At 42.3% G+C, this 144,179-nt stretch overlaps 1 protein-coding gene across 1 annotated transcript; it reads left to right on the forward strand.

Moving 5' to 3' along the window:
- Window positions 1-19,274: 19,274 nt before the first annotated feature.
- LOC306977687 (cadherin-10-like) lies at window positions 19,275-100,633 on the forward strand. The gene is made up of 12 exons (XM_079576101.1): window positions 19,275-19,448; window positions 40,119-40,477; window positions 58,531-58,825; window positions 69,856-69,975; window positions 72,109-72,276; window positions 73,874-74,055; window positions 78,763-79,016; window positions 87,463-87,599; window positions 87,672-87,793; window positions 87,870-87,978; window positions 89,760-90,011; window positions 100,042-100,633. The coding sequence occupies exons 2-12, from the start codon at window positions 40,262-40,264 to the stop codon at window positions 100,530-100,532; spliced, it is 2,346 nt and encodes a 781-aa protein (XP_079432227.1). The 5' UTR covers window positions 19,275-19,448; window positions 40,119-40,261; the 3' UTR covers window positions 100,533-100,633.
- Window positions 100,634-144,179: the final 43,546 nt, after the last annotated feature.

Genomic DNA, 144,179 nt, shown 5'->3' on the forward strand with positions numbered 1-144,179 from the left:
GTTATCATTTCATCACATAGTCGCAAATCATTGAACTGTGTTGAGCTATTTGTAACTGTCACATGTTTACAGCATTTATGCACCTTAATAGGGAGGGAGAAAGAGTTTGAGACACTGAGAATGATTAAAACGTTTTTCTGACGACTCCTAAAATGCCTCTTTGCTCCCTTACGCACATTTATATCTTGTTGCTGCATGAGCCTGAAATGTAATAACTGAGTACCATGATGTTTAACCTCCCGCCTTAAAGGAACAGGCCACCGTTCTTCCATACTGAGATATGTTCTTACCTGAGCTTAGACGAGTTGATGCGTACCTGTCTGGTCTTTGTGTGTGCGCTCAGTCACGCAAAACGACCAAAGATGTTGTTAGCATTAGGCCTCTCCCAGCATATTCCTATGGCTCCAAATGGGGGGTGAAGTTAGAAGTGACCACGCTCTTCCACAGACTCGCACACAGACCAAACAGGTACGTATCAACTCGTCTATGCTCAGGTAAGAACATATCACAGTATGGAAAAACGGCATTTTCCTCAGTTCGTCCTTACCCAAGTCTGAAAGTCTAGGGGCGGCACGGTAGCGCAGCGGTTAGCGCCTCCGCTTCACAGCTAGAAGGTCCCGGGTTCGATTCCCACCAGGACGGGGCCTTTCTGTGTGGAGTTTGCATGTTCTCCCCGTGTCTGCGTAGGTTTCCTCCGGGTACTCCGGTTTCCCCTACCACTAAAAACATGTGCAATAGGTGAATCCTCCAGCCAGGTGATTCTGACCATCAGCCTGGCTACACATCATGGAGATGGGTCCCCGGGCGCGGCACTGCCGTCGACCACTGCTCCTTACGGGTTGCCCCTGTGGCATCGAAGGATGGGTTAAATGCAGAGGACAAATTTCCCTACGGGGACAATAAAGTCTACAAACAAACAAACAAACAAACAAGCTTTTTTCAAGAAGCTTTTAGATTTGGGTAAAGCCAAAGTATGCTCAGTTCAGGTGTTGATTAAGACGCTAACAGCAGTACAGAAGTACAAACAGGTGAACTTTGGAAAATTAGAATATTGTTAAAAAGTGCCTTCATTTCTGTTACTCAACTTAAACTGTGAAACTAAAGACAGACTCATTACATGCAAAGTGTGATACGTATAACCTTTATTTGTTATAATTTTGATGATTATGGATCACAGCTTGTAAAAACTCTAAATTACAGTCTATATCATACTGTATATTAGTTTCACATTTTAAGGTGAATTACAGAAATAAATGAACTTGCACGAGTTTCACCTGTATGCAGCTCAATGCTCAATTGCATGAAAAATGAAACGTACAGTATACAAAGTGTAGGCGCTCGATGTTGTGGCTCTGATGCCATAAAAATGCCTTTTAACAGAATGTGTATTGTTGCACTGGTTTCTCCAAATGACAGCCAAGTTGTCCCAGGCCAAGATCAGGAGGTGAGTGCGGCAGTTTAAAGAGCCCTCCAAAGCTTTCTCTCCAAACGGGAACAATAAACCCTCCAAATGCACAGCCATAGTAGAATGCAAATTTCAATTAACACATTGTAAGTACAAAACAAAAGCCATTGGACTTTTCTTCACAATTCCCTCAAACGCCAGAGGAAACTATTGTACACTTTCTTTAAAACAATGGCACAGGAGGTGTATTTGTTCGGCGGATGCAAGTGAAAGCGCTCCACTTCCACTTCCTGCGCCTTGACAAAGCAGTTCACTCCTGACAGTCCCTCTTGGATTTGTTTCAAGCTTTCGGAGCATTATATAGTTTTCAGTGGAACAATGCCGTCAGCTGTGGCCACTCCGACACTCGCACCCGGCACAGCACCTGCGCGAGATAACAATGCCTTCCCAATTTCTCAAGATTCTGGATCAGCCTCTGCAACGCTGCACCAAAAAAAAAAAAAAAAAAAAACAGCACCAAAAAAAAACCCCAAAACAATGGCTCCTGGCTCCAACAGAATTCCCCGTTTTAATTAAAGCCATGTTTGAATTTCAGCACAACAGCTTGCCTGATTTCAATACAAAAAATATACATATAACGACTATTGTTCGCCGGCTAAAGCGAGCCTTTCTGTGCACACTTGTAAACAGCTCCACAGCTTGTAGACAGCATTCTCCCGCAATGCAATCTGTCCCTTTTTTTTTTTTTTTTTTTCAGAGTTCAAAATTACCCTCCTCCATCCGCGGCTATGATTGAGTGCTTATTACGGCGGGGTAGGCAGAACGGAATCAGAAATATTTTCAGGCAAGGCTTACATCAAGCAGCCATCTATGGTCGATCTGAACCCGATTTTTTTACTCCCTATTTTTACATTCCAATTATATTTTCACACTTCAGGATCTACTGCCTTACTGTGCTAACGACATTACAGCGTGGTTGAGTCTAGTTTGGTAAGTAATGTTGTGAAAGCTTTATAGAATAGGTACGGAAAAGTACTTTTCAGCTTGTCATACGATCGTTCTTTGGACATGCACAACGTATCAATGAAGCGTTGTTTTACATACAGTGGCTTACTAGAGTGACTTTTTGTGTTTGTTTTAAGCTGCATAACCAGTTTTGATGATGTAGAGAGCATTTACTGAATAGAAATCCATTATTAATTGGCGGTGGATATTTAGCTGGGACCGGGTTTTCGGTTGCTTACGATATTTTGCCATAACTTGCTACTAATTTGTGAATTTGTTTCACTTGGTCCCCTCCTGGAACCACCAGCTTAACGTGGTGGAGGGGTTTGGGCACCCGAATGACCCTGGTGGCTCTGGTGTCGGAGCTTTGTGCTTGAGCTTTTTGTCGGATCAGACAAACAGCAGTTCAGTAGCTCCTAATGAGAGACCAACAGACCCGGCTAGAACCAAGAGGCCCTACTTCTGTGGACCCACCACCTGCAGGAGGAGCCATTGGGGCTGGTGCAATGTGGTTTGGGCTCTAACAGCTGCCTCCACAACCCAGAAAACGGAAAAGTGGAAGAAAATGGATTGATGGATGGATGGATGGATGGATGGATGGATGGATGTTTCACTTGGTACCATTCACTTTACTTTACATACACCATTGCTAGTGCTGCATTTTTAACCTTTGACCTCAATCCTAACCATAAAGGCCCTATACCTGATTTATTGATTACGAACAATGAAAGAGGAAGCCACTAAATTAAAATGTTAATTGTGTCCAAACTCACTCCTAACATATTCTTTGCAGGTTCACTGTCACAGTAATGCTAGAAAACTCGCCTGAAAGCTCATGCAATTGATACAAATGCAATATAATTAAAGGCACTGTGTTCTTCGTACAAATGTCTAAGGACGAAACTAATGTTGTTTCACCACCAGAAAAAAAAAGCAGGTACATTGACTTCAAGGTTAATCATATCCCTGTACCTAAGCCTAATTTCCGTCCTTCCTGAGCAGACTATCGGCATAGATCCAGATAACTATCTTGCACTAATCATGTAGAAGATTTAATCACATGATACGAATTGACAAATTAGGTGCAAGTTACAGCATAATAGCGCAAACAAATTAAAAGGTGAAACCGGCTGATACCTAAATATCCACTACCTTATTAATTGGGTGCCATGCCACCCATGGTCCGACAACCCATTAATCCGACGACTCATTATTCTGAAAATGTACCATTGAGCTGAGGTGCCATTAGTCCGACATCTCTTTAGTCAGGAAAAAACAGGCCCACTGTTCCAAAGTCCCATTGGTCCGACCATGAACAGCAGAGATGTGCTCGGAGTTTACCACGCACCTGCTCCAAGTCCACTGAAGACAATAGCTATTTCACATGACCCTAACCCTAAACTCCGAGCACATCTCTGCTGTTTATGGTCGGACCAACGGGACTTCGGACCAATGGGTCCCTTTTTTCTGACTCAAGAGATGTCGGACTAATGGCACCCCTACTCAATGGGACATTTTCGAAATAATGAGCCGGCGGACTAATGGGTTATTGAATAAATGGGCCGGTCACATTAATTGACGCTCCAAACATGGCTGCCATTCTTAACCAACAACCTCACATACTTATTCAAACACAGGGAAGGAGGTGGACGTGTATTGCTCAAGAGATGCGGTGTCAGAGGACCTGAACTTAGATTCAAACTTGACTATCAAGTTCTTGGCTCTAAATAACACTTTACGCTTTGAAGTTTGAAACTCCAATGCTGGTTTAAATCTAGAATTCATAGGAGAGTGAATAAAAAAGACTTGCCTGCTCTTTGACTTGATATGAACATTGAACTGGGGATTCAAAGTTTATGCCAGAGACTTTACTTGAACTCAGACTCTCACACTGAAGACCTGGACTTGAACACTGAGCACTTGAGAGACACTTGGGCTTGGAAAAATCCTCCTGAAGCCCTTTACAAGTAAAAAAAAAATCCCAGCCTTCTGACTCTTGTTTGGCATTTCTCTGACGGTCAAATCGCAAACTGAGTCCATGCCAATGAGAAAGCAAACGGTTCTACCACCATTTTTTCTTTCTATCCCTGCGCTTTGGAATATTTTGCCAAAACCATCAGCATCAACGCCGATAATGGAGAACAACAACAACTTTCAAATAGACTTTTACCGCTTGGCCATTACGACCTCGTCTCTGCCAAACACGGGGCTGTATCAATAAGCCATCAGCAGCTGGTTGTTATGCCAGCACAGCAAACAGTGATCAGGCATGCACACGGAAGCGCTCCTCTGGGAAAGCACGGGGGAAATCAGAGAGCTAATCGGGGTTGGCGGTGGGCTGCGGAGGTGAACCGCGGAGCTAGGCTGGGCCCCCGCTTGACGCTAACCCGACCTGACGCGCAGAATTGGCCGCGAATCGGGAGACACCCTTTTACTTAAAGAAGCAGTTTCCCCCGGCCTCGGAAAACTTTGATTTAATGTAATGGAGTCTTCATCAGGCGGCAAGGCAACAATGGGAATTCGGAAATTGCTCGGCGGATGAGATCGTAAAAAGCGTGCCCCTCTTTTTGAATAGACAGAGGAGGCTTTGTACTTTCGCCTTGCTGGGGAACACGGCTGGCTCCTTGTCTCTCTGATGTTTTGCGCGGAGTTGCTGGGGCCGCAGAACAAAAGCGTAATTAATGTCCCTCGGGTGTAAATAGCAAGTAAATTAACACTAATTCTATGCAGAGATGTACCAAATAGTCTGCTTTTATCCACAAGGTTGTTAGCAAGAAGTCATTACCCATTGAGATGTAAACAAGACACACTTTGCAAGCAGTGCTATATTTGTCAACTCTGGGAAAGTGAAGGCAAAACTTTAAACAATAACAAGGATCACATTGCCTAGTTCATTAAGTGATGTGGAGTTCGTTCACAGGCTGGATGCCCTGCCAGTTGTGACTGGTTTGTGTCGCTTTATTGTGCACAGTACGGTTCCGGCAGAGGATGAACTTGCTACCGTTTTATTTATAGGCGAATGCTTTGCCTCTGTCCCCATTTCAACCCGCAATGTTCCTTTTTCTTCTTCACTTTCTAATCCCATCAGCCATGGGAAAAACTTGGAAACCCGTACCCAAACCCCCGGACCTTCTTGCTGTGAAGCGAAAGCACTAAACTATGTGCCACAGTGTCGTTTTCTGTCCAGCTTTTTGACATCAATTCACTTTGTAGATTTTAAAAATTTTCAGGAGCCTTAAGGCCTATTCATACTCCACAAGACGCGAGAACTTTGTTCTTGGTCTTGAGGCATAAAGAACAAGAACAAAGTTTGTCTGGACTCTGACATTTCATACTCCATAAGACGTGTTGCTGCCGAACTGACACGGCCCCTTTTTCAGCAGCCAAAACAAACAAGGAACTACAGAAATAAAACGAGCCATTTCAGTTCAAACTATGATCAAATGTATCAGTCACGGTATTGCAAACACTTTGAAGATTGACTTCATGTTAAGCACACATCTCCCGCTGGTATATTATGTTAGGAAAGTTAACGTTTAAAGCTTATCTGTTTCACTCGGTAAAATCATGTTGTTGCTGCTCTCAGTACAGGCGTTGCCCATTCAAGAAACGTATTGAACATGTTGGTTGAAGTTTCCCGGTGTCTAAGGTGCGGGCACAACCCTGGTATCCCTCTTTCCTGAGTGCCTGACCACTTTGTTTTATCACTCGCTTCTTTTGCACAGATAACACCAGGCTCTTCTGCTTTACTCTTCGTCCTTGTCCAAAACGTCCATGTGTTTCTCGCCAGGAATGTTTTGCCATTTGTGTGTCCTTGTAATCCCTCAGTGAATTATTTTACTGCCACGAGCGGTGCCCCAAAACTATCCATGTTGTCTCCCGTTTTCCGCACCGGTGTTAGGAAGTAAACAGTGGATTCTCGCTTAGCAACGAAGCCCTCCATACTAGTCAAGAGTAAGCTGGTGTTGACACGAAACGGGTGTTGACAGGTTGCACCATAAAAAACATCACGTAAACGTCTTAGTTATCGGAGCCTGTTCCTACAAATGAAAAGCTTTGACATCACCTAAATGAGGTTGATGGGTGGACAGCAGCTGAAAACATCTGGATTGCTCATAATTTGCCAGGTTGGACCTTCTTGTTGTGAAGTGAATGCACTTTTCGCTGCGCCACAGTGCCGTCCATCTTTGCAACCCTACTTTGCTCTAGGGCTGCATGATGTTGGGGAAATATCTACAATGAAAACATTCTCAGGAGCAGTACAAACTGAGAGAAGTCTGAAAAATTAGCGGCTAAACTAAGAGATATAGATTTTGTTTCCCGTATCATCCCAGGTCGGGTCACGGAGGCAGAAGTCTGAGCAGAGATGCTCAGACCTCTAGGCCCAGGCCCACTTTCTCAAGCTCTTCCAGAGGCAAGGAATTCCCTCAGTGATTAAGTAACTAGGATTTATTCGGATTGATTTGCCCACATTTCTCTCTGGATGACTGTTTTATCAAACTGTTTATTCAAAATTATTCAAAACATTAGCAAAACTAAGCATTTAGAGCATCAGTGTTGAAAAAAGATCCAAACACTGCAAATGTTAAATCCACAGCTCATTAAAACAAGTGTGGCTCAACATTTCTGAATCCTCTTCACTTTGGGAGCATGAGTGAACGCAAAGGTCAGGAGCTTATCTCGAGGCAGTGCTTCCAAAGTTTGGACAAGAGTGCAAAAGGCTTTTGTTTGCAGGCTCGACCCTTGCTCATGAGCAACAGTGATTATTCTGTTGTCAGAAACCCTGCATGTATTAGCACTTACCAAGCTGTACATGATTTTTAAACACGCTATAGTTGAGACAACTTACTGACTGCAATTAAGGCAAGCCACTAGGGAAATTTAGAGATATCAATTTAGAAACTTTTGCTGTAGATTACTTGCATAAATATGAAGGGAAAATGTACTGCAAATGTTCTGTCATTTTCTGTTTTCATATGAATACATGCCTTTTATGCCTAAAAATGCCCAAAATGTCCTAGATTTTTGGCGATGAAATCTGAACAATGGATCACGCCAGGTTTAAGTGTATGCTCCCTGCTCTGCTTCACCACCCCCTCCCCTCACCTGGCTTTGCCCCGTCCCCCATGCCCCTCACTCCCCTCCACCATAGACCATACACTGCTCTGATTGCATTCAATGAGATACGGAAATCTCATTAATCTTGTGTGAAACATACATTTATCAGCATAAGTAAGATACAGGATGTAGCATTTTGAGACTTCACAACATTTTTTTAATTCAATACTCAATAAATCCAGTTAGAAACAAGATATTAAAAAATACCTCTGAAAAAATTCAATTCAAAATATTGTTCAGTCTAAGGCTGGAAAGTTGGAAGTCTGCAGATGCTACTTATGTGGAGATATTGTCGACATACTGTGAGAAAAATGCATTTTGAAAAAATGGCCCTTGAACTTTTGAACTTGAATTTCCAATATAAATCTATGGAGAAACATTGAATCAGTGCAATAATGAAACATGCTATTGTGAAGATCAAGTATATTTTTTGGTTTCCAGGTGAAGGTCTATGTGTTAAGAAACAACATTGGCCCAAAACCTTAAAATTATCTAACCCAAATAAAGTTTGTCAGAAGAAGCGTGTATCCCATCCTCTGCAGTGCATAATACATCAAACTACTTCTAAGTCTTCGCGCACTCAGTGAATGATCAGGACTTGGCTGGATATCAGAGGGAGCCAACCTCTCCCCTTGTTCCCATGTAAATCAGCCCGGCCTGCTTGCATTCTTATTTTACCGCTGCGGCCGCGTTTCAGAGTCCTGCCCTGATAATCTATTCCGACCGATATGGGGAGATAACACCGTGAGCTCCCGAGATGTCGTTCGGGCCGGTGTAATGCCAGCGTTCCTTTAAATTATTCATCCACGGCACGGCGCGGCTTTTCTGAGTGGCGTCTCCTGCATCACAAAGTCACTCCAGACCGGCGTTTATCTCCTCAAAGCGACGCGTTCGGGACAGGAGCCGGGAAGCAATGACGCGGGCGCTGTTTCCGCTCTGTCTCTGGCCCCCCCTATCACACTCGCAGACGCCTAATCTCCCGCCTGCCAACGCCACGGACGACTACTGTTTTTGCATAGTCTAAAAGGGTACATTTGGAATCGATAGGTTAGCGTTGAAGGAAAGATAATAGGCATTGTGTGGAAGGAGTTGGCGAGGTTTAAGTGAGGCGACAGTGGCGTACTTTATTGTGTGCTTGCCCGTCAACCCGAGGGTAGCCGTTTCTAATCTCGCCAGGGATTCAAAGTTCACTGTAAATGGAGATCCGTCAAAGTGTTGGCGGTGATTTGACATTTTGGCGACGAGTTGTGTGAAGTTATGGCGGCTGAGTGGCTTCCCCTCCCACCTCATCGTCAGTAAATTAGGTCCAGAATTACGAAATGTCTGGCAGCTTTGGAAATGTGATGTTCTCCATGTATCTCTGTGGGTTTCCTCCATTTGCTTTAGATCCCCCACACGGATTCTGCAGGGCATTGAAAAGCATTAAAAGTCATTTAATGAATTGCACCAAAAATCGAGGCCTTAAATGTCTTTAAGAGGCATTAAATTGGATTCAAACTGGCATTAAATCTAAACTTCTTGGAAAATTATCAATCAATCAACTAAACAATCAATCAATCAATGGTTTTGTATGGCCCTGTATCACAACAGGAGTTGCCTCACATGACTGTACAAACATTAAAGCAAAGAAACAAAACAATAGAGAGGACTGTACAAACATTAAAGTTCAGGCAAATGAAGCATCCAGGCAAACATAATGTCCAAGAAGCGTTGGCAGCAGGTGGTGACGAGTTGCGTGGGTGTTCCCTGACACGGCAAGGAAAAAGTTAAAAACCCACAGGGAGAGATCCACTCCCATGGACGGACAGGTTATAGAGCCCCAGGGCCGATGGAAGTCCCTCAGCAGACGGGCCAAGATCGCAGAACGTCCAGTCCTTGTTGGAGCTTCAGTTCTTCTTGTCCAATCCCTGTAGGGAGGTTTCCTCCATTCCTCCGTGGACAGGGCTGAAGACCGGCACACCAACGACCCACCAAATTATGACAATGCTCTTAAAGAAGTATTTTTTACTGTATAAATTCATTGGAAATACCAAAATTATGGTCTAAATCATGGGTCTGCCTGTATGTTTTAGGATCAACTTTAAAGTTCTTTAATGGTTTTTAAATGTCTTGGTCCTTCTTATCTTTCAGAACTGCTTTTACCTTATGAACCTTCACGGCCCCTTCGCTCCTCCGACAAGGGCCTCCTAGTTATTCCTAAAGTCAACAGAAAGACTCATGGTGAGGCGTCTTTCAATATAACAGCCCTCGCCTCTGGAACAACCTGAGGAGGAGCTCAGGGCTGCAGAGAACGTTCATGTTTTTAAGAGCAGGCTCAAGACCCACCTTTTAAGCTTAGCTTTCAACTGATATTTATTTATTTAATCATAATATATAAAATATATGGGAGGTTGTGCCGGGTGTATTGTTTTAAATGTTGTAATCTGTAAAGCACTTTGTGATAAATTCAGTACGAAAAGCGCTGATAGAGAAATAACAATGGTGTTCGAGAGGATAGATGAATAACAGGCAGCAGTCTGGATGTCTTATGCAGGAGAAGTTTATTTACCATCGGTGCAGGACCCGGAGACATGAACTCGAGACATTGCGCTAGTCCTACCATTCAAGTCTGTCTATGCTTCCACAGAAGAGGGATAAATACCCTCTCAGAGCGTCATACTGATACGCAAGCATTCAGTGGCTGAGAGTGGGCGCCTGAGCACCACAGTCAAGGCTATGAGATAGTACGACTGTACAGCGTGACCCAGTATGATAAATAGCGATTTAATGTTATCCTCTAACAGCGCTTCATAGTTTGATTGATTGATTGGATTGTATAAACCCTGACCCAAAAAACGTGCTCAATAGGATCCTCCTCCAGCGAGGACCGAGCAATGGATTGCAAAACTTTTTTTAAGGCCCTACATTAAAATTCGTATGTCCTGGAGAGTAGACTGGTGGTCAATAAAGGGGCCTTTATGCTTAAAGGAACAGGCCACCGTTCTTACATACTGTGATATGTTCTTACCTGAGCTTAGACAAGTTGATGTGTACCTGTCTGGTCTTCGTGCGTGCCCTCAGTCACGCAAAACGACTAAAGATGTTGTTAGCATTTGGCCTCTCCCAATGTATTCCTATTGCTCCAAAGACCAGATAGAGACGCATCAACTCATCTAAGCTCAGGTAAGAACATATCTCAGTATGTAAAAACGGTGGCCTGTTCCTTTACAGTGCCTTTCACAGACATAGTCACACAGCGCGGTTACATGGAACAATTTTTCATTCAATCCATACATGGTGGTGGAAAGCTACTGTACGCATGCCACGGTGCAACCACACCCTTCTCCAAGCTCAGAACCTTAGTGCCAGCTCCATCTCACACTAGAAAGTTTATTATTGAGATTACGATAGTGTAAAACACTTAAATATCCTGTTCAAGGCACCACCTCTGGCCACAGTCTGGAGCGATGTCCTGATAAAGCCCATCTGAAGATCCCAAGGTGCTGCACTTGTAACAGGCTAGTGAGCAACAACATAAGTTCAATAAAGCAGATGCCCTACCCGTGGAAACCAGGAGTGGGCCATAACACGAGTGAGATTTGATTCTGTGATTGTGATGAAAGGCGATCGCTACTGTCGCCCCCCATATTGAACAAAATAGAAACTCATACACACCGCTTTGAAATCAGCATATTTCCATGGCCAAATTTATTATTGCGGTATTTCAAATGCATTGAAATGGATTTAGCTTCCATTCATCTAATAATAATCTCTTATAGTGAGTAATACTGCCTGGCTGTCTGTCTTAGCATTGATCTCCTCTGTAGCATATTCTATAACTCCCCTCGGCGGTGTGCTCCGCTGCGCACGCCGCTGTGCGCTCCTGACAGCTCCCTGTATGGAGACGTATTGATATGCATCCAACATGGAGTCCAGAAATGAGGAGGGATGAGGCACGTGCACCGGCCACACACACACACACACACACACACACACACACACACACACACACACACACATAAACACGCCGGACGGGTTCAGGTGATTTGTGGGGACGTTGCAAAGGCATGCATTCGTTTTCGGGAGACGTTACCTGAACATTAACCGAAGAGAAGCTGAATCCGACCTCTAAACCTTTTGCACAAACTAATTGACATTTTTCAACCAAATTTTTAATACGACACTCAAAATGCAAGCCACCATTTGTAGCCATACCCATGCTAACAAATCAATAGTGCAGTGATATATGTTGTCTAGGTGCAGAACTATTCATCAACGCCTCAGGTGATGGTTTAGGTTCTTTGAAAATGCTGAGGACACTTATAAATAGGGCCCGGGCGATATTTGGGTATTCACAATATCGGCCTTTTTATCGGCCAATATTTGCCGATAAAAAGGCCGATATCTCCTTGAACAGAAAGTGATAGAGCCCTCACACAATTTCCTAAGCCTCAGAGAAGAGTCTGAAAAATTGGTCACATGCCATATATACCTATTTTATGTTGTATGTTTTATATTTCGGAACCATAGAGACTGAGACTTACCTTTTTTTTTTTTTTAGCACTCTACTGATATTTGTCTCTCAAACAAGCTCCCTCTGAAGTATCTTACATGTCCTGAATAAATCAGCCCTATGTCCCTCATACAGAGCCCCCTGCTGTCACAGTTCGACACTGACACGTTTAGAAGCATCAAAGGATAATAGACAATAGACCTTTTTTTTAAATCCATCAAAATCCCCAGTAGTCGGCATCGCCCTTAGAAAACCCCACATCGGTTGACCTCGATAAGATATAGAGTTCAACCATCCATTTTCTTCAGCTTTATCCGGGGCCGGGTCGCGGGGGCAGCATTCTCAGCAGAGATGCCCAGACTTCCCGATCCACGCACACCCAGCTGTTCTGGGGGGACCCCGAGGCGATACCAGGCCAGCTTGGAGACATAGTCCCTTCAGCGTGTCCTGGGTCTTCCACGAGGCTTCCTCCCAGTAGGACATGCCTGGAACACCTCCTGAGGCGACCAGGAGGCATCCGGAACAGATGCCTGAGCCACCTCAGCTGCTCCTTTCCACAGGAAGGAGCAGCGACTCTACTCCAAGCTCCTCCCGGCTAACTGAGCTCCTCACCTGATCTCGAAGGGTGCGCCCAGCCACCCTGCAAAGGCAGCTCATTTATATAGATATATTGTATTTCTATATATTTCTATGATTGAAACTTTTATTACAATTATAACTGTTAAACTAAAGGCTATGAGAGATAAAAAACTAAATTGCTTAAAATATTGGCCTATATATCAGCCATTGGCTAACCCCCCTCATATTGGTATCAGCATCGGACCCGAAAAATCTATATTGGTCAGGCGAGCAAATTAAACATTACTCAAAACTGTGTGAAAGCTGAGAAACACTATATTATTTCATACTCTGGTCAATGTTTAGATTTATGCTCGTTTTCTCCCTCTTAGTTTCTTAGTTTTAATGTCGGAGTAAAAATAGACTCAACCCATGCCTATTTTATGATGTTTTACGGAGTCTCGCTTCGGAGTTTTCCAGGAAATCACTACACTAGCGCGGCGCTCTTTAGTTTTCGCCAAGTGTTGACACGTTCAGTATCCGCACGTAGCAAATATGGTTGTTTTCTTTCTGGGAGAAAACAGCGGCAAAAACAAAAACAAACAAAAAACACTCTCGAAACAACATCTCCACTTTAGGAGCTCCTCCAGACTCCAAAATGTCCAATCTTGACTCAAAACAAGGCAGAATTGGATTTTCAAAAACAAATTCTCTCTGAATAAACTTAATATATCAACAACACAATCATTTCAAACGTGGCTCGTTCTTTTTTTTTTAGATTTTGTTGCTGAAAATATTGGCAGTTTTGACCATTTTTATACCTTACATTGATATGGAAACAGAAAAAGACTTTTATCCTCATGTATTTATGTCTACCGCATAAGTATAGGGTTTTTGTATCATATTCACCTGCAATGTCCCGCCTTAAAGCTAATAAAAAGTAGATTACGCTGGTTTGTCCTCTATTAGCTGCGAGTTTTGATAACTGTTACATTGTTACACATAACCGTTATTGAAAATGAACCCGTCTAAAGCAGAGAGACGACTCCAAATCTTCCAGTTCTCAGACATGCACTTGATACTCCCCGTGCGGCTTGGTAAACAGGCACGAGCACCCCCAGCCAACAGCCAAGTTATGAAGATGAAGACAAACAGGCCAACAAAAAAGAAAAGAAAAAGCCTCTTCCCCCCCAAGAACCTACACCCCTCAGTGCGCAGCAGATTTACAACTTATGGGTTTTTTCCCCTTCATCCCTCCGTCATTGAAGGCAGATTAGATGGGGAGACGATTGCGGCACACATCAAACGTGACGCATGGAGGCTGTCTGTTTCAAGAGGAGACAGAGGGGAAGGCGTTCGGGGGGGGGGGGGGGGAAGGGGAAGAGTTCAACCCCTGGAGCGTCCCGACAACAAGCAACACGGGAGCTCGCCGCAGGAAAGAGGCGGATGTAGGCGAAGCAAAAATAGGAACTTACGATTCTTTCAACAAAACTCAGAAACCTACAGAGCATGTGATTAGCATTTAAGAGTCGAGACCATGACTTGAATCGAGTGGCATTAGAGGTGTTCATTTTGGATCCCAGGTTTGGGTTCTCGGTGTTCTGTCTGGTGGAGCCGAGTCCAGGAACACATTTCGAACACTAATGCTATCTCATTCATCTTTAACACTTAGAACTACAAAGAGTGTTGCTTTATATTCTGTGGTAAATGATTCAGTTCCTGCATAGCTCGGAACATAACTGTATGTTGGATTCGACTGGGTTTAGATTTAAGTAGCTACAGTATGTGTATCTCTACGAAAAGGAATCTCATGATTAAATATAGATGGTGTTTGCGTTTCGATAATACGTCTCAGAAAGCTAGTTATTGTATACAACCATCTGTTTTTCACACAAAACCTGGAGCGATGTTAGTTCATCTTTGCTTCATTAGTTACATAAGCACATTTTAGAGCCACATGCATCTTTTTTAACTGTTTTTCTTTTATTACATCATCTAATGAAGCGTTCGTCCAAACAACTAAACAGTAATCGAAATCTGACAAAACTAGGCATATGGGATTATACGTATGTTTAGGTTAATACACTATAACACTATGATAGTCCCAAACTTCAGTCAGTTGTGCAAACTTAAAGGAAGAGTTATTGAAGATGGTTGGTTTCGTCGTGGCCGTTCATGTTCATGAGCAAAAATTCATGTCAGAAAAAGTGAAATGTTTAAATAGTAATACTTGACCTTAACAGGCCACCGTTTTTCCATACTGTGATATGTTCTTACCTGAGTTTAGATGAGTTGATGTGTGCCTGTCTGGTCTTTGTGCCCATGGAAGAGCGTGGTCGCTTCTAACTTCACCTCGTTTGGAGCCATAGGAATATGCTGGGAGATGCCAAATGCTAACAACATCTTTGGTCTTTGTGCATGACTGAGGGCACGCGTAAAGACCAGACAGGTACGCATGAACTTGTCTAAGCTCAGGTAAGAACATGTGTCAAGTATGGAAAAACGGTGGCCTGTTCCTTTAAGTTGATCAGAGACATTATCTGCATATGGAACAGGTCTTTTAGCATAGAATAATAAAATAATAATGTGCGATAATATCAAATATCGGTTTACACATGAAATTTAGATTACTTATCTAATTTGACTTACATATTTCAAGTCTGAATTACTCAAACAAGGTCAAATATTCTTCATTTGAGTCACTTTAACTCATCAAGAAATCAAAGCTTATTTGAAAACATTGTCAATGCCTCAAATCAGCAATTTGAGCCTAAAACTATACTGACTGTATAGCACCTGATAACAGCCAGAAGGTTCACAGGAAACTTTACAGTGTATAACAGCAAGAAAAAAGAAAGCATCAATAGACATCAATAAATAAAAACACAAATGTACGACCAAAGATGTTGTTAGCATTTAGCCTCTCCCAGTATATTCCTATAGCTCCAAATGGGGTGATGTTAGAAGCGACCAAGCTCTTCCACGGGCACAAAGACCGGACAGGTACGTATCAACTCGTCTAAGCTCAGGCAAGAACAAGGTGGCCAGCTCCTTTAAAAACACTCAGCTCAGTGATGCTTCGAAGGTGTACCAGAAATGACTTGCCTTCAAACCTTTTATAATCGAACTTGGGGGTGACCATCGTGTGTTCAGAGGAGCATGGAGTTCTGACTGTAATTGATTAATTTTATGTTGATGTTTTTATTGATTCTATTTGTTTTCAACTGTGAAGCACTTTGAATTGCCTTGTGTATGAATTGTGCTCTACAAATAAACTTGCCTTGCCTTGCCTTGCCTTGCCTGGTTGGTCTACTGTTACTAATTCAGCGTGGTAGGCCGGGGCCAGACCACAGATGGCCTCGAACATGGTAATAATGGTGATTACGTGGAAACAGTGCAGTCCCCTTACTTATGTCATTGTAATATGAATCACCATAATCAAACCCACTATAGAGCTTTAAATAACCAAGAAACTGGCAGCATTTTCTTCCTAATAAAATGGAAACGGAACAAATGCTTTCTACCTTGGTGACTTGTATTTCCCATTGTGTTACCATATAATTCCTGTGCTGTAAGGTGTAACCCTGGCCACACTGTCCTCTTGTGTGTATAGGTGTGAGCTATAGCGTTGCCTCAGTGTCACAGTGAGGCAAGGATGGCCACCGCCGCTCCGGCTCCGAGTTTCTCAATGGCAAAGCCCTTCAAAACTTAAATGTGAGCATTTCTAACACATCCGTATTGACGCAAAGTTTTGAAAATTAAAAAATGAAAGTGCGCATCCGTAGTCCAATAAAGGCAGGAAATCCTTCAAATCTTAGTAAACTGTATCAGGGACGTTTGCCTCAGCAGCATCACGGATCAGTTACTGAGTTTGCTCTATGTGAAAACGAAAAGGTTGACTGATTATTCTACTTGTTTTATAAGACGAGTGCCGTTGGAATGTGTGGAAGATCTAGGACTTTGAAAAGCTTGTCAACATACACCTGCGCCGTTATTATAGCACTGTAGCAATATAAAAACAGTCATTTGAGAAAGTGTTATGGTTCCATCCGCCGCATAAATAAACTTCAATGGAATACGGGCGGCTGATGCACCGTAGTCCTCGCCAGCACAAACCCCCCCCCCCCCCCCCAATGTAATTGTGTTGTAATAACCCCAGCGGAAAGCCTATAGAGCCCAACACCAAAGCTTTATCTATAAGTCCGTACATCTTCAGAAGCCGCAGTCTCAGCCGAGGAGACCATCTTTAACATGATTCTTGTTTAAAAACCGCTCCTTTGAAAAGTGAGTGTTTGAAGCCAGCAGCAGGAAGCCAGCTGTCAGTCACCGCGCTGACAGCTGATTGGCTCATTCTACACTTCTGAGTCTTATGTAACGCGCTGGAAATGTACAGATGGACCAGCGCTGGAAGATTAGTCGGCAGTGAATCCAAAGTATAGTCTGAATGGATGGGAGACAGTCTTTTTTTTTTTGTCTTGTTCAGAGAATATTAGGCCTTCAGCAGAAAACTAAATATCATGTCTATTCGGTGTGTTGTTATGAGCAAAAACGTTATTTTTTTTTCCATCAAGCAAACCTGGAACTTTCTTTCTGTGAAATGACAAAGACATCCACGCTGCTACCATTCATATCCCTTTCAAACCTTTGCTAGATTATGGGCATATAAATGTAAGGTGGAAAGTATTGCTCGTTTTCTATTATGTAATGTTTTCAGATGGAAATAAGATTTTAATCATTTTATGCAAGGAAATGTGAACAGAATCAGCCATTTGTTGGTGGACAAATCACATTTATTTGAAAGAGCCAGGTTTAAAATGTGTGGATTTACTTTGCTGAGTGTTGAGATATTTGATGCATGAGTTATTACAAATATGTTTCCAATCAATTTCAACTGAGAGCGACCTTTATGAAACAAAGATTTTGAAGGACATGTGTGTAACAACGCGACTTATGAAGAATTGGCCCAAGAGTAAAAGCAGCGATTAGAATTAGGCGGTGAAGGGGTGGAGGTGGGGCGCAGCACCTCTGGGACGAGCCATGAACGCTGGAGGCTTAAACGCCGGACCGAAGGTGGCCGATGATTGGCTGGGATGAAGGTGTGGCTCTGCACAGACGTGATCATTGGCTGGAGGTAAGTGAATACGTCTTCCAGGTAGAATTTACACCAAGGCTTCGTATTGACTCAAATGCCTGCAGATTGTGTTCAACATGTTCAAGCGCTCATAGGAATGTGCATGTCCTTTGGAGAGCTACTGGTAGTTACGGAGATATTGGTTGGAGATCCCTGCTGTAAAGACACACTGTGACATTGTGGATTATCCTGTCCTGAGTCAGCAATGGAAAACCTGCTTTTATTCTATTTATTGGGTAAAATGTTATGCTGTGTGTAGGGCTGGGTACGGAGAACTTAGGTACTACTGGTATTGAAAAAGCAACAGTATCAAAAGCCATCCATCCATCCATCCATCCATCCATCCATCTTCTTCCACTTGTCCGTTGCCGGTTCGTGGAGGCAGCCGTCCAATCTGCCCAAATCACACTGCACCATGTCTCCTCCTGCAGGTGTTGGGTCCACGGGAGGACGGCCTCACGATTAACTGTGCCTCTCATGAGGGGCTTCTGAGCCGCTCTTTGTCTGACCCGTCACCTCAGACCTGTTTGCCATGGGAGACCCTACCAGGGGCAAGAAGCCTCCGACAACAGAGCTCCCAGGATCATACGGGCGCTCAAACCCCTCCACCACGTTAAGGTGCCAATTCCACGAGGGGAGTATCGAAAGCAGGCAAAAAAAAAATCTTTACAGTCCAAGTTTTGATGCACATTGGTCCAAGGACAGCATTTAAAGAAGTTACTTGGTTGTTTCAGCTCAAATAAAAGACATGAAAGATATAGTCTTTTATGGAAACATTATTTTTCTGTTCAGGTATCGAAAACCAAGTATCGTTGAAGTATCGGCTTAGAAAAAAAATGAAACTTTGGCTTTGAGGATTGCCCATTTAGAACAGCTTTTGAATGGACATTTCCACATATACATATTTGGAGAGAGTCTATTAAATGAAATGATAACATAAAGTCTAGATTCTTCAGAGACCAATTGTGCCCCAAACCTCGAAAATTAGAATAAAAGTGACTTCTACCTGCAGTGTTTTTTTGCCTTATTAAGCGCGAGACTCATTTGTGTTTTTAAGAGTATTGACATATTGGGAAATCCCTAATTAAGACGTACAGTTGACTGTATCCCCCGTACACAGCCTTCCTCATTAGCCGCTGATCCTCCGCTCCACTCTTTTCCCCCTGTCTCCGCACATGACGCATCAATCCATCCCGGTGATTTAAAGACCCCCATTCTCAATCTATTCACAGTCCAGGAAAAAACACAGCTCCGGAGTGTCTAACCTCTGTGCTCCTCCAAGCCACAGCCGACTGATGCACCCTCCCCCCCTCCTCCTCCTCCTCCTCCTCCTCTCCGTCCCTCCATCCATCCCTCTCTCTCCCTCCTCAGTGGCTTCTTTTCTTTATCGCTAACTTGTGAATGGCAGCCAATCAGGAGCGGAGTCGCCTTAGTTCCAGCCTCACTGACATGCACCGCCAGAAGTGATGCTCTGCCTGCGAAAGACAGGAGAGAGAGAGAGAGAGAGAGAGGGGGAGATAGAGGGAGAGAGAGAGTGTGGTAGAGAGGAGGGGGGGTAGAGCATAGCAAACGCACGGCACACTCTCGCAGCCGCTTGTGCCGCTCGCACACACGCAGTCTCTGGGAAATGTAAGCTCTCGCCCCGACGCACCGGTAACCAACGACAACGCCGAGCCAAGCAGCCGATCAGCTCTCCCCCCCGTCACGCGCGTGGATGCTATCGCCGGCAACATTTGAAGGTAGGGACACACTTTTTTTTCTTTTTATTTTTTCTTTGCTGACACATTTTTCTCGGGGGTTTTCGTGCCGAGCCGAGAGGGGTGTCACTGTGACTTTCCCCGGGAGCCTCATCCCAAAAAAAAAGAAAAAAAGAAGCAATGTCGGGGATCAACTTCCCGAGACGCAAGTTTGATATTCGAGAGACTGCTCCCAACGTGGATTTGTTGTTCCTGCCGGAGAATGTGTCGTATCTCTTTGCGTTTTGGTGCGTTGGTCATTCTCAGAAGGGATGTCAACGTCCTTTGCTTGTGCCTTGACATACCAATGAGAACTTGCAAAATAAAAAATAAGGAAAGTTGAGGATTGAAGAGACGATTTTACAACAGATTCCTACTCGTTGACACCGTTGCAAAACTGCCTCTTAATATTCCCCCATAGCTTCTTCTTCTGATGTGTCCACTGGTCAGCCTCAAAGGAATGCCAATGCTCTCTCTTCCCTTGCACCCTCAGACTGACCAGTGTGGGCACCTTCCATGTTTCATAACATTAATTCCCCCCCTCCCCTCGCATGTATAGTTTCAGCTTTTCGGTCAAATGGAAAGACACGTCCACTTCTTTGGGAAGTCTTTGGTTTGTCTATTTCGCGCAGCTTCAAAGCGACGCTCATGCCCTTTGCTGATGTTGTGACAGACCAGTGTTGAAAAAGACGACTTCAAAGAGGCAAATTTCACTTCGCCTTCTCCATCCAGGGCTTGAAACACATCCACAATTTTCTCGCGGCCTGTAATTATTTTTCTGCACATTCGACTTGCCTTACAGGGACGCCACTGTGCTTTCGCTCCTTGTAGATGAAAGTCCCTGGACTTGACCAAGAAGAGGGCTCATAAATTAAATTTGTTCACGCCATGAAAAGACATGGGCACCCTTGTTCCCAAAATAAGGATATATTTTCCGACATTCTAACAATCTTCTTGTAAATCTTTAGCTTAAATTTGGGCAAAATAAGTTACTTCAAGTCTTAAATAATAAAACACAAAGCATTTAGAGATACCCATTTGGCTCCATGTTTGTTTATGCCCAAGGTTATGAGACTCGATATCAGCCATAGTCTTAAATGTCAACTAAAGTCAGCTCATTTAAATTAGTTGCAGGGCAGTATCACAAACAGGCTTGCCTCAGAGAATGGAGATTGTACTAGAGAAATCCACTCCGTTCATTGAAATCCCATAATCCTATTTCAAAAATGTATATCCACATATGCAAAAAAAAATCGTTTCTGGTGTCAGCCCGTCAAACTCAATTGCCATCTCGTATTTTTTGCAAACTAAATGAACTTTCCAGCTCATCCCCGGGCATGTTTCGCTCTAGTTTCTTCCCGTGGACACTGGCCCGCTGTGCGCCGCTCTGACTGACTGAGGGGCTGCCTTGTTGCTGGTGGGCAGATTTTTGATGGAGAGCCACTGTAGCGTTCCTATCGGGTTGTGGGGGGGGGGGGGGAGAAAGAAGGCATGATGCGGTTTATCATGGAGTAGGAGCAAGGCACTATAAGCTCCAGTAGTCTGTGCCATGTGCAGCTCTGCCATACAAAGTTAATCCGCTCCTCCTTGGCTTCTTCTTCTTTCCTTTTTCCTTTCTCTCTCTCTCCTCTCCTCTCCCCTCTTTGGCTTTCCAGTCGTGTCGCTAAGGAGTGACACGATTGGGTGCAGCAGCATCCCCCTCGGGGCACAGCGCGATATTGTCTAGAGCAAATTAGCCGCTAAGACGCTTGACTTTGGCGGTAATGTCAGATATGGGGTGACCTTTCAGCCGTTGAGAGAGATTGCGATTCAACATGGCTCTTGAGTGGGGATTTTTTTTTTGGAATTAAGTTTGCCGGGGCCTTGACATTATGAAAATGCACTTTCATGTCCGGCGGGATTTTTTACTTCTTGTCCTTGCAAGAAGTGTTTACCGAAAAAAAAATACACACAGCTTGTTCCAACTCAAAAAAAAAACATGTTCCCCCGACGACTTAATACATGTCAAAATGCACTTATGGCCTTGTACACATCGGCGTTTTTTGATGCATGCCTCCACAAAGCAAGCTGTCCCTCCCTTTTGAAAGAGCTTTTGAGCGCAGGAAGTGTGCAGTGTATCACAAAATTGCTTAGAGGATTTCAAAACATGAGTAAAGCTTGCTGAGGTCTGCCACCCGACTGCTTCTATAGCCGCTCCACTGAAGGCTTGACAAAGGGCTAGGGCTCCCCCAAGTGGTCATTGCGGGAGCGGCACGGCAGCCGGTATATATAGAGAGAGAGGGGAGAGAGGAGAGAGAGGAGTGTGCGCTGGTGTATAGTGTGTGTGTACGTGGTTACTGCCTTGTCAATAGCAGCAGTGCAATCAGCGGGGATACTCAATGTGCCAATCACCCGGCTTCCTTGCACCAACCTTGTAGAAATGGTTAGTTGTTTGTCAGGGCAAAATATGGCCCTTCCAGCGCCATAAATCGGCCGATTGGACAAACGCTCGGGAGTACAAACGTTGGACAGTAATCATGACGCCTCGATGACGACCTTCAGACCTCCCGGAGAGTGCGCGCCGGGGCAGCTGCACGGGGCAACAACAACAACAAGCGTATTTCATGGTATAAAGTGCGGAGCGACAAATCGGATCTAAATCATGCTGCAGTTTTGAGGCAATATGACGTGATATAGAAATTTTTTAAAAACTATTTGTTTTGTAGCTGTAAAACCTGGTCTCCCTTTAGATGTGGACCTATGCCGAGATATTAGTGAAACTTTAGAGCTTGAAATGTCACGTTCAATTCAATATTTCACAGGTAAATTGTGATTATACTTCCCCTTTTGCCCAGTGTATAGTTTACATCTTTGGTTCTCAACCGTTTTTGTCTTTTTATGTTTTATATCAGTGGCTTCAGTGAGTCTTATGATCAGTGCTTGAATCAAAAGAACTGGATTACATTGTTCAGATCAGTTTATTAGCCATTTGCAGTATAAAAGTATTGTTTTTGGGAGATTCAAACTTCAAATTGTATTGTGAATTTATACCTCAATTGCGTTGGATTTGGGTCGTTGTAGTTATTAATTGTGCCAAAAATGCTCCATCAGAGAAGAAGCTCCATATCATACATGTCAAACTCAAGGTCCGCGGGCCAAATCAGGCCCCCGGTAGGATTACCAACTTATATCATAACCCGGCTACCGATGAATTGCTTTAAACACGTTCGAACTACTTTTTCCATCAGCTGAGGTGTCCCAGTCTGATGCAGGTCATTAATGAGTAATATATGGATTATTCGTCATTAAAAGTACAATAAATAGCAGCCTTATGAAGAGTCTTTGGGATTTGTTCATTTCAAAGAGCCGTTCAAAAGACTGGTTCTTTTTATTATACATTATTAATGACGGCATGAAGACGTGATCGATAAAAGGCACACTTTTTTACAATTTAAATAATCTAAAATTACAATGGGACGTAGAATTTGAAACTTTGAAAAATGTGTTTGGGAATAAAATCTTGCGCCATGACTGATAAAAAAGAGGCTACAACTGACAAATAATCTTTAGTTCAATTGAGATCCAGTTCGAACCGTTTACCTTAAAGAGCCGTTCAAAAGAGCCGCTTGGTCATGAACGTCACATCACTAAAGCTTAAAAAATGGGAATAGGTAATGTGCAGCCTAAAAGCTCATTATACAAGCTAATAAAAGGTATTCAAATCAATATTTATTATCGAAACAGACTTTGTTTCGGCCCCTGATCAACACTATGTTTACATTTATATTTATCTTAATGAGCTCGACACCCGCCCTCTGCGCTATTACGGCTTAAGCAAACCAATCTATATCGAAATCTATACTCCAATCTCAAATCCTCAGTCTCCGCTCTCCATTTGCGGCGAAATGCAAAAAGGGTAACAAGCAAAGTATCCAGACAGTCATTTTCATAAAGAAATGCACTTACATTTTCAAACATTATACACTTGAAAGCACCACATTCAATTTGCATCTGAGGAGCTGGAGATGGAAAAATATGCTCTTTTATGATAATGACGTCTTTCAGAAGTGGACCCGGAATTACCGTCATCGCCAGACGTTTAAAGTAATCATAGACTTCGAGCGATAAACGATGTCCAAATGTATATGTCTTTACGGTTACTGTGTTTATTTCCCGCAGCTATATAGAAAGCTGCAATGAGGGCTCATTTCAGACACACACACGGCTCATAGGGAAAATATGTCCCTATAGCGGAACATACTGATGCATATCATCATCACCATGGAGCACAGGTGGTGCGCCTTGAGCTCTGACCCACGGCAGCTGACGCTAAAGGTCCTGCCAGTACAATGTGCACCGACACCCATGTTTCTCCTGTGTGGACACTGCCATGTGCTGGCTTTATGCAGAGATACTCCCGGTGATGGGACGTTCATGGCTGAATAGGATCTTTCGAACAAATCTTTCATCAAGCTTTTTACTTTTTAAGGCGGGCCACTGCAGTTGAACAGGGAAACTTATTTGAACCTTCTGCTGTGGACTACTGGCCTGAATATGAATATATATATTTTTTCCTTTTTATTTCCTTTTAATGTTTAACATAACAGTACAGAGACAGACAAACGACAGGTGACAATACACAATACAGAGTCACGTAACCATGTAGAGACAGACTTTATAATACAGAGACAAACATGACAGGTAAGGACAGGTGGAAACACATGTAGGGAATAACGTTCAACTCTTTGTATATACATATATATACATATACACGTATACCACACACATACATATACATACACACATAAATAAATAAAAAGTATTTGGCCAAAATCCAATAGAACGTCTATGGGAAACTGACCAAATACTTATATTCCCCACTGTATATATACCTACACACATGCCCACATATACATACATATATATGTACACATACATATGCACACACATACATTTTTAAGTTGTATTAAGGTGTATGGAAGGCAACGACTATAGAGTTACAATATAACTTAATATTAATATAATATAATTAACTAAATGTAAAAAATATGAGAAAATGATCTATTGTAAGTTTTCTGTCATTTTCTGTTTCCATATAAAAATACGTCCTTTTATGTCTAAAAAATGCCCCAAATGGATCGAACCAGGTATGGACAAAACACAATAGATCGAGCTAGGAATTAGATATTAAACAATCCGTCTGAAAAACCCTTCAAAACATTGTTCAGTCCAAGGCTGGAAAATTTGAAGTCTGTGTGAGCTAGTTACGTGGAGACAGAGGGCCCTTGAAATGACAGCGTCCCATAAAAATCCATAACGAAACATTGAATCAGTGCAATAATGAAACATGTCATTGTGAAAGCTTCTATGTTAAGAGACCACAAGGAATTGCTGAAACCGGCGGCACATTTTTATGTACAACGGCTCCTGATAAATAGTCGTCTAAATCCCTGTTGTAATCGTCCAAACACGAACCCCTGGCCCCGTATAAACCCGGCGTCCTATTCTGCTGCAGAGTCGACACGCTCCTAAGGCTCATACCCACACGTTTCTGCTGTACATTGCACCTATAATTATTGTGCGAGCGGAGAGAGCGCTCGGCGGAGGAAAAGTGCTTAGTTGCAGCGCTCTCTCCTCCGCGTTGGAGGCAATACGGCGGGCGCGCTCCCTGCTCCGTGTGCGCTGCAAATCCATACAGACTTAAGAGCGCGAGCCGGGACTTTCTTCTTCCCAAAGCGCATATTCATGAGTTTTTTATGTTCCGTGATCAAAGGCGCTCTTATTCAGCAAAAATCCGTAATTCCTACAGAAACGGAGCCCGCTGTTGCCCTTTGCCAGAATGCCTCTCCTCAGACAACATTTTTCACAAAAGCCACAGCAATCTGCCATGACTCGACATAAAAATATCTGTGAGGGAACAACTTTCCAAAAGCCGTTTCTTGTACGGAGAACACCGGGACATTACAAACTGAAGGGCTTTGTGAGGATTTTGAATTTTGATTTGCCATTTCTGACACAACCATCTCTGATTACGGACTGTTCAACCTCGCCATTATTTCATTACTTCTGTATCACTTAATCATCTTGAGCTTATCAGGTCTGTGGTTCCTCATCAACATTTTCAGGGGCACAATAGCAGAATTAGGGCTAAGGGCGACAATTAATACCGTGTCAGTGGCAGAGTGCGCCTCTTAAGACGGCAAGGAAGAGAAAATCTGTTTTTTTTTCACTATAGAGTCCCCTAGCTTGCAATATAACCTTGCAGAGAGGTTTGCCCGATACTCTTTTGGGGATATTGATCTGCACATTGATGTTGAGTTCATTCAGATCCCCAACCTAAATGTAAACCCTCTCCATTTTGGGAAATAAAACATAGATGGCCTCGTCCCTGCACAATATATCACCTTCTTATGAGCTCTGTGTGTGAAATATTTTCAGGTAACTTCTTGTTATTGACGGTAGGGTAACGACTCCTTCCAGTAAAACAAGATTGAGAAACAAAAGAAACTTTAAAGGTGCAACTATGTAAATAAAATAAATAAATAATAGTATTAGTGCGTGTTTAACTTTTCATCTTTCCTTTCCATCTCAGTGGCCGCTCCAAGACCAATTTTATATCAGATCTTTGGAGTTTCTGGTAGGTTTTCTTGATGGGCGTGTATACGTAGCCATGGGGACAGATCCACCAGCAGTGAAAACCTACCAGAAACCCTAAAAAATAAAAGGAGTACCCCAGAGGCAACCGGCATGGAAAGTGAAGGCGCCAAATACGTGCAAAATTGTTTTTGTTTTTCCATAAAAAGTTACATAATGCACCTTTAAAGCAATACTAAGTAACTTGTCTACCTTAATACATAATCTTTGAAGTCCCTGTTGGGGAAATACAAGTGTCAATGGGATGCTTGGTGGGTCTTTCATCTCCCCCTGGTGTCTCTGGCTAGAAAACCACAGTTGCAACTTCCCTGCCTCTGGGTCGTAGCCACCAATACACACTAATGGAATCACGAAGAAGAGGCCAACAGGCTAACGGGCAAAGCTAACAGCGGGCTAGCACCACTTAAACAGTATTTACTGCCAAGCTTGAATGAAAAAAAAAATCTCCATTGTGTAATTGGATGAACAATATCCCTCTCTCCCTTTGTCTTTTCTGTCAGTGCAGTATTTACTCTCACGGACAATTCATAAGTAAAAAAATCGCAACTTGCTACGACACCTTCAGTTGCGCTTATGGCCTCTTGGGTCAAGATTTACTTAGTACTGCTTTAAATAAACGTGCCGTTATTCTAAAGGGCCTGTCTCACCGGCCTGGAGACTAGTTGGAGACTGGAGTTGCCGCTGGTCTCCGAGACGTCGCCTGAGTCTCCAGGTGTTCAGCACAGGATTGGTTTCAGCTGAGATTTCAGCTTTTTCAAGTGTCTGACAAGTCTCGGATACGTCACAGAAACGTCTCACTGGTTGAGGACAACAAATAGTGCTTGCAACTGCTTGAGACCGTCTCAACCTCACTACCTGGAGACTTGTATTATTTCCAGGGGACGTCTCGGAGACATGACCCTAGAAGCCATGATGTATCACACTGAGGTCTTTCATCTGATTAATTTTATTTTGCTAACACAAAATCCATGGTAACTCCTAACCTAGTTCCTCGGCTTTGTGTAAGTCTTATCATTTGTGTAAATCGTGTAATTTAATCCAATGTACTGCGATGAAATGGCTTATCAAAACATCACTATCACATCAATCTAATATTGATTTTGCTTCAAATAGCTTTGTCTTTCGCCTATTGTGCAGCCCCAAACTGCCTTTGTCACCTGCCTGGCATTACGGACAGACAGCTGAACATATTTTTAACATAAACATTTAAACACATTCTTGGGATTTTAATAGGGCGTGTAAATTGGTATAACTCCGAGCCGCTCTATAGAAGCTGACAGCTCCGCGCTCATCTTTAATGGAGTGCTTGGAAGGATTCTGGAGGAAGATACTCTGGCCCTAATGCTTAATAGGCACAGCGCATCAAAGATTTAATATCCAGAATGCTATTAAAACTCAAGGACAGCTCGGAATGATAATTAGAAAATGCAATCACAAGATCAGGCCAGATTAATTGGGAGGCGGCATTTTGCGATTTGAGGAATGCGCGAAGTCACACTCACATTACGGAGGGGAACAAACAGCAAAGGCAGGAGGGAGGTGTGCGTCCATTGATTGTTGTGGCGACATTTACCTTTTTGGATTTAAATCTACGCCACAGAACTTCCCAGGTTCTTTAAAACTCTGTCCTTGCTCCTGTTTTTTTCTTTTGAAGGAAACTGGATTTGTCTTTGTTTTGCTGATTTCAGTGTTTTGAGTCTATTAGTGTCTGCTGCTACACTGCCTGACCAGGTGGAAAAAAGTCGTCCACACAAAAGAAAAGGTCACGCACTCTAATATTCCGATGCAGCGCCTTTAGCTTTGATTACAGCGCTCATTTGCTGCGGTTTTGTTTCAATAAGCTTCTTCCAAGTCAAAAGGACCAGCGGCGCAGTCACTTTTCACCAAGATCCAGGGGCGGACTGGCCATATGTCCATTCTGGAAGAGCACAGAAGGGCCACTGGCTCTAGGGCCACCAGTCCCGCCTCAAGCGAGCTTTACCCAAATCTAAAAGCTAAAAAGAAAAGCATCAAGATAGCGAGAAAAAGAGGATGAAAAGTCAACAAAAACATGATGAAAAACACGGACAAAAAAAACCTACAAAAACGTGAGAAAAACACAACAAAAAATGATTAAAAAAACACCAAAAATATGACAAAAATGTGGCGACGTGACGAAAAATTTCCGTCACTTTTTTGTAGGTCTTCGCTTTCAAATGAGGCGTTACATTGTTGCTCTCCAGACAAGAAGCTTTTAGATTTGTGTAAAGCCCAGTATAAAAAAACATGAATCTAAAAGGAATTCCGTGGAGTATGGTGTACCACAAGGTTCAATTTTGGGACCATTATTATTTATTATTTATATTAATGATTTTGCTTCTGTTTCTACGACCACCTTTCCAGTTCTTTTTGCTGATGACACCAATCCAAAAAATAATAATAAAAAGCTGAACGGGGGAAAATGCACTCGTTAATGTTAAGGTGGGTGATAAAAGGTTAAAATATGTATTTGTGGAAGTGCACAATTACGCTAATTTGGGCCAGGCTAGTCAGAGTCCAGGGCTGTTTTTCAGTCCCAGTCCGCCCCTGCCAAGATCTTGCATTGATGATGGGAGAGTGTGACCTCTGCGCAAAGCCATCTCCTCACTCCAGCACATCCCACAGGTTCTCAATGGGGTTAAGATCTGGACGCTGTGGTGGCCAAACCATGTGTGGAAATGGTGTCTCTTTCACAATATGCGCCTGATGAATCCTGGCATTGTCATCTTGGAACATGCCCGTGCCATCAGGGAAGAAAAAATCCATTGATGGAGTAACGTGGTCATTCGGGATGTTCAGGCTGTCGGCTGATCTCATTCTTTGGGCGCATATGAACCTATAGACCTGACTAGGGCTGCACTAGCCTGGCCTTAGCTCTTCAATCCGTTCTGGCTCGGCTCCCAAATATCCAGAAATTAAAATTGAAGCCTTGGAATGTGCAAGGAATGCTCCCAAGAGTTATGATAGAGTTATGATAGCTGCTTCACTCACTCGGGCGCATTACATACAAAATCAGATCCAATCGTTTCAAAAGAGTTCACCCCTCCCACCTGATAACGGAGCTCAATTGTGACGTTCCAGCCCCTTGTACGAAACGAAGTAAGTACGAGGGCATGGTAGAACCAGGCTAGGGCTGCACAATATATTCCAAAAAAATATTGTATTGTGATATTAGGTGAAGAACCTAAGAAGCCAAAATATCTCGCAACATCACTAAAGTCTTTCTCGGACTGAGATCGAGACATCTCTTTGCGAACTAGACAAAAACAAACTATCCGTTAAAATTAGAAATTAGTGGAAGTTCAGTTTTAGTTAAACATGTCCTAGTTTAGTTCAATTTAAAGGGGCTATACAGAGTTTAAAAATGTTAAAATTATGTATTTTCCTCCCCCTACATGTTTCAGGAGCCCAGACCTGTTCACCACAACTGCCTCTGAAATCCTGCTTTATTACTCAAAGAGGTGTTAATTCGGGTCCAAACTGCCGTCATGCACAAGCTTAATATAGAGACTGCAGTTACGCGTAAGACCTGAGGTGGCAGTAGTGAGTATAAAATGCCCAACTTCCATCTAGTCCCTTTAAGTCTTGTTTTGACCCAATTTGCTGAACAACTAGTTCCTTACAATTTGTGTTTAATTAGAATAGAACGTATCATGTTGAAATGGTTTATTGACATATTGCAATAATATCATTATCACGATATTGCACAGCCGTATCACATATCGCAGGTTACTTCAATATCGTTCAGCTCTAGACCTGACCAAGTGCAGCAGCCCCAGAACAGATAGTTATATACAGTTGTTTTGTTTTCTGGGTCAGGCAGTGTAGCTACTAGGCCTGGGACAAAATATCAGATAGCATAGCAAGTATCGAAACTTTATCAAGTATCGCAATAGTTTCAATTCTTGTGTTTAGAAGCATTTTTATCATGCACTCCTTTGTTTTCCAATTACATTTACACATTTTAGTTGTTAATGTACTTTTCAGTCTTTACATATTTTAAGGTACACATATTCCTCATTATAATTACTTACTGTATATAACAATATGTATCAGATCGGCCCCTGAGTATCGTCATACGTATCAGATCGTAATTACTGTCCCAGCCCCGGTAATTACCCATTGCGACAAGCTTCACTCCACACTGTCACCAGCAGGGGTAAGTGCACCTGAATAAACATGTTTGTTCACATTATTCCAAATGATAAACCTCAAAATCATTTAGAGCCATACTCTCCTCAGACACGAGTCGTGCAGGGACAGAGCCAGTCATTATAAAACATGATCAATTATTAATTGCTAAGAGATATCTTCCTTATGGAGGTGCATTTAGGCAGTGTGGTCAGGGCTCATTTCTTTCAGCTAAATGGCTGTGGGTTTGATTTTGAGGCGGGCTAAAAACCAGTGGAGCCAACATGTCTTACCCAGGTTATTTGGAGTTCTTTATGACTTCTACATTTAATGGCTAGGATTAGTGATATTGATGAATACACATGAATTTTGTAGCCACATATACGTCTCTCACATGAAGAGTTACTTACTAATAGAGCAAGTGCCAATTTATACATTTTCGGGGATGTGAATATTTTTCTCCGGCAGACAAATAGTTCAACCATTTAGGATTATGTGTGAACAAGGTCGATAGCGATTTAGACATTAGGCATTGTCTTGTGCTAACAGCTCAATAGACGGAAGGACAATGGTCATCAATATTGCAAATTGTGTTTGAACAAGATGCTATTGGCTTACGCAAGTCATTTGACATTGTTAAAGATCTATCTAGATGTGTCTACGGACATCATGAGAATATTTACTTCAAGAATGAACAGGTAATAAAAGCATTAGGTCCAATATTGGTTTATACAGTCCTGATCAAAAGTTTAAAGGAATAGGCCACCGTTTTTACATACTAAGATATGTTCTTAGCTCACTTTAGTCGAGTTAATATATCCCCGTCTGGTCTTTGTCCGTGCGCTCTGTCACGCAAACGGAGCACATACGCAGCCTCTCCCACATGTCACATAGCTCCGAAAAAGCTCACGATAGAAGCTACCAAGCTCTTCCACGTGTTCCCTATTTAAATAAAGTTACGTGAAGTGTTTTCATGCGAAGTATATTTACCCAGAAATGTAGCATGTCGATTTTATAAGCAAATAAAAAGGGGGACTATATTGTGAGGCGTAATGATACGAGGAGCACAGCGTCCGCGTAGTAACTCCTAAAGACTTCCCCCGCTCACTTCCGGCAATAACCTTTAGGAGTTACTGCGCGGACGTTTTACTCCTCGTATCATTACGACAAAGACCAGACGGGGATATATTAACTCGGCTAAAGTGAGGTAAGAGCATATCTCAGTATGTAAAAACGGTGGCCTATTCCTTTAAGAGCAGTGGAAAAATGGTAAAGATGCGATATGTAACAAATAGAAATGAGAGTAAGACATAAAAAGGGAGTAAAGCTTTTATTGAAAACAACTGTTCAACTGAAAAAGCCTGTTTTTGCAGCTAATCAAAAGTTTAGGCCAAATCTGAGCAAAAATGTAGATTCAGTGTCATTTTGTGTCACACGGGTATTCACACTGTCATGACGTCATGATGGCCAAAGCAAGACAAGAATCTTGTTTTGAGCGTGGTCGGGATGCAGTAAAAAAGATCCTGAGGGTTATGGAACAAAAAAGTCAAGTGGAAGATCCCAAAAAACTGTCCCCAGCACTGAGCCAGAGGATCCGCATGGCTGTGTGCCAGGACACTGGCCGATCCTCCACCCACATTAAGGCCAATCCATGGAGCCGACTGCAGCCCAACAACCAGAGGTTCCAAAAGACGAAGAGACACTCTCTGTAACATCTGCACTGAGCCAGCAGCCGTTTGACCTTTGCCCTTCAACACCTGAAGCTCCATTGTTCCGTTGAAGGAAAAAACGCCCTAGATCATTGTGGCGTCCCCTCTCTGTGGCTGGTAGAAAACCTCAGGTGGATCTGCTTGTCATACCAGTAACGTTGGAAACCTTCAGGACCCTCAGAGGATAAATCGTTTTTTTTGCCTTTGCCATCAGGATGTCATGACAGAGTGAATACCTGACACAAAATTACACTAAAACCACATTTTTGCACAGATGTGGCCTTTAAAACCATGTGGTCCTTAAACTTAAACATTCAATTTAATAGTTGTTTTCAATCAAATATTCTTCACATGACTCCCATTTCTTCTTGTTGCATGTTAAAGTTCTACTTTTCCACATGTATTAACTGGTCTTACACTTTTGATTGGGACTGTATATACTATTGGTGTGAGAAATCTCAGGGAGACACTTCTTGTTTAATAAAGGTATTAAAAAAGCAATTATTCCCATAGAATTAAAGAGGAACTGGGCCATATAAACTTGAATTCTTCCAGCTACTGAGGTAGGTGTGGCGCTCTGAACAATGTCTACTTATTCGTAGGCCTGAGAAAGAGATCCCTGCACAAAATAGTCCCGGACTGAACGGCATTTATCTTGTAAATCCTATGCTAATGTGACTCCGCCCACCACCTAAATCGACCGCGCAGGATGTTTGCCGTGAACTGGCTGTGCTAAATAGGCTGCAGTGAAAGGGAGTCTGTCAGGGTTGAGCTGAAGTCCTCGCCCTGCAGTTAACTGGCAATTATTCAAGGTTTAGTTTGCCAAACGCTCCTAAGCGAGGGTCAGCGGGGCAGAGATGGAGACCGAAGGCTAAGCAGTGTGCAGGAGTAGCCCTCGAATATCAAACTGGTTTGGATTGTGTTTAGTCAATTTATTTCTAACATAAAGCTGGTATCGTGAGTGCATTCACATTCCACACGTCTGTTTCTGATCACTCTGTAACATTATCTCTACATTTATGCACTACTGTTTTAGTAGTAATCTGCTTTAGACACTTTATTGACATTTTATATGGATTCTTGCAGCCATTCAGCCTTGATTCCAGTGATTACGAGAGCTTATAATGATTCTTGTCTCGTGAAACAGCTCTAATGCTAAAAACGTAGCTACTTTTGTGCTGCATTTAATGGAAGTGTGGGGCGATATAGGCAGTTTGAGTGCTGAAATTATTATAATGAGTCCGAAGTGGTGATGTGCGAGCGATAATCGGTGAAACTATGAATTGTAATGGAACAAACATGTACAAGTGAGGAGGATATTGTTGAATGTGATTGAAACATGCTTTAAAATCACGCCGTGGAACATTCTCTGTTTTGTTTTCGATCACACAAGTGCGGCTAAATGATTGAAAAATGCTGATGAATAAATAAATGAATAAATAAATAAACATGCCGTTGATACAGAGCTTGAATTTGTCAATACTGATTTGGCAGTGGGATACTAAAACAAAGCATTAGGAAGAGGCCGAATGTCCACCCTAGTCCCTAACCCCTCACTCACTGCATACACCCGCACTATATAGTAGACTATATTGTCCACTGATTCTGTTGGCGATTCCGACAGAAGCCACTACTTTCTCCAAACTGTATGTATTTCTGCAATAAAGACCAACCAAACTCACGAGACAGTGGAATATTTATGGATAAATACGAGTCAGATACGTTATATATAACACGGATTATTCGGCTTGGATAATTCGAGAGGAAGCTATCGGTCATTTAACATCTCAAGCTAAAGGCTAGCAGCTAATGTTAACATTTTTTCCATCATAACCATTTATATAAAAGTCGTTTATTCATGAGAAATACATAACACACGACTGAAACAGCTGATTTCATTTAATTGTCATATTGAGTTCAAAGACCTGTCGCTGACGACTGTTCTTCTCCGACTCCCGCAATGCATTGTGGTCTATATTGACCCGTTTAGTGACCACCGCTTGTCTCACTACTTTTCAGAATGCATTGTGGGAAATTTTGAGTGCACTACTTTTTTTTTATGGCGTGACCACTATATAGTGCACTATATAAGGAATAGTGTGGACATCCTGACACGGACATCATCTTTGGCTACCTTTAATCAAAGCAAAGCAGCAACATCGCCATGGTTACAAGCTGGTGCTGGGGCCACTGTCCCGCTGGTCAGGTCTGAGGAAGTGTTCATTTTAGTTTTTGTCAAGATTAAGTCAAATAATTGTCTTCAAATTTAGTCAAGATTTAGTGGAATAAACATAAGATTAATTTAGTCAACATTTATTATAATCATATTTGATCAAGGTCCACTGCTTCAATTGTTTGTTTCTTCTCCCACAAGCACAGAGCTGTTCCTGTGGCGGTGAATTTAGTCTCATCTTTCCACTTTTATTTCATCACATTTTAGTCGACGAAAATACCTGGACATGGTGTGAAAGGTTACGCCGTGTGGTTTTAAAGGTCAAACAGTGATCGTTCATTCCAGAAGACAACATTTTCACCAGTCTAAACATAGCATCCCTCCTCTTGTCCCGCGTCAGGGGTTTGTTAAGTGCAGCCTGGTGCGTTCACTGACATTGGGGCAGAATGCGAACACAAAGCGGGCGCGGGGGGGTGGGGGGGGATTAGCTTTGGTGCATGTGCTCGTTGTGCAGTGGCCCCAGGGAGCCGCGGTGCACGCTTGTCAACTCGACTCGCAAGCGCCCGGGCCCCCGCCACAAAAACCCTGCTAAATACAGTCTTTAAGAAGGAGAGGGCGAGATTTATTAGGATTAGCTCCCCCTCAAAAGATCATGCATTATTCATTAAACATGTTTCGCCCCTGTCGGAACGTCCTGGTGTTGAGGCGAGAGCGGCAATGGAATGAAAAACGACATCTACACGTTCTTTTTCAATACATTATAATTGATATTTTTACATTTTAACATTTTAAACAATGTCTATATGTAAGGGGAAGCCAGTAAGGAGCGAGAGACTTGAACTGGCCTGGAGCTCCCTCTTTAGGCAGCAGTGGGGATGACATGTTATAAAACAAAGGTGACAAACTGCAATGTAACTGCAAAACCATCTGGTGATGCGATAAGGGCTCTGAGAAAAATGAAATCCAAAACAACTGAATCAGAGCGCCTCAGCAGTAGAAGAAGAAACCAACCAACCAAAGCTAACAAATTTATCAAAACTGCATGAATGAAGCAAGGTACTGCTCCAGGCGGTTGTTTTTGACCAGGAAACAAAAATGTAGATACATACGGCATGTTTGCAAATGCCCATATATGGTCATGTTCGAAGCAGTCAGAGGGGGAAAACAAAGAAGAGAGAATAAAATAAGAACGTTCTCCCATCTCTCCACCTTTACTTCAACAAATGCCAAATGCTATATGTTTCTACTAGGGGTGGTCCATATTGTATCGCATATCGTTATCGTGATATAATTTATGTTTCGCTCAGCTCCATCAGAGCAACATACTGACTGTAGAACACAGGGACAGGTGCTTTAAAAGTAAAATGAAATTAGTATGTCGAAAAAAACAATACAATATCACTAAATTAATCTTCCCAATAGGCGTAAGGCTGGGATTTTTAAGTAATTTGTCCATTGTCAATTATATCATCAAATATATCGTTGTTTCTTTTTTTATATCATGCTAATGAAGCCAAGGCGTTAATTCAACCTGGTAGACTAATTTCAGCACCACCTATCACCAGCCAATGATTGCTTCCGTGAGGGCCGCACCTCCACCTCAGTCACCAGCGTAAGAGCCACACTTCCGCAGCAGCCAATCATTGCCCTCGGTCCCGCTTTTAAGCCCCAGCAGTCATGATTTGTTCGCTTCCCTGCTGTGCTGCGACCCGCCTCCACCCCATCTCCACCTCCACCTGCTACATCTTCACGGGTCTTCCATACCATCACCGGTGTCCAGGCTCTGGGGAAGACATCCCTAACTCCAAGCCGTTCATCCATCTGACTTTCATACACACATCGATGTCTACCGCTGGGGTCTTATCGCGAAAACTAAAATACATGTCAATAAATCTTCCTAATCGCTGCTTTTTTCTGTTTGAGTCTATCCAGGTGGAACAGATTTTAGACCATATCGCCCTTCCCTAGTTTCTACTAAATAAAGATACAGAGACATGGAGAGGAGAAAAACGGTTCAACAGCTCATAAATACTTACGAAACAGACAATGCTAACCAGGAATCTAATGCTAGCTTCGTTCGACATATGCTAACGGTAGCAACAAGGGCCGTTTTCCGCTTCTACTGAAGAATTTGCTGTGAAAAAAGCAGCCATGTGGACCGGATCTTGGCTTGACTTTATTTGTGTGGCTAAAAAGAGAGAAAATGGTGATTCCCATGAGAGGTTTTCTAACCCCTCGCAAGGCCACGCCCCCTTATGATACATTACTGTCTGTATCTATAGCATGGTTAAAAGTTGATTTCGCATGTTAGAAAAGCAAAATTAAAATGTCATTATAACCCTAGGGCTGAACGATATGGATAATTTTATGTCTCGATATTCATCCCAGATATCTCGATATCTGCTATACATTTAACCATCCAAGTACCACCCCACATAAATAGCTGATCTTCCAAGTACAATCACCTATAGGCCAAGATTCAATCTTGACTAAATCAGGTCTAACATAAACCTTAATCCTGTCTACACCAATAGCACCAACGCAAACAACTTAAATACAGCACTAAAGGATGGACCAACAGTGGAAAATCGGTGTTGTCAAAAGTCCTTAGATCCATCTAGTTTCCACATTCCAGTCGCTGTAACTCGTGTAGCCGTGCTCTCTCTCTCTGCCGTTATCAAAAAATGCTCTTCCGCGGGTAGAAGACGAATGGACCGAAATATGGAAGACTAGACAAAAGTGCAGCTTTACTTCGGGGAAATTCAGTGGAGCGTGTGAGGAACATTTTTCAGATGAGAGCGGCGCACTGGCGAATGCAGCGGGACAGAACGGCGCTTTATATTTTACAGGAGGAGTTTAGAGCGGCTCCGAAGAGAGTTGAGGGCATTAGCTTTTGTTCCCATTTGTCGAGGCTTTTGCACCTATAATTAGTCCGACTCAGCCACTTCCGAAGTAACAAAGGCTGTTTTTTTTCACGACAGGGAGCTGATTCACATCTATTGTATCAAACCAGGCTGGAAAACAGTGACAGTGTTATTATTATCTCCGTCTGGCGTTTGTTCTTACAAAAACAAAATGAGTTTTAAGATGGCAGAATGACGTTTGACTAACACAGATGATCAGCACGGCCATTTGTGCTGATGTTGTTAGAATACGTGTATGAAAAAGAAATCTCCATGTTCCTCTTGAGCAAATGGCAACTTTTGTAGATACAGTACAGTATACATCAGTCACCATGATAAGAAAGTGCATAACTGGATTTTCACAAGATCTGAATCTTAAGTCTCACAAAATATCCATCTTGAAAGGCTCGAGCTGATACGTGCGAGCTCAAATCCACTGGAGTTTGCCGACAAGTAACAAAACGGCGACAACGGAAAAGTGCTGCTAGAGATAAACACAAATAACTATCAGCTCCTTTCATTTTATTTGAATTGAAATACGAGTAACAACTCAGTTCAGCTCATTCCACAGTTTGGGGCAAACAACAAGAAAAGGCTCGGCCTCCTCTGAGTTTGCGCTGGGTCTGAGGAACCACAATAAGAGCTTGTTCTGCCGACCTGAGAGGACATACCGGGGAGTATGACCTCCTTCATGTGAACTCCGGTCCTCAAGATGATTTTGAGGAATATTATTACACAAATCAGAGATCAGATGCCTGTTAAAGTACTCTAGAAATGTGAACAATTCTGTCAATTCCTTCAATATGTAAAATTGTGAGCTACGTGCGCAAGTAGTGTATAATTCCACGGCAAAGTGCAGGGAAAGTCCTGTAAAATGCAGAGTCAGACCCGCTTATGCCCGGCCTCGGTTGCTTTGACTCTGGCGGCGGTGCGGTGTTGACGGGACACTGGCAAAGAACTCTGTAGTTGAAGTGTAGGGCGTTTCGCTGAAGAAGCCTTTTGGATGAGAGGCGAAACCAATGTCCGCTGGTCGCTCTGCTTCATGACCGTGACGTTAGGGGTCGCCATTGCTGTAATACCTCCATATAAGGGTGGCAAAACAAGCTAGATTTCCATTATAAAGCATTGCCCTTTACACACGTTTTAAGCAACTGTAAAGCCTGGTTTCTAAGATTTTTTTATTTAATTTCTATAGCTAGATATTCCTCCTGTGATAATGCTGGGTTGGTCACAAACCAGGCTGTTCTTCGTAAGGTACATTTTAGAAATCTCGGACTTTGATTGACAGCCCATTAGCATCCGAGCTAAAGGCGTGGTTACGACCGAACTAGGGCGAGGGCCGAGTCCACAGTGAAAATCCCGCCCTTTTGTCCTTTTAGGAACGTGCTCTGTCAGAGCTGGGTAGGAGGAGTCTGTAAATCTGCCATAGCTTCCTATTCGAACGTGGTCATTATGGTAAATAATGTGAGCAGATGATGTCCATTATAAGTCTATGGGCGAAACACTTAAACTACAGAGTATGCAACTCCTGTACGATGAGAGCCTACACAGACATAAAACACAAGAGAGTGTGAAGTTCATCTACCTTCATAACTCATCCTAAACACTCCTTTGACCTCTGTTGCCTTGCTGTGACAAATCCTGCCTACCCTCCTCTGGACCAAGGATTAAATGCACCAGACACAGGGAGAATCGTTTGACTTTGGTATTGTATGAAGTACTTAATGTCAAAAATATTCAACAAACTAGATTAGCCTAAAGTGTACAGGTTCATAGTTTCCGAAATGCATCACAGCAATTAAACATGTTATCACATTCCTTTCCTTTGGTTAATCATATTTGCGATGGCTCAGTGAGTTTTTAGATCAGATAATTGCAGACAGTTCCAACAGCTGTCATCGTCGCGCGCCGAACAAACTTTCCCCAGAAGAGATCCGTGTTCTTTGTTTTGCACCTGTTCGTTAAGGCTTTTCAGCGTTGTTAAAAAGCTGAATCTGTCATTGTGTCGACACTGGATTTAATATGACAAAAAGCTCTAAAAAAAAACAAAAACAAAAAAAAAGTTTATTAGGAATTCGTGACACCCTGATTAACTTTGTCGAAAGGGCTCAGTGATTTTGTGAGAGTCGTCCCGGAGTAGGATCTTTTGTGGTCTGTGTTAAGGTGTTTTTTTGTGAAGACCGGGCGAAGAAAACATTGTGCTTCTAAGACAAGAAATAAAAAAGAAATCAATGTAGTGAATCGATGTTAACCTTTAAGCAAGCGCAGATTATGTTCTCTGAAAACGTACAACTTTCCTTTTGTCGTTTCTTTGTTTCCCTATGTCATATTTCTCTTTTCATTTTTTACTTTTTTATTATTAACATTGAGTGTTCGTTCGGGGGAGTTCTGGGTAAAATTGACTTTTTAAAAAAAAGAGCTGCTTGGTCAGGAACGTCACATCACTAGTCATAAATAAGGAGCTGTATTTAAATAATAAGAAAAAAAGGTCATCTGAAAAGTTCTGAAAAGCATCTTGCAAATGTATTTGCACTTGGCCAGAAATAAAAGCCAATTCCCAAAAATGTAGGCACACTTTGGCAACCGATTTCCTGTAATTGCTCTGCCCTATTGTACTCCGTATATGACGCATCGCTGCAAACACAAGCTGTTCTAATGTGAACAAGCGCATTGAGAATATCCTCCTATGGTAAATGGAAAGTACAAAATGACTAATAGTTCTGGACTAAATGAATCTTTTGCAGCATCCAACTTCTTGTCCTCACGGAACCTGCTCACGCGCCCAACACGGTCAAAGAAACCTCTTTTGAAACTAGTGCCATCGGGAGGTGGCACAGTAATCACCTTATTTTACTCTTTCAAACACAACCACTCATTTTGTCAGGGCTTTTCTTTTTTTTCCACTCGCACAAAACACATGAAAAAACACTCCACTTTGTTGATTGCATAATGGGCTCCGATCTGACAGAAAACAGCCAAACGCATTGCCTTTAATGCCTTTTGTATCGAGCATGTTGTTTCCATGGCCTTTTCTTCAGCTGCAATTTGAACGACTGCAATGAGAGCCGCTAAAAGTACGTCTAACTCTGCTTTTCTTTTGTCGCAGGGATCTGGCATCGGGGAACGGAGTACAATGTCCATTTTGATGTCGCCACTGGTTTCTGAAATCGTCTACTCATAATAAAAAGAAAACGCTGGGCTTTTTTCTTTTTCTTTCTTTTTTTCCCATTCCCTCCCCTGAAGGATACAATGACGAGCAACAAGCTCCTTTTCCTACTTCTCCTGCTCCTGTGCATTCCCTTTCCTGGCGAGTCTCTTCCGTTCAATCCGGGGAATAATATCGGGAATCTTTTGGGGATTTCGGACAATGAGAAAATCCTGCACCGCTCCAAGCGTGGGTGGATGTGGAACCAGTTTTTCCTGCTGGAGGAGTACGGCGGAAACGACCACCAGTACGTCGGGAAGGTAGGTGTCCATGTGCATTGCGTAGTTGAAGATAAACTGCTGTGACGTGATCGGAGAACATTTGAGACGATAGTTTAGAACTGAGGTGGACTGCAGATTGTCAATATCTCTGTACTTCAAGTGTTGCATGAACCAAAAGCTGGTAAACGATTTTGGAGTGGCTTTGTCTCAGTGGTGGAGCATTAACCCACCTTCATGTGAGAATGCAGGCCATACCGCCTTTGCTACACGCAAGCCCGTCAGATCTTGGAAGCTATTTTACATCAGTTTAAAACAAAGACGCTTTTATATAGTTGTATCATCTTAAAATGTCCTGTGCATAAAGGCGAGTGAGAGGAGGATGGGGAGCAGATGCAAAAGTGCTTCAGTCTGAATGACCCGCGGAGGCGCTGGACACCACTTCCTACGCGCAAATATAACAAGTAACATGGACTTAACTGATCAGAAACCCACTTAAGTTGAGCAGAAGTTGCAGAGATACGGAATAGTTGCGAAGGAGACTGCGGATTATTGGAAAGGTTGTGGGAACATTGTGGGCTTTTGGAAAGAGTTTTTGGGTGGATCTGATATCACCAAGTAATTAAGAGTCCAGGGTCAATGTTAAAGTTGTTGCCCAGGACCAATGTTAGGGTTAGGCTAATTGGCTGGCTGTAACATTTGTCCTGGGAAAACAACTTTCCATTTGGGGTCAGAAACAATGTAAGAGGGAGTGCTGGAAACTCAAATTTTCATCTTTCAAAGAGCAATACTTTTGGACTGATGGAAACAACAGCTAGCCTACCTATTGTTTTCACAAATGTCTGCTTGGCAAGGACAATAATATTTATTTCATTTGGATAAGATGTCAGTTGTTGGTAATTTAACATGCACTATCCTAACTGAACAGACAGAAAACTGGATACTGGATACTTTGGGAGTATTGCAGATGGATAGGTTATAGTTAGGTGCTTTACTTTCCCCCACATAGATATCTGTCCACTACATTTGACCCGTCCTTGACAGTCGCTGGGAGAACTTGGCTGAAACTGTTGGCAGTCGTACTGCAGCGCCTAGATCTTGGTATATTATCAGGAGTATCGAGCCTATTGTGCATGTTTATGGTTGATTGGGGAAACCAGAGCACCCACACAGACACTGGAGGAACAGGCAAGTCCATATATTTTGTAAACAAAGTCAGAGAGACCAGATAGAGATTTGTTGGATGGGAGTCAGGGACATAGGGAGTTATTGAGATACTTGGAAGGAGTTCTTGGGAGGAAAGGTAATAAAGTCAACTGCCATTTTAGAAGAGGATTGAGAACACAAAGCAAGACAGAGGTGGGTGTACATGGCATCTTTCAGTATATAAAAAAAACTTCGTCTGTGCTAAACTTCTGGCTGTACGCCCAAAGTTTAGTTATAATGACTTCAAACACCTTCCCCGCTCAGTGTGCTAGAAGACATTAGACACTTGGCGCTGCTGAATTTTGGGGACATCTCCCCTCGCTGCTCCTCTTTAGATCTGAGCTCAAACCTGTCACCTCACCTGTCCCGTCCCGCTACAGACAGAAGCACAGCCAAATGGAGCACCCCTCAACCCCTCAGAATGAAACGAGGAGACTGGAGACAGGCAATTTTCTCTAAAAGGAGCCAAGCTTTCATCACCCAACTCATCCCCGCGCGGTAAACAAGTGTCTGAGGTTGAGTAGTTGGGCGCATGACAACCGTCTTAGCCAGAAAGACATCATCCGAACATTGTTAAAAGGAACGGCAAAAATAAACGGATGAAAGGAGCAACCCTGTCAATCACAAAGGCCAATAAAAGTGACTATTGTGTTGCGTGATGAAGCAAAGTTAACCTTAAAAGAGAAATTCCATTGATATGCCAGGGCTCTGACTTCCTTTGATGCATTTTGGGCACCGAGCTCTTCCAGCAAAGTTTCAGCAATGTTCTTTTACTTTAAGACGAGATGACAGATGAAAAGCAGTGGTAATTATGTGTCGTCATGTAGTTCTTAGTTCGGGTTTCGTTGAAGGGGGTCAACCTTGTCCAACAAATCCCTGCACACAAGTTTCAACAGCGTCAACAGTTTTGAAAGATAAGAAATGAATGAATTGTATGCATGGACTTTTCCCCTGTTGTTTCAATGTGATTTAGTAATGTTTCTATTAAAAGAAGTATTGACTTTTACCACAAACTTTCCACATACTGTGCATCTCGTCTGCCATGTGAACCAACTAGATGACTTCCTGATGAAACTAGTCAAATGATGATTGTCTATATCAGCATTTGTCGAATATTACCTTAGAATCAGCCACAAGATATTCACTAGCAGGGACCGCAATCTCAAAAGTGAAATAGACACTGATTAAACAGGCAAAGGCGACGGTCGAAAGGCGAACAGAGTGATGAGACGACAAGCTCTTGGGCTTTCGTTCCCCCATTCCTGAAAGGTAGAAGAAAGGAGAAAGCAGAGAAAGGAGATGGACTGGGAGGCATTCAGAGGACAGAGAGGTTTGGTACCCGGCCCCGAACTGAAGATAAATCACATTTCTTCACGAATGGCCCTCTTACCCCTGAAGTTTCAGTTCACCTCGTGGAGCGTTAGCTTTGATAATCAAAGGTTCTCGGATAGGTTCCAACACGTTCTCTTTTCACATGGGCCCACACATAATCTGGGCCTGATACGTATCCACAGTCCGCTTTGAGTCATGCAAATATATTTGTGCACTTCTTGTACATTGCTCACTACTGCCTTTCATTCTTTCTTTTTTAGTCTTTGCCTCACCTGCCTTTTTTCCGTACACTCATTTACTCATGCCGACAATTATCTCCGCGGGACTGCACCAACTTAGACTCGCAGGGGTGTTCAACTTAAAGCAGAACTAAGCAACTCATACCCCTAGAGGCCATAAGCGCCACTGCAGGTGTCGTAGCATGTTGCATTTTTTTACTCATTAATTGTCCGTGAGAGTAAATACTGCACTGACAGAAAAGACAAAGGGAGAGAGGGATATTGTTCATCCAATTACATAATGGAGATCATTTTTTCACTCAAACTTGGCTGTAAACACTGCTTAAAGGGGCTGGAAGCAAGTTCGCCATTTTATACTCACTACTGCCACCTCAGGCCATATGTGTAACTGCAGCTTCTATATTAAGCTCGTGCATAACGGCAATTCGGGCCGAAGTGACACATTTTTGAGTGACCGTACAGGATTTTAGAGGCAGTTGTGGTGAACAGGTCTGAGCTCATTCTACACATTAGGACATGGCTGGAACATGTAGGGGGAGGAAAATACTTAATTTTAACATTTTTAAACTCCTTATAGTCCCTTTAAGTGGTGCTAGCCCGTAGTTAGCTTTGCCCGTTAGCCTGCTAGCTTCTTCTAGGTGATTCCATTAGTGTGTATGGCACCTTCGACTCGGAGGCAGGAAAGTTGCAAGGGTGGTTTTCTGGACAGAGACACGAGGGGGAGATGGAAGACCCTCCAATCATCCCTTTAACACTTGTATTACCCCTAGAGGGACTATGGAAAGGATTTATTAAGGTAAACAAGTTACTTACTGCAGTTCTTCAGTGTCCAATATCATCTCCCTGCAACAGCGCAATGCGAAAGTCATTGTGTATCTTTATTTATGTCTAAAACAGCATCCCAGACTCCTTCCACAGCCCAGTCAAAGCCATTAGGCCTGTAATAGTACAATAGTACAACTCTGACAGTCTATTATTTATTTTATTTTATTTCTTACAGCCCAAAAGCATACCTGTCTAGTTTTGGAATTAAAAATAAGGGAAATTTTCCGGCACCCACTGTACTGTGAGCCATCCCATCACCACAAGCACCCAAACTCCAAGACGGGGTAAAATACAGCAGTTTCCCGGGCAAAAAACGAGACACTTGACAGCTATGCAACTTCGCGACAACTGCCACCCAGGCCACTGCAGTTACCATTTCCCTCGAGTCTCGTGGCAGAATTTCGGTTTGGAGAGGCAGAGGAGTCTTTTATTATTATCATTTTGTTATAAAATGCGGTACTTTCTCGGCCAAAACAGGACACTTGACAGCTATGCCCAAAAGCACCGCGGCCCACAGGGAAACGTCCTGGCTCTCCCTAAAATCCCAGCACTCCAGTAGATGGATGCACCCCCAAAATAATGTTAAAAAACTAAGTGAGTCTGCCAGAAAAGGACAAAGGAAGGCCAGACGAAGAGTCAGCAATGAAACCTGGGACCTTCTTAGTGGCAAGACTTCAATTTAGCATTCACCATCCAAAACAAAGCACTATTTTTCACACAAACCCCTTAAATTCCGAAAGCAAGCGTACTGCAATTTGAATTCCCCGTAAAGCACAAACCCATACTAATTACGCAGAGTCATGCGCTGATATGCCACTTTCTTGAGCACTGCGGTTTTCTTTGACACTTTGATGCTTCCTGGCACCAAATTCAGTGGCGTGACAGCAATTACATCCAAGCAGCCCTGCGTTCCCTTCTCGTGTCTAATATCATTTACCATTAAACTGTCAGGGGAAACATGCGGCCATGATATATTAGACGAAGGGTTAAAAAACAGGGCTGAGCTATGGGTGCCAAGTAATCGCTAATTCACAAGATTGCCTCAAGAAATATGGGCAGATCTGAATGTTTGATGAATAAGCAAATGGGAAGTGACATGTTTAGATGAAAAAAGGGCTTCATGTGTCAAGAGGAAATATTGGATCAAAAGCTCTTTTATGGTCAGAGCAATGAAAAGACGTTGATGGCGTGAAAAAAAAAGAAAGACCTTTGCAGCGATGCATTGTGGGAGACCTTGTTGATTCTCCATTCCTTTCAATCAGAGCCTCTTCCAATCAGCCCACACGCGCACGCCGACTGTCACTTGAGAAGGATTTTTTTTATTTTTTTCATTACGGCAATCAAAAGGATGTACAGAATGAACAGTCACCCTTATGGTATGCAGGAGATGAAGAGATTGGAGAGGTTTGCAGGCGAATGTTATGAAAAGAGAAGTAACATAATCGCGAAATGTTACAAAGACAGGAGCTAGGATTATAAGAAGAAAAAATAGCAAATACAATATTCTTGTTGGCCACAAAGGGGAATGTGTGACCCTTTGATGGATCCTTTAAGCCATGTCTTTGCTAAGCTGACAACAGATTATGAGCCATGATGATCTCTGTCATGATGATCTTACTGGAACATTTGTCTATAATGTCTTAGTTTGAGGAGGGAAAATAGGAAAACCCGGAGAACACCCACCCAGACCAATAGAGAAAGAACGAGAGAACATTCCCGAGATATTTCTTCTCCAAACTATGGCCGTAACGATGTTCTTATCAAGCCAAAGATGTCATACATAATTCTGCAAATTACCTTGAACGTTGCGATTGAAAAACCTTTAGGAATAATCAGAGTGCACAGTGTAAGACTTTCAAAGGGAACTTATTGGACAGCATCCTGTGCACTTACAGTAACACATTTGCATATATATTATGTAAATGTGAGAGTTAGAGCAGCCATTTTATGCTCAAGCTGCAGTTTCCAAGGAGCACTCCAATCGAGCGACACACAGGCGTTTAGACCATGAAGTGAATGTGAGTGGAGTAAGATACATATCACGGCTATTCAACAGGGCCTTGAAAAGTAATCAATCATTTGATAGCCGCAGAAAGACTTCATAGAGGCTTTTCTTGCAACATGTTTTGGCCCAAAAATCAATGCTGTATGCTTAACAAGCTTAAAATCATACGGTTATAATGTTAAATGCTGTTACATTGAAAAATATGAAAACATGGTAGGAAACCTATTATTTCAAGGCAAGGTATGAACAGTATTTTCTCCAACTTTTCCCCCCAAAATACTTTCCATTGAAAACTGCAGGGAAACACAACTGGAGTAAATTAATGCTATTGAACCATGTTATAGCGTCGTTCCCTCATCAAAAAACAGACCTAGAGTTTTAAACATCCACACAGAGTAATCCTCCTGGCAAAGCTGGCGAATTTTATTATTTATTTTTTAATTAGCTTTCTTCGTTTCTTCTTCTACGGTGTCAGGACTTCTTTCCGCACTTCCTGGTTACGATTTTGTCAAATTTAAACCCAAAACTGTCTTAAAAGGTTTGAAAACCCATTCTCTGTATCAGTTCTGAGTTGTTATGCGCTCAAAGTGTGTTTATCACACCGTGCTGAAGCTGTAAACCAGACTATAAATCAAAACTAAAATATATTTTTTTAACAAGCTATTCCTAAAGCTGCCAGCAGGAGGAGTCCCCGGCAGTCTTCACCAGTGCTAGCGTCTGTATATTGTTGTTACTATTTTATAGCAAGGGCGGCAGAGGCAAAGACAGAGCGAGTCGTCTTGTGACTGGAGGGTTGCTGGTTCGAATTGTGCAGGGCCACACTCTCATTGTGTTGTTGGGCAAGACACATAGGCTGTAAGATCTCCAGTCAATATGCTTTGAGATTTGGATGTAAATAACAGTTAAACCTACTCCTAAACCCAAACCCTAAGGTGGCAGTTAAGTGGTTAAAGGCATATCTGCTTGTGCAATAAAAATGTGTGTGGAAAGTACTATATTTTGTAGAATATGTAAGGGCGATGTAATGGTGGGTATCGTGCAGTGGGAGTTTACGCATAGAGTCTACAGCTTCTCTGACTTAGTGACATGCACAGAGGCTGCCTGTGTGCAGCTGGGGCGCCCTACTTCTTATATTAGGCCCGCACTCGCAATGCTGAGCAATACTTTCCAAAAAACAACACCATCCTTTTTAAAATGACTTATGGAAATTGGCTGAATTAGAAAACGTAACAAAAGGCTATGTTTTCGTAATGTTGTAGCGGTAAGCATTCTCAACATTTATCAAAAGCTCCACTGTATTTCCCCAGTCTTCGTTTTTTTTTTTTTTTTCGCTGAGCATGTAAAGCACCGAGCAAGCACATTTAAGCTTGTTGTGCGAGTTTTAACCTGGCTAACATGCGTAGTAGTGAAAAATCCTCGCCCGTGGCTTCAAAAAGGCGGGTTAGCGTAATTATTCTGTATCCATTCGGGCTCTCCATTTTGCTATCTCGCCTTTGCAGCGACGGCGAGCAATGCTTAGGCCAGACCTGACGAGAATTGCCAATGATTTTGCCGCTTGCTTTGCTGACAATTTCTTCAGTGTTTGTTGTGCGAGGCGATTTCACTCATCAAGGCCCCGCTCTGTGCTGCTTCAAGGCCTTGGGAGGAGGGCCACTAAAGCCAAAAAGAACACAAGGCGCCACCGCTGACAGTTGATTTGGTTAAAGGCGCGCTGAACATTTCGTGGCACGCTTTGTCAACAGCAGAAGTCACTCCAGTGTCTAGTGTTTATTACTGCGGGCTCTGAACTTGGAGCAGGAGCTGAGGTGGGGAAAAGAGAGGGTTTGTTGTCTGAAATGTATTGGGTTTTGCAACGCGGTGTCACAGTGGGTTGCAAGATTCGAAGCAAGTGAATCAAAATCCAGACTATTTCGATAAATTGGATTAGAATACACTTTTTTTAATTGTCTACCGAGGTAGAAATTCATCAACACATACAAACACAAGACTAGGACAATACAGACTGGCCTTGTTGAAAAAAATGAAATTGAAATATTACAGAACAGCTTATAGATTGCTTCAACAAAGCCTTTGTTTTGAAGCTCAAACTGATGGTTCAGAGGCTATAGCTCAGGCTTTAATCAGTGTCCTCTCCTTGTACAGGCCTCTGGGATCTCCATACAATCTTCGAGCCCATTGATTGTTCAGTTTGTTTTTTGTTCTGCAAGTCATGTGATTGTACCATGCTCCATTGATTGCATGCATTGATTTGTCACAGGCACAATCGCTGAGAGCACTTTTTGAACACCTCCTCTTTGGAAGTTGATCTGGGTGTCTCAAATTGTGCCAAGGTACTTGAAAGCGCACTCTGACTGTTGAGTGACACATGATGTCAATTTGTGTTGGGATTGGATGTTAAAACGAGTTCCTTGGTTTTGGCTACATTCATTGAAGGCTGATTGCTGTTACACCAGGGCCTTGGTGTGGTCACGGGAGATCCCCTCAGCTGACGGGTTGTTTGGATGCCAATAAACGTCATATCACCTGCGTACTTGAACAATTTGACTTGATTTCAAATTCATTTGTAAAAAGACTGAATAAAACTGGTGATAAAACGCTCCCTTGTGGACATCCAGTGAGCTCATCTGATGCTCTGCTCCTGACACAGACCCTCTGCTTGGCATGCTGGCAAATCCATGACACCTTGAACAACACACTTTGATTGATCATGGGCTTTTTACATGTAAAAATGTAAAGGACAGTTTTTTGTTCCTTCTAAGATCCAGGAAATACAAACCAGAGCCTGTCAGCAGTAGACCCTGAAACAAACTAAATGAACAGAATTACTATAGTTAGGTGAGCAGCTGCTTTTACATGATATAGCTACTTTAAATAAAACATCTAATCAACCTTTTTGGTGCCATGTAAACTGGTAAATTTGGCATCATACCCTAAGCAAATGTCCAGTAAGTAGGAGTCAACCTTCGGAAACTCAACGATGCTGTGTGTGTTACTGTTCACACAAGAGGATTGTGACTATATGCTAGCTGCATTCTCCAGTACTGATCCCCCAGTTTGTAGAGCTGTTTATTCTGCTAATGCACGTCTCTGAACATGGCTGCCTCGCGGATAAATCATGGCGGACATTGCCCATAACATCCTTTATTGCAAACTCTACAGTATGTACAGTATATAGGAGTAAGGAGGCTGTTAAGGGTTGTTTAGAGTAAAGTAGTATAGATATAATTGTATGTGACTTTGGTAAGTATTAAGAATGTTTGTTTTTTTCCTTTGTTGTTGGGTTCGATTGGTTTCATTGTTGGGTTTTGTATGCAAACTCTAATGTCAGTGTAAAAAGAGATCAATTCAACCCCTCTAGCCACTTTCCTAACCCTCGAAGAAAGCCACTTATCAGTAAAAGCCGAAAAACATTTGCCGAAGCCTTGCAAGGTTTGTCGTAGAGTTGCAACAATTTCATAAAAACCACCAAAAATTTTGATAATTGAAGTAAAGCAACCAAAAAAAAACCACAGGCTCACTCTGTAATTGTTTGGCTACAAAAGCTCTGAAAATAAACTCTGCTCGAGCTACTGCAGTCACACAATGGGCTAGTATGTGTCATTAAAGCAGTCACGATTCCCTTTTCTTAATTTACGAGCAACGAGAATGGCCTGGACAGGATTTCTAAGTTTATCCGAGTGAGTCATGCACCGACAAGAGGACATCGGCGATTGGAGGCGCATTGTCAGAACGCTGCTGGGGAAAAGTCTTAACACTCTATATTCCCCTTTCTGTGGTGGAAAAACAGTGGATAATGCAGCCGTTTTGAATGGCACACTACCGCCATATACATAATGCTATTCATATTGTATCCGAAGACATCAACACTGTCAAGGGCTTCCACACATCAATGCTTTTAGGGCCGCCGCTCTCATACCGTATTATAATTTCCTGTATCCGACATGTTTACTTCATATGGAAATGCATCTACAGTATGTGTATAGTGTAGGACTCCATCTTGGCCATTAAAATCCAGGCCATATCTGTATATTTTGCAATGGATAATTATAGCTACTTTTCCTACACAGCTTTCCCGCAGAGATCAAATGCAAAAAACAGCAACCCCAGAGCGTGCACCTGTGCTACTTTTAAAGAAGAGGACTTTTACTCGATGTAAGTTTTGGCGTTTGCTCCAAGCGCTAAAATGTAAGGAGGATATTGCAAATTACCTATGAAAAGGAAAACATCATCTGAGGCTCATTTATGAAATTTGCCCACTGATTCAAAGGTTGTCAGTTCAAGTGCCTAAGGGGTATTCATAACGTTTGCAAAAAGGAGTCCACAGCATAGACGCTGATCCCGTGGGTGATGTGGGGCTTGAGCACCCACCCTAATCTTTGGGCACCCAGGCGAATTTGACCTTATTACAAATGGTGGCAATGGTGGAGTAGATGGTAGAGCGGGTCGCCTCATGATCGGAAGGTTGAGGTTAACGTTAAGATGTACTTCAGTGTCCCCGTAGGAAATGTATCCTCTGCGTTTGACCCATCCTTCGAAGCCGCTGGGGCGACCCGTACCCCCATTGTCTGTACACACTGGTGTATGGATGAGAGTGTGAATGGGTGAGGAGTGGTTCCTTGATGTAAAGCGCTATATAAGTTGGGACCATTTTACAAATGATTTAATAGTTATAACCTATAAATTACAAGAGCTGTTTTTCTTTTCCTTGACACGCGAGCGCGGTTCGGTCATTACATTCTGTTTAACGAAATGAGGAGCAAGCCCAACTCATAAACACAAGTTCGTCTGATCGATACCGACCCTTGTCTTAATTTTTTAATTGGGCACCCACCGGGAAAAATCATAAATCGGCGTCTATGGTCCACAGAACCTTGTGAAGTAGTTGCTCAGTCGGTAAATTTATGTGTCCACTAACCGGGAATGGACTCCAGGAACAATTGTCTGAAGACTAAATGAAACTCCTTAAGTACAGATAAAGATAACTTGGAATTAATTGCTGATTTGAATTAGACCGACCAGGCCAGCGACTACACACTTTTCCATCCGTGTGAAAACAAATACAGCGGCCAACGCGAGTACTAAGACGCCGTTGATCGTGAAAGGAGTTACAAAGTGTTCTAACGATACACAAGTCTCATGATTACTTATTATGATTCCCTGCCAGCCCAGAAACCTCTGTGTTTGAACAGCAAATCAGAGTGTCTGCTGGGCTGGCTAGACGAGTGAGTGAGCGGTTCCTTGATGTAAAGTGCTTTGAGTATCTAAAGCAGGTAGAAAGGCGCTATATAAATGTGACCAGTGTGAACATTGTAAAAGGTGGCACAGTGGTGCAGCAGTTAGCACTCGTGCCTCACAGCTAGAAGGTCCCGGGTTTGATTCCCACCTAGACGGTGTGGAGTTTGCATGTTCTCCTCGTGTCAGGGTAGGTTTCCTTTGGGTGCTATGGTTTCTTCTGCGAGTGAGGGACAATGGAGGGAACTTAGCCTATGGCTATAATCCGGTGTGGCGTGTTTACATGCATGTATCCATGTATGTTCCTAAACATGCATTGTTCCGACCAAATAAGAAAATAAATACATAAAATAAAAAATAAGTACTCGAAAAATTGTTTACATAAAAAAATACCTACAAATAGGTCATATTTAATGTAAAACATTTAAAATGAGCAAAAAATGGTTCTTTGGGCTACAGTGATGAGGTTCGGCCCTTGATGTTTTGGCAATGATGAAAATCGTCCCTCCTTTACACAAACTTGCCTATACTCCTGCTATATAATATGAATCCACTGTCACCAATGTGCCTTCTCTGTGCCTTTAGACTAGACACTTCCATCACCAGACCTATTTGACTTATGCAACAGTGGTCGCACAAGCTATTATTTTTTTGCACCTGAGATATAAAGCTCATATATGTATATTACAAACTCGGCATTACTGTACATAATGCATGGAATAATTGTACCTTCAGTCTTTGTAGAGCTTCCCTGCAGAGATCAATTGCATAAAAACCTCAACTCTGGTGCACCTGGACTACTCTCCTTTTTCCCCGAGAAAAAATAATTTCACTTTTAGATGGCACAGTGTCTCTTAATAACCCAGAGAAACATGCTTACTGCTGCAGATTCACCTCCTTATTTGCACTTATACTGACTAAGAAAGTTATATCTGGCTACAGGGAGGAGCGGTTTATCCACAAGACTATATAGACACCGGGGTAATTAGCAGAAGTGCAGGAGGTAAGGTCTAGCAGGGCCACGCAGCGCCGCGCAGTTTATGTAAATAAAGTGCCATGAGGTTTTCAAACATTGTAAAAAAAGAAGTCCATTACGCGGCGGGCGGCTGGCTTTGATGGTTTGTCATTTGTTGTTTTCGTAGGTGGCTTTTTAACGGATTAACGGCCGAGACGGAGGGATATGGTAATAAAAGGGAGGAGTGTGGAGAGTAATCAAAAGAATTTATTATTGAGCGCTCGGTGCAGACTCAGTGGCTGGAGTAGAAGGGTTGTTTTATTTAATGTGCAGTAGAGAAATGCATTGTAAAAGCTGGTTACAATGACGAAGCCCTGACGTTTTAGAAGCAACATGTGAGTGCAGCTCTCAGTCATCAATGAGAGTGTTGAATGTCGAGTTTATTTTGTTTACATATTAGATACAAATATTGTTTCTTGATAATGTTCTTGAGAGCAGATGGAACAAGTGAATTTCTCCATTGTGAGATCAATAAAGTCTTATCTTATCTTTGAGGCCTTTATTATCTTGTTTAGTCATGGAAGAAGCTAGTTATTAGAGAAAACAAAATCAATCAAACAATCATATTCTGCTTGGTTTTTATGTGGTTGAACGCTCAATAAATTAGGCAAGAGATTAGATACTGAAAAATCCTTCTGGAAAAAAAAACACGACTTGTAAAAGACTGGTGAATTCTGTGACTGTAGGAGATCATTTTAGTGGCAGATCCCATATAAATCTATGGAAAAACAATATTAATGTTATATATGTTATACCTGTATGTTAACGGGACTATACATTCTATGTTCCAGCCATGTCCTAATGTGTAGAATGAGCCCAGACCGGTTCACCACAACTGCCTCTAAAATCCTGCACTGTCGCTCAAAAAGGTGTCGTCACGAGCTTGATATAGAAGCTGTAGTTACGCGTATGACCTGAGGTGGCAGTAGTGACTATAAAAATTACCAACTTGCATCTAGTCCCTTTAACCCATTGCCGGGTGGTTTTCCCCGAGCAAATACATTAATGTGGTTTTCATGATGCTGCGTTTATCTGAGTGTCCTGGGTCTCACACTTTTTCCTACAGGCACATGTTTGGGTGATTTTCACCCAGCGATAGTGATAGAAGGTAGGGCAGGGTTAGTGTATATAATCAGGCAGTCTTGCCCCCGTTCAAGGTTGACATTCAGGGCTGTCACATTTATTTTGCGACTTCAACTACAGCTTTGCTCCTGTCGCAGAATTCAGTGTCTCTGGCCTCCAAGCAAGTGAGTAACACATGGTTATTTTAGTCAGCTGGTCATTTATACCCATTCAAAATATGACATATTTAGTTTCTCTCGCCTGTGGCTGTTTGTGCCAAGGATCCCCGGAATGGGTGGACCAAAAACCAAGTTTCCATCTTCATTATTTCATTTTTTAGGATTTTTTTGGCCTTTCATGATGCTTTTCTTTCATTTTGTTGGACATGACACAGTTTAATATAAAAGAACACGACTCAAAAGTGTCATGTACTGTCATGTTTTGATAGATTTTGATGAAGTACATTTTATCGGGTGTATTATCTCGGGTAAAAATCACCCGGCGTTAGTGATGGTGTTATGAATTTGATTGTTCTAGGGTGAAGAGAGCACACTGGTCTAAAATCTGCAATATCTCTCCTTCAAATCAAGCGGGCAAGTTCCGCTGGAAACAATGTTCTTTTTTTTGTGCATAAAAATACGGGATGAGTTGCACGGAGGCGCAGCGCTTGTACGTCACGGCAAGGTTGGGGCCTTTCTGTGTGCGGTTAGCATGAACAATAGGCCAGGATGAATGACAGTGTGCATGAGAGTGCGAGTGGGGAACAGTGGGAAAACTGTTTAAATAGTTATATCGGGAACAATGGCTGGAAATTAGCCCATGCATTAATCCCATGTGTGCTCATTAACTTGCATTGTCCCGACCAATTAAACAATAAACAAACAAAACAAACATACTGTGGTGAAGTATACAACAGGAAATGCCAGTACAATGATGAAAATGTGCATTATAAACCGCACACAGTATAGGTTTGTTTTTATCCATTCACACAGGAGTCTCTTCAAGTTCTTCTCCCCACATTACCGCAGTCACAAAGCATGTCCGTCTCTGTCACTGAACCGCTCGCAAACACAATGCATTTGAGAGCGGACGAGGAGACGGCGGTGTCACTGTAGGCGCGATTATTTCCAGCGAAAATTACGTTCCATAAAAGCGCATTCAAACGCGCCAGATTCACATGCATCCCCGCTATTATTGTCCCGTCAGTCATTCTCAACGGCGCGAGAATAAGCCCACTCTACAGCTGCGGCATCCACAATACAAACACAGATGAAAATTCCCGCAGAGTGACTGTGCTTTTTAATCGACTCCGGATAAGGAAGTGCCGGAGACTTGTTGGCGTGTTGCTCATTTTGAACTTGACAGCGTCTTGTTTTTAACACCCCATTTTTTTTCCTCCAACATTTCTGGCACCGCATTTCTGATTTTTCTGCCAAAAACTCTCTTTTTTTTCCACTTCCACTGTTGACATCCAAAGAGTGCGCAAAGAAAAATAATTAGTTTCTCCCCCCCCCCCATCACAGCATGCAAGTCACATTAATATTAATGCAACCCTGACGTACATTCACTCTCCCTAACTACTTGTCATTTGAGATGGCGCTCTAAATATATCGAGTGTCACGCGCGGCGGCGTAATGAGTTTGAATCCGAGTCTGTCGTCGCCGAAAGCCGCTGTTTCTCCCTGACAACCCCCAGATCCTTCTGAGGCGATGGATAGGTCGTGGGTGACTAATTTTAGCCACTGTACATAGCCATAGGTCATTTTTCTGAATCGTTTCAAAAGCGCAATCAGGAAGAGGGATCGAGGCGCTAATTTGCTCAGGACTAATGAAGTGTCAAGCCGAGTTGTTGTTGGCGAGATGGATTCGGTGATTTGAATGCGCCGTTTTGAATGTTGGGAGCTGATGATGGGGAGTTTTCACAGCAGTCGTGAATAAATTGCATCCACGGGGAATCGAAGTGCAATTTACATTTCTAAAATTAGAAGTTTGGGACTGGAAACAAACAAGGGAAAGGGTCCGTAAAGCAGATATCTGAGAGAGAAGCGCTTTCTTCAGTCTTCGGTGTTGCAGATTAATCATTCTTCTCTCTGATCCGTTTTCACACTTTGCTAATATTTCTTTTATTCACTTAAGAGCTAAATTGTACAAATAAAAGGGAATAAAAGAGTTCCAGGGACACTCAATCCTAGCACTCAGGAAGAAAAAGCGTTTTGCGCAGGGACCGCTAACCTCTGAGAATGTGGGAGAATGCTCTACACGCTCGACTTTTACTTATATCATTTTCAAACTTCCGTCTCTGTTGGCCAGCCAGTATCCAAGCACTCCCATGGGAACCCCTATTCGGTGTAAACCTGTCACTGTGTAAACTGAGGTACGGTAAGTGGAGTCTCTTCTGGCCACATACCGTAATTCCTGGACGATAAGCTGCTACTTTTTCCACAGGCTTTGAACCAAACAACGATATGGATAATTTATCGATTTTCACAGACCTAGCGTCCTGTAGGGGAGCTCAAAAGTGAGACATTTAGAACATAATACTTCCATTTAGAACTAAGTTTACAATGCAGATGAGATCTGAGTAATGGCTGAAAGGACAAGATCGCGGATACATGTGGACAAAATGAGTTTCCTTCGAAGGGTGGCTGAGCGCACCCTTCGAGATCGGGTGAGGAGTTCTGTTACCCGGGAAGAGCTTAGAGTAGAGTCGCTGCTCCTTCACGTCGAGAGGAGCCAGCTGTGGCGGCTCGGGCATCTGTTTCGGAGGCCTCCTGGTGTTCCTGGGCATGTCGTATTGGGAGGAGGCACCCGGACTCAGGACACGCTGGAAGGACCATGTCTCTGGCCTGATGCCACCTCGGGGTCTCCCCAAAACAGCATGAGAGTGCAATGGACAGGGAAGTCTGGGCACCTCTGCGCAAACTGCTGCGCCGTGAACCGGTCCTGGATAAAGCGGAAGAAAATGGAGAGATATTTTATTTCCCGCAAACCCTCACACTTTTCCAGTGCTCTATAACCATAAGGAGGAAAGTGATTTATTTGTGAGGAAATGTTTGGTCTCGTACAGAGAGATCATGGACCCAGTGACTGATATTAATGGTCAATTTTCTTTTTAGATACAACTTGGGAAAGTGTAGTGCTGTTAATAGGAAAAACTGGCTCCCGCCCCCCACTGGGTCGAGTGAAATCATCACATTCTAGAACCTGCAACCCACCAACTGTACGTACTGGATTATTAAAAACAAGGATTTCAGCAGCATTAGAATAAGTTGGTCAGATGCTAAGCTCTGACTGTGTTAGCCGCTAACTGTTGCGGCTTCAAACATTTGTCATCCCAGCATGTGTTTGTGATGACAGTTGAGGGGTGTGTTGGGGGGCATCGTGAGAGACGGGGGTGGTGCTGAGCTGGTCTCTGCTTTTTCGAGAAAAAGCAGAGACCAGCTCGATGTTTCGAAGGTTGAGCATGTAGCAATGCAATGTGGGAACCATTCTGGGCCGTCAAAATGGAACAGCTGAGGGATTGAGACTTTCTTATTTTGAGGCGAGAGCGCTACCGTAAATAAGCTTTAACTTTTTTTTTCTTCTGTAAGCTAATGCCTCCTCCTCTGTATCTGGTCGATTTCTCCATTTCCCCCATTACTTTCCCTCGCTCTCCTTTATGGAGGTTAGAAGGGCAGCGTGGTCCTTTGAGGCAACTGCTTGAAATCGATGCATTACATAATTGATGACACAGCCCTATTTAGCTCCTACATTATGATACAATTTTCCAGACAGCGGCAGAGCGCCGACTTTGTGACCCAATAAAAACAAACACTGCAACAGGCAACAGATGATGCAAACGCTGGTAAAATGAGAGAAAAGGCCACGAGCTACACGAGGTCTGCTAATAACCGTCTCCAGTGTGGCGCAGAACTCCGGGTGATTAATCTGACAGACAGTGTGGGTTTTTCTGAGCGATTTCAAATGTCAAGGCATGTAAACTTCAAAGTCTAAGCACAATATAGCGTGAAGAGTATAGTGCTTTAATGTTCACAAATTATGCAAAGTTCACAATTAAGCCTGGTTTGTTTTGAATGGAGGGTATGCCATTGTTTTTGGAGTGATTAACCTCTATTGTGAATTTTAGTTTAAAATTGAGTGTTTTGTATGGTCAGCCTCCGAGCAAACAGGTGGCACAAAAAAAATATCAGGGTCATGCGCTCCAATGTTTTGCTGGAGCGCCTTGAGCTTTGGCAGCACACATTCGCTGTGGCATTGTTTCAGTAAGCTTCAGCGATGTCAAAAGACCCAGTGTTGGATTTATTTTTCACAAGATCTTGTATTGATCATGGGAGCGTGTGATCACTGCGCAAAGCCTTCTCCAGCACATCCCAAAGATTGTCAATGGGATAAAGATCTGGACTCTGGACCTGAACCTCTGTCACTCTTTCACAATGTGACTTCTTGGAATCCGCCCGTGCCATCAGGGAAGACGAAATCCATTGATGGAATAACCTGGTCACTCAGGATGTTCAGGTCGTCAGCTGATCTCACTCTTTGGGCACATAGTGTTTGCTGAACCTGGACCTGAGCAACTGCTGCAACCCCCATAACAGAACAGTTAGTTAAACCCACTCTTTTCGGGGGGTCAGGCAGTGTATTTGCTTTGACAACCCTCAAAAGAATCATAATGGGCAAAACTGCTTGTCTGCAGAATCTAGTATTTCATTGATGATAATGCAATTGCTTGACAGTATCACAAATCACTCACCATTCAAGTATCGCGCTGGTACCAAGGATTCATTGAGTGAGAGACGGGTTATTCGGAAAATGTCGCTATCCATCAGCCGACGTACTACAATCAATCAGAATCATGTGGTATTGTGTGTGGATCTCTAGGGCTCAAATGCTCCAATGGGCTACTTTTTAGAAAATAAAAAAAGGCAGCTCCTACCTGGAAGATACCTGAGTAGCGATGGTACTTAGACTGACAAATCTGAACAATTTGAAGCCAAGATGATCACACAAAGAAACGGAAAAGAAAATGATTTACGTTGGGAGATTGTGTTCAGTATGTTCATGGTATCGACTGAGGCCCCTCCGGCTTGTAAGAATGTTGAAAGTCTTTGAGGACTCACAGATAGATCTAAATATAACCAGTAACTTAGGAGCTAACTCTCGTTTTGTCTCTTCCCTCGCAGCTCCACTCCAACATGGACAAAGGCGACGGCAACGTGAGGTACGAGCTGACGGGAGACGGAGCGGGCACTCTCTTCCTGATCGACGAGAAGTCCGGAGACATCCACGCCACGAAACGCCTGGACCGCGAGGAGAAAGCCATGTACATCCTTCACGCCAAAGTCCTGGACCGCACCACCCTCGCCGAGCTGGAGCCGGACACGGAGTTCAACATCAAGATCCACGACATCAATGACAACGAGCCGAGGTTCGCCAAGGATGTGTACTTCGCCAGTGTCCCCGAGATGTCCGAAGTGGGTGAGTAATGGCCCTGTGGTTTGCTTTTGTGTGGGATTCACGGCTTCAGAGCTCAAATTGGGTCTAGGTTTTATTTAAAACTGCAGAGTTGGACATGAGCTGTCTTCCAGATGGATACAAATAAGGTCTTGCTGTTTTAAGATTAGGTTTTGTAGAAGCGTGGGGCAAAACAAAATGAGGCAACTTCTTCTTGATATGACAAGAAGAAATGAGTAATTACAGTTGAATTTTTAGAAAAGATTAAGAGACTTTCTACGATTGGATTCCGCAAAAAAGTTGACAGGTTATGAGTTTAAATGGTGCTGTCGGAATACATTTTTGGTTTTATGATTCTGTTTGCCATTAGAGTTTGGAAGAGTAGTGAAAATGTTCACTCAAGTAAGAGAAATGTAACATGGAAAGGGATTTATTTCGAGTAGAAAAGCAAAACAAGAGAGACGACATCAAATATACAATGAATTACAAGAAAGTGAACACAAAGCCGTCACTCAAAGATTCAAATGAGAGTATTGATACTTGAAATGAACACACCTCATCAAGTAGAAGTGAAAAGAAGTAGTACAAAGTAGTAAAACAATGTGAGATGCATTTGAGTGAATATTAATACTACCCTCTTCTGCTTGGAAACTAATACAGGGTTTCCTCGGGGCATTAAAAGGCATCATCATTGAATGAATTTTGCCCTAATGAGGGCCTTAAATGGCAAAGCATTAAACTTGATTTAAAGCAGTACTAAGAAACTCTTGCCCCTAGAGGCCATAAGCGCCACTGCCAGTGTCGTAGCATGTTACGCTTTTTTCCTCATTAATTGTCCGTGAGAATAAATACTACGCTGAGAGAAAAGACGAAGGGAGAGAGGGATATTGTACATCCAGTTACACAATGGAGATCATTTTTTTCACTCAAACTTAGCTGTAAATACTGTTTAAGTGGCGCTAGCCCACAGTTAGCCTTGCCCATTAGCCTGTTAGCTTCATCTTCGTGATTCCATTAGTGTGTATTGCTCTCCAACCCGGTGGCAGCGAAGTTGCAATGGTGGTTTTATGGACAGAGACACCAGGGGGAGATGAAAGACCCTACAATGATCCCATTAACACTTGTATTACCCCCAGAGGGACTAAAAACTAAAACAGCAGTTTGGGCTGAAAATGACCACATTTTTGCGTAAAGTGCATATGACACATTAGATACAATCTTTGCTCAAACAACACAACTATATTTTAAGATTTTGCTTAAAGGTTTTCCCAGCTTTCTTTAGTTTGACAGTTTTTGGGATGTTTATAGTTTCACTTCCTTTTTGGACGCTGACAGGAAGTGACATAGATGAAGGCAAAGATTGAAACACTGAAATGGTTGCCGTCCCGACCATGTTATGTCAGTGTGAAATGAGTCAAACTGCTGTGAAACTTTACCTCTACCTATATCCCTTCCTTACAACAGATCCATCTAAATAGGTCATATTTTCAAAAGCATTAAAACCTCACATGCACTTTTAAAGTTTCCTGTTTTGTCCATTTCTCCTTGTCTGTTTGATGAAATTAAATATGCAGCGGGTTTGTGGCATTAAATGTAATAAAAGCTGAGTGCAAAACAGTGCCTATAATGTGCGACGATAGAAATGACTTGAATGCATCAGAGGCGCAGCTCGCGTTTGATATTCTGGAGACAACATTTCCAGATTGAGATGGTTTGGGCCGGCGCGGCGGCGGGATCGCGGATACCCGGGCGCAAGGACGCCGAGATTAGACCTTTCAGACGGAACAGGCGTCACATTGTGTGTAATATCGTCAGCCACAAAACTATCAACATCTAATCTCGCCATCTCATCTCTCCCCATTGTGGGCCCACGCTGCGCCGAGGCAGTTTCTTTTGGTATTTACTTGTTTGTCCGGGCTCATTGGGCATTCACCCCATGCGAGGCCATTTGCCGGTTTTTAATAAGCTGTAGTCATATTGAGCGTTTAGATTGTCGCAGTCTTTTCCAATTAAAGGCTTGCTTCATTGCACTCCACTTTATCCCATTCAGAGTAATATAAATAAAGCAATCGGGCCCGCATACAAACAAAGCTCAGCGAATACAATGCATCCGGGGCTGAAATCAATCCGCAATTATACAGCTATGAACTGAAACATGCAGAGTGATCAGAGCTAAATCAAAGGCAATTGTGTGGAGCAGCACTTTGTGAATCCATATGAGGATCGTTTGGAGTTTTGTCACATCGACGGATCACCAGAGTTTGGAATGGGCGCAAAAGCCAGGATTAATGATATAAAATGAAATGTTTTGTTAGTAGTTGCTGAATGCTGTTTTTAAACCCATGTTATAGCACTGTCTCCTTATCAAAAACTTATCTGGAGTTGTATTTCAATTCATTCATGGAAGTTTGAGCAATCCTATTCCTGCTGTGGTTTCTTCTTCTACTGCTGAAGAGCTCTGGTTTGTTTTTCCTCCACATTGTTAAAGCCCACGATCCATCACGGGACCGTTCTGAGCAGTTCTGCGCTCTAAGGGGGTCATTTATCAAGACGGGCGCTAAATAACAAGCAGGAAAATAGCATGTTTGTGAGCATGTTACACCTAATTTAGCCTTTGAAATGGCGCTCAGTACAGTATTAGGGCCTAAACTGTGTTATGTAAAGGAGAGGAGGCTGCGTGAGGGAAAGAAAGCGCTGCAGATCCACTTTTGGCAGATGCTTGGTAAATGACCCTCAGTGTGTGCCAGCAGTTTGCAAGCCGTTAGCTCAAAGTGAAAGCTTGATTCTCACTGTCTCAGAACGTGTCATTCCCACTACTGCTGGAAGAGCTCATTGCTGGTGAATTAGAAATCCTGACAAGCCCAGTCTCTCACCACTTACTGTCCCTTCTTTACACAGACATATTTTTGGAATATTATAAAAGTGCTGAGGGGCAATTAATAATACTTTTGTTATTCTTTTGGCAGATATTTGGCAATAATCTCAAAAACAGGGTTCCCACGGGGCATTCAAAAGGATTTAGTCATTAAAGCAGTACTACTAAAGCAGGTCTTTCATCTCCCCCTGGTGTCTCTGGCCGGAAAACCACAACCGCAGCTTTCCTGCCTCCGGGTCGGTGTCACCAATACACACTAATAGAATCACGAAGAAACCACTTTAAACAGTATTTACAGCCAAGCTCAAGTGAAAAAAATGATCTCCATTATATAATTGGATTTACATTATCCCTCTCTCCCTTTGTCTTTTCTGTCAGCGTAGTATTTACTCTCACGGACAATTAATGAGTAAAAAAACGCAGCATGCTACGACACCTGCAGTGGCGCTTATGGCCTCAAGGGGCATGAGTTACCTAGTACTGCTTTAAATTAATTATACCAAAAATGAATGCCTTAAAAGTCATTAAAATGCATTACAGTGGGTTGAAACTGGCCTTGCATCTAAATTTCTTGTTTTTCTTCTTGGTTTTGACTGAACTTTTGCTTTGCCTGTTTGAATATCAACATTTCCCCTCATTCCCCTCTTAGATTGGATGTTTACAAATCATAAGAAATGAAATATGCCAAGATGTTTTTTGCATGTGTAGAATTAAAACATCATATTGAGGCTTGAAAAAGGCATTGAAACATTACACTGTCACCTGTAGCGACCCTGGAACACATCTTTTTCACTTTCACTTACAATAGTTACATAACTGGATAATTCATGTGATCTCAAAATAAGCCCCTCCTCCTGCTGTCCTTCGCTAGTTGTTTCGATAAAGGGTAAAGTAAAGAGTCCGCATGGCTTTGTGGCTGTAGTGAAGCACTAGGGAGCGTTCTCTCTAAGCGTATGAAGAGATCGAGGGTTGAAGAAAGCATTTCCTGGATACATATAGGCCCTCAGGAGGAGATTTTTAGGAACTGCCGCTGCTGTGCTGAGAATAGCCACAGGAGAAGATACAAAGATTACTGAAAGATGCGCTAGCGGTTCGGAACGCAGCTCTAGGTTTGTTTTTTAATACAAGAACCACATCATAACATGGCAAAAAGCTCTGAAAAGTTGATTTTGCACAATGACCCCTCCTTTAAGCCTTAGTCAGTTTAACTTATTATGTCTGAAAGTCGACTGCAGTGAAACGAAGGAAAAGATAATGTTATTGCAACAGATTTTTTTGCATTTTCCACTCAGGGGCTTTCCTCGCTGTTGGCAAAGTTTGCATGTTATGATCGCTTTTACACTCTTGCCTTGATCGCTTTGGGTTAGATTTCTTCCATTAACTTGATTCTAAAAGTCTGTGTTGAACTTTGGTTTGACTTTTAATGAAAAAAAAAAAAAAAAGGTTCACATTTGACTATTCCTCCACAAATGCCACTGGCGAAAACACATGTTGTCTCCTGGCGCACGATAATTCCTTTTACACCAAGTGGAACCAAGCAATTGCAGTTTCTTGGCTCCCAGTAACACCACAGCTACACAATTTTAACTCCACTCTTGGTTTTCCATCCCCTATCAGTCAAAAAATATGCCTCTCATTTTGGGACTGTTGGCTGCAAACACTGGCGGGGGTCAGCTCTGCTCATCTTTGCACTACTTTATGGACTCCAAGCCTGAACAAACTGGTTAATCAGAGCAGCGAGCCGTGAAAAGCCAAAGTAGCTGCGGCTCTTTCATGCCATCAGCGCGGGGACTAAGTGGGACAGATGTTAGCGGCTTCATTTGTATGCGGCGGGCATTTAGAGCCAAACAGGACACCGTAGAGGTCCCCTGAATGCCAAGGACGGCATTAGCCACGTTATTGAAATGCTACGTGGATTTACTGGACTTACAGCGTCGACTTCGATGACGAAACCAGGAGGATAGAAAAGTACAGACTGCTCAACTTCTATATGTTTCATTTAAAAGTGAGATGAGCAGCTAAAAGTGTAGGTCAGAGTATATTATACGTCCAATAGTGGAAATTAAAAGTAGTAGTATGTTCAAAATATATGGTAAATGTGCTTGACTGAAACGCCCTATACCTTTAAAAAATATATATATATATATATATTATTACATTTATACATTACAATGAAAGAGGAAGCCACTAAAGCAAAATGTTAAAATTGCAAATGCATCTAATTATGCTATAGGCCAGGGTATAGGCAACCCAGGCAGCCGACTGGAGCGCCATCTGCTGGAAAGGGCACCAATGTGTGCTTTAATTTTTGAACCCCATGAGGTCCATGCTCTTAACATCTACAACATCTATAGTTTTGTGTCGGAAACTAGAGATTTCAAGCTTTGATGCTTCTACGCCTCTGGGGAGCCATGTTACATCGAGGTGAAAATGAGTAAATTTACTGCAGAAGTAGAGGTTCCTTGTATATTGTGCCTACTGTCTGGCAACTGGTCCTTTTGTTGTTGTTATTAGTGTCTTATGAAAGCCATTAGGGCTGGGCATACAGTGTGCATGCAAAACACACTCAATAACTCAGTAAACCTATGCATTCATTCATATAGTGCCTTTAAGTACGTTTTCAAAGAATATTTTACACTTGACACCATGTAGAGCAGGTATGTCTATTTTCTGCTCCACATTTTTGAGCAGCACTTAATGTAACAGTACTACTACTTTTTTCAGTTTCACACACTTACTTTTGCAAAGCCCTCTTTAGATGCCGAGTAGGTGAAACTGAAATAGAAAAATAGTACTGATCAGACACATCAGCATAATAAAGTCATGGAACAGCAACAAAAAGGATTCAAGTCAAACTTTCTTGGAAACTACTGCCATCGATCGACAGTTTGTGCACAACAGTCAGGTTTTTATTGCATTTTTGACAATCTGTTTCTTAACCTCTTACCCAGCACCTTAACCGAGCACATTTTCTCCATTTCGGCTTTACCCAAGTCTGATAACTCATTTGAAAGCTAAAACTTACAAAAGTTATCGAAACTTTCTTGCTGCGTTTTTGTCACACTTTTGAAGCGTTTTGTCATGTTTTCGTCTCTGCTTTTATTACTTTTTCATCACATTTGACACTTTTTTGCTGCTCTTTCATAGCGTTTTTTTGTTGCTTTTTGTCAAGCTTGCGCCAAATTTTTGTCGCATTTTTCCCGCTTTTCCGGCCACATTTTTTGTCTCGCTTTTGTCGCTTTATTGCTGTTTTCATCCTTGTTTTTTCTTCGCCATTTTGATGCCTGTTTTTCTCAGCTTTTAGTTTTGTGTAAAGCCAAACTGGAGAAAATGTGCTCTGTTCAGAGGTTAAGAGGCTAATATCTAAATTTCCCCTCATTCCTTTGTTGGATTGAATGTTTGCAAATCTTAAAGGAACAGGCCACTGTTTTTCCATACTGTGATATGTTTTTACCTGAGCTTAGACGAGTTGATACGTACCTGTCTGGTCTTTGTACGTGCCTGTGAAAGAGCGTGGCCGCTTCCAATTTCACCTCCTTTTGGAGCTATAGGAATACACTGGGAGAGGCCAAATGCTAACAACACCTTTGGTCTTTGTGTGTGACTGAGGGCACACACAAAGACCAGACAGGTACGCATCAACTCGTCTAGGCTCAGGTAAGAACATATCTCAGCAAGGGAAAAACGGTGGCCTGTTCCTTTAAGAAATGTAATATGCGTTGATTTCTTGGTTTATGGAAAGAAGAATCCCGTATTTGGGCATTTCATGGAATTCATATGCCGCAAATTTAACTGTAACCTGTATGAACCATATAAAATAATAAACATAATTCCTACAACAGTCATGAAGGACTTAGATTGCAAGATGGAGTTCTTTCATTCTCTCTTCCTAGCTTTTAAATCTGTGTTGGCGTCATCAAAAGAGAAGTCCGTCATGTCACTCTTTCAGTCGTCTCATAACAGTCAGGTTGCACATCGGTCGGAGGCATGTATTAACTCATCACTTCCACCCACTACTTAAAATCCGCGTGTATTGAAGTGCGTTGTCCCTGTTTTCCCTGTTTTTTTTTTTAACAGCGTCCTGACTGGCAGCAGCGCAATTAACACTGTCCCCGAAATTTACATGAAATGAGGAATGCATAAATTCATAAAGTCTCAAAGGCTATTAATTAAAATTCAAGTAATCAGCGACAACACTCCCAACAGTACAATACAGCAGGAGCCAGTCAAAATATTTAGAGCCAAACCTTCGCTGTAAAGCCGCTGTGAGGACGGCGCGTGTACAGCTCGGCACGTTTCTTTTTTTTGGGGGGCTGTCAGTCAAAAGAATGGAGGTTTTGTCTTTGAAATAAGAGGCTCTAATTACCACATAACTCAGGGCTGTTCACTCACTATTTGACTCCTGCAACATCTTGGCTCGCGGCATAAAAGGATGTTTTTTGACCCGATTTCTTAAATTGGCTTCAAACTAAAAGGTGTAATTAGTTCAGCCAGTAAAGTGTGAGTGACTGTGCGGGTTTTGTGCGTCTCGTATCTTCCCGTCATCAAGATAAAGCCTGGTTAGATTTAAGAGGGAAAATAATAATAAACATCGTTTTACTGAAGAATTTCTTGCAACGATGATGAAGTGGCTCAGCGGTTTGAACTTTTGTCTTATGACCGGAAAGTTGGCGTTGTAAGACAGTGTAGGCGAGGTTGTGTAACAGCTTGATTTAATAAGCGGTATTAGCCCAATGAATCGCACTGGAAAATACAGAAATGCTAAAAAACGGCTTGATTTTTATTTAAAGGAATTAGTAAGAAAACCTCTTTGCAGCATCTTGAGTTGTAATGGGGCTGGGAACCGTTATATTTGATACCGGTACTTTAACGATACTTGGTTTGCGATACTGTGGCAGGGCGGTGTAGCTCAGTAACCATAGCGATGTAAAACTAAAGTGTACATTATTAAGGGGAGGGTGGTCAGCCCGGAAATCAACCATAAACAAAAACTACCAGTAACATCACACAGGTTCGCTTTAAATTGACACAGACACTTGTTCTGTTGTGCAAATATAATATATTGTGTACTGCCCCCTTGTGGGAAGAGTTTGCGTTTTGTCCGCTTAGTGCTTCCGTAATTCAGTTATGCTCCAAACAGTCTCACAAAAAGTCAAACTCCTCAGTGTTTCAGCCTGTACATTTTATTTTCGGTCTACAAAAATATCTGTCTGTAAATATCCGTATCATAGTGATCTTAGCTTCCATTAGATACCAAATTCAGTCATTTTAGTACGTTTCCAATTTGTAATTTGTAAGAATATATTCAACGCTTATTCCGTTAGCATCCCTATGGCTTTTCCCATGTAAATTAGCATTGTGCTAATCGCTCGCTTCAGTAAAACACACCAAAACGCTTCCTGGAGACTGTTCACGATCTGTAAGGCTAGTTCATACACACTAGCAAAGGCAGAATATATTGGTTTAAGAAGTCTTGCACGGGCCAATAATGAAACTCAAGCCTGAATTATACAGGATTCAACATATTTAAACAGAGTGATGATCAGAATTGCTCAGAGCAACAGTTGGTTCTCCATGACTCTGGCTCCACACGGCTGGATTACCAAAGAATGGTGGTGGCTAAACGGCTAGCTGCACCTGAAATGAAGGCTACATACTAAATGACCTGCCTCGGTGGTCCAGAGCTTAACGCTTTTAAGTGACCGGAGGCCTTAAAGGGCGGGTCCGACTGAGAAAACTGTGCACTCAAGTTCCACAGCATCACTGGGCAGCCAGCACAAAACTACAGCTAAACGCACACACCAGGTTAGCATTTGCTAGGTGAACAATAGGAGTCAGTTAATACAATAGCCGACCTTCACACATCAGGGGAGCCAGCATCTAATGCGCTTTACAGGGGTATTAAAAGAGTTGATATGTTGGATTGAAAAGGCTATACCTGAGATGGGAGTGGTGGTGCACCAAAACAGGAAGAGCTGGAGGTCAGGGAAGAGGAAGCTAATTGCTGGGCCATTTAAACATAGGGCGCCGCCCACAGGCAGGAGGGAGCACAACAGGTGCCATGTCACAATACATACCTGAACAATGTTTTTTTCGAAACCTATTCTAATATATGTGTCATCTAGAATCAGAAAACCGAACAATAATGTTAATTCATTCCATAAAACACTATTTCTTTTAAATTTGTATCATCTACTTGAGCTGAAACAACCACGTAACGTCCTTTAATGTTGCCCCTGCCTCAAACTTGGTCTCTAAGATACGTTTTCTTCGGTACCTGCTTTCGATACCTATATTTTTTCTATTCCACTACCTGAAGTTTATTTTCCGATACCATACAGGTGTCACTTAACCCAGCTCTAGTAATGACTAGTATTTCATTGCACTCAGGGAGGTACAAATAAACATATTGCATCTTCCGTTGCACAACATGCCATAAAACAAAAGAAAAAAGTAGTCTGCCAGTGCCAACCCCCACTCCCTCCATCCCTGTCTTTCTTTCTCTCCTCACTCCTCCAAGGACAGTGGTCAGAAGGCCCGCCCACTGCTGCTCTGTTGTCGAGGTGACTGTGTTATTTATGTCCAAATGCGACTTTAATATCGGGAGCCAGTCCAAACCCCAGCGGAGAGGATAACGGCAGGGCCTTGTTGTTGTTATAGAGGTCACTGTACCATGCACTTATAAACAACATTCATTTCAGCAAATACAGGTGCAATCTGTGTGAAAGAAACCTTCAGAGCTGCAGTAGGGGACAGAGGGATGTCAGCTTCCTGGAAATGGAATGGATCAATATGGGGATGTATTGAACGGGAGTCTTTTATTTGCTTTGGGTGTGTGCACATGTTAGTATTCAAAATTATATCAAGTGATAACAAAAATTGGATGTCTTGTCTCAAATTATGCATAAAAAAATATGGAGAAGTGTCTGCTCTTGTTGAGATTTTCAGAAATCCACACCATCCATGAATAATTGTATTTCTATAACTACAGGAACAGATTGTGCTCCCTACATCAAGCTCCAGATGTGTCATCTCTTCCCTTTTCATTGAGTCATTATTGTTGTCGATGAGCCCTACTACTCTGATGTCAAGTCCAATCTTTCTGCTGTGGAGTACAGTCATGTATAAACAATGTAAAAACCAGGGGACTGAGTACACAGCCCTGGGGCGTTCCAGTTCTCGTGTTGTCGTATTGGAGTTGTTTTTCCCAAAACAAACTGGCTGTGGACTTTCAGACAATGTTCAGGCCAAGGTGAAGGACTTGTTTTAGTTGTTTTGGTGCATAATAAATCCCTTAATATTGTTTATCAGGTTTATTTTTGGGGTTGTACCTGCTTTGTTTTGAATTTTCATTGTGGTTAAGCACAAACCCTCCAACAGACAATATGGAATAATATCATAAACTGCTGCATGTGGAGCAGGGAGAGCAGCAAATAGTAAGATGTGTTCTATTTATGGCACTATGTTAAAATAACTGTAAATGATATACTGACATTGCAGAGGAGTGCTAGAATCAAATGAAGAATTCCATCTATACATACAGCAGAACTGGCTCAGCATAATTTCCATTATGTTTACATGTTTCAAACCATCTCAATTTGGACACCATACCACATCGGTTCTCAAACTTTTAACAACAAAATAAATAGATTAATAACACCCTGCTCTACATCATCATTAATAGGACTAAAGCAGGTCAAAACTGGGGCCAAATCAAGTCTAAAACGGGACTAAAAAGTAATTCAAAACAAGGATTGGCCCAAGTAAACAAAACAGGATTAAATTGTCTGTAAACAAATCAAATATAACAGCTGTAGTGGCCCCTGTACCACAGTTTGAAAACCATTGTTTGAACACACTGACACACTTCTGCTTATACCAAGCCATATAAAATCGCAATAGATCAGTGTGATTTAACACTTTAACAATTCTTAGGCTTAAAAGAGCGGCTTCAAACACTATTAGAGTTTAAAGATGTTGAAAGGATCTTAATAAATTATGTAGCACGGCTTATTCCCAATTAGCATGTTCTTTTATCTGGAAACAGACAGAAGGCAAATAAGAGTATGCTTCGTGTGTCTAACCTCGCCTTGATTTATTTCCCTATGTGTGCCTCGTTTGTTTTTTTTTGCACATTTCAAGTGACATCGCCTGCTTTCTCTCCCTCTCGCCTTTGTAGGTACATCTGTTGTCACCATCACTGCCACCGACGCTGACGATCAAACGTACGGGAACAGCGCCAAGCTGGTCTACAGTATTCTACAGGGACAGCCCTATTTCTCCGTGGATTCGGAAAACGGTAAGGCACGCCGCGTCGCCGCAAAAACTCGAATCACACGAGGATTAGGCGTGTGTTAACAGGAACTAAACGGGGATCACACATGACACCTGCGCAACGCTCCTCTGTTTACAAACCCAGCGAGCTATGTAGAATTACAGAGTAGGAGTGCGGGATACGAGGTTTTTGACACTGTAGTGTGAACCGTGATGCAGATGGTGTTGGTTTTGCTCAATTTGGCAAGTTAATGCTTTGGTCACAATCAATTACAGCTGAATTTACACTGCAATCTAAGCAGTGTTTAATGTAGTGGATGCTGCTAATTTGGTTTAATATGTCCTTCAAGTTAGATTAGTAGGTCATAATGTCAGACTGTAATAAGGTCAAAGGCTTTGTGCACCCATTGCTTTGTTTCGTATCGGAGAGAAATGGCGGCAAGTTCTTCAAAAGACCTGCCAAAAACAAAAATCACTAATCATCATCTGTCATCTTTTAGTGACGTAAAAAGCTCATGGGCAAAAAATGCTGGAGGTGTGTTGGCTGTCTCTTTAGGCTCTTTACTCACACCATCATAAACTTGCAAAAAGTATGCTATTGTAGCTTAATGGCTCGGAGACTAGTTGGAGACTCATGTTGCCGCTGGTCATGGGAGATGTCTCCGAAACATCCCCTGGAGATAAGGCGAGTCTCCATGTAGTCTTGGTGAAAACAAACAGGTTTGATTTCAGCTGAGACTTTTTCCAAGTCTCCGACAGGTCTCGAAAACATTGCAGACATCACAGAAACGTCTCACAGGTTGAGGACCACAGCAACGTTGCCACAACTGCTTGAGACCACTTAGACCACTGCGGAGACTCCACTGCAATTGAACCTATAACTGTTTTGTTCTTTTTATAAGACAGAAGATTTGTTTACCTGCTTTACTAGTTTCGATCACTTCCTATGATCTTATGATCGTCACCTGGTGGTGGAGGTGACGTGTCGTAGGTAGCTTTCATGGATTTTCCAGTCTGTAGGGAGAGCTCCCAGGTGTGGGATAAGGTGTATGCTCCATCGTCCCGGTTCATAGATGTGGGTGCACGTTTCCTGATCTCGATGGCTTCTCTGATCCAGCGGTGACACTTGTTTCTTTCGACACGGATGACCCTGGCATTCAGTAGCTCTCCCTACTGACTGGAATATCCATGTAAGCTGCCTACAACACGTCACCTCCACCACCAGGTGATCGAAACTAGTCAATCAGGTAAACTAAACCTTCTGTCTTACTGAAAGAACAAAACAGTAAGAGTCTAAACTAAGAAGACAATATGAACCTTTTACAAAGTGCAATTGAACCAGTTCGTTTTCACCGACACTACCTCACCATATCGCCACAGGACGTCTCAGAGAAATCTCTTTGACCAGCGGCTCGAGTCTCCAACTTGTTTTCAGGCCGGTGAGATAGTCACATTGTATAGGCGCAATCAATCCGGGTTGCCGGCTGTCTCCGGAACTCTCCTCCGATGAGACAGGTCCTCTAATGCTTTTCTGCAATGTGTCAAATTTGGTAAACCATATGCAAAGAAAGGTTGAGAGCTATCCCATCACCAACAGCCTTTCTTTCCTTTATACTTTTCTATCCAACAGAAAACTGCTCATTACTCTGGCGTAGCCCCTCTGACAAACTGCGTGACGTCTGTAAAAGTAGCTCTTAAGTTGTTGGAAAACCTACAAACCTCTCAAAGAGTGCAGCATTTACAAAGAAATGTTCAATTCGAATCATTACTTTTCACTTTCGGAAAGAAGTTCTGAACATTGAGCTTGTGTCTTGTCGTCAGAGTTGCTTGTTTGCGTTTGTCCCCGGCTCTGGATGAGATAATCAATATAATCAGCCGTGCTTTTTACCTTCTAAACAAGACGTGCCAAATGCATGCGAGCCATTGATCTCATTCAAATTAAATATTCGATGGAACAGCAAATGTGTTTCCCAATGTGCAAATTGCCTTCAATTTGGCAACAAGCAGAGAATATAATGTTCTATTTCCAGCGAGTGGCGAGTTCCATTTACTTTTGTACATCTAAGGAAAGTTTCTACACAGGCTTCTCTTCTTCCTCTGTGCCAAAAGTGCTCAAATCATGACAAGGTTTCAAAGCTCTTTGTACCTCCCTTTGCAGGCACCATAAAGACAGCTCTCCCCGGGATGGACCGCGAGGTGAAGGAGGAGTACCAGGTGGTGATCCAGGCCAAAGACATGGCGGGGCAGATGGGAGGTCTGTCCGGGACCACCACAGTCAGCATCAAGCTCACCGACGTCAACGACAGCCCGCCGAGATTCGCTAACCGTAAGTACCAACTGGGTCTGGGTGGATATTGAAAAAAAAATATATATTAATATTTTGGGGGACTTTCTCGATGTCGATGCAATATTTTTGCAAACCGTCAGAAGTATGCAGACATTTTGCTGCAAACATCTTAATTTACACTGCTTTGTCGCTCAAAAAGATAAAAAGATCAGGAAAAAAACACTTTCCACTTCTTTTCACATTTTCTTCCGCTACTTTTTCCAAATGTTGTTTCACTATTTTTCCCACCCATTTTTTAAAATAAATTTTCCCCTATTTTTCAGTTTTTCCCTCCAATTTTCCTGCAATTTCCCCCCAATTTTTTCAATGTTCCTCCTATTTTTTCCCAATTTTCTCCCATTTATACCACCATTTCTTCCCTAAATTTTCCACAATTTCCCCCTTGTTTTTTCCCAATTTCTCCCCAACTTTTTTCCAATTTGTCCCCACTTCATCAATTTTTGTCCACTTCTTTATCCCCTATTTTTTCCTAATTGTTTCCCTATTTTTCACCTATTTTTCATAAATTTTCCCCTTTTTTCCCCACATTTTCTCCCAGTTTTCCCCACATTTTTTCCCCATTTCCCCTCCAATTTTCCAGCATTTGTTCCCCCAAATTATCCAAAAATGTTCCCCCTATTTTTTCCCAATTTTCCCCCATTTCTTGCCCAAATTTTCACCCATTTCCCCCTTGTTTTTCCCCAATTTTCCTTCCTTCTTCCCTCAAACTTCTTCCTCAAATTTTTCCCACTTTATCCTTTTTTTTCCCATTCTTCATCCCATATTTTTCCAAATTGTTTCCCTATTTTTCACCCATTTCTCATTCACAAATATTCCAAACAGCAATTTCGATATTATCTTATGGCCGATATATCTCCAACCTCTTGTACCAACTTTCTCTATATTTCATTTGTATTTCTGAGCGCTCAAAAAAAAAAAAAAAAAAAAAAAGCCAGGATTGTCGACTGGACTGTGTTGTTTCGGGGATGTTTCACCCTGATCTTCAAAGGATTCTCTTGAGTCAGTCCAGTTTTGGTTCATGTCACCTGTAGCACCTGTAGAAAAAGGTTCCCAGCTTGTTTGTGTGACCTGTTTACTTTTTTTTTATTTAACATGTATGGAAATTCCTGGACGACTAAGAGCTTGTCATAAAATGTCTCTGCCCTGCGGGTTTAGAGCAGTTCAGTCCTTGTTTGGCCTCGGCTGCATAATGAACTGAGAAAACACAGAGTAATCAGCAAATAAATCACCACCGTCTTATCGGCCAAAATGGACACGTTGTAATTATCTGGTTTCAATTTGGGCTTTATTAAGTCGAGTCTTATCAGAATCCAATAACGTGGAGTGTTGATATTGATGTGGACAACGACAGAAAAAAGGAAAAAGTAAACCAAGGAAGATTGTTTTGGAAAGTTGTCTCATTTGTAGGATTTTTATTTTAATTATTAACACAAAACTATGGCATAATGTCAGCAAATTAATATCCAAATAAATGCATTGAATTGTATGACTCCAAACTTAAGAAATAAACCAAAAATGACAGAAATATCCGACTATAAATGCACACTGATTAAATTTTTTGCATGGGTTTGCCCAGACTCGTTTCGTGTGACGGCGACGGAGTCCACCGAAGTGGGAGGAGCCATCGGTCGGATCAAGGCGGACGACCCGGACATCGACCGAAACGCGGAGATGGAGTACACCATCGTGGGCGGCCATGACACCTTCAACATCATCACGGACCAGACCACTCAGGAGGGCGTGGTCATCATCAAGAAGGTACGTGAATATTATGTGCGATGCTTCTCCACTGGAGGTTACAGCCTATAGGCCAGAGAAATGCCTCATTTGAAAGCTAAGACCTACAAAACTGATCGTGACTTGATAGACGCTTTTTTTCCGGCACGTTTTTGTCACTCTTTTGCCGCGTTTTATTCACATTTTGGAAGTGTTTTTGTTGTGTTCTCAAGGCTGTGGGAACCCAGGGTGCTGAGGGCGCTACAGCACCCCCTGGTGGATCGTTTATGCATAACAGGCCATATACAATAAATCGGAAATAAGCAAAGAAATAGCGTTTTGGTGGGCAATCTTGTCTCTCGGCACCCCTAGCCAAAATATCTTCCCATGGCCCTGTGTGTTCTCATCTTTTTGAATAGCCTTTTATTGTTGCTTTTTCATCACTCTTTAGTCGTGTGTTTTCGTCACTTTCTTATCATGTTATTGTTGCCTTTCCGACATGTTTTGCCACTTTTTGTTTTAAAATTTGGGTAATGCCAGAGTGGAAAAAATGTGCTCGGTTCAGGTGGGGGGTAAGAGGTTAACAATGCTTGTTTGGTGTAGAAGCCAAAAAATGCATCGGTAATATAGACAAAAACAAACAAAGAAGCAAAACTGTACATTCAACAAATAAATATTTAAAATTAAATTCCCTGTCACTTGTTGTTTTTGCTGTTATTTATTCCTGTTAATCACCTGTATTGTGTTTCATTGAGCAGAGCCGGGCCGTGCTAGCAGCGTTAGCGTCAGGTTGCTAATTAAGACTGAATAGGCAATCAGAGGCGGCTCGAGACAAGTGACATGTTTTCACACATCGCCACGGAAACATACGCCGTAGTGTCGGAGAAATCCCGCCGGAGTGGAGTTTGGTGTTGTTTTCATTTTCACCTGAACAGAAAACAGCTCCAGATTATTAGGAGCGGAGTTAGTTAGAATGGATTATACACCTCCCAGGCTCGGAAACACGCGGTTTAGCAACGTGTCGTCGACGGGAGTGGAAACAAATACGGGGCTCATAATAGAGACAAACCTTTCTCTGTGTCGTCTCATAATGACGGCAATTCACAAACTGGTCGGCTTTGTTTCAGTTGTGAAGTCCTTGATATGAAGGAATTATAAATGACAAGTTTTGGTATAGAGTATAGAGTTATCAAGTCACTGCTACCATGGAAATCCGCAATGTTTGTGGGTACCAGCAAACATTTTCCATAGACTAATATTAGCTATACCCACTATGAAGGAAAAAAAAGGCTGTGGAACATCCCTGTTAGCAGCGGAGTCACTACACACAGTCCACTGGAAAAAGAATAATCATTTCAAAGAAAAAATTACTCTAATGAATCTACTGGAATTAAGAGATTCAATCTAAAGTTTGAGTAGGCTTGGTCTATTGGCCAATGGAACAATCACATTTCTGAATTCAGATTATTTTGCATAATTTGAAGTTAATTTGTCTGATTTTAAGTGAGATTTATCCTTGTTCCATTAGCATTATTTCTGGTCTTAGATTAGGTAAATCCGACTCAAACATAAAGTACCTTAATTCAAGCGATTTTACAGCAGTACTAAGCAACTTGTTTACCTTAATAAATCCTTTCCATAGTCCCTCTGGGGGTAATGCAAGTGTTAATGGGATGATTGGGGGGGTCTTTCATCTCCCTATGGTGTCTCTGGCCAGAAAACCACACCGGGTCGGAGGCCCCAATACACACTAATAGAATCACGAAGAAGAAGCTAACAAGCTAAATGCAGGCTAGCGCCACTAAAACAGTATATACAGCCAAGTTTGAGTGAAAATTGTGTAATTGGATGTACAATATCTCTCTCTCTCTCTTTGTCTTTTCTGTCAACGTAGTATTTACTCTCACGGACAATTGATGAGTAAAAAACGGTAACATGCTACGTCACCTGCAGTGGCGCTTATGGCCTCTAGGGGCATGAGTTACTTGGCAGGATATTTGTTAGATGCCTTTAGTTTCAAAAAGCTTCAGAGATCAGAGTTCAGGATCGTGACGTCACATCTCTTAGCATTGTGGGATCTGCAGCAATAATAAACTAATAGAGATTTTAAAAGGTAAAATGCTGGAGTTATTGTTCACACTGAAACATTTGGACACTACTGTGAGATTTACCAGTGGTGACTCAGAGTTGTTCCACTGCTTTTTTGTCCACTTTTTATGCTGTTTTTCTAGTCTATGGAAATGGTTTGCTAGTATCCACAAACATGCCGGATTTGGATTCTATTGTGGCCAAACCATGTGTGAAAATTATGTTTTACACTCCCTGATCTCTTTCACAATGTGAGACCGATGAATTGTCATCTTGGAATATGCACGTGGGTGTGTGCCCCATCAGGGAAGAAGAACCTGGTCATTCAGGATGTTCATGTCGTCTGCTGACCTCATTCTTTGGGCACGCACAGTTAAATCCAGGAGGCGTCTTTTTTGTGGTCATGAAAACTATGGCCAGTAACATTTAACTATATTGCCAATTCAACATGAGATTAATTGGATTTCGTTTTAAATCTTTCGATGACATTTTCTAACCACGCAGGCCTGAGAGGAGTGTTTTGTCGAGTCGATTTTTCAATTTCATAAAAGTGCCTCTCAAAGCGGGCCGCTAAATCAAAAAGCGCGTAAACGTATGCACAACAGCAATTTCCACCGGCGGTCTCGAAAGTCCTCGGATTTGTTTGGTAAAATTGCATTTTCCTCTCAGTGGAAATCGGATTGCTTTTTGCAGCTACAGAAATGCTTTTAACACTCCGTTGCGTAACTGTTCAAATGCCCATGTCCTGTTCTCTTTTACTTATTTAATAACAAGTTGTATTTTGAACGTGGTAAACACCATCTCCGACGACTTGCACTGTACATTATTAAAAGAGGATGGACATTTGTGGCTTGGTTGGAAAATCTCATCTAAATTTTAGCACAATGTTAATTTTAGTTACAGTTTGTCCTAGTTCTCTGAGCTACTTCAACTTCAGTAAAACAAGAGTACGAATTAAGACCTGACATGTCCTTGGTAACACCCATTTATCCGACTAAAGATAGGACTGCAATTATGCTGGCGTCAAAGTGCAAAGGCAGACATAACAGTAGTGAAATTACTGGTTACAATGTTGTTGTTCTGTCGTAATCGTAATTAAATTGCTGTTTGAATGTTTGCCGTTCTGCAAAGGCTGCTTTATTTGGGGAAGTGCTTACGGCAAACTCGCTCCGAAGTAGTTTGTGATACTTGTGTTAGTCTGGAAGCCCATAGAAACTGTTTCACCTTTGATTTCTTTTTCACTTCCCCGTCTTTCTTTTGTTTTCTAATGCTCACGACCGGCTTTATGGAATAGAGCACAAACATGAGTAACAAAACAGAACAAAGCGATCTGCAACATATGCCGCATTGATGTGGTCCTCTGCCACATGAAAACAACTCGGGTCAAAATGAGCTTCCCGACTTCCGCCCTGTGACTGCGGAAATCAGCTGTCATTGTTTAATGTGAACTTTTTAGTTAAACTCGGCAGCGTTCTTGAGTTTAGTGTGTGTCGTCCTTCGGAGTAACATTCAATCAATCAAATCTAGCCAAAAGAAAATGTACGTGATATTTTCTAAAGTTAATAAACTCACTGGGGACAATAATGTGTGGGCGACAGTGGTGCAGAGAGTAGAGCGGGTTGTCTTGTGATCAGAGGATCGGCGGTTCGAATCGTTGTGTCCTTGGGCAAGACACTTCACCCACCTTGCCTCCAATGTCTGCGTACACTGGTGTATGACTGAGAGTATGAATGGGTGAGCGGTTCCTTGATGTAAAGCACTTTGAGTGCCTAAAGCATGTAGAAAGGCACTATATAAATGTGACCATTTACCATTTTACATCTCCGGAAAACGAGCTCCCCAGTCCATGTGGATGCAGCAATATATAAATTTTTAACAAAGGTTTTTCAAAAAAGATTTACAAAATCTAGTTAGTTTTTAAAGAGACTATACGGAGTTTAAAAATGTCAAAATGATGTATTCTCCTCCCCCTACATGTTCCAACAATGTCCTAAGGTGTAGAATGAGCCCAGACCTGTTCACCACAACTGCCTGTAAAATCCACGACTGTCACTCAAATTGGTGTTAATTCAGGTCCGAATTGCCGTCATGCATGAGCTTAATATAGAAGGTGCAGTTACACGTATGACCTGAGTTGGCAGTAGTGAGTATAAAATGGCGAACTTGCATCTAGCCCCTTTAAAATAACTTTGTTGATTTTTATGTTATTATAAACATGGATGGATGTCTTACATAGGAGGCAAATACTGCACAAGATAATTTCCATATTTAAGCATTCAAATAATGAATGAAATTATCACAATAAATGTTTTTTTCTTAATCAATTCCCTTGTATTGGTCCAATATGTTGGTGATTACAAGTCCTTAGATTACACACAGCATGCCTACAGAGACAAATCAATACTTTTCTAATTTCGATGCAGTCTTAAATTCCACATAACACAGGACAACATACTTCCACATTTCCCCTGCCATTTTTGAGTGAAGTGGTCCTTCACAGTTTGTTCCACTGTGAGCCATAGTCCTGTCAGACTGATATGGTAGGGCCTGTACAGTACAACTTGACAGTTTAAATGACTTCGTATGAGGAGAGTTCCAGATGTATGAAACAGAAAGTGTGAGTGACTATTGCCTCTAAACCGAACGCTTTTCCCCTTGCAGCGTCTGGATTACGAGACCAAGCGGGACTACGAGTTCCGGGTGGAGGTGCAGAACACGTACCTGGACGCCCGCTTCATCCACGGGCTGCAGTTTAAGGACTACGCCACGGTGAAGGTGACCGTGGAGGACGTGGACGAGCCGCCGGTGTTCGGACGGAACCCCTACATTATCGAGGTGCACGAGGACACCGCGGCGGGCAGCTTCGTGGGAGTGGTGTCAGCGCGGGACCCGGACGCTGGCAACAAACCTGTCAAGTAAGTTTTGGGTCAACTTGAGGTTCAGGTCAGAACTTGTGGACCTTGGACTTGGGCTAGAAATGGATGGATTCAGCTCTTTATAACGGGTTTCAGTTCAAAGGTAGTTAAAAGTAATGGAACTATATAGGAGGGTTAGGAGAGGTTGAAGTGGCACTAGCCCACAGTTAGCTTTGCCCGTTAGCTTCTTCTTCGTGATTCTATTAGTGTGTATTGGGCCACCGACCCGGAAGCAGGGAAGTTGCAAGGGTGGTTTTCTGGACAGAGACACCAGGGGGAGATGATAGACTTGAGCGACTTGGGCTCGCACTTTGAAGACTTGACGGCTGTACCACGAAGCTGGATTAGTGGGTTAGCAGGGTATGTTTAGTGTAAACCTTGATTTTGTGGTACTACAAAGCTGGTTAACTTTGTAGCAGGGTAGATTTCTATAGAAACATGCCCTCAACTCATAACCTGCTCTGGACCATGCAGGTTGAATTCCATCTTAAATATGAAAACTTTGACCAATTAAAGGAGAGAATCATCTGCTTCATCACCCAAACTCTGCAGAGAGAGAAGAGGAGGAAGCACCTTGAGCAGCCGCGAGAATAAAGTTTCTTTTATTTGAAATGTGAGCATACTCCTTATGAGCTGCTCGGTTCAGACGCTGTTCATGCCGCAGTATAATATATTCCTCTAGTGATGGATTTTTGTGATGAACTGTGTCTGTGTCTCTTCTGTGATTGGCCGCTTGGCGCCGATTCCTCCTGTTTCACATGAACGCCTCATAAACCTCTTAGTACCACTTATCCAAAAGCTCCACGTCTGCGTTTGCCCCGGGTTTGAGGAACACATCCAGCTTCGTAGTATACCCCTCTGGACTCGACTTCAGTCAAGCACTTCCGTCGAGTGGGGGAATATGTTGTTTAGTTACTTATTCAGCATTACAAAATATTTCAAACATGTTTATTAGCAATATGAATGCATCAGGTGAAGATGCAGGGACAAAACAAGACCTTCATGGATTGGTCTATTGGACAACTGTATTGATTTATGTCTATAACTAAACTGTGACAAATATGGGATTATTCAAATGTACAATGCAGTAACCAGGTATTTTTGAATACTCCTAAACAAGAACATTTCATTACAATGGCTTATATTAATTCCTTCACACACAAAAAACAAAAACGAAATATCCAAGTGAAAAAAGCTTAAAATATGTTGTATATATGAGACAATTATTGCTGTGGAAACTGAAGCTTCAGGGGTCGAGAGTGATCACGATTTAATTATTACATAGAATTATCATTGTTATTGTAGTAATTAGTGTTACTTGTTTGGAGAAGGTGTATAGTACATGACAGACATGTAATCTTCCTTAACGTAAATGCCATCTTGCCAACCATGACCAGACTGTGCACTTCATCCTTTTTGGCTATTGTTCCTTGTTGTTGTTTTTGTTCCCTTTTACATTGATTGTACTATTGTGAAATGTTTTTGTTTTTTTCATATTGAGTTGGGGGTAGGCGCTCATAAGCTTCTTGCTTCGGCCCACTCCTTTTGAGCAAAATGTATGTTCAAACAAATAAATATAGTAAAATATAAATAAATAGCAGCTTGAATTGAACACAGCCGCAACAATAAAACGCTGCCTCGTGCTATGAAAGATATTGCCGACAGTTGGAAACATGAAAATATAGATAATCCACTAAAAGCGACACTGAAATGAAAACACATTTTGTCAAAACCATTTAATCTCAAATGTTATCGATATTACATAAAGTGTTGCAACTTTTTTTTTTTAAATAGTTCAAGTTCTTTACCATCTTACTTTTGCTAATAGGAAACTTCCTCTCGGTTGTAATGGCCTCGTCCTTAATTACACTCCGGTTAAATCAATACAAACACATCGTGGAAACACTGACTCTCCTCTTATCGGCTCGAAGATGAAAACGGTGCAAAACTTAATCCATCTAAGCAGGCAAGTTTTCAGGACCCCCGATGGATTTAAACTGCAAAATAGTCCAAGTCCCTGGCCTGTCATCACTTGGTGCAGGATTAATGTACGGGAATCTCGTCAAGTTGGAGGATGTTTGTGGTCTATGTGAATGTGTTAGTGGGATTGTTGGTCAATACTTCATCGGTTTGCCACAAGGGACAGCAGCGAGTTGTGGTTATTTGACGGAGGAGTGAAGGAATGATGTCTGCGATGTCTTCTAATGGTTCTCTCCTCATCTTTCTATCACTCAAAAGCCTTGTTTTCTGACTTTGGTGCTTTTTCTGAATGAGTAAGAGTGTGAATGTGGGGACTAATGACGAATAACAATACTGCTGTGTATAGTATGGTGTCTCTATGGGGTGTTACTATATATAACATAGGGCTGGGACTTTTAACGCATTCATTTCGATGCAAAGCTACAAAGATTTTAATGCGTTAAAATGTGTAACGCAATAAATCGCATTTTCAAAAAGTCCCGATGGAAGACACATTTTTGCTTTAAATAGAAAATACTGTTGTGTACAGCAAATGTTCATCTCTTAAAAGAAATGTTTGATACCCCTTTTGCTTTATTTATTTTACTATATGCAGTAGAAAACGTGTCACTATAATTACTGTTTAGTGACTGTTAACAAGTTGACATGGATAATGAGGGGTTCCTGAAACACTTGAAAGCTGAATAGCTATAAATGCTCTTTGCACCAATCTGTTTGTTGAATAGTTTAATCCTCATGTGTCAAAGTCAAGGCCCAATGTGGCCCTTTGAATGAATGACTTCCTGAGCATGTCAAAAAAAACGAAATAACCAGTTTGCTCACTTCAGCCACTAGGGGGCAGATTAAATTTAAAAAAAGGAAAGAATTCCACACGTGTCCAGTAGAGGGCACTGACAGAATAAGACATCAGGATATAAACAGTATACTATAGCCACGTCGTAAATGGTCAGTCTGCCCCAGGGCGGCTGTGGCTATAAATAGTAACTTACCTAGTGTAAGATGTTGTTATTTATGAGGCTACAGTCCTTTACAATGAAGGCCCAATGAGTCCGACACACCTGGTTTAATCTGTTGACCTCCAACTGAACCAAGCACATTCTCTCCTGTTTGGCAAATCTAAATATTTCTTGAGAAAAGCGCCAAAACAGCGTCGAAAACAAGGATGAAAATGCAACAAAAGAGTGACACAACACGTCTAAAACACCTATGAAAACATGTAAAAAAAAAAAAAAAAGAGATGGAAACACAACAAACAGCTTCAAAAATTTGGTAAAATCGCGGCAACAATGCAACAAAAAAAGCTACGATCTGTTTCGTAGGACTTAGCTTTCAAATGAGGCTTTACCCTGGCCTATAGGCTGTAAGCTCCAGTTGAGAAGATTTTAGATTTGGGTAAAGCCAAAGTTCAGAAAATGCGCTCAGTTAAAGCTTAAGAGGTTAATATTAGTGGTGGCACTCGATTCAAATTTATAATGGAGTTAATCGTAATTGATCATATTTTAATTGAAAACCAAAGACAACATTTCCAATTCAAAAACCCTTTGTACAACTATTGAACAAATAGACAGACACGTGAGCTCAATAACAAATATAATAGTGGTTAATTTGTTTAACCTTCTAAGCCTGCCCTTGATATTCCACTTGAAGCCTGTTCTGAGATGCACTCAAGTTCACTTGTCAAATGCTCCTGGATATGTTTAAATTATGCACCTTGTCTGTTTGCAAAAGTTTACCAAAAGTACCAATCTGGACAGTGTTTGCTCATGATCCACGAAGCTTCCTCCGGCATGCACTGAGAGCCGAGAGCACGTAGACTCTAAACGGTAAATTACAGCCCCGGTGAATACCTGTGACTTTCTGAACCCCACGTGTGCCGCACCGTCGCCGGAATAGGTCACCCCCAACTCCTCCGAACGGGAAGCAGCCGGGGGAAGATGAATGCGTGAATACATCTCCTTCCCGAATGACACGGGCCCTGCGCGGCGGTGCACAAAGTCAAAGTGAAAGTGACTAATTTGCTCAATCAATTCTCGCGGCTCAGTGGCTCGGCTCCCACATATGGCGCGTGCCCGTCTCCAGCTCGGATGGCGTATTGTGATGCATATTTAAATCAAGGGAAATATCCGAGCTGACTGTGACAAACGATCCGCCGCCAGGAGCCCTGTGTCATCCCTCTGACAACAGGGAGCAAAGGAGAGATGTGCAGGCTGCGATGGGGAGGGATGATGAAGTGCACAAGTGCCAAGAGTATCCATCAACTTATTTCTTATGTCTACCTATTTATAACGAAAATGGTTAAGCTCACATCTTTAACACTTCACTGCATTGGGTTTTTATTCTTTACTTGCTTATGTTTTGGCTAATGAACCTGCTTTTGTGCAACCCAGTGGTGGCATTGTCCAAACAAACTATCACCGAAGACTGTCGTGTGTAACAAGTGGGTAATGTCTTATTTAAGGGGACTATACGGAGTTTCAAAATGTTAAAACTAAGTATTTTCCTCCCCCCACATGTTCCAACAATGTCCTAATGTGTAGAATGAGCCCAGACCTGTTCACCACAACTGTCATTAAAATCCTGCACTGTCACTAAAAACGGTGTTACTTCGGGTCCGAATTGCCGTCATGCATGAGCTTAATGTAGAAGGTGCAGTTACACGTATGACCTGAGGTGGCAGTAGTGAGTATAAAATGGCTAGCTTGCGTCCAGCCCCTTTAATGTGAGTACAGAACTGCTCAGATCTGGTCCAGTTGTGGTTTATAGACCTTTAAAATGTGAATGTTCTTTATAACGAAAGCGCCTCAAGCAACTACCGGATTTGAAAGAACTGCTCAAATGTGTGAATGAAACCAAGCACTACCCTATGCATGATTATGCTCAGGAAACAACGATAGTACGTGGTCAAATGCTCGTAGAAGTTTGTTTTGCGTGATACTACAATCACTGCTTCAGATAGACCTAAACCAATGCCATAGCATCAGTGCGATTCTTGACTTGAATCTTGCAAAGCGTCGCCTGTGTTTTGGCTTCACAGCGAGAAGCTCCCATGTTTGATTCCGGGCCGGCTGGTGCCCTTCTTTGCAGAGTTTGGATGTTCTCTGTGTGTCTGTGTCAGTCCCCTCCAAGTGCTTCTTCTGCATCTCAGAGTATGAATGTGGCGTGTGAGTCTGTGACTGGGCCGCCTGCCTGGGATCTCTCCGTCATTGTGGCACTACTCAAGGTTTCTCCTTCTTTATTTTCGAGTTTTTCCTTTGCGAGAAGGAGGGTCTATGGACGGGGGACGCCCAGAGACAATTGTCCATCTGCGGCTTCAGTAGCCACTGCTGGACATTTAGATTTGCTTTCATGTTTCAATGTTTGATATCAAACTGTTGATTTCCTCTTTTTGATCAAATGAGCAATACTTGGAAACCCACATGAAGCGACTGCTGTTGTCATAATAGGCTTCATAAAAACAAAATGCTTGATCGACTGACTTTCACAGATTCAAGGTTGGTGAAGAGTCTCATCTGTGGCAGGATAATAACTATAAACCCTGTGGCTATGACCACTCTGAGTCACTCTCTCACCCTATTTAACTGTTATACTATAACACAGAGGAATAAAAGCAGGATTCTGAGCATTTTCTCTGCATCTGACGATGACAAATGAGCAGCCATTGGGAGCCCTGTGTGATGTGCAGGCTGAGATTGTGAGTGATGAAGTGCAGAAGAGCTAAGAGCAGTTGTCATCAGAGGAGAGGATCACAATATGCCTGACGCTGTTCTGAATATGCAATAAGAAGGGAGTATATTGGCATATGGTAATGTCGTCAAGGAGCAGGGGGTGCTATGGCTCTGTGCAGGGAGACGTGGGAAGACAGATGTTGCATTCAAGAAGCAGTACACTGTATTAAACAACAGTATAAGGTAGAATCAATTGCATTACTTGAGCCTGGTTTGCCAGAACTATTGATTTCCCAAGCAAGGAGAAAGGCCCCCATTTGCCCTGAAATCGATCAATGCATTTTATAAAATATTCCGATGGCTGCAAAAAAACATTTCTCCATCCTGAATATGGAGGAAGGGTTAGCCACAACAAGTCATCTTCTCGTGGCTTGCTTCACAAGACTTTTTGCAAAGGCGTTCTTCAATAGTGCTGATGAAATATCTTGCCAGACACAAAAAACAGTGTGTAAAATCACACTGGGGAGAGGAAAGGAATTTACATGTATATCGCCTTTCACAGACATGGTCACAAAGCACTTTTCAATGGACTTTTTAAGTTGTATACCATGGCTGCTCGACGCATCTGCGACAACAGACCCTGCGACCATCTGCAACCAATCAGTAGTCATCAAACCAATAACTTTAGATTAGTGGGCAGAAACAACAACATTTGTTGAGGTTTGGGACAGCAACAGAAAGATAGTTAGTCATCTCAACTTCTTCCTTTGAGTTTAACACTAGTGTGAAGTACATTAAAGGAATAGGCCATTGTTTTTCCATACTGAGATATGTTCTTACCTGAGCTTAGACGAGTTGATGCGTACCTGTCTGTTGGAAGAAGTTGTTAGCATTTAGCCAAAAGGGGGTGAAGTTAGAAGCGACCAAGCCCCTTTTTATCCGCTTACAAAATCGACATGTTTCATTTTGTGTAACTATACTTGGATCGTGTAACTGCTCATGCAACCATATTTAAATAGGTGAATTGTGGAAGAGCTTGGTCACTTCTAACTTCACCCCCATTTGGCCCCATAGGGGAGCTGAGCAGAGGCTAAATGCTAACAACTTGTTTTTTTTGCGTGACTGAGCGCACACGTAAAGACCAGTCAGGTACGCATCAACTCGTCTAAGCTCAGGTAAGAACATATCGTTTTATTTACTATATTTTGTTGGACCGGCACTAGCTCCTGCAACGTCAAAAGATATCTACGGCACCTTCTCCAGCACATCCCAAAGACTCTCAATGGGGTAAAGATCTGGACTGATCCACTCTTTCACAACGTGAGCCCGATGAATCCTGGCATTGTCTTCTTGGAATATGTCCATGCCAACAGGGAAAATGGAACTAACCTGGTCATTCAGGACCTCATTTTAGTGTTGCTGAACCTAGACCTCCCCAACTGAAGCAACCCCAGATCATAACAGTTAAATCAAGATGGAGACTATATTTTGGGGTCAGGCAGTGCATCGTGTTGGTCCTATATTCACCTAAAATGCTTACTCAAAGTTATTCTTCCTGGTTCAACAAGTGCGCTGTCTCGAAGCCTCTCTTCTCTTCCCTGTTGAATGAAGTCTTAACCAATGCAAAACAAGCCACTCAATAGTCTGACAACTTCATTAATTCATTAACATGCACGTTCTGTTTTATGACACAGTGAAGTGAACATTCTGCTGTTATTACTTACTGCGGCGTGACCACTAGAACACACCTCATCCTGTGTTTTGCCCATTTTGCTCTCCCATGTGAGAAAGTCATTTCCCAGGTGTGGACATGTTCATATTAGGCCTCTTGACGAGTGAAATAACCTTGAGTAGAGCCATCATGTTGCCCATTTCCCCAAACATTCTCAAGGCAAGTGTGATAAGGAGTGCCTAAAGCGGTCCCTAAAGTTCTTCAAGTGATTAAATTTAAGGACCGGAGCCATCGTGAGAGTCCCCCACCTGCCTCAACGGAGGACACTTAAGACCTGTTCATTCCGGATGCTTAAAATCTCAACAATGTCCGCGGCTTATGAAAATAGGCAAACGTGTGTTGTTCCATCCACTTGTCAATCAAGATTTAGCAATATTTATGCAAATGTGCCGTACAGGGAAATTAATTAAGCCAAATAAGCTCAAGAAACTGTCAAAGGAGACTCTAGCCGACTGTAAACATGTATTTTTCAGTTGTAAACATTGGTTGCCGCGGGATTTAGGCAATTATGGAGCCAGTCCAAAAAGAGCAATGTTTTCTCAGAGTTTCTCCCTCAATGGGATTATAACAGGACCCTTAAAGCCGCAGCGCACCAGCTACTTACCCAGAATGGCAAGGTCATGGGTAATTTGGGAGACTTTTCAGATGTTGTTGTGCACTTCAACGTTGTTTTTTGTGTTAACATTTGCTCCAAACCATAATAACCTTGAGCGTAGATTGTTCCCCAAAATCTTTGTCATGGCTGAGGTGAACAACAACATGTCTATTTGCCGTTGTTGCTATAAGAAGTGTAGTGGGCCGAGGCGAAATTAAACAGATTTTGTTTTGTTGACTAAATTGCTTGGCAAGTTTGGGCTGTTCCGTTATGAGAAGAAGACAAGCTTGCGAGATAAACGCCCAGCTACATGAAGTCGCTAAGTGGTTCTCTTGTATCTGGTTCTGCTTCGGGACCCACCATTAATCAACCTCTCATTCGACAAGCCATTACCGAAATATGAACTATAAATTCCGCACTAATTACAATATTTCAGATTGTTGACCCGAATGTCCTCCGTTTTCCGTTCCTCAGATACTCCATTGATCGGCACACAGACCTGGAGCGCCTTTTCAACGTCGATTCCGTCAATGGCACCATCACCACGCTCAAGGCCCTGGACAGAGAAATGTCCAAATGGCACAACATCTCCGTGGTCGCCACCGAAATCAGTGCGTCTAAAGTCATTACCTTCATCTAATAACTACCCCAAGATAGTGACTGGTAATCTTTATTTGTCTCAGATAACCCGCGCCAGACGACCCGAGTGCCTGTGTTCATCAAAGTGTTGGACGTAAACGACAACGCCCCAGAGTTCGCCATGTCCTACGATACCTTCGTCTGCGAGAGGGTCAAAGCAGGACAGGTAGCCGGCCGATCCTAGCATTACAACACATCTTCTGTCAACATCGTGTCGTAAAGCACCTTCTCTTCTCTTTCAGCTGATTCAGACCATCAGTGCGGTGGACACAGACGAGCCTCTGGTTGGACACAAGTTTGTGTTCAGCATAAGCCCCACCAATCCCAACTTCACCATCGACGACAAAGAGGGTAAGGCCTCCTAGTCATAACTTTAAGGCTTGAATTAGCCAGGGTTTCATTAAAAAGCATTACATAAGGTCTGTCACAGATTCAGCAGCAGTTTTCACACTCTTTTTTGCCTACATTTCCCATTATATCCCATTATATTGCACCTGTTTTATTGAATGTTTATAAGGCTTTTTGCATTTGTGGCATTCCTTAATAAGCATAAAATTTGAATTACTGCCAGCTGTAGAAACCCTATTAGCACATTATTATCTCAATAGATTTGCCAGGTATTTTGATTTTGCGTGTTATCCTTATTGTCGGTATTGTTTCAGCTTTCCCAAAACCTTATTTGTCTCTTGCCCCCATGTTAATGTGTTTTATGTAAGTCTTAAAAGGACAACACTGGGGGGAAAAAATCGCATTAATGCGACACAGTGTATCATTTGACCCACAGAATACATAAAATACATTCAAATAAACAAACCTGACTTGTATCTTTACTGGGAGCAGGATGTCTCCAGCTCCTCTCCATGGAGATGTAGAATAAAGGCCGTCTAATATGAGATTTAAAGGACCTCATACAAAAATAGCATTTTCTCATTTCATGTGTCAAGCTGCTCATTCTGGTGACAGAAGAATCCAAAATGTTACACAGTGGTGGTTCCCTTAAGAAAGACAAATACGAAATTTCCTAGGTTGGGTGTAGTCTAAGTTAGCCTGGTATCCAGACTAATCTCCGATGTTTATTAATTAATAAACAGGAGACTAGTCTGGCGACCCTGTCATAGAAAAGCTACTGCTTGAGGCGGGACTAATGTGGGACAACCACATTAGCATAGCAGCCAATGAGGACATAGCGGATGTGACGACAGAAACAGCAACAAGAAAGTTGTAGTCATTCGGACATTAACAATGGCGCTCCCTGCCACACGGAGTTCAGTAAATGACTTCTGTCGTTTATGTCAGAAAAACTTAAGAATAGAAGCATACCGGAGCATTGCGTGAAGTGGTTGCTTGTGTTGAAAAACTACAAAACAAAGGCGCAACAACGTGACGCCCGTTCAGGGAGCTGCTCTGATTGGTCAGTAGGCTCCATGTCGCTGCGTCACTTCCTTTGAAAGCGCGCAAGGAGTGTTGCCAAACCCTTTTCTGTAAAGAAGCGGAGTCTGGTTGGCGAGACTAAGTCTAAGCAGTGGTTTCCTGCTTAGACTTTTTCATCCCACGGACCCCTCGGACCAGTAGTCTGTGTACCCCCCACCTCAATGGTGTAGTAGTTTATTCCGAAAGAAATCACTTTAAAGTGATATTTGTCAGTAAAAAGACAAAATGTTGCATTCAAAATAAACCTAAAATTCTCCCAAAACTAAATATCTTACCTCAAAAAATAGCTTTTCCAATCAAAACAATGTTCAGTTTCCACTTTTTGGTCTGGTCTTAGGTAAAATAAATATCTTTTTCCAAAGGAATAAGCACTTTTTAGCCTTAATGTTCGTGAAAAAATAAATAAATTAAAAGTTGAAATTGTTTTTTAAGCAAGTTCCATTTTCATTCTATCTTTTCTTAGATTAGTCCAAAGCTACTCAAACTCATGACATAGAACTGACAAAGAACATGACTTAAATCAAGCAGTTTTATGGCATATATGTAATAAATGAAGATGTTGTTTTTCTCCGGCTATCAGTCTGTTTATTATGAGTTTATAATTGTGCGAAACGGCCAGTGTCTAACAAAAAACAGCTCCTGGGTTTTTCAAGGAGCTACTGTATGTGGAGCGTGTTTGATTCGTTCCTTTCCGCCCGCAGACAACACGGCCAACATCCTGACGCGGAGAGGGGGCTTCAGTCGGCGCGAGATGAGCGTTTACTTCCTCCCCATCGTGATCTCGGACAACGACTACCCGATCCAGAGCAGCACGAGCACCCTGGTCATCCGCGTGTGCGCCTGCGACAGCCGGGGCAACATGCAGAGCTGCAGCCCCGAGGTGCTGCCCTTCTCCGACGGGCTCACCACGGGGGCACTGGTCGCCATCCTGCTCTGCGTCTGCATACTGCTCAGTGAGTATGAACTGGAAAAAACTGGCACTGCGGGCACACAAATACACACACAAAAGATCTTTCCACCAAAGACATATGGCTTTAGCGGTTTATGAAAGATCAATCAAGATGTTTTCCGCAACAAATGAGAAATTTGGCTTGGTTAAATGAAGGTCAGAGGCATTTTAATACTTGCACGAATTAAAGCAGCACAAATCAGGCTATGCTCAAATACAGACACTTTCTCTTTCCCACCCACTCCAACAATTGGTCATGTTCTTAGTGAGTGACAGACGGAGAGTGTATCGTGAAAACCTTCCCACGTTTCCATTTCAAGGACAGTTTAGCTACAAAATGATGAATACTTGCTGTTACTTACTGAATACTTAAGATACTTTCATGCTGATTTGCATTATATTTCTTTGTAAAGGTGGCATATTGTTAAAAAACATGTAGGCTGTGCTTATTTACTGCTGATTAGGGATGCCAAAAAGCACTTTGGAAATGCACAGCGGGAGCGCAGTAGATCACAGCACACCCCAGGACGCACGGAACGCGCTGTCACCATAATTACTATATGGAGTTATCATTCAATGAATGAGTAAAGCAAACAGTAATTTTTTTGGGCTCAGCGTTTATCTTTCGCATTTTTCCCCCATTTCTCTAAAATAATACATCATTTTTTTACCCAAAGAAAGTTTTGTAATTTTGGGATATTAAAAGTACTTTTCAAACAAAGCTTTAGGGTCATTTTTAAATCAGAACTAAGTAACTCATGCCCCTAGAGGCCCTAAGCGCCACTGCAGGTGTCGCAGCATGTTGGGTTGTTTTTACTCAATAATTGTCCACGAGAGTAAATACTTCACTTGGCTGTAAATACTTCTAAAGTGGTACTAGCCCACAGTTAGCTTTGTCCGTTAGCCTTTTAGCTTCTTCTTCGTGATTCCATGAGTGTGTATTGGGTCTCTGGGTCGGAGTAGTAAAAGTTGCAAGGGTGGTTTTCTGGCCAGAGACACCAGGGGGAGATGAAACCCCAATCATCCCATTAACACTTGTAATACCCCCAGAAGGACTACGAAAATGTTTTTATTAAGGTAAACAAGTTACTTAGTTCTGCTTTAAGCTTCAGAGTTAGTTTCTGTGGCATTAAAAGGCCTTTATAAAGGATAATATCAGCCTTGCTAACATTTTCCGGCCTCATTATCCTGTCATCGTGACAGGCCTCCGCACGGTGCACCTGTACATTGTTGGATGAAAATGAACTTAAGTGATAACTGTATTCTAATTACTTTCAAATGAAAGAGAAACATTACCGGACTCCAGTTACTCAAAATTAGTAGTCCAAAATATGTACTCTAAATACATGTATACCAACACTGACCATGGTCCTCTTGACCAAGTTCTGACCACAAGACCACAAGGAGATGGGCTTCTTTAAAGTGACAGACTATAAGAGAGAATGAGTAAACAATCAAGTTCCTCCCCTCCTGATTGGACCAGGAAGCCACCCCAGTTTACAAAATGAGGAGAGTGAGAACGAACTTTAAAAAGTAAACAATCAAGCTCCCCCCCCTTCATCTCAATTGGTCAAAGTGATGGCCCGGGGATTCTGATTAGTTCCGAAGATCAGCAAATCATTATGTCAAATTTCAAATGCAAGCTGTGAAATATTATGCAATCTATTACATTTATAAAGCATTTAAACTTACAGACTATCACTTTAAGGGGATCTACAAATCTACAAACACAAGAAAAAAAAACAAGACTTTTTTTCTCCCTTCTCACCCACACTAGAAATATTCTAACACATGTGAAACCTATCTATTCCCACCAAAGTCCAGCCTGTCCTTGTGCCTCGGAGCAAACCACTTCGGCCACATTGCGTTCTGCAGTCACATTGTAAAGGCTGTCCGTCGCACAAAGGCCATCTGTCATTAACACGCTGCCAAATCACAACATGACTCACTCACTCATGCAAAACTGAGCACGCTGCCAAATACATATATCTGCAAAGAAATCACCATTAGTAACATACTACACACAACCGTGCATAATGTCTGGGTTCCCCCGCGCTCTGGCCGACTTGAATATGCTCCAGAATATGCAGTGGTCTGTCTGCTCTCTCAATCATCCCACACTCTATTGTTTTTTTTTCTTACTTACTCAGGCGCTCTCACCAGGACCATAGTCACATCTTCCGCTGCATGGGGCTGGTTTCCTGTAGACGCGTTCTCCTCTCTTTCTCCTGTCTATTTCCTCAAAGCGTCATAGTTTGTATGGTGTAATTCGGCGCAGCGGGCCTGTCAGGATTTGGACGTGTTCGGCGCCAGAAAAGAGCATTAGCATTTGGAGTAGCGCTGCTTATTATTCAAACAGACAGGAGGCCCGCCGGAGGTCGTTCCAGGCAACCAAAACTACGCGGTTTTCAATCCACGCACAGCCAATTTGATTTCATCTCGTTTGTCCTACGCTGGCTTTGTTTGGCGCTTCTACTCGAACTTACTTAGGTAATTGTACAAATAACCCACTCCACTATCAGCATTACTTCGGGATCAAAAATGAATTATGTTTGAAAGCTTTGTGAGGGATGTAATGTGCTTTTGCTCAGCTAAGAACAGAGGTAAAAGAGGATAAAAGCGAACGGCGGCAGCAGAGAAAATCTTGATCAATGGAGGAACGTCCCAGCAAGATTAATTGACACTATTTGTCCACAAAAAGGAAAGGACATTCGTACCAAAACATATTATAGAAAGTTTTTCCCCCACAAAAAGCCAAATGAATGCTGTTGCAATATATAAACTAATATAAACTAATGACATGTGTGCTAATTGTTTTAATATGATCCTAAATGAGGGTTTATGTTGGTCCTGGTTCGCCTTGTTTTCTCAGTGTGGAGCCCAATTGTGATTTTCCATTTCAAGATATGAAGCTAATGTTCACCGACACATTAGACAAACTCACCGCATTAGTGCCTTGTCATTAGTGGCAGCTGTCAGTTCGACTGTCTGAACGGGTTTGCTCACATTTGCAAATTACTTGTATTACTACTCAAGTAGATGTCCCAGACTGCAATAAAAAAGAAGACATATTTGTTTTGTTCTCGGTAGAAATTTCTTCTGCAATTTGTCGAAATTAAATGTTTGTTTAATTTTCCGATTGATTTCACAGCAGTAACTCTTCATAGTGCAATTTGGGGGGTTGTTTGCAGGCATGTCAACAGAGAGTATCCAAGGAGTAATCAGTAGGGCTGGGACAAAATATATTTTTTACAATATATTGCAATACCTTTGATGAAATTCATGTATCGTATTGCAAGCCATGTATCACAATACTTTTTTTATTCAATTAACTTCCAGTAAAGTATTGCAGTTAATTATAATGACATGTAGCGCAATGCGTATCGAATCGGGCCCCATGTATCGGGATATGTATTGTATCGCAAACAAAAGTTTTAGTTTTATTATTCAAACGATTATTTGTTGCCTTTTAAAAAGTCTTTATTTTGTTTATTAATTTAAGAAAAAAAAACTATGCTGAATATTTTCTGTTTTCTGAACAGTCATAAAAGTACAAATGATTTCAAGTATACCTCGATTAAGGAGAGGTCTCTGTTTCACACCTGCCCCCTGCTGGCCAGCCCTCACACCTGCTCAAGTAAACTGAGCAGCGCGGCCTGATGACATCATCAACAGCCTGTTTTATGTCAGGCAAAAGCATGTGCCATGGCACGTGAAATTCAAAGGGAAAATAATCCCAGCGCCATGAAATAATGCAAGTCTGCTTTGCATAAAAACAAACAAAAAAAGATTTAAAAAAATATAAATAAAAAAATATATATGATTATGCAAATTTTGTAATCGTTTATTGTAATAATCGAAATTGTAATCGAATTTCGATAAATTGCACAGCCCTACGTCCCAGTCTTCGCTACTATAGCCCCAGAACAGTTTACCATGTTGCTGTTCCGCTGAAGTCTCTTGCTCTTTAAAACAATGTCCCCGTTAGTCACCATCCGCAAACTCCTGCAAAGAGTAACATCACTGCTACTACTTTACTATTACTACTACTCTCCTACTACTTTAGAAACAGCATTAATCCATCACACCATAACAAAGATCCATTCAGTTTTCCGACCGCAAACAGAGCCGTCAATCTCCCAATGCTCGCTAAAGTGGAAAATAGTTGAAATGCATTATTTATTGATGTGCCCTTGACCATAAAGTGCTGCACATTTTTGCTTTTCGCTGGTAAAATGATAGCTACTGTTCAGCCGATGCCGAGTATAGCTGCGTATAGGGCACTGAGAGGACTGGAGTGGTGCTTTAGTGAAACAAAGTGCATCCTACGCGATACGTCTAATACCTGAGACGGTCTATGTGCCGCTTTGTTAAGTGCCTCCATTTCTTTGCAGCGAATGGGGCTCGATTAGATATCCCGCATAACGGAACGGGGAGTGTGTTTGATTGAAAACACGGCTAACATATGAGACCGAATGACGCCGAATTGCCTGTGATGTGTTCTCAAAATCTATACGGACACAGAGTGCGTTTATAGAAGAAATGGGGAAGAGAGTTTAGCTTGTGTTGACTATTACGAAAGAGGAAAATGAGATGTCAGTCAAAAACATGGAAGAGATTTTTTGACTGCATTTTTTTTTTTTTCAACTTGGCCTGATTTGAAAGAAAAATAAAGATAAACCCCATTTTGCCCTATGAAAGTTGTAAAATCTGCACACAATCCATGAAGAAGAGGGACGTGTGGAAGGATTGGAGAGAGCTCGAAACGTGTTTGTTCAAAAATCCCACTTTCTGGTCTGCTGTTGTTTAAAATATGATAATATGAATGTACAATGTTTATACAGGAAGCAAGTAGGCAAATTAAAAGTGTTTTAACGCCGTTTGAATGGGCAAATACTATATTCTAATGTCACAATGCCACTTCACTTCTTAGCATTTGCAAATATCTAAGTCAAAATAAAGAATAAGGGGAAATTGAGTATTCAATTGCAGTTGAATGTTGGGCCAAAATGTTGTCTTTTCAACAAATGCAGTTGAAAGTAGTCATTATTTTCTAAGAAATGTTCATTAAATACCCGTTTGAACCCGGTTTAAAGCCCAATATCAATTAAAAAAAAACTTTAATTGATTCTATGGTCGTGTTTGACCGCATGAACTATGTTTATTTCAGTCGACAATAACATAGAGTGCCAATCCAGACCATTTTTCATGCTATTTGTAGCACCACAGCTTAGAGCTGGACACATGCTACGGCTCGTTTGAAAGGTGAGACTCTAAGCTCTCCGTCGGTGAAAACAGTTTAGTTCCTGAGAAATCTAAGCTAAACAGAGGCTAGTTTTGATCAAATTCACCGTTTTTTTCTAGGAACGGAAATATTGTGTGTTTTATGAAACACACAATATCTCTGATCAACTCCTCTCTGCTACAACGTTATGGGAAGAGGAAAATGCCTAAATATCTCTGGTTCAAGTCAATTTTCAAGGACAACACTGTTGACACATTTGGAAACACAGCGTGTGCATTTAAACAGCCTGGTTCTCGGATTGATGACTTTAACAGGATGTTTCTCAGCCGTCCTTGAGACGATTGTAACCATTTAAAAACTCAGAGAAACGTTAAAATCTCAACTGTTTCGATCTGTCCATGGGAAGGCGCTCAGCTTTGTCAAACGCTCTCCAGAGGAGTGTCGGGGGTTTACAGCTGTTCATTGTGCAACACCACGCCCCCTCAGAATAAAAAGAAAGGAAAATAAACTCAATAATATATATAAAATGTCCAGATCATGACTTTTTACAGCCTTCATTTTGGCACAGTTCATTTAATTACTTGATGCTTTTTATTGCCCCGCGGAAACCCCGATGAAGCAGCTTTAAATTGTAAACCTTGTCAAAATAACATCAAACAGCGCTTCTTAATCCTGCAGCATTTGTGACTTTCTAAAAGCTGAATCTCGCCTCCTCTCGAGTGTGAGATAGTGGCATCTGCTCATTATCTGTAGCTTTCGCACCGGCGGGCCCCTGACAGACAGTGTCATTCACCTCCGCCTGACACCGGGAGGCGCCGCAGAGCCCAGGCACCGCGGCGGACCCCGAAAATCCACATCCGGCCCATCAGAAAGCAAGTCTTTTTTAAAGTCGTCCCCCGCCACTGAGCAGTCAGGCAGAAGGCATTGTAATTAACACTCAGTGGGGGCCGGGACTCAACTACCGCTCCTGCAGAGGGACAAAAAGGGAGAGCTGAGAAGGAGGGACAGGTGAGAGGAGGTGTGTGAGGAAACAGAAGGAGCAGGGTCTTTTGTCACAAGGATTAAAAAGTTTATCTGCATAAATGTGCAGGTTTTGTTCCTGGAATGCATGGGTAGGCTTTAAAGAGTGTGTCAGATTTGCTGTATATATTAAACCGGGGGATTGAGCTCGAATTTATATGCAGGGTGACAAAACAAAAGCTCTATTTGAAGCCTATGCTCTCAGAAAAGATGAAAAAGAAAAGGAAGTTAGTGTGTTGTCTGAATCATGTTGTGCCATCTCTCCATGTGTGATGGGTATCCAGTCTAGTTAGAGTTCGATCTCCACTGAACTACAGCGTGTGGGGAAAAACGTGATTCAACTGTGCTTCTCCTGACAAGTGTTAATTTTTTTGTTTATTTCGTTGGTGCAGTGTAACCTGAGTACACATGGGGAGAGCACATGGACCGTTAAATAGATTAGACAACTCCTCCTCACTCTTCCCCGTTTGCCACAATGACCACGCTCGAGGGGGAAATCATGTTCCTAAAAAGGGCATAAGGGCGGGATCTTCACTGTAGACTCGGTCCTTGCGGGGCACGTTGTTCAGTCGTAGCTGCGCCATTAGCTCTACTGCTAACGGCCTGTCAATCAAAGTCCGGCCCTCATTAGTATACGAGATTTCTACAACAAATTCTAACCAGCCTGGTTTCTTTAATTGTAACTAACCCAGCGTTATCACAGGAGGAATATCTAGCTGTAGAAAGTTTATGAAAATTAGAAACCAGGCTTTAATGTTGTTTTGTCTTAAAGGAACAGGCCACCGCTTTTCCGTACTGACATATTTTCTTACCTGAGCTTAGACGAGTTGATACGTACCTGTCTGGTCTTTGTGCCCATGGAAGAGCGTTGTAGCTTCCAACTTCACCCCTGTTTGGAGCTATAGGAATATACTGGGAGAGGCCAAATGCTAACACCATCTTTGGTCGTTTAGCGTGACTGAAGGCACACACAAAGACCAGACAGTTACGCATCAACTCGTCTAAGCCCAAGTAAGAACATATCTCAGTATGTAAAAATGGTGGCCTGTTCCTTTCAGTGCAATGCTTTCCAATGGGGACCTAGTGGCATTATAGAAGTACAACGGTTTGATCGGGGCGTTTCTGTGTGATGTTTTCCATGCTCTCCCCGTGTCTGCGTAGGCCAGGATGAACGATGTGTGCGTGAATGAATGGTGGTCAGAGGGGAAACTGTACCCACACACAGTACGCTTCACACAGTGCAGGGGATTTATACCTCTTTCACTCCACACACGGTGGTGGTAAGCTACACGTTGGGCGACTTGTGTCATGTGAAAAGCGAGATACAAGTAAGCTTCCATTCAATTCCACAGAAAGGAATATGAAATAATAATGTAATGGATTTCACTGACAAGTTTCTCAAAGCGCCACAATCACTCTCAATTGCTTCTATGTGAATGATAACTCAATGATTTTACATTTAAAAACCCCTATGTGTTTATCAATATAGGTTTTGTTGAGCTCTCACATTGGCATTACTTTCCATAATACAGTAGTTGAGAAAAAACAACATATGCTTGATTTGTCAATAGCACATATTATCACAGAATAACAATCCTCTTCCTCTTGTTTCCTTTCGCCTCCGAGCAGTTTGATTTAACAAAAGCGAGGCATGCTTGGAATGCATCAAAGCTATCGAACAATGCATCTGTGAGGGTTGTGAAAAAATATAAAAGTCCCCAAACTTTACTTTTTGATTCCAAATCCCACCACCTATACAGAAAAGTCGTCTGCTCCGTCTGAACAGAGCAGGCAGACGAGATAGGAGGCTGTGTGCCGCTGCCGAGCATAAAGGAGGAACTGTGCACTTACAGAGCCAACGTGCCATTCAAGGGAGAAGAAAGAGAAAGCTTTTTCACTGAATCTTTAATACAAGGAGGTGAGCGCCCGAGGCAGAGTGGGGGATTTATCACTAGTAGCAAATGCGCCTTCGCTCCGTGCCGACTCCCCCGTGCTCTTTAATGCACGACATATGTTCTCGCTCGCCTCGGCCCTCCCCGTGTGCACGTGTGTTTCTGCAAAAAAAAAAAGTTTTTGTTTTATTTCAAACGCCGAGAAGAGACAACAAGTAAACGCGGCCCACCACGGTTGTTCAGCCAATCGTCAAGTTATGCATTATTGACATTCAACAAAAAATGCTGTGCATGTGCCAACAAACATTTGCACGGTATTGTGACTGCAACTAGATAGAGTTATGGTTAATTGATTAAAATACTAGCCTTTCTTCACAGTTGCTTTGATGAGGGAAGTTAGGGTGGAACAAATATCTCCTAATGAGCTTTTAAGGATCATAAAAAAATCATATTACATATTTGTTTTATTCAGAAGTCAGGACTACAGTGCATTAAACATGATTTTTTTTTGGTCAAATTTGCCCCAAAGCAACGCAATGTAACAAAATAAACAAAAGATGTACTCCTCTGCCGGGACGTTGATAGATGCATCTGGCACATTATGGTGTAATGTTTGAAATCAGTAAAAGCTAAACCCCGACAATGCCATCTGACTTTTTCTCTCATCATGTCAGCTTTCTTTGCTCTAGATTTAATCAATCTGACAATCTCACAAAGGTCCATCTGAAGCTTGTCACAAAGCTTGGAGTTTGTAATGACCCAAGGGATAATCTAATGAAAAAATAACAGAATACAATGACAGTCAATACAGTGCTACAGTAAATTGTACTTTGCTTGTTCTCCATGGGTTCAAATAAAACTTATTTTCTGATTCCTGATATATTTCTTTCTCTCAGATGGGGTGTAGAGTCCATTTTTTCCCAATACAGTTTTCATCAGAAATAGTCAAAAGAAATATAACTCAAAAACTGTTGGACAACATAGATGGCATATTAATTAAGTGTATAGAATTCGGGGAAATCAACTGTTACCATGGAGATTTTCAACATTAACTAATAAAAGTGGAGGAAAAAGCTGTGAAACAACTCTATTTGCTGTCGAGTCATCTAACACAGTAGTGTCCAAGTGTTTCGATGTGAACAATAACTCCAGTGTTTCACCATTAGTTTATTATTGGACCAAATGAACCTTGGACATTTTACACAAATCGTTCTACTGGGCATCATATTTTAGCGGCAAACATTCACGCTCGTTCTCCAGAGGTCATGACAAAGGAAGTGCGGATCCGTGGCAAAAAGAGGTACAAGTGGGTGGGGCGGAATCAGGCGAATGCAGCATGGGGGAGTTTACCCCAAGTCCATGACCCTAACCCTAAACTCCGAGCACATCTCCGCTGTTTATGGTCAGACCAATGGGACTTCAGATCAATGGGTCCCTTTTTTTCTGACTAAAGAGATGTCGGACTAATGGCACCTCTACTCAATGGGACATTTTCGGAATAATGAGACGTCGGACTAATGGGTTGTTGGACTAATGGGTTGTCGGACTAATGGGCCGACCCCACAAATCAGTGGTCAGCGCCTTTAAGAGATGTTTGAACTGTTCCTTATTTGATGCCAGCTCTGTCTTGCAACACAATGTTGTTTTTTGAGATTTTGATCGAGCAGAGTTATTATACTTGCTGTAAAAAAAAAATGAGGGCCAACAAAATTTGTTCTGAGGGCTGCACTTTGGCCAACCTTGACATGTCCCCATCCCATCCCATGATCAATACACAACGAGAGGATGTTGAAGTTCATCTAAAACCCTCCAGTTGAATTCTGGCCACTTCCATGTCCTAAGAATCACTAACACCACCTTGTGTTTCTTCCCTGCAGTGATTGTGGTGCTGTTCGCCGCCCTGAGGAGACAGAGGAAGAAGGAGCCCCTCATCATCTCCAAGGAGGACGTCCGAGACAACGTGGTCAGCTACAACGACGAGGGCGGAGGAGAGGAGGACACCCAGGCCTTCGACATCGGGACGCTCCGCAACCCGGAGGTCATGGACGCCAACAAGCTCCGCCGGGACATCATTCCGGAGATGCTGTTCCCGTTCCGCCGGACGTCGCCCATAAAGGATAACACCGACGTGAGGGACTTCATCAACGGCCGGCTACAGGAGAACGACTTGGACCCGACGGCGCCCCCGTACGACTCCCTGGCCACATACGCGTACGAGGGCAGCGGCTCTTTGGCGGAATCGCTAAGCTCGCTGGAGTCGGCGGCGACGGAAGGAGATCAAGATTACGATTACCTCAGCAACTGGGGGCCGCAGTTCAAAAAGCTGGCGGAGATGTACATAGGCAAAACGCAAGAACTCGACACCTAGAAGTGACGTTTTTTTTCCTCCTGTGTGTTTTCTAACTGTACGTGGCGCTAGCTGACAGTGACAGCGACTTATGCGAGCTAGCCCACCATCCGTCTACCTATCTATCGAAATATATCTGTTTTTATGTCTAGTTGGCTGGCTACGTGCCGGCCGGCCATATGTTGATTCTTGTTAGCGCGCTAGCACACATAACGGACACGCTGATCGATATCCAGCAATGGATGTAATAGACTTGAGCTCAGTTTTACAGAGAGTGACCGTGAAGTTTTGCCGTTTTTTGGTCATAATCAGTAAAGATGCCTTTGAATTTTAGGAATTTTCTTTTGTGAACTATGGTGTGGACACGTGTTTTGTATCGAGCGCTAGTAGTCTTATTGTCCAGCGGGGGAGCGGTTTGGGTCGGCTCGAGAATCGCGTAGGAGTGACGCATCTTTTTTTTTTTTTTTTTTCACGCCGCTCACGACTGTACATGTACAAAGTGTTTTCATGGACATCCAATATATATACGATTTGCTATCTTCGTTTGACCACGTGAATGGTTGGTGCAGTTTATTTGTCAAACTGTGAATTCATCATCTCATCTAATCGGTGTAAAATGTTATGGAAAGTGTATGTAGTAGGAAAAATGTCATACACTGGATTCATGCTGTTTGGATGCGGAGTCTTAGTGTTTTATATTTATATTTTTATACTTATTTTCTCAATAAAATTGTGGAAAAAATGAGGTATTTTTGCTAGTTTACTGACAGTGATGCTTGAGGCTTAAATGGTCCCATGACACAGCAGCTCCAGGAACAATTTCCGGACAACCCCAGTGACACAGAGGCATTATGAAAGGATGACAACAGGGGTTCAACCATGAACTTTCCACTGGCGTCGACCATATTTCCCCCAATCAAAATTATTCCAGTTGTTCTACATTAGCGGAATCTTGAGGTTTTTAATTACGCATTATTGGGGCACATCAGCATTTATTTGTCATGTTTTGAAATTTAAATTAATGTGTGTGAATGGAAAGTCACAGGACTCTTAAGCTGAGCAAACACTACACAATTTTTTCACCCAATGTTGCTATAATTTCCTTACCGAGTCGTGACGAGTTGAAAGCAGTCGCAGAGAGTTGTCTCTCAGAGTGTGGAGGGTTCACGACTGGACTCACGTTCGAATCATGTAATATGGGCAGCAGAAAGAAAAAAAGAGCTCAATCGCTGGAAACATGTTTTAAGCTGGATTTTGGACACACAAGATAAGCGTGGGTGATTTTACCGTAGCTACCTCCCCCTTAATTTTTCTGTCGTTTCTCTGGCACATACAACAAAGCAAAGGCCACAGTGAGCCCCATGAAGACAATGAAAAAAAGCATAACATTACATCACTAAAAGCTCACAAGAACAACTTTTTCTGGCTACACTTCAACCGCAAACAGAGTTTAGCAGCATTTACAGCTACTTCTCTCTCCACGGTCTCCGCCGTCCTGGGGCTGATGTCCATCTCCTTTTATTAAATATGTCCCGCTTGTTCGTGTCGCCCACTTCTAATTTCCATGTGAGAGAACTATAAAGAAGTTCAGGAGGACTTGTACCAGCACTTTTGAACTATGTTGTGCCGACAGTGATCACATGACATTGTTGACTAATCCGAACACATGTGTTTCCCACACTCGGGAACAGAGGCATATCTTTTTTTCTCCTCCAAAGGGAGAAATGAAGCAGGAAGGAGAACAGAGATGCACCGCTGTTTTATAATACAGCAGCATCAGTTGTTTGTCAGACTAGTATGATGTGGCCACTCTCACGATTCTCCCTCGTTATTATGTGTGAACCCCCAGTTGTCCTATAATCGAGCTAAATCCAATCGTGTAGTGGACCCCACTTTTTAGACTGAAAAGAATCGTGTCGTGTGCTCAGCTTTCTAATCATCATCTTAATCATCACCTTAGCTGCATAACCTTGAAAGTTGCGATCACCCCCTGTCTTTACACAAACTGGTTGTAGAATAAAATGTAAAAAAGGAAAAAAAGAAAACAGAAAGTCAAATATGTCGTCCCCTCTCCGTCCGCTGTGGAGGACATACTGTATTTCTGTTTATAATGCGCGGAGTGGCTGACCGCGGCAAGGAGCCCGGTGTGGATTTCAGTACGATCTAAAAAAAACGACGGACACAGCAAAATGCAACACCTGCACAAGGAGAGAAAACATGCGGAGCATGAAACAGCTGCGCTTCAACTCAGCGGGAACAAGGCGCCCGATTGAAAGGCCACTCGGCTCTGCACGCTGCGCCATAATGGGGAAAGATACAGCCATTCTTACAGCGTAGCAGGCAGGTTTTCTGGACAGAGTGCTTTTCAACCACGGTGCAAGAACGACCAATGAGTTCAGCTTTGATGTGTTGCTATTATTTAAATTTATGGTAAACCTTATCCGCTTTATAGTTGATTGTCACGTTTAGCATCTTGGCTTTGCTGTAATATGTTTCACACAAAAATACATCAGGGTACCAGTTTTTCAGACCAATGAAAAAACTTCAGTTGTGCCCTGGTTAATCTGCAGGATTTTAAATGGAGTTAAAATGTGCATCCATCAACCTGGTGTCATCAGGAGACATGGAGATGTACAACTGTGTATCATCAGTACAACTGTGAAAGTTGACTCCTTGTCTCCTGATGACATCACCATGAGGGAGCATATACAGGTTAAAGAGCACTGGGCCTAAAATTGAACCCTGGGGCACACCACATGTAATGTAAGTATCTATACTTACCATGAATCTCCTTTGTGTGAGGTAGGATAAACCATCTGTGGGCAGCACCAGAATAGTGTGGTCGACTGTATCGGAGGCAGTGCTCAGATCCAGTACAACCAACATTTTTTTCTTCATAGAATCACCATTTCACGTCGCTATTGCCCTACGGTATACCATAAATCATTAGAAATTCATGTCACATGTACTTTAAAGATTGAAATAGACCTGCTTTGTATATCTATTCAACCCAATTTCATCATTCCAACAGAGGCCATGCACATTTAACAATTACATAATGAAAAACATGTATTCATGGTCATGTAGAATGAAAGGGACACTGTTTACTGCCCTTTGTGTCTCTGAAAAGGTTATTGAAAATGCAATGGCTGTGAGTTGAATAAAGAAGGGATGTTCTGTGATTCGGCCCTTGAGATTTGGAGAAAGATGCTCTATTCACCAACACGGCAATTTTGGCGTACAACAATGACCAAATCAATCTCTTTCAATTTTTTTTTCTTTTTTTTTTTCTCAAACACAATTCAACTAAACGGTCTCCATTTTGCATTTCACGTGCGCGGTATTAATCTTGATGCGGTTAATTACGCCGTCCGTGCCGTTTTGGTTACGCCGCGCGCTGGGCCCTGATTGGTGCCGGGCAGATGTGCAGATGACAAGGCGTCGTTCTGTGCTTGTATATTGGAACAGATGCGGACTCAATGGGCAACTGCTCAGGTAACTGCTGTCATCAGTCTAAATGATGATATCTCAGGCGACATCAGCATTCACAACAACGGCACAATAAACGGGACAAGATGGTGGAGCGAGCGAGGAGTGGATTGAGGAAGATGTGATATTACAGAAATGTGGCTGCTAATGTTAAAAAATATATACACACACCGTAGTCATGAATCACAGACAGTACCTGTCGATGGCCCGGGACCGTCTGTGGGTCCAGGGACAGCGTTAAATGAAGTAGCTCGGTTGATTCAGCTCAAATAAATGATGCAAATTTTCTTCTGAACTTTTTAACTCAATATAAGTTACCCCACATTAAACAATTGGAATTGAAATACACAATAAATATCCTTCATAAGGAGATCAAAATTATTTCTTTTACAAATCTCTCAAACATAGACCTGGAGATCATCTTTTAAATGTAAGGTATTGCTTTAGATTACGGTGTGCTCATTAAGTATTGATAAGCATTAGTAATAATTTTAGGGTAAGGGTTAAGGTTAGGTTTAGGGTTGGCTATTAATGAGCCGATTATTAATGGCCTATTAGTATGTTAACAGATAAAAGTAAGTAAGTACTTTACAAGCATTAATGCTTATTAGTACCTTATTAATACTTCACCTTAATATAACGCGTTACCAAATGTAAATAAAGAAGCTCTTTACACACTTCATTCCATAATTGAGCTTTGTTTATACAACTTACTAGCTTCTGGCAGAACAGATTTGCTATCATCTAGTTATATTTAAAGTATGTTTAAAGTATTTTGGCGCAGATTTTTCTGTTTAGCTTTGAACATAATTTGAATTGTTTTATAATAAACTATATCGTGAAATTTCATGAGGTTTGAGTTGATACATAATGGATGTGTATGGTCATAATACTCAGCATTATTGATCAGACGACGGGCAGATTTCTGTAATAAAACTACATCATTATGTGTGGTTTTAAAGGCACCACATGGCTACACAGTAGGCGGGAGTATTAACGTCAAACAAATTATACACAAGGCTTTATTACTCAAGAAATCTTTTGTTTGAGTGTTTTTGAGATTTTTACCTTAATATATAGTAGTACAGTTAGTTTATTTCTGTTTTTTTTTTTTTTTTTCTTGGTTTCAGTCCCTAAAATAAAAGAAACTCAAATATGGTACCGTAGAAATGCGCAACAATATATAATCTAAGGCTAAAACTGAATTTCCTGTGACGTTATGGGTGGTATCCCATTTGCATACCAGTCCAATAGCATTCCCTTTTGAATACTCGGAGAGAGGAAAAAAAATCACATTCATCTAGTTTCTTATTCAAGAGACAAGACATGCATACATAACCCCAATGATTTTACAACCCCAGTACAAGTGGGCAGTGAAAAAATGTGCCGGGCGTCTAATGGGACGAATCAAGGAGTGTGTTCTTCAGGCCGACCTGCTGTTTGGGGAGGCAGCGGTCCACCGAGGGAAGCCTAGCCCACCGTTACAGCATTAATCACACATCTATTATGCGTCATGTCGGAGCGCTAATTTGACCACAGTGGGATGGCCAAAGGCTGCGGCTCCATTGCACTACAAGGTCTTATGCAGGCGAGATTTCCCTCTCTCTCCACTCGCATAGGCCCGCGTGATTAGTACTTCCATTTGCAGTCCATATAGGTGCAAAACAGAAAGCACTTCATGATACAGCGCTTTTCCAGACACTCATCGCAATGTCACTTTACAATTACAACTTTAGTTTTTTTTTATAGCCTGACCAGCCACATAACTTCCTCATTATATTCTACACAGAGAAAAGAGAGAAAGTCAAACCAAGGGCGCACTATCCGTCTTTGTTGAAAGTGCAAAGTTCGCGTTGGAGCTTGTGGTCTTCGGCAAGGACGGTGGTTATCACTCGACTTTTTCGTCAAAAGTGTCTTTGTGTTTGATGAAGAGACGCACTGAAGGTCTTTTAGCAGGTATTTGTTAAAACATTTCAAACGGCTTTATCTCTAGCGGTACACTTTGCAGTATAGAAAACTCTACATTGATCTAAAGGGCTTATTCAAAGCTTCCCATGGCCTTTCATCGCTTCACAACAAACCTTCGAAGCATGCTGTCAGGACATGTTCGGGAAAGAATCGGAGCGGGCAGTGAAGTGATGCTGTGGCGGATGCTTTTTGCTGTCGGCGCTCTGCGATGATGTTGCAAGAGATCGGAAGGTAAGGAAAGTGCTTCCTGGTTACTTGGAGCTGCAGGAGGAGCATCGTATGGGCTTATATCGTAGAAGATTCAAAGGCTACTCAAACATACAGTACATGAATGCCTCACAACACATCTCCAGACACTGTTTTTGATGAGGAAACATTATTGTAACTCTGTACTGGACTCGATCAAACATCCATCCCTCGACTGGAGTTAGTTGAAATCGCTGCGGCGATTGGCCTCTCTGCACTGGCTTCCGGTCAGCTACTGGATTAGATCTAGATCGACCTTTCAGAGCTTCTGTCGACCCATGATCCAGGTCGAACCTTGAGATCATCCAGTAAAATGACTCTGGAGGTGACGAAATCGCAGCTGAAAACCAGAGGAGACCGGGCTTTTGCCATAGCAGCTCCGAGACTCTGGAACAGCCGTCCCTTAAGTCAGTGGTTCCAAAAGTGGGGGTCGGGACCCCTCGGGTGGTCACGAGGCCTTGGGTGGGGGTCCCCGATGATTTTGAGATGAAATAAAAATCCTTTTTTTTGAGTGTAGAACATCATATAATTTGTGAAATCCATTCAATTATTCAAAATAAACAGCTTAAACACATCTTAATTTCATTTTTAAATGTTTTTTCTAACCTACAGAAGCATAAGAGGCAACAACTTTATACAACGGGGGCACCGTGTTGTTTACGTGTACATTTTTGGAGTCCCAGCCAAAAAAAGTTTGGGAACCCCTGCCTTAAGTAATAAAATGGTCCAGTCTCTTAATGTTTTTTAATCTTTGTTGAAAACCCATCTTTTTGCGCAAGCCTTCAACACAAGACGAGCAGGTTATAATGTTTGTTGTACAGCACTTTGGGCAGATGTAGCTGTTTTTCAATGTGCTATATAAAAAAAAAAAAGGTCCACTTTTTGTGGGAAAAAAGGTTTTATTTCTGCGTATTTGACCTTGTAGTGACCCAGCAGCTGCATGGCGCCTTTGTTTTCCATCACAGTGGCCTCTACACTGCGTGCAGAATTATTATTATGCACATTTGTTTTTTGACCATATATGTTTTTTTCCTCACATTTTCAAACTCTGCTCTCATCAGTCTATAAAACCTTGGAAAACTCTGTCTTAAGATCATTCCTGACCCAGTCTAAATGCCCAGCTAATGTCTTTGAAAAAGATTCATATTGTCTAAGTTAAAACACCTTGTACTTCTGGACACTTCGGGTTGAGTACAGCTGCTGAAAATGACAGCACTGGTAAATAATGGATTCCTGATGCTTGATTTTAAACAGTTAGTTTGTGTTTTTTCTTGTCACCTCACCTCACACAACCCTGCTGGTGATTGGCAACCAAATGATTGATGGTTCCGTGTCCCATCCCAATTTTTTTTATATATATATCAAGAGTACTGCATCCCTCTGAAGTTTGAAGTTTGAAACTGTGAAGAAAAAAAAAAAAAAGGTCTGAAAATAATTCTGCATGTGGTGTATGACACTCCAGGATCAATTATTTTTAGAGTTTCTGGTTGCTTTTCACTGCTGACGGACCCTCTCACCAGAAAACTCACAAAACAATTGATCCTGGAGAGTTGCAGAGGCCACCGTGATGGAAAATGAAGGCGGCATGTTAACCACCCGTGCAGCCATTGATTGGGTCACAAAAAGCTCGATAACGCGCAAATATCAAGTTTTTATTCCCCGCATAAAAAGTTGCATAGCAGCTGATCTTCACTTCATGCTTTCTTCCTCCTTCATCATTTTCCCCCCTTTGAAGCCGAGACTTCTCTCCTCTCACATATGCCGTCATGATTAGCACTTCCATTCCATTTGATGTACGCAGTCATATAGAATAATAAGTGACAGATAGGGCTCCATGCTAAAGCGACTGTCGACGGCTTGGGCTTTATTGGTTCAATGCGATCTCATAAAGGCAGACATGATGTGATTGGATCCCTGCTTCGGTCGGGGCTGGGGGTAAGCCGGCACTTTGTATGCGAGCGGCAGTATTATTTTCTTAAGATGAAGCGTGTGTCATTGATGGTGCATGTGTGCAGCGGGAGCAGAGGCAGCCTATCAGCCGCGCTCTGCCTGCTCTTATGACACATCAGGGATTTGAATGTGGCTTGTTCGCACTTCACGCGGCGTCAACATGAAGGTTTGTCAAGAGAGGATTTCTATCGCCGCGTGTCAGACAGTAAGACGAATCTGATAGGAGCAGTCAATATAGCAACACAATCTTGAGAACTGGTAACACTGCCTTCGAAAAAGCAAACAAGTGAAGACTGTGAATACTAAGCGTTAAAATGCCATAACATACATCAGCTTATTCGGGGACCAAAAACATAAGAAAATTGGTAATTACATTGCAGAAGTAACTCTCATTGTGATTAGAAGATGGAGGTTGCCTGAAAGTTCTCAACTAGAGTCCAGTGTGTGGCTCTATCAAGCACGGCAAGGAGTAAAATGAACCTGCACAAAACAGGTTTTCTAAAGTCTTCAGATCCATCCATCCATCTTCTTCCACTTGTCCATTGCCGGGGCGTGGGGGCGGCCGTTGGGCTCCTCCTGCAGGTGATGGGTCCACGGGAGGACGGCCTCACGATTAAAGGGCCTGTTGGTCTCTCATAAGGGGCTTCTGAACCGCTCTTTGTCTGACCCGTCACCTAGGACCTGTTTGCCATAAGAGACCCTACCAGGGGCACGAAGCCCCCGACAACAGAGCTCCAGGATCATACGGGTGCTCAGACCCCTCCACCACATTAAGGTGTCGGTTCCAGTAGGGGGTTTTCAAATCCACAAATCTTAATGACATACTGTGATTATTGAAAAACAAGATGCCTTCTTCTTTGCAGCTGTAAGTGTAAACACTGGTCTATATTTGTTTGTGTGTTTGTCTTACCGACAAGTAACCTGAAGAAAGCAGTTTTTTAAAAGTAAAGAAACAACTTGCTGAGCTAGACATTTGAGACCTACACATTTCTTCTTCTGAAACACTGAAGAGGCACCAAGAGCCCCCCACTCAGTGTTCTGTTTTACTCTCCAGTGAAGGTCCATTTGCCAGAAGTGCTAAGCTCTTCCCAGAAGATGGTGAAAGACTGTTGTGGAGCGGAGGGAGCTGCACAGGAGGGAGAGGAAGGACAAGGTGGATCTGACCGGTGCAGGACACCACGTTGTAAAAAGACAAATAAAGCACTTAGTTAGCCTGTCCAGCCATAAGACACACTTTTTCTGTTCTTAACAGAAGACGTGTCTCTGGGATCAGGGATGATTTCCTTGAATTCCCGATGGGCGTGATTGACAAGCGTATGAAATGAAATGCGAATGAAATACGGAGTCAGTAGCAATTCTCAGAGAAGATGAAGCAGTTACATTCTTGTAAAGCACATTTAAGAAAATATCTTACTAGTGGGTCATTCGGTTCCTGTCTGTGATTGGATCGATATATAACTTAGCGGAAATGAAAGAATATACCGAAGTAAATCTCATGGTTGCACATGTGCCTCAAGGTCAAACCAGAAGCCATGGCAGAAAACAGTCCTATCGGCCTTCACACTGCGCTGCCGTGGAAAGCCGCCTCTCCAGCCCATTCGCAAATGGACCGTTCTTCCTTTTGTGCGCGCTGCCACGAATCAATGGGAAGGTTTTCTACCGCCGCAGAAAGACTTTTACAACGGCCAGAGAAAGCAGCCACTCCAGCATCTTTCCAATACCTCTACTTGAACGCGGAGGTCATGTTTTGCATCGTCATTTGCAAAGAAATTGAGTTTCAAGGAGTCGGGATAAAGGAAGGTCAAGGCAAGTTCAAGTCAAGATATTAACAAGGCATTTCTGTGCAGAGGCAGGAGGAAAAACACCAAATGATAAATAATAGAACAAAACGACATAGTCAAAAGCTGAACAATTCGCAGCAGAATAATGTACAGGAGGCCTTTAAACCGGGAGCATACGTAAGTGAAAGTGTGTTATTTTTCACCACATCTATCGATTACATAACTGTCCATTTGGCTAGTTGCACAGCCTCCGTTAACCCTCCTGAGAGCATATTGATTTCTACATCAACCGACCTTTGGCAACTGAAGCCCCGCCAATGTACGCCGTCTCCAGAACGGACCGTAAAAATGAAGCCTTTCATTACTTAATGTGCCAACTGCGTGGTCAGTGTAAAGCGGTCCGGTCTTTATGGCCGCCGGGTCCATATTGTATTGTTAATGGCCGTGGGGGTTTCGGAATGGACCCAAAGGGAAATTAAAATTAGGGGGGGAAAAGTGCTTTCTCTTAGTGCAGCATAAAAGTCCAGACAATGAGCAAGATATTGGAAAGACCAACAAAGTCGATAAGGGTAGAACACTGTCACGAAAGCTTAGACCTTTGGGAATTTAAATTTGTGTTTAACCTCTTTACCCCCCACCTGAACCGAGCACATGTTCTCCAGTTTGGGTTTACCCAAATCTAAAAGCTTGTGGGTAAAAAAATGAGTCAGAAAGGTGGATGAAAACGCAACAAAAGAGTGACACAAACACATTAAAATAACATGACAAAAACACAACTAAAAAGGGACAAAAACACAACAAAAAAGTGGCGACAACGTGACAATAAAGTGACCAAAAAAGTAACAAAAAAGCGATGAAAAAACATTTAAAAAAGCCACAAAAACACATCAAAATAACATTGAAAAAATCTATATATAATATGTGAGAAAAACACGACAGAACAGGACAAAAAAAAAGAGTCAAAAAAGCAACAAAAAAGCGACAAAAAAACATTAAAAAGCCACAAAAACACATCAAAATAGCATTAAAAAAATCTCAAAAAAGGGATAAAAATACAACAAAAAAGTGGCAACAACGCGACAAAAAAAGCGTAAAAAAGGGCAATGAAAAAGCGATTTTTTTTTAAAAAAAGCCACAAAAATGTGACTAAATGCAGCCACGCGACAGGTCCTAGCTTTCAAATAAAACGTTACTCTGGCATCCATATAGGCTGTCAGCTCTCCAGTCGAGGAGCTTTTAGATTTGGTTAAGGCTAAGGTGTGGCTTAAGAGGCGCCACTGTGACGTCCAGCATTCTCCAGCCAGATGGGGCTTTACCTTGAGAAGTTCGCCTGTTCTTTCTTCAGTAATAATAACAATGCACCCGTGACACTTGATAATGCATTATTCATTCACTCTGTACCCAGTGGTGGTAATCCACTATTACAACCTTGGGCAAGACACACAACATGGTTCAAGATACTTCACCCTTCTTGTGTGAATGTAGTGAGTGAATGTCGAAGGTCTCCCCATAGCAGCTGTGACGACCACAGTAACACCATCAAGCTATTGAGAAACTTGTCAACTCAAGCTTGTAGGAACAGCACAAGTGTAATCAGGACTTACTTTCTTACAACAACACGAAGAAAACCACGTTGCAAATGCAGTTAACGGTTGATAATATCCTTCTCATCAGGAGCGCTCACGTAAGTCTCAGGACAAGCTCATATACACACCTCCCTCTCGTTGCCTCTTGCTTGTGTGTGTATGTGTTCTTGTACTTACGACATTGTGAGGACCAGTTTGAGTTTTTAACCAACAGAGTGAGGACATTTTTGTAAAGTGAGGATATTGTGGGTGGTCCTCGCTTGTTTGCAGGTCAATATGTGGTTTCAGGGTTAAGATTAGGATTAGGGTCTGGGTAATACATTATGTCCATGAGTGTCCTCACTAAGATGGAAGTACAAGATTGTGTGTGCACGGCGTCACGATCAGACACCAGAGAGACGAACAGGACAGGTAGGGGAAACAGTGGATCGTTCAAAAACTACAATACATTTGAGTCATGTTGCTGGCAAACACATGTCCCAAACACGTTAATACCCACAGGTCTATCCCCAGTCTCCTGATGATAAAAAAACACATGTGAACTGTACAGAGGCAGGAGCATTTTACTGGGATGGAGATGAAGGTGTTTAGAGTTTGATGAATACAGAGAATAAAATACATTCAGAAGCCCCTTATGAGAGACCAACAGGCCCGTTTAATCATGAGGCTGTCCTCCTGTGGACCCACCACCTGCAGGAGGAGCCATAAGGGGCTGGTGCAATGAGATTTGGGCAGCTCCAACGCAACGGCTGCCCCCACGACCCGGCAAGTGGAAGAAAATGGATGGATGGATGGATGGATGGATAATAAAATAACAGTAAATGAATTTTCCTCATCAGCTAAAGGCTGCCAGGTGTAAATTACATATATACATTTTTGGCCATATTGCCCTGCCCTAATACCAATCTGTAAAAACAGACACAACAGAAGTCTGACGGGGGCCAGGATTCGAACCTCCAAAGCTTTTATTCAGAAAACAAGCGGCTCTTTGGTCTGAGCCACTGTCACCGTCCCTGTCCCACAGCATGGACAGTCGGCACATGAAAATCCTAAAGTACACAATAACCTTGACCAAAAAAAACAGTTACAGTATGCTGTACAATGCACAAGTAACCACAGCATATCAGCATTTTAAGGCACAGCTTACATTTCTACCTTTCATCAACACTCTCACATGTGTCTGACTTCGATCATTTCTGCGCCACTGCTGCAGTCCCTTATTTCACAAACACCCTCGAATCCTGCACAGAAACACTCGCTCCTCTGCTCGTGTACTTTCTGCGCTCAAATCACCTCAGAATTGCAGACATCTTGGAGCCACTCTTCCGTGTTTAGAGCAATTTCGGCGGCCTACTCCAGTCGTTACGCACGCGGTTTGAACATTAAAGGCCCTCGCACACTCGCGCCGATGAGCCCGGCTCTCTCTCCCCGGGGACAGCGAAATGACTGGCGAGCACAAAGGGAACGGCGTCCGCGGTGTGGCACGGAGCCCGCTTTGGTGTAATTACAGTAAAAAGAAAGGGGAAAAAAAGAAAAAGAAAAGAAAAAAGGACAGTGTTGAATAGGCAACTTAATGACCAAACAAATCGTCGCGCATTTCAAACCCATCTGGATCATTTTCATAGGGGAAACCGTAATTGCTGCTCAAAATGACGGCTAGATTTTCATACAGAGGCGACAATACGCAGGGATCTTTCATCACAGAATCACAGACTATAGGGGATAAAGGGACAGTACAATGGATGGCTTATGAGTTGGCTCGTGTGTATGAACTGTGTACTCACTCTCCTTTCAGTCAGTCCTTTACATAAAGCCCATGGATGACGTTGATGTGCCAGTAGTTCTTTCATTATGTTTTGGCTCCATCTAGTGGCCAACAAAAACACAGCATGAGCCATCTAGAAAATACCCATTGCTGCAGTATGTGTAAGGCACTGTCATAAAAAGTACTTACTTGAAAAGATATTTCAGGAAAAGTCATATTTTGCTTGCATAATAAGCTATAGGGTATTATTTTAAGAATAAATAATTTACTAAATAGACCAGGCCAGAGTCAAGGCCATAACTAAACATTCAACAGGGTCTCACACTAAAAACATCTAATGAATGAAGGCCCTAAACCAGATTTTTTTTTTTTCTAGCAGTGAAACAAGTTTTGTCCTCCTTTAGTTTATTGCAAACTCAGACATATGTGGAGATAATACTATGTATACCAGGGGTCACCAACGTGGTGACCCAGGGGCCCTTTGGGGCATGTCCAGTAGCCCTTGGGACTTTTTCTAAAGTGTAAAACACTTCATTTTCTTGAATAATATTCTTAAAATTACAGTTATTTCGGTTCTTGTGACTCGGTATGAGTTTAAAATAAAGCTATTTTAATATAATATGGGGTCAATATCCTATAAGTGAACAGTGTACGTTTAAGTCTTTAGGATTTGTTTTTAACTGGTAGCCCTCGAACAACTTAATGCTCTTAAAGTAGCCCTCAGCTGAAATAAGGTTGATGACCCCTGATGTATACTATGTATAATACTATATATTTATAAAGCTTTTGCATCAATTTCATGACCTGGCAGGCTAGTTAACTAATGTTTCTGTTAAAGGTACATGATGGAAGTCTTAATGAGATTTTTTTTTTACCTTTTTGTGACCTGCATGTCTCAATTGTTTTGTAGGTTTTCTGGTTAGAGCAGGGCTGTCCTAACCTTTTTCATTGAGGGCCACATATTAAAGTATATACGGCAGTGCAACATTCAAACCGTTCCCCATTCCTTTATTTAGGCTTGGAACATCGATGTATGACAACAACATGTCAGTTTTAGAGGCTGTGAAATTATAAACTTGCCGCAAAAGCGCCAGTTCATCAAGAAGCCTGTGACGGCCACCAAAACTTGGTCAGAATCAGAAACTCTCACAACAATTGATCCTGGAGCATCAGTTCACTGTGATGGAAAGTAAAGGCACCAGACTGGGCCACTAGGTCACTTTGACTAGGTCAAACACAAAAATGTTCCAAAAAAGCACCTTTAAAGTGACTTGTAAAACATATTAAAGTGATGCTTCTAAACTCATCCATGAAGAACTGGGATTCTAGGAATGAGTTGGAACTAGAATAGAGAAAAAAAAATTAAAAGGTACAAATGATAATGACATGAATAAAGACTGTTTCAAAGTAATACAAACACAACACACAGAACAGTGTCATCACAACTACTGAAAGATGTGATTGAAAGTAATTCACAGAGTAGCTTGTACATCTTCAAGGTGTGTTGACACTTATGTGGCAGCAGATGGCAGCAGAGATCTTGCTGTGTGAAGAACTTCTTTTCCCTCTCTCCTCTCCCCCTCCCTCCCTCCCTCTCTCTTCTCCTCCCTCTCTCTCTCTCACCCCCCCTCTCTCCCCCTCCCTCTCTTTCTTTCTCTCTCTGAAGATTTTGTATCACTAAAATGTTTAAGAAGACAAGGATTTGGATAAATGTCCACTTTCAAACAATCCAGTTAAGGGAATGCAGATGCCAATATTATCAGAGGAGCACTTTCACACTGGCACATTAGGCCATGTGTGTAAATTAATAATAAGGCTATAGGCCGTAAGCATAAATTAAGAATGGATAGCACTCAGCCCGGGCTAGCTGAAGCTCGTTCATGCTAGCTATTTGGCTGGGTTTTTGGAGCCAGTGCAATTATTTTAAATATTTCGACAATAAATTAAAAATAGTAACAGGATAAAATTAGGACGATGTTGCACATGTTAGGAAAAACAGTCGGAGATAAGAATGTGAAGCCCATGTTCAATACTTAAACACTTAAAGTTTGCAGAGTGAAATCTGAAAGTAAACCATAAAATCCCTCCCCTCTTTAAAAGAAAGCCCTTCTTAGTTTGCAAAATGAGGAGAGCAGGAACAGATTTTTTTTTTTAAGAGATAGTCTGTAAGTTTGCAAAGTGAGGAGAGATGAGTGAAATTTTAAAGTAAACAGTCAGATTCCTCCCCTCTTTAACCAGAGAGCCCTTTCTTAGGTTGAAAAATGAAAGTAAAAGATCAAGCTCCTCCCCCTCCCTCCTGATTGGACCTGACAGACTGAACCTCGCCTCATTGGTCAACACGGGAGGATGCTAGGGAAGGCGGGACTATACAAAAATTAATATATATTATTACTATTACTTACTTTATTTACTTACTTTTCAAAATGTAAGACCAGGTGGTTAATTTTGCACATTTTTATAAAATTTGCAAAAGACTTAGACTTCTAGATTATCACTTTAAGAAAACGCTCGTCTCATTGGTCATCGCGGTAGGATGCTAGACTCTGATTAGTTGCAGAGATCCGGGAAGGAGGAACATTGCAAAAAATAACACGGTTACAGGAAGAAGTAGGCCACAACGAGTCCATTCTTAATTTTACAGTCTATGGTCCGTTATAAGTTGTTTATCATTTGTCTAATATCATAACCTAAATGGAACAAAAAGGCAAGAAGAAGAGAAGAGGAATAGCAGCAGCTTTAACCAAGAAGATATGTATGCACAGCACGGGCTAAGTAGTCTTGGCATGATCACAACGTTGATTTGAAAGTCATTACATGAGCTCATATAGCATACATGTGATCAAATGTAAACTTACAAAGATCTAAGCAGCACTCTCGGGGCTCGTTCATCAGAAAGGAAATCTGGCATGACGACAGCTGCTCCTTCTGTCCCGGTGCCTGCGGTCCCAACTTTTCCCTCTTTTTACTCCTTCACTACATTTCACAGATTCCAAACTTCAGTCCTCTTCGGATTATCTGCCCTGCTGCGGCTCAAGGCAGTTTTCTTTCTTTCTTTCTTTTTTTTCATTTTAGCATGTAGCACCATCTCCCAGAGGTCAAACTCGATCTCATCTGCTCCGCGCCGCATTCGCTAAGCCCCGATCCCCCCTCTCCGTGTCCAAATGGGCTAATTCTATGTTCAATTAAGCAGCGCGGCAGACACAGGACATCCAACACAATGTCAATGAGATGCCAGCGCGAGTGAGCTATCAGTTTGACAGACAGTCGCTGAGCTGGGTAATAAGCTCTTGTATGGGCCCTGATTGAGTGCTACCCAAGGCCATCACCCGCAATTGAATTACGCCGTCGCCTTGGTCGGCCGGAAGCTGATAGGCTGCACAAAAGCCCCCCCCCCCGGTGAAGGAATAGGTGTGTCACGAGATTGCAGGGACGGCCGTGAAGGCGGTGGAGAGCGCGCCGCAGGTTCCGCACAGCAGTGGAGCAGACCGCGGGCTTGTTTCCAGTCATGTGCTGGTGAATCTGCTAAAAGTCGATTGGGACAAAATTGGCCAGGTTCCTTTTCATTGTACCTTTAGACTTTATCGTATCTCCATGGGGAAATTTGACCCATCCTTCAACATGTAGCACTTCCAGGAAACCACATTCTTGGACAAACTATCTCCAGACTTTAAAGGAATAGGCCACCGTTTTTACATACTGAGATATGTTCTTACCCTTTGACGAATTAATATATCCCCGTCTGGTCTTTGTCCGTGCGCTATGTCACGCAAACGGAGCACATACGCAGCCTCTCCCACATGTCATATAGCTCCAAAAAAGCTCACGATAGAAGCTACCAAGCTCTTCCACGTGTTCCCTATTTAAATAAAGTTACGTGAAGTGTTTTCATGCGAAGTATATTTACACAGAAATGTAACATGTCGATTTTATAAGCAGATAAAAAGGGATACTACATTGTGAGGCGTAATGATACAGGAGCACAACGTCCGTGCAGTAACTCCTAAAGACTTCCCCGCTCACTTCCGTCAATAGAAGCTGCGTGACTTGTAGAGAGCCTTTTACAACAAGCAGAAAATATATTTTGGGAAAGTGCTGGCGCATTCCTACCTCATGGTAGAGGTCCTCAGTCCTGTGTCGTCGTCCGGGGTGAGTTGGAAATCTGTGAAACATTACTACACTATATACTTTCTGCTTGTTATCACAGCCCGGCACGATGCACGTGAAAGGCATTGTTCACAAGTTATCCACGCTTCTTCAACTGTTCTCTGCTAGCTCTCTACAAGTCACGCAGCTTCTATTGACGGAAGTGAGCGGGGGAAGTCTTTAGGAGTACTACGCGGACGTTGTGCTCCTGTATCATTACGCCTCACAATATAGTCCCCCTTTTTATCTGCTTATAAAATCGACACGTTACATTTCTGTGTAAATATACTTCGCATGAAAACACTTCACGTAACTTTATTTAAATAGGGAACACGTGGAAGAGCTTGGTAGCTTCTATCGTGAGCTTTTTTGGAGCTATATGACATGTGGGAGAGGCTGCGTATGTGCTCCGTTTGCGTGACAGAGCACACGGACAAAGACCAGACGGGTATATATTAACTCGTCAAAGGGTAGGTAAGAACATATCTCAGTATGTAAAAACGGTGGCCTATTCGTTTAAGAAGCATCTTGGTTAGCAATACCTAGCTTGTTCGTTAGCCCAATAAATATGTTTGGCCGCGTGTATCCCGCACAGTACTGAGGACGGACTGAAAGGTTGTGTGGACAAATGCTGCCTTTTGGTGGGGTTCATGGAATTATTCAGAGGTGCCAAGGCAAATACTTGAGGAAAGAAGCTGCTAAAAGACAACTATGAAAGATGCTGGCTAATGTTATGCTGCCATATTAAAGTTGTGCTAAATGCTACAATCGGCAAAATCTTCGTTTGGAACAGCGGTATGATGTTGTGAAATCTAAAATCCGTATGAGCTGCATGTTAATAGTGAGGGCTGTCCTCTCTCAGAGGCCAGCAGTCTGTTCACGATATGTTAGTCATGGTTCCGCACGCTTTTGCCTCGGCTACAGGGCAGTGGAGATGCTCACCCAACAGGGTTGACCAGGCACTGGGCTGGGCAGTGGAAACACCCCTTTTGAGGGGACAAACTGGAATACTCGAAGAGAAAGTATTATGGAGAACATGAAAGGAGAACATGATGTCCTTCACAGATTACTTAACCCTCAATCACACCTTTCAAAAAGTTACAAGCACATTTTTATGTCAAAGCTCCGGCAATGTAGCTTTGGAAAGCTTCAACTCAAAGGGTTTCTTTCAAAACTTTTTACTTTATTTTGAAGGTCAGTTTCTCCTCTATTGAAAATAAACATTTATAACCCTTTTGTGGCCAACTCTGTTGTAAAGTTACTATAGTTCATGGTCATGAAATATTGTGATATTTTTGTAGTAAAATGGGAAATTTCTGGTCCAGTTGGTGCAGCCAGATATCTGTGAGAGATGAAAAAAAAAGTTTAATATGTGTTTAAAACACTAGTGTTGTGGGGCTTAGGGAGTTTTTGTTTTGTTTTAAATGGCCATACCGCCTTTGCTCTGCCCAATCCTGTCAGATCTTGGAAGCTAAGCAGGGAAGGGCCTGGTCGGTACTTGGATGGCAGACTATAGACTATTACTATTATGAACTTGGTCAATGTAAATGCCATTATCCATGTATGCATGATGTTTTTATGTATTTTACTATAACATCAGCCTGCCCAGGGACTACGGGTGGAAATTAGCACTTGAGCTATAACCTGGTACAATGCATCTGTTCCTTTGAGGTTAATATTTATTGTGCACTGTCCCTGATTTTTTCTAAATAAATAAACTAAACTAAACTAAACTTTGGTAACACCAGGAAGCCTCGCGGCTATAGTGAGTGAGTGGTTGGTGGTGGTCGGACGGGCCAACGGCGCAGACTGGTTGCCTCGCTTCCACTAGCCTACCCCCGGGCCGCTGTGGCTACAACAGTAGCTTACCACCACCGAGTATGGAGTGAATGAATAATGACGACAGTGTAGCGCTATGAGCAACTTGGTAATACAGGCTTGTAAAGTGCAAGTGTAAGGCATTATTATTAAGTACAAATGATATGATATTATATTAGATCACCAAAAAATACAGAAGGTTAATTTAGTTTTCTCTTTGATGGTAAGACAAAAGATTTAACAGCATGGTTGACAAATCTTGAGTTTGGTTTATAATCATGATACTATTAAAACTTCAGGCACTCACTTCTTTTGTAGCCAAAAAGATTTCACAAGAAGTAAAAAATCCGGTAAAGGGCCTGTCATTACTTCCTGGTTTGACCTGAAATTTTCGTGGCATGTCGAGTCTTCTGCACATTATGTTTTATTTAAAATCCCGTTGTCATTATCTGAACTTCATTAACTCTAAATGTCGAGCTCCCCCATTCCTGAATGTTTCCTGAACGTTTCCCCTCCATCTGTGACCAATCTCCATTGTTCCGCCGCTACAACGACCGGTCTGACACTCGCACATACCGACCGTCCTGTCTAATTGGTTGAATTCCTGCCATGTGATCGGCTAATTGGCTCCGCTCTGCCAAATTACAGGTGCGCCTAATTTGAACGGAGCGTATTTTGCATCACTTGTCACATCTCCATTTGTCATCATTATGTCGTGGCTAATTTTCTCTATGTGCCTGATTGTGCACCTTTTCGCAGTCTGACTCACCTCCCGGTTGCCTTGGCTGCACATTGACTTTGCGCTTTAAGATTGCCGGGCACTGTTTCCCGCAGCACTGATGTCCGTGAAGCGAGTATAAAGGCGCACAGCGGGCCACACAAAGCACTGCAGTTGTCCTTAGGCATGCTTCCAACGAGAGGACGGAGAGAGAGAGGGGGGAGAAAAGAGAGATGGGGACAGACCAGAGAGGAGAGAGTTGGCGAGAGAACAAGAGGTGTGAGCGGAAGGAAAGATAAGGAACAACATGGGAAAATAGACTAGAATGGAAATCGTCATCATCGTTTCAAAACAAAAACAACAAATATTGTTTGGTGACTCACCAGCAAATCCCCATCAACTAGAGAATCAGTACGCATCATAATGAGCATCTTGTTGTTTTGATAATGCCCGAGGGGAGCAGTGTAAGATGCACCTGGACTTTAGAGGCTCTGGACAATGTGTTTGTATCGACTTGTATCGATTGCAGTGGTTCACAAAGTGGGGTATTTAGTTCAGTTTAGTTAACCTCTTAACTCCCACCTAAACCAGTTTGACATAGCCAATACTAATGTCAAACTGTCTGTGATTCCCCCCCCCCCCCCCATTTTTTTTAAAATAAAAAACTCGATTTACTATTTGATTAGATTTTCTTTTTTTAATAAAATAATATGCATATTCAAAATATATTTGGTGTATTTATTAATTTGCATCAACATTAAAGGGGCTATACAGAGTTTAAAATGTTAAAGTTAAGTATTTTCCTCCCCCTACATGTTCCAACAATGTCATAAGGTGTAGAATGAGCTCAGACCTGTTCACCACAACTGCCTCTAAAATCCTGCACTGTAACTCAAAAAAAGTTGTTAATTCGGGTCCGAAGTGCCGTCATGCACAAGCTTAATACAGAAGCTGCAGTTACACGTATGGCCTGAGGTGGCAGTAGTGAGTATAAAATGGCTAGCTTGCATCTAGCCCCTTTAACAAAATTGCAAAGGCAAAACCTTTCTCTAACTGGAAAGTCACCATGCAACAAACATCCAAATTATTTCAACTGTATTTGGATTGAGCTAATAAAGCAACAACAAATCCGTAGGTGGGCTCTGTTCTTCTTAGCACATTAGTACAGTAGGACCGTCATCATAAATTATTATTATTTTTTTTTTAAATCTAAAAAAAGTGATTTTTTAAAAATATGAATCGATTTGACCTACCAATTAGATTTTTAAATCAAATCGATTTTTTCCCCCCAGCCCTATAGTGTAACGCCACATAGAATACTTTGTGGAATATAAGTGACCTTGCATCACATGAATGATCGCATTTTGAGGGACTATTTTCTAGCAGATCACTCCGCCGCTGTGTAGCTTATACAACCACGAAGTTGAAGCTGCTCAAATATAAGGTATTTTAAATGCAAAATGGTTAAAATTACTCTATAGACACAGACATTTATATCGTTATTCTGGTGTTATAAGTGATTTGCCTCAGGTGCATTGTGGAGCGGGTCAGACTGTTTTTAATGCAGGCTAGCTGGTATCGTAGAAATGCGCTAGCCTAGCACTAGCCTAGCGCCACTCGACTCTTCAAACATAAGAACTGCTTGAATTACAAAAAAAAATATCTCCAGAAATCAGCAACACTCTGGATAACTAGGAAATGAGGCCCCATGTCAAAAATCCTGAAATATCCCTTTAATTTTAAATGTGTATTTTACGTGTAATTGTAGGTTGGCAATTGTAGGTTCAAATCCCTGCTCCGGAAGGCGCGTGCTGGCATTGTGTCCTTGGGCAAGACACTTCCCCCGCCTCCAGTGTCTGCATCGGTAAATGGATGAGAGGGGGAATGGATGACTGGTTCCTTGCTGTAAAGTGCTTTGAGTGCCTAATGTAGGAAGCGTGACCATTAGACCATTGTGTTTAAATACAATCATTATTTAGTCCACAAACCATATAGGGATTATAGATAATGAAGTAACATTGATGGGTAAATCTATGAAGAAGAAAATTAGATGCACAATTAGGCTACAATCTGCCCCACCACTCGAGCCAATGTCGGCCCGCTACAATACATTTTAATGCACTTAAATAATCACATTCACCTTGTCTTAAACCACGAACCCAAAGCTCCTCCAAATCACTATGAAATATTCTGTTTTTTGTGCATGTGAGGAGAATAACGAGAACGAAGCGGTGAAAAAAAAAGAGAGAGAGAGTGGAGGGAGAGCGAGTGATGAAGGGGCGGGAGGGAGAGCGAGGGCAGAGTAAAGTCGGGAATTAGGGGGATGGGCTGATGGTGAGCCAAATATCCCCGGGCCCAGAGCCAAGTGGCCGGTCGGGGGCGCGGCGTGCCAGGCCAGCGCCGCGCGGACAGGTTGCACGGCCAGATAAAAGGCTCGGCGTGTCCCCTGCAGCTCCGCGGACTCAACCGTCTCCGGCCAAGTGTCTTTCAACCGATACAAGGCACGGGCGCGGATGACTCAAAAACGAGCCCTTCCAGCTGGAGACGCAGTAAAGCCTGTCTTTTACTGAAAAACAAAGGAGGGGAATGAAAGCGGGTCTGGGGCTGCACTCCATCTTGGTCTAAAACAGATGCAAAAAAATGGACTTTATGTTTTTTGGTTTTTGTGGCACACTCCTGTAAAGGTGAGGCAGAGAAATCACCTTCAGCAAACTAGTTCTGATCCCGCTCCTGGTCTCATTGTGTAAGATCGAACTGCCGGTCCTTTGGGTGTTCATTATCCTGCAGCAGCCGCACATGGGAGAGGCTTTCACTTCGGAGGAGACTTTAAGCACCAAACGTATCGCTACAGTGAGGAAACACAACAGAAGTGCAAAGAAAAAAACACATCTATGACCATAAGTAGCATATAGTATTTAGAGCAAACAAATGTCATCCTATCCCGCACGGTTCATGCTTAAGCCCGGTCTGGTCTGCGGCCGCTTCCAAAAGGCTTTAATTTGTTTTTTTCCCCATGGTTAAAACGATGTGGCAGATGGTCAGAAACCACTGCTAAGGCGCTGGGGGATATATCGGGGAGAGTGTAATGAACAAGAAAAAAAGTGGGAACAACTCTGAAGTGACTTTAGGGTAAAATATTCACAAGGCCAGTTTTATAACTTTTAGGAAGACACTTAGCATAGACCCATGTTCCCGTTTGAAGAGGACATTTGAAGCATTGTTGTGGCTAAGGCTGGGCAATTAATCGAAACTGCAATCGCTGCTTTGGTCAATTTCAATAATCGTCATGACACTTTACAATCGGCGGAAACAGATCTTTGAGTTTGGACGAGACAATGGAAGGTGTTTGTGTTTGAAATGATACTGGAGCAAAGCATTGGTCTTTGTTTGAGCTGAGATTTCTACAAGATTCAGCCACATTCATTTATTTTTGTTATGAAAAAGCAAAATCTTGTGGAGGAGTTAAAATATCTCAGGGTCTCAGGGACGAATTGAGGGTGAGATGGACAGATGGATCGGTGAGGCGTCGGCAGGGATGCGGTCGCTGTATCTGACTGTTGTGGTGAAGAGGGAGCTGACCGAAAGGACAAGATCGCGGATACAAGCGGCCGAAATGAGTTTCCTTCGCAGGGTGGCTGGGCGCACCCTTCGAGATCGGGTGAGGAGCTCGGAGTAGAGTCGCTGCTCCTTCACGTCGAAAGGAGCCAGCTGAGGCTCTGTTTCGGACGCCTCCTGGTCGCCTCCCTCGGGCGGTGTTCCAAGCATGTCCTATTGGGAGGAGGCCTCGTGGAAGACCCAGTACACGCTGGAGGCACTATGTCTCTGAGCTAACCTGGTGTCGCCAGGTCGGGAAGTCTGGGCATCTCTGCTCAGACTGCTGCCTCCGTGACCCGGCGCCGGATAAAGCGAAAAAAATGGATGGAAATAAAATAAAATTGAAATATCGTCCACCCTCCAAACCTGCATTTGAGGACGTCAGTATTGATATTTCATATTTTACTGCTTGAAAGTGTAAGAATGTGTCCGATGATGGTTTATGTTTTTGGGGGCTCTAGCATTTAAGCTGCAATATCCAGGAAAGACAGATCATAGCGGTTTCTGTAGCTTAACCTGTTTAGGTTTAGCGATTATTTATATCCAAATCTCAAAGCGAGAGAGGTTACAACCTATATATATGTGAGATCTGTGTGAGTGAAGCACAATTTAAATCAGATTTGCCGCTCCTAACCCTAGTCATATCCCTAATTAAGGTTACCTAACCCTTGCCCAGTGATCAGGGGGGGCGGCAGGTACCAGGTTAAGAAGAAACAAGAACATTGCTCATACTGTACGTTATGAGAAGGTACAGTATGTTTGTTGAGGAAGCAATGCTATGTCATGATTAGGAGCAACAAAAAAGAATAGACCTAGCATGCCCAAAAGAACCATCCAATGCAGCTGATAATCTAGTTTAGCTTTTCAAGGTTAATATGTCAATCATTAGAGACGAATAGAATCATGGATAAAGTTCCCTTTCATTGCAGAGGTTTTCTATGTCCTTTTTACTAGCGCCGTGTAAAATGAATTAAGAGGGAATCATACACATGGCTGATCGTACAAGACAGACAAAAAAGACACAACCCTTTTAGTCTAATGACAGCACGTCCAGCCCTTCACTATCCCCTGTCTGGGACGTCCCGTAGAGGTCGGCAGGACAGAGGACACCTGTCTTGATCGGTGACGGGAGACAGGTTGGCGAGGGCTTGTCAATACAGTTCTACGGGCTTCATATTTATAACCCGGTCTCCGTGTTAGCCTGAGAGGCAGCGTGCATTATTGATGGAGCCAGGACCATGTATCGAACACGCCTGACACCGGGGCTGATGCTGCGTGCACATCCGCCACAGTAAAACATCTGCTCCGCGGTCGCCTTTGATTAGTGACACAGGTTAGACTACGGCCAGTGGGGCAGCGTGGATGAAGGTTTAAAGGGGACGTGCCCTGCAAAATCAACTGTTAGCTTTGAACCAGTTTGTGCTACTGTTCCCAGTGGCATTTTTACTCTCCATAAATTCAGGACTACGATGCACTAATATAGAAGAATTGGCTTTTTGAACTTCGGTAATCATGCTAGGAGGCAGGGACCACTCCCCAACAAAGGTGCAATTAAGAATTTATTAACGGTGAGTGCGTGATGAGGATCACTGGGTGAGATGACGGGTGGGGGCTCTGTCCCAGGTGTGAACCCAGCTCTTCAGGACCCCCCTCGGAGCAGAAGAATCAGCGCTGAAAGATTAAACAAACATAATGTGAGGAAGAAACAGCTTCATCTGGGTAATTGGAGGCGTGTTTAGGCGACGGCTGGAGAGGTTGGCTGGTAAGAAAACTGGATTGGTTGGGGCCTGGATCTACTCCTGAATCTTGTCACTTATTACTTAAATATTGTTCCAAGTATAGACAGATTCATTTCCCTTGTTCATTAAATCAAAAATACTAAAATTAAACAATTTAGTTGATCTTAGCACAGCTATTGTGATGTATAAAGTTCATAACCATAAGCTTCGTGAATGCATTCAAGAAAAGTTCAAACCCAGAGAGACTGGCTATAATCTAAGTGGAACTCATATTTATCAGAAAAAGTATATTTGGAACAAACAACCAAGCCAAATGTGTCTCAGTCAGAGGATCATCCTTAAACGCTTAAAAAAAAAGAAGCTAAAATCTAATGTAATTAGCAGTTATACAGTACGAGAACTAAATCACAAATAAACTCTCCTGTGTGTAGTATATTTTGTCTTTACAATATAATTGACTGATTCGAGCCAAATCTATAGATGAATGTGTGACTTGTGTGAATTAACTTTGCAGCCAATTGATACACATTCTATTGTCCTCATCTTGCAGATGGTAAAACTGCTGTATGCTGGCGCTTTAAGTTGTAATTAAGATGAAGCAGGATTTGGCTGTAGATCAGTGTTTCACTTCAGCCAAAACCCTTTTCAGTCATTGTTTCATTGTTTTTCATTGTAGTTAATTGTGTCTGTGTGAAGATACTCATTGAAATAAACTAAAAACTAAAACTAATTTTGCACACACGATGGCTAAAGACAATCAATCTGGTTATATGTAACTAACAAAGAATCTTGGATACAGAAGGCTTATTGTTTATTTATTTCACAACATAAGCTTAACCTTAACCATAACCGTCCAAATACAATATTTACAGTCAGTTATTTACATTTATATTTCTTGCTCATTTCAATTGTCAACTCCCTCTCTATTTTGACATAGACATTGCCCATACATTTTTAATTAGCAGCGTACTATAGTACTGGCCTGTTCCTATCTTTAGCATCTAGCTCGAGCTGAAGCCAAAAAAAAAAAAAAGAGAAAAAAACCGAGAGGTTGCAGGGAAGTAATATGACCTTAATGTGTCAGAGCGGTGCATCTCCTGGCTCAGCTCCTGTCAATATTACATCAGAATCAGCACTTTTCAAACGGCAGCGCTGCCTCTAACCCGCGTGAACTGCCGTGCACATGTCCTTGAGGAGCAGAACTCACAACAGAAAGAGTGTACAGCCCAGAGGGATGGAGGAGGCCTGATAAAACACAAAACACAGGATATGGGTCATTTGTGCCGGTGCTTCCCGGTTCGATACGACTGCTACAAGGGCACCTGTGTAAATCCCACACAGAGCGAGGAGCGAGGGGGTGTAGTGGAAGCTTAACTTGTTTAACAAAAAGTATCGGTAACTCAAAGGTGGTAAAGTCTTCGGCTGAGAAGGATTGAGCCCAGCTTTCTCTGAATTTGAGTGGGAATTAACGGATTTCCACCTGGATTTGTATGATCTGGGGTTGCAGCAGTTGGTCAGGTCTAGGCTGGGCAACAACATGTGCCCACAGACCAACCTCAGCTCTGCGGCCAGGAATTACATTTTTTTAAATAGAAAACACGACATTACCAAAAAATGCCTGTTTTGGAAGCGTTCCTTTAGGTTGACACATTTCTTGTAACAACACTGTATTACATGGATTGACTTGGAATTTGAATCCAGCACATTCTGAATATTGCCAAGATTACAATGTCCTGATAAAGGTGAGAATCCAGGTTATTTCAGAATCAGAATCATTTTCATTGCCATGGTTTCAGAACAGGTGACATAAAACATATAACACAGAATCTAGATCAAATAAGCTATAACAGGGAGCATGCATAAGAATATTAATAAATAAGATAAATAATAAAAGGTAAAGTATGGTAAGACGACAATAATTGACATAAAACAACAGTGGGATTGTATTTACAGATGTGTAGGTGTATAAAGTGATAAGGAGATTAATCAGAAAAGTTCCTTTCCCATCTGACTAAACCAACTATTATAGAGCTTACTTTTTCTTTGTCCTCATTGTTGAGACCAATTAATAACCAAAGAAAAACAACACTGAGAGTCCAGAGAAAAGTGCTTATCTGCATCATACACCGCCAAGTCTTAAAGGCCCTGTATTTTATTGTTTTTCACCTCTCATTAAATGTATGGAGTAAAAAAGACCTTTGTAGGCTGCTTATCGAATTATAAAACCTTGTTTATTGCTCGTGAACTTGGCAATGATTGCTGTTTGAATGATCGTGACAGTATGTAGTGTAAGGCTGGTTACCGTAAATATAAAAATAAAATAAAAACACATACATGAACGAGACATTGCTGCAGTACCTCTATATAGTGGCTGCAGAAAAAGCTAGTTTTCCACTAGAAAGCATTGCTCTTTACACAAGTTTTAAACTACTGTAAAGCCTGTTTTTTTTTATGATAAAGTTAGATATTCCTCCTGTGACAACGCTGGGTTAGGGAAGAAACCAGGCAGGTTGTCGTAAGGTACATTTTAGACTTCTTGTTTATTAATGAGGGCCTGACTTTGACTGACAAACCGTTACATCAGAGCTTAAAGGAACAGACCACCGTTCTTACATACTGAGATATGTTCTTGCCTGAGCTTGGACGTGTTGATACGTACCTGTCTGGTCTTTGTGCCCGTGGAAGAGCGTGGTCGCTTCTAGCGTCACCCCTAACAACATCTTTGGTCGTTTTGCCTGACTGAGGGCACGCACAGAGACCAGACAGGTACGTATCAACTCGTCTAAGCTCAGGCAAGAACATATCTCAGTTTGTAAAAATGGTGGCCTGTTCCTTTCAGGTGCGGGTGCAGTTGCGACTGAACTACACGCCCTGAAAGACGGATCTTATGCCCTTTTCAGGAACATGCTTGGTTGGAGCAGGGTAGGAGGAGTGTGTAAATCCATCAAGGATTCCCTACACTAAAATATGTGTCATCTAGAACAGAAAACAGAATAATGTTAATCAATTTGGTAACACTTTACAATAAGTACACCTTACTTAGCCTTAATAATGGTATGGTTTTTATTTAGACAGGGACAGTGCACAATTTAACAGTGACCAAAAGGAAAGATGCATTGGGCCAGGTTATAGCAAAGATGCTAATTTCCACCTGTCGTCCCTGGGCAGGTTGATGTTACAGTACAAAAACTGGTTTTAAATGTAGATGAATACTAAATATATGTATATATATGTAATAAATGTTCAACTTTTCTGTTTCCAGGTCGTGGAGACAACTGTTGGAGCTGCCCAAATCACATTGCACCAGCCCCATATGGCTCCTCCTGCAGGCCTCATGGTTCAAACCGGGCCTGTTGGAATGACTTTGGACTACAAAACAATTTAAAATTCTAAAAATGTCCATGCTGCCGCTTTCATTGTGTAAAAAAAAGCTGGAATCGCATGCAAATTTGTCTTTACAACTTCTACCATTGTACCACACTCCTGCGAACAATGCGCCTCGAAAACACCGTTAAGGATGGACATGATAAGGCCATGTCAATTTAAGATTTATTAGCAACAGGATGGAGAGCTGGGGCAGCCGGTAAGTCAGGTGATGCGGGTTGACATACGCAATTCATCACGGCTATCTCAATACCATCCCATTGTTCGGTTCCGAGGTCTAATTTTAGTCCGTGCGATGAGGAATATGCTTAAGTTTCGACCTTGCTTAACGTCCAGGTGAGGCTACCCTTTACGCATATGTTATCTGTCGCAGTAATCACAGTGCGGGCATTCTGGTCACCTTTATATGTATGAAGAAGAAAAAAAGGCGAGATGCAGCCAGTGACACGTGTTGGGCAGACGCGGATCGCTAATGGACTCCGGGATGAGGTCTCACTTCGGTTGGCTCTATCAATCTCGTGAGATCATCTTTCCTGCAAAACGCCAGCGATGGGAATCTAATATGTACGAGCGCGCGGGAGATTTATACAATGCCCGCCGCAATATCAGCGCTGATCAGCCAAAACGCAAACCCAATCTCGCCCTCCCATACTGATGCGCTCCCACGGTTTTGCTGAGAGGGGAAATTGAACAAGTGAAATGCCAGTGTTTGTGGTCAACATCTGTTTTGTTGCGCGCTAGCTTAGCTGCAAATGTTTTTAAATGACCTTTAGACACACACAGCATTACTCTGTGGGCTACATGTTTGAACAGATATATCAATGTGGATGCTAGTTATTAGTACCAAAACTGATTAATTAATGAGGGAGGGCAATATCATTTAAGGTCGAGACGTTACAGATGAATGGTGAAACTTTTTAAATATAGAGATTTCAATTTGAAACTTTTGCTGTAGATTACTGGCATAAATATGAGAAAAAAAATGTATCGCAAGTTCTCTGTCATTTTATATTTTCATATAACACAAAAAGCGTGCCCCAAAATTCCCATATTTTCGGCGACGAAATCGGAATGAATGATGCCAGGTTTAAATGTATGGTTTTATTTAGTTGACATATTAGTTACAAAGACTTTTTCGGGGATATATAAAAGTTCATCTGAAAAAAAAAACATCAAAATATTTTATTTATTTATTTGTTTATTTGGTGGGGACAGTGCATGTTAATGAACATACATGCATGTAAACGAGCCACATCAGATTGTAGCCTTGGGCTAATTTCCATCCATTGTCCCACACTCATACTCTCATTCATCCTGACCTATTGTACATGTTTTTAGTGGTCAGGGAAACCGGAGTACCCGGAGGAAACCTACGCAGACACGGGAGAACAGGCAAACTCCACACAGAAAGGTCCAGGTGGGAATCGAACCTGCTGTGAAGCACGAGCGCTAACCGCTGTACCACCGTGCAGATATTATTCAGTCCTAGGCAGGATAATCAAGTCTGTAGATGACACCTACAGGTATGTGGAGATGTTGTTGGAACAACGTGAGAAACATCTCATCTTGAGAAAAAGGCCCTTGTTTTGTTTAAAAGGAACAGGCCACTGTTTACATACTGAGAAATGTTCTTACCTGAGCTTAGACGAGTTGATGTGTACCTGTCTGGTCTCTATGCGTGCCCTCAGTCACGATGTTGTTAGCATTTAGCCTCTCCCAGTATATTCCTATAGCTCCAAACGTGGTGAAGCTAGCAGCGACCACGCTCTTCCACGGGCACAAAGACAAGACAGGTACGCATCAACTCGTCTAAGCTCAGGTAAGAACATATCTCAGTTTGAAAAAAACAGTGGCCTGCTCCTTTAATACGTATTAAACGTACAAACGAACTGCATGTGATTCTTGTTTTAATTTTGCAGGTCATATTTCTGTCTTCTCTCAACATGATGGCACCCTTGGACCTGTCTGAAATATGCACAGTGAATTAAATCTTCATTTTTAAGTCAGCTCATTGTATATGTTTTGTAACTTGAATAAAAGCAATTGCACCATGATATCCCAAAATACTAAACACCTTTCTTCAGATTGAGAGATTTTATTTTTTAACTGAAGATGAGTTGTGACCAAAAACAAGGCCGAGAGGGAATCGCCACAAAATGTTCCTGTCGACAGCTTTGAGCGGAACAACTTTCCTCGCTTTTGGCTGGTATTCTGGCACGTTTTGAGATCAGATTCATCCAGCAGTTGAGTCGCACATCTCTAAAGACACTGCTGACAAAGTACATCATGTTATTGCCTTTTCCAGCTGTAAACCAGTGTCCTCTTTTATCTGATCATTCCAACATGATCACCCTACGCGTCCATGAATCACTTCATAATTACCACACAGTTAAGTCGATTGAATTGGTTTCCAGTCACTGCACAACACATCCTCTGTGTCGGATATTGAAGGAACTTCACATAATACGGCACTGAAACCCCGGATATCCTTAGTACTTCAAAAAAATGAAACGCCGTTCTTCCTGTAAGCATTTAGTGTTTAAAGTCCCCCATTGGTGATCATCTACAAAGCCAATTCTCTCGTACAATGCTTTTTTTTAATGTTGTTTTTTCCTGTTTGTAGGCCGTATACCTCCAGGGTAACCACAGCACATTGTTTTCATCCTTCTGTGCAGAATCGTTTGGCAATATCACTGTACCGAGAGCTTGCGGTTTTGTTGCTGGCTTTGTAATGCTAATATGAAGCCAGTAAACCTGGGAAATAAAAGTGTAAAAGTATTCCTCATATGAAACAGTTGCAACATGTGCGAAACATGTCTGGAGGCACTCATTTGTAGGCGACATTTACATCTGTCATTTCGCGTAGACAATGGGGAGTGGAGTCGAGTTGTCATGAGGCTCATTGGCAGCGCAGTTACCAGTGGCATCCTTCATAACATGTTTATTTTTATTTTTTTTACCCCTTCTTCTGTCAGATGCCTATTGCAACCAGTGTTTCATCTTAGGGCATGTGCTCGGCTAGAAGTAAATGGTAAATGGTCTCAACTTTTACACAAAGCGCCACATGAAGGAGCCATTAACTCATTCACACTCTCATTGATACACCAATATACACAGCCAGACACTGCAGGCAAGGGGGATGAAGTGTCTTGTCCAAAAACAAAACAAAGGTGTGCATTTTCAAGAGCTGGGACTCGACCCCGCGACCTTCCGATCATGAGACGACCCGCTCAATCATCTGCACCACTGTCGCCCGAGTCTGGCTTTTAAAATCAAATGTTCTCATTTGCAAGTATATCTGGTCTCCCAGGTCCATGTGTTTGGAGTATGAAAATAAGCTTACTTTCAATAAAAGTTTACCTCTTGGTTATATTTAAGTGCAAGTTCTAATGGCACTGCATGCTAGGCGACACAAGGAAATACATATTCATCAGAAAAGTAATTCAAGCAAATATAGATACAGACGGCACCTTTGCAAATGTCCATATGGTCATGTTCGAATCAGCCAGAGGGAAAACAAATTAGAGAAAAACCTAAACTTTCTCCCATTTCTCCACCATTACTTTAACACATTGAGTCCCAAAATGGACGTATTATTACGAAATTAGACACTCTAATACACCTCATGTGTGATTTTGGTGGCTCTGTGATGGACAGAAGTGAAATAAATGATAATCGGAAACTTGTGGAAAGTCACGATCTGGACATTTCATATTTATTATTGCATTTCTTTTCTTTTTTTCTTGTCCGAGGGGGCGTGGTGTTGCACAGTGAACAGCTTTAGAGCCGACACTTCTCTCTCGCTCTCTGGAGCGTGTTTGACAAAGCAGAACGGCTCATGGAAACATTGAAACAGTTGAGATTTTAACATTTCTCTGAGTTTTGGTTAAAATCGGTTAGTCTTCAATCTGAGAACCAGGCTGTTTAAATGCACACATGATAAAACGATCAATAACGCGCAGTGTTTCAAAATGTGTCAACAATGTCGTCGACAATTGACTTGAAACGGAGATATTTAGGCATTTGCCTCTTCCCATATGTTCCATAAGTTGGAGAGAGGAGTTAATCAGAAAAGAGAGTGTTGCATAAAACCCCAGTTATCTCCAAATCTAGAAAAAAAATCTGTGATTTTGATCAAAACTATAGCCTCTGTTTTGTGTCAGCAGTGATGCGGTCGCTGTATCGGTCTGTCGTGGTGAAGAGGGAGCTGAGTCGGGGGCAAAGCTCTCGATTTACCGATCGATCTGCGTTCCCACCCTCACCTATGGTCATGAGATTTGGGTCATGACCGAAAGGACAAGATCGCGAATACAAGCGGCCGAAATGAGTTTCCTTCGCAGGGTGGCTGGGCGCACCCTTCGAGATCGGGTGAGGAGCTCAGTTACCCGGGAGGAGCTCGGAGTAGAGTCGCTGCTCCTTCACGTCGAAAGGAGCCAGCTGAGGTGGCCCGGGCATCTGTTCCGGATTCCTCCTGGTCGCCTCCCGCGGGAGGTGTTCCAGGCATGTCCTAGTGGGACAAGGCCTCGTGGAAGACCCAGGACACGGTGGTGGGACTATGTCTCCGAGCTGGCCTGGTGTCGCCTCGGGGTCAGAACAGCTGGAAGAGGTGTGTGTGGATCGGGAAGTTTGGGCATCTCTGCTGAGACTGCTGCCCCCGCGACCCGGCCCCGGATAAAGCGGAAGAAAATGGATGGATGGATGGATATAGCCTCTGTTTAGCTTAAATTTCTTAGGAACCGAGGCACGTAGAATTAAACTGATATACGGAGAGCTTAGAGTCACACCTTTCCAACGAGCCATAGCATGTGTCCATAGCTATAACATAGAATATGCTGTGGTGCTACAAACATCATGAAAAATGGTCTGGATTGTTGGCTAAATCTCTACATAAAAAACTCTACAGCTAAATCCCAAAAACAGCGCGGAACTCAATGTGTTAGCAAATGCCGATTTAGGAATATATTTTTCTACTAACTAAAGATACAGAGACATGGAGAGGACAAGTAGTATGCTAACGTTAGCAAAGCAATGCTAACGACTGCCGGACAATAGACATATTTATCACACACCAATAAAGTCAAGTCAAAATCGAGTCCATATGAATGTTTTTCACAGCTCATTTTTCAGTAGAAGCAAGAACAAGGTCAATCGTAGCTAACGTTAGCATATGTAGCATGAATCTAATGTTAGCTTCCTGGTTAGCATTGTCCGTTTTTTAAGTGTTTATGGGCTGTTGAACCACTTTGCTCATCTGAATGTCTCTGTATCTTTATTTAGTTGAAAATGTTATTCATAATTCAGCATATTTTGAAGTAGTGGTGGAGTCATGGGAGAAAGTTCTGTTATTTTTCTCCCCTCTTTGTTTTGGCCCTCTGGCTGCAAACAAAACAAAACCAGATATGGGCAATTCCAGAGAATTCTGTAAGAGAATAAAATTATTGCTGCTTGTGATGTAATAAAACATGTAGGACCAAAGCGTATTCTCAATATTGTATGTGCTGCTTGTAAACCATCCGTCGTTCATCCTCATCCCGCTAAATCCTGGAGAAAAATAACATTTGCTCATTGTTATTATCAGCTCCTCTGTATCCGCACTGACTCCAAATCCCCACGGAATAAAAGACGGCGCTGCCATCGCCGTATGAACCACTACAAATCACATTCTGCAGACAAGACATGGACAAGTTACAGCTGACTCCAATACTCGCACAGGCCGTCTCGTTCTGCGGCGGCTGACATTATACAGAGGAATACAGGGATTTGGTCTTTAATCTGACAGAGTTGATTAGGCTTTACTGAAACGTGTGTCAAAAGAGACAGAGAAAAGGATTGTCTTTGTCTTTTGTGTGGGAAAAATTGACTTTAATGTACTGTACTGAGCAGAGGAGGGTGTAAAATGGACTCTTTGATCAAACTAAATTTGAACCCGGAAGATTGGTCATTTAGATTACAAAGGAATTGATTTATTTTACATGTCGGATTGTTCAAGGCAGGTTTTGTCTAATTCAGGGAATATTGTATCGATGGCAAACAATGAAGGCTGCTAAAGCACTTCAGGGACATACAACTAGTAACTTATTACACTCGCTACTGTCTTGCTCTCCTTCCTCCTCTTTATCCTCATTTTCTTTCGTTTTTGCTGCCAGAAGCAGAACTCCACATTTTGTCAGAGCTGTGTCTGTTTATTTCTTTATTTCTCTCTCCTGAGAAGAACGCGAGGGAGGGGCTGGGCTCATGGGGCCCTTTCAGGGAGTATGCGACGGCCAAGAGTCGTATTCTCTTGGCCGTTTCTGCCCCTGCTGGCTTGGGGAGGCAAGCTGTGCCACTGCCTACAGCTGCCAGCAGGGGGAGCCCCAGTCAAAGTCTTCACCAGCTCTAGCGCCTGTATTTCTTTGTTACTGTTTAACCCTCACTTTAACGGAGTGCATTTTCTCCAGTTCGGCTTTACCCAAAACTATAAACTTCTCACAGCCAGTGTAATGCCTCATTTGAAAGCTAAGACCTACAAAACAGATTTTTCCTCGTGTCTCCATGCGTTGTTGCCGTCACTTTTTTTGTCATTTTTGTCATGTCACTTTGCATGGGAATGAAATCATGGTGGCGTTTGGAGGCAGAAGGAGATCTTCGTCACGCAGAAGGAGATGGGCCATTTGGGCCCTATTGTCTAGAAGTGTGAGGGTCTCGTCTGGAGCACAGGAAGAAGCCGGGTCTGGTCACCCAGCAGGGAGCCAAGCTGAATGGCGCCGGCTTGGTTACTAGCTTAACTTTAACTAAACTTGTCACAACACCAAACTGGGAAAAATGCGCTTGGTTAAGGTGGGGGTTAAGAAATTAACACATTTTAACTTACATTTCCGATGGCTGCGTTCATTGTGTGCATGCTCAGATGTTCACACTTTGGAAACTTATACAAACTTTATCTAACACGCTCCAAATCTTTTTCTTTTTACACATTTGAAGTACATTTTAACAGTTAGATAGCTGCCTAACCTTTGTGAAAAGTTTCTAAGCAGTAGTTTAAACAAGAACACAAAGTTAATTTACTTCTGCTCATTATTTCGGTTGAGCAGGTGCTTCTACGTGCTCGTGCTTCGCTTTAAAAATAAACTTTGTGTCAAGTGCATTACCAACTTTATTAAAGGGGGGGTATTATGCAAAATCGACTTTTTCAAGCTTTACATCATGTTATTAAGTCATTCCCTCATTAAAACCATGCCTGAAGTGTTGCCTTGGCACATTCACGTATTTTCGAGTAATCTGTAAAAACTCTGATGGCGGCCATTTTAGGGATAAAACGCCTGATTCCTTCAGGAAACGCCCTCGACCTCCAGGATACGCCTCCGACCTTTCGTCACCAGCCGAGTAACCAACCACTGCTCCTCAGCAGAACCCCCTCCCCGCAGTGTCTAGCCCTAAGATGTAAACAGAGTCATCATGGAGGTTTAGCTTCATGTGTTGTGAAACGGAGCCACAGCAGACTTTACAAAGACACACATCAGTGTTTCTGTTACCGAAACACCCAGGATTCAAACCGGTGACAAGAACACTTATTTCAGTGTCTGGTTCTGCGCTGGGCCTTGATGATGCACAGAGCCTCCGGAGAAAGCTAATGCTAAGCTAAACCTCGAGTCATCACGTGAAAACGAGAGATATGCACACATAAAGTCAAGAAAACCACCACACACATAAAGAACCGTTTAACAATGATCACACACGGAGCCAGGCTTGTTGATTTGGACGTTTATTGCTCACATTTCATCTACAATGGGTCATAGCCGAGTGGCTTTCTCCCGGAGCTAACAAGCTAGCCACGTCAAGCTAACGGGAAAATTCACTGAATACAAGCAGCATATCATGCATTGAAAACGTCACTAAAACAGGCAACTGCTTGAAGCAGCCTTTATGATGACCACACACTGAGCCGGGCTTGTTGATTTCGTAGTTTATTGCTCACATTTCATCTACAGTGAGTCGTAGCCGAGTGGTTTTCTCCCGGAGCTAACAAGCTAGCCGCGATAAGCTAACGGGAAAATTCACTGAATACAAGCAGCATATTATGCATTGAAAACGTCACTAAAACAGGCAACTGCTTGAAGCAGCCTTTATGATGATCACACACAGAGCCTGGCTTGTTGATTTCGTAGTTTATTGCTCACATTTCATCTACAGTGAGTCGTAGCCGAGTGGTTTTCTCCCGGAGCTAAGGCACTATTAGCCGCGCCAAGCTAACAACCTTCACCTTCACAACATTCATTGAAAACAGGCAGCATATTATGCACAAATAACGTCAACAAAGCAGCAACTACTCAAAGCAGCCTTTACGATGATCACACAATGAGCCTGGCTTTACACATTTGTGGTTTATTACAGACTTTTCATCAACAATGAGCTGTAGTCGATTATAACAAGCTAACGGGGTAACCTCGAAAAATCATTGTCCACCTGCACAGATAATGTCCGTCTTTGAATCGTATGGGCTCCTGCAGATCCTGGTGTCGTCCATGGGGGTATAGTTAGAGATCCATAGGGCATGGCAGATGCAAAGAGATAGCCTCCAAACAGCAGTTATTTTTCAGGCAAGAGCCCCTTCCAAGCGTCCGGTGTGGAAGGTTCGTCTCCAAATAATATCCTGTGTGGCCATTGTTCACAAAGTGATAAACAGTAGCTCCTTTCCAACAATAAAAATTAAAATGCACCGATCGTAGTTTCAATACTGTTGAGAGCGCAGTGTTGTTGTGATGCCATAATAGATCCATGGATGCCACAGACAGCGTGTGGAGGGGGCGTGTCGCAAAGGGTCAGAGGTTCTTAAAGAGACAGAGGCCTATTTCAAGTCATTTGCTAACGCCATTTTGAAAGAGCAATTTTATATAAGGCAGTTATTCTAATTTACTGCATTGACAGACCAACAGAAGGTTTCGTCATCATTGTAGTGTGATATAGACTGGTGCTATGTGGCTGAAAAAAGCATAATACCCCCTCTTTAACCTTAAATGGATCATGAATTAAAGCTACAACCAACAGAGAATGTACTACACCCTTTCTTCCCCGTAAAAGAATGAAAATATATTATTATAATATTATTAGATTAGCATGATTCGAGCGGATCGGGCTGTGACAGGCTCCATTGTGTTTTTCATTATTATATCTCGCATCATTGTAAGGCTGAGAGTAATGGAGGATATAGCCGACTATGTGCAGTGACATCTGATGCTAAAGGGCACCGTCTGTGTCAGGAGCACATTTGGACCAGTGCTGGTTTAATGAGGCTGTTCTTATTCTAAAGCAGTGTATAGACAGTTGTCCGCCGGCATCTGTGTCACTGCACTGAGGACGCACACTATGCCGCGTGCATATTTATAGTTTAGAAGTCATTTTGTACATAAACCAGGCAACACGCTCACGGATATCTCAAAATTTCAATGTTTCATCATTTGTTTTAATATTCAATATAAGGAATGCTTATTTTTGAAGATAGTTTTACAAATTAGTGATGAAATTAAGGCAGTACTACAATGGTATAGGGAAAATAATCATGACATAAAGATAATAGTTGGTACACTCTCCCTACAGTAGTTTTCCATCGTAGACAATATCCATGGCAAACCCTCCTCTTCAACACTAACATCTACATAATTAAAAGCCATTAACAACAGCTCTCCTGTGGGTCTTGTCTTGGGTAGTTTGTGTGAGCTCGCCACTGGAGCTGTTTTTTATCTCTATTAGGTCCATTCAAGAACTCGTCTCCAGGTGTTGCATGGCCATCCTCTTCACCTCTTGTTCTGTCAGGTTCACCTTCACACCTGTGGCTTTCCTGGCAGTGTGGACGATCCATCGCCATCTCCTTTTAAGCACCATGACTGACTTCCCAGACAGAATGGTCGTCTTGCTGTAGTTGGGAAGCCTGCGAGTCACAATGGCCCTTAAAGCCATACCAGCAGGTGATGCGGGGTGTATTTCTGCTAGGTGGGTCACTCTTCCTGGATAGGTCAAAGAAGATAGGCCAGACAGAGTGACCTCCCACCTCCTTTCCCACCACCTGGGTGCTGTAGACTAGTTTTTACCTACCAGGGGTACGGGGACCTCTGGGGGTACTTAACCACTTGGCAGGGTGTACTTGGAATTACCTGAGATTTAAAAAAGCAGGTGAAACTGAGTCAGTGCTGCGAGAAACCACCGCAAACAGCATCAAATGGACAATTCTCAAGCCACACGGCCAAATAGATGAGAGCTTAGGACAGTGCGCTAAGTGCTAATGTCACATACGGATGCAACACTGCTTCCGCTTTCTCTTTCGATGGGCGTGATTAGGGAATGACCCACTTGTCAGATCGCTGTGTGTTCATGACATGACTACTTTTACAGAGAATTCCACCAAAAGAAAATCCAAATTCCATTTACTTTCTAGCCATGAGGGGGCAGTACACACACGGTTTTAGACGGTTTAGGACTGGTATCGGATATGGGAGCCGCTACGCGGAAAAAAAATACTATCGGGTAATATCGGGTACCAGCTATCCGATACTGAACATTTTGGCTCTCACCGCATTCACAAACATTCAAAAAAACAAATCTAAGTGAATATAGATGATATATGTAATTTTGAAGGGCCGAACCTGGTACAAATTTTTGATTGCCGCACAAAATGCTGCGACTAGCAACAGTGTGCTAATGCTAACGGCAACTATAAATGGATCACCTAAGGTAGCCTTATAAAATAAAATTGGCTGTCAACTATATAACAGATACATATATGATTAGTGTAGAAAAGTCCAGTTATTCCTGCTTAATGTTTTTCCATTACAGTTCACATAATACTATAATTGATATCTTATTTGCAAGAAAAAAAAAATACTTTATTGATCTGACAATGGAGTAAAGAGGAACAACTTTTCAACTCACAGGAACTACTACACAATGAAGAACTTTTTTCACTCAAACTTTGCGGTAAATAGTGTTTATTTGGCGCTAGCCCACAGCTAGCTTGGCCCGTTAGCCTGTTAGCTTCTTCTTTGTGACACCAGGGGAGACGAAAGACCCCGCAGTCATCCCATTAACACTTGTATTACCCCCAGAGGGACTATGGACAGGATTCATTAAGGTAAACAAGTTACATAGTACTGCTTTAAGGGTCTCTAAAAAGTCCACGTCCGTGCAGTTTGTCCACGATTGACAAACTGCCTCCTGCTGACTACAACATAATGTCCAACAAAATGAAATTAATGGATAAAAAATAGAAAATAATGTACCAAAGCTGTTTACCACATTCCGAAAGCCCTACAAATGTGTAAGGTAAAGATTTTCTCCGGAGCAAAACTCACACACTTCTACTCTTCAAGACCCAAGCTCTGACCTGTAGCTGCACTTTACTTCATCACGACTTGGATGAGAACAGGTTGAACCAAAAGGCGCTTGAGACAGACAGATGAAAAAAAGAAAAAGAAAAAAGAAAAAAACCCATTCGACTGCTGATTGCACTTGAGTGAGCACCAGTGGAACCTCTTTGTATTTTCGCCTCGCTCTGAAGCCTCGACAAGGAGCTCCCTCCCATGAGCACTCGGCAAATTGGACAATCAGTAATGCCATTTGACGGCATTAGGAGCGAGAGGAGATGAGAGGACGCACACTTCGGTCATCAACAGGGCAATGGGGATGCTGCACTGCACTTTGTATCCAATCAAAAAGAGACTGCGGTTCATTTTCCTTGCCATTAATTAGGAGGTGCGCATCAAGGAGACGGGGGGGACGCTCAGCCGGGATAGGGATTTCTACGGATATCCAGTTAGTATAAAAGCAAAACCTGACGGGGACTTCAGAATGCAAAATGCTCGAGCTTCCACACTTGTCTCTGGGGTGGACAGTCGCAATGCAGCTTCCAGGGACCCAGCTCCAGATCTTGTGCTTGAGTACCCAGCTGAAGGATTCACCTATGGGGGCATGTTTTGAGTCGATGGAGGAAACCCAGACGCGGAGAGAACATGTAAACTACACGCAGAAACTCCCACACGGCCCGGGAATTGAGCTTGAGCAAAAAGATGTTGCCATGACCCAACATTTACCCCCCAGCCATTCCCCAAGTGGAAACTGTGGGGATTTGAGGATTGGTAATCACTATTGTTTGCTGATTGTGTTGTAAAATAATGAAAAAATAATGAACGTCAATCAGGCTAATCCGTCATCTTGATTGTTTGTTATTATATTATTTTACTCGGTAGCAGTGTTAATTTCATCGACTAAAACATTTAGTCTTAATTTTAGTCCAAGTGATATTTTTGACGAATAAAATTCAAATAAAACTAAATTAAAAGTTTTTCATGAAACTAAAACTATGACTAAAATGTCCAGATATTTTAGTCGACTAAAATAAGACTAAATAAAAATGAAAAGGAGAAACTAAAATCATCCAAACTTCTATTGACCGTCTGAAAGAGCCTCAGATCATGTAAATTCACTGCCAAAGGCACAGCTCTGAGCTTTGTTCATGTGGAGCAGCTCCATGAAGCAGAGGAACAAGATTAAATATGATTATAATGAATGTTATCAATGCAAAGTTGACTAAATTAGTCTTAAATTTAGTGTACTAAATTTACTTGCAATTTTAGTCGACTAAAACTAGACTAAAATTGAAACGATTTTTTCGACTAAATCTCGACTAAAATTACATTACATTTTAGTCAAAAGACTAAGACTAAAACTAAATTAAAATATGTTGTCAAAATTAACACTGCTCGGTAGGAATCAGGATCAGGCCTTTTTTTTTTTTTTAAGATTTATTCCGATTAATTAAATACAAAGTTTTAGGTTTAGCGGCACTACTTCAGTTTCGCTTTGGGACGAAGAAAAAAACAAAAGACAATTCTACTGCTAAACATGTTTATTCACACAGTTAATAAGCCGATATAAACTTACCGTATTTTCAGGACTATAAGTCGCTCTGGAGTATAACATGCACCAGCCAAAAAAATGCCAAATGAAGAAAAAAACAAGGCTGAATAGGCGTACGGTATGCTAACGCAACACATTAAACAAACTAAATATGTGTGGTTTGTCAATGTCACATAAACAGCTCAGGTAACTATAGCATAAAGAACATACCACTGCACCGTTGACAAACCTCTCCCGGCAGCGTGTTTTTCAAGCTCTCATTTGCAAAGTCAAAGTCGTTTAGCCAGTGATTAGCTTTCTATTGTTTTCTTCTAGAGTAACCTCCGCTTTCTCGCTTACTCCAAACTTTGATTCTGTTGCTCGATTAGCCTGCAGTGCCCTCTAGCGGCATGTGAAATTATATATTTGAAGAAAAAAATAAATTAAAAAAAAATCATATATTAATCACGAGTATAAGACGCATGCCTATGAAAAAAATTGGACTTATAGTCCGGAAAATACGATAATTAAAAAAATCATTCTGCAAAATAAATCAAACTGCTATTGTCTGTTTGAAATGATCACACAGGCCTCACATCTTCACAGAAATAAGTTAAAATGAGGAAAATACAAAGAAGCATGTCAAATAAATAAATACAACCTCTAAATAAATTATGCTCACATGTGATTAATTCTGATTAATTCATTACAAAGGCCATACATAGTTAAAAGAACTAGTTTGAATAGATAAAAACATTGTCTATCAAGCCTTGGTTTATCACTCACTGATGAGTTATAGTGAGTAAAGTCAGGCGCTGTGCTGAGGTCGACCTCTGCCCCTGAGGGGATGTACAATGATACAATACAATAAAGCACACCTTAACCGTAAAGCACATTTCACAACGTTTTTCATCATAAAGATCTCACCAACTGTAACAAACAATCGACTTAAAACCACTGATCTGAAATCAATCGACCTCGTGCTTTCTATGCTTTGCTCTGTTTCCTCTGGGTTTTTATCAGTTTAAACTCTTGTTTTTGTGAACATTCAGCACCAGAAAATATGACTTCAAAAGGCACTGTCTGCATGAAAAATTTAATTCAAACAGTGTCCAGTCCTCGGAGAGCATCTGTCTCACCTTGTTGTGGTTCCAAAGCAGATATTTAAAAGTTAAAATGTAGTAGTATGTGAGGTGTAGTTTTGTCCTTGTTTTTTAGCACGAGCAGATGCCGTCATGTGAACCCGGGCCAAACACACGCGAAGGAGACCCGGGGTTACTCTAATCAACGGCGCACCGTTTTACCATTGAATTATCGAGCTCCTTTGTGCCACGCGGCGCTCATTGTGCCGCGTCAGCCCGATAGAAGGGAGCGTATATAAGGCGTGGATAGAGCCGTGAGCAGCGGAGTGATGGACAGGCCAGGCCTTGGGCTGAATGGGCGCACAGCAGTAAAAACAAGGAATGGCACGATTGATCACTCCTGCGCTGTTTAGGCCCCTGGAGCACAGACTCCAGTGCACAAGGAGAGACTTTCCCAGATAGATACAAACCCATGGGGCATGAGAAAAGGGCACTTAGGGATAGTGATAAACGCGGTGAGTAAAAAAAGAGAGTTCGGATTTGTGCTGTGAAAAACGTACAAGTATCGCAGGAGTAGGTTTTGATTGTACACATAAAATAAACCAATAGAGATTTTTAAACAGAGGTAATGTTCCCATAGAAGCATTTGGACTCTTTTGTGATAGTTGTATTTATCAGTAGTGACTCGGCAGCTAATGGAGTTGTCCTCATTAATAGCTACTGTCAGTCGATAGACAATGTTTGCTGGTCCATCGACTGGCTCTATTTAAAGTCAAATAGAGCCAGTCTTTCGAATGGCTACCTGATCTGAAATAGCGTGGCCTTAGCCATCCGAAAACTCTTTGTTGTAATTTCCCTACATGTACATCTGGGTCTGATCTCAATGGCCGCGTTACATCGGTTTAATTTCAACTTACCATTCAGTGAGCGGGGGAGGCGGGGCTTGTAGGTGACGTCAAGCATTTGCACCGCATTTGCTGGTTGTAGTTTGGTGATGGCAGCGGATACGAAAGTAGTGGAAGCTCTTCAATCCGTTCTGGCTCAGCTCCTAAATATCCAGAGATTAAAATGGAAGCCTTGGAATGCGCAAGGAATCCCCCCAAGAGTTATGACAGCTGCTTCACTCACTCACCAAATGCTAGCAAACATCAGATCCAATCGTTTCAAAGGAGTTCACCCCTCCCACCTGATAACAGAGCTCAATTGTGAAGGTCCAGACCCTTCTTATACCAACGCAATGAGTACGAGGGTCTGGTAAAACCAGGCTAGATCTGAAATGAACGGATTCCAAATCACTGGAATGACTATATGAACCTTGAAAGATATACTGGCAACATGTAGACAGAATGGACGATGCTAATCTCCCAACTGTGACCTTTACAAAGGTTGGTTAGACTTCATTACAGACACATAGACATACACGACACAAAGCCATATTGTCTTCAAAACTTCCACCTTACCTCACTTTCTCAATTAAATTTCAGTCTCATTATCTCAGTTGGCTAAAAAGAAATGTGCTGGATCCAAAATGAGAATACAGT

The sequence above is a fragment of the Gobius niger genome, assembly GCF_951799975.1.
Source record: "Gobius niger genome assembly, chromosome: 18".
Lineage (NCBI taxonomy): Eukaryota > Metazoa > Chordata > Actinopteri > Gobiiformes > Gobiidae > Gobius > Gobius niger.

Coding starts and splice junctions, on each gene's coding strand:
- LOC306977687 (XM_079576101.1), top strand. CDS start 40,262: ATGACGAGCAACAAGCTCCTTTTCCTACTTCTCCTGCTCCTGTGCATT. Junction 87,979..89,759: donor CACCATCGACGACAAAGAGG/GTAAGGCCTCCT, acceptor TTCCGCCCGCAG/ACAACACGGCCAACATCCTG. Junction 90,012..100,041: donor CTGCGTCTGCATACTGCTCA/GTGAGTATGAAC, acceptor TCTTCCCTGCAG/TGATTGTGGTGCTGTTCGCC.